This window comes from Carcharodon carcharias, chromosome 16 (assembly GCF_017639515.1).
Source record: "Carcharodon carcharias isolate sCarCar2 chromosome 16, sCarCar2.pri, whole genome shotgun sequence".
Classification (NCBI taxonomy): Eukaryota; Metazoa; Chordata; class Chondrichthyes; order Lamniformes; family Lamnidae; genus Carcharodon; species Carcharodon carcharias.
In genome coordinates, this window is record NC_054482.1 from 86693191 (window position 1) to 86837369 (window position 144179).

The following is a 144179-nucleotide window of genomic DNA, read 5'->3' on the forward strand; positions in this document are numbered from 1 at the left end:
AAGTTATCCATTTTGATAGGAAAAATAGAAAAGCATATTCTTGAAAGGTGAGAGGCTGGGAAATGTTTGCATTCAAAGGGATCTTGTACATGAAAGTTAACTTGCAGGTGCAGCAAGTAATTAGGAAGGCAAATTATATGTTAGCTTTAGTTATAAAGGAATTGATGTATAAGAGTAAAGAAGAATACAGGGTATCGGTGTGGCCACATCTGGTGTTTGGCAAAAGAACCAAAGGCGACATGAAAAATATTTTTTATGCAGAGTGGTTGGGATCTGAAATCTTGGAGCGTGGAGGAGGCAGATTCAATTATGACTTTCAAACGGGAATTAGATATTTATCTAAAGAGAAACAAATGCAGGGCTATGGGAAAAAGGAAGGGAACTTGTACTAGCTGAGTATCTCTTACTGAGAACCAGTACAGATGCAATGGGCCAAATGGCCTCCTTTTGCGCAATTACCATTCTATGATGGGTGTACTTTGTGCAGCTTTGATACCCCTACTTAAAGGACATACTTGCCTTTGAGGGGGTGCAATGAGGTTCTCGGGACTAGTTCCTGGTATGAGGGCATTGTACAATGAGGATCAATTGAGTCAACTAGGCATATATTCCTTGGAGTTTTGAAGCATAAGAAGCGATCTAATTGAAACATATTAAATTCTTAAGTGCCCTGATGGGGTAGGTGCTGAAGTGGTTCCCCTGGCTGGAGAGTTTAGAACTGGGCACTAATGAAATGTAGATACTAAGATGGATGTGTTATTACGACAACAGTAAATTGTGAGAGAGATCTACCTACAACTTCATCAAGTAACCAAAAACAAATTGAGCTGTTTAATGGGGACCTGTTTTTTTTTCAAAAATACAAAAGACACTGACTAAAGATGGTTACCACCAGACACCTGGGCCAGGATATTTAGGTTGGCGACGGGGGGGCAGGGCCCGCTAGCCAATGCATAAAATGACATGGGATGACGCCGGGCAGAACTCCCGATGTCACCCTGCATCATTTCCATTTTCAGGTTGGCAGGGGCGCAGCCGAAACAGCTGTGTGCCCGCTGACCTGTCAATGGCCTATTGAGGCAATTTAAAAATGAACTGAAATAATTAATGGGCCTGCCCTTCTAACCTCAAGATTGGCGGGCAGGCCGGAGCCCTGGCGGGCTTCAGAAAAAGCATAAAACCTCATCCACTGGCGGGATGAGGTTTCATGAGGATTTTTAAAAATTTAATATATGTTTGATTAAAAGAGGTGGACATGTCCCAACTTGTGACAGTGTCACATGAAGGGACCTGTCAGGGAAATTTTATTTTTGCCCCTTCACCATTTTTAAATTTGGTGCATGTATGAAAGAGTGCACTCTCGGCTGAGGGATTCTCCTCCTACCCCGCTCGCACAGGAAGCGCACGCTTCCTGCTGGATGTCATGCTGGGCAGGCCTTAATTGACCTGCCCATGTAAAATGGTGGTGACGCACCCCCCCCATCCCCCGATCAGGGGCGCCGATTAGAGGCGCGCCTGCTCCTGAACTTCCCCCACAACAGAGGGGGAAAATTCTTCCCCTGATGTCTGGTATTACAAGTTGACTATTTTCCTGGAAAGTTCCTATTTGGATTGCACTGCAGAGCTGCCCTGACACATGGCATGAAATTTCACACTTTGGGGGGTGTCAAGGTCCACTTCAAAACGAGACTCTTGAAAGGAAGGCATTAAAATGCAAAATACTTAATTTTAATCAATAGTAAAGACAATGGAAATTGCTAACCAGCTAGTAACACCCAACAGGCACTCAAAAGCCCTTGTGGAGGATGAAATAACCCCATCTCCTGTTAGCTTCTACTGTCTTGAAATGTGTCAGAAGTTTGGGATGAAAAATCAAAAATGTGACTGCAAAAAGAAAAAATCAAACATGACCGCAAGATGTGTTAATCAAATTCCTTTCTTGTAATATACAGACAGGAGATTTACTAAGAATTGGTTTTGCCAAGCCAGAAACAGAGAAGTCATCAGTCATCTGAGAAAACTGCTGAAGGATGCAGTAAGGAATTGCTCCCTCTCTGAAGCTAAGAGAAGAACCATCTCTTAACCGTTTAAAAATCATTCAGAGAGATAGTGTATTTCCATTGGAAAGAACCTCAGGAGAAACTCATCAATTTCTGGGAGATGGCTCATGGAATTAAAAGGAAGGAAATTGTTTCCAGCAAAGTGCAGATACCTGAACTTCAGTTCAACTCCAGGATTTTAAAGGAAACCAACTAACTTCAACTAGCCACAATATTCAACAATCTACATCTGAAGGACAAGCAAAGAACTTAATCCTATATTTTTAACTTTTATTTGGATTCTAACTTTTCTTACTTCTGATGTGTGTCATCACATTTTTTATTATTTTTTCCTCAGGTTTAGTAACTAATAAACTTGTTTCTTTTGACTCAAGCAAACCTGGTTTGACTGACTCATCCAAAGTAAATACATTTGGATTTGGAAAAGGTATCCCTAGGGAAAATAAATTAAAAAAAACCTTTGTTGTGACCGAGGAGGATGAATAGAAGGGAGCCAGTTTGTCCCTCCTCACCCGGTTGTAACAGTGTGGAGTAATGAGAAATGACAAAATCAGAAACCAGCACGTCAGGGGGTCAATGAAGATTGAGGGAGCATCAAAGAAAGTAGCCAAGAGGAGAAATGGTATGGTCACCTGTTGCCAAGAGAGGAAATGTGGTGAGGTGATTGATGGAGATGGGACTGCCAGAAAGGTGAAGAGAAAGTTGTAGGACCACATGGAAAGATGCAGTGGTGAGAGACTTAAATGCAGCAGGATTGGAAGAGGAATGGGTAACTGAGAAGAGATGAAGGGTGATTAACCAACATTGTGGCACCACCAAGTAAAATGGGAGAAGCAGAAAGAAGCGAAGACAATGAAGGAAGTGATATAATTCAGGGTGGTGTGGGGCTTGGAGGGGAACTTGCAAGTGGTGGTGTTCCGATGCTTTTGATGTACTTGACCTTCTGGGTGGAAAAGGTCACAGATTTGAAAGGTGCTGTCAAAGGGCTTGCTGAATTGCTGCAGTGCATCTTGTACATGGTACACACTGCTGCTACTGTGCATTGGTGATGGAAGGAGTGATTGATTAAGCCGGTGGATTGGGTACTGATCAAGTGGGCTCCTTTTTCCCAGATGGAGTCAAGCTTTTTGTGTTGTTGGAACTGCACTTATCCAGGCAAGTGGACAGTATTCCATCACACTCCTGACTTGTCCCTTATAGATCATGGACAGGCTTTGGGGAGTTAGGTGGTGAGCTACTCACCTCAGAATTCCCAGCCTCTGGTCTGCCCTTGTTGTCAGAGTATTTATATGGCTGGTCCAGTTCAGTTTCTGGTCAATGATAACCTCATTGGTAACTATGGTCATAGGATGCTGGCAGAGCTTGAGTTAATCATTTAAGCAGTCATTCTTGCACGTGAACCTGGACTATTCAACAAATCACAACTAAGCCACAACCTACCCTCACTTAGTGACCCAGTAAGGCATACCTCATGACCTTCCCAGGAGTAGTGGTTACAGCTCCTCCTTGGCTCCAGTTTTTTAACAAAATAAGCACTTAATATTTTGGATGTTTTCCCAACTGAGCTTTACAAGTTTTAATTGTTAGAGGTTGTGACCAAAATTGCAGACACCAGCTGCAGGACGGTTTAAAATCATGGCAGGTGGGCTAAGCACATTGGATAGCAAAAGCTTTATTGAATATTTACCAGCTTGATCTTTGCTGTTCCTCAACTCGAAGTGATTTGTGCATATACCCCCAGGACCCTCTGCTCCTTGCAGTCCCTTTGGAATTGTCCTTTACTTATTGCCTCTCCTTGTTTTTGTAATCAAAAATGTATTATTTCACACTTCTATGCATTAAATTTCATTTGCCACTTGTCACTCCATTTTGCCAACCTGCCTATGTCTTCTTGAAGTCTATCACTTCCCCTTTAGACTCAACTGTCTAAAAACAAATTTTGTGTCACTAAGATGAAAATGTCAAATTCCTTCCAAAATAATGATTCTAACCATCAGGTGCTTTTTTTTGCAAAATGTTTTTTTATTGTAGTTTCGTTATGTAGGAGTAATAATCTGTAGCAAAATCTAACTTTTACGGACTGGTTGTGCTGTTTTTACTGCTTAATGGCCTGGAATTGCCTGATGCAATCACATATGCTTGCATTTTGTGATCTGCACAATTCTACATGCTTGCATTAAGTGATCGGTTCTTGGATGGAACAATTACCTTAAGCTTTACTAGTTTTGTCATTCTGCATGTGCTGGATGAAGCAATCTTGACCAACACTTACACCAATCCTACAGATGAGATGTGCTACTAGGTAAAGGATGCATGTCAGCCTGCACAGGATTATAGCATAATTTTTAAACTGGCCACAAATTGGTCTGCAAGAATAGGGAAAGCAACACTTCCACTGCTTAGGGTTATCAGCTGATGATATGTGGGGCACATCATCTAATACACACGTCAGGCTACCTTCCTTTCAGATAGTCAGGGACTTTGCCGAGCTGGAACCAGCATGATAAAAAGGAGACAGGCAAATGAAAAAGGGCTCTCACCCAGTTTCTTATTTGAGAAGTTCAATTAATGTTCACGTCTTCAAAAGATTTAATACACAAAAGCAGAAAATTGGCAGGACTGATGTTAAACAGTTTGATAAACCGATCTATAAGTTTCACTTAAACATCAGTTAACTTACCGCTCAGCACTTGTTTGGAAGTATGCCCAATGTGATAAAAATTGTAACCAGTTTGCATGGTATTTAATTTCTTTATTAAATGTGAAACATTACAGTATAATGATGATTCTTTAATTCAATGTATTCCAATGACCCATGCATTCTGGGATTGGATGTGAATCATAAAACAATCCACATTTGACATTTCATCTTCAATACTGCAATTATTTAGGGGTAGACTAAGAAAACCTTAATTCAGTTCTTCAACAGCTAGTTTATACATTAAAAAAGGGTCATTTCAGAATTGAAACTATTGATTTCTCTCCTCCTACTCCATTTTCAGACACAGGATTAAAAAAATATACAAGTGTATGAAATGCTTTTACTCATGAATTAAGCAAATTCTATGCAAAGTTGCTAATTTTGCTCTCAGAACAATTCAAAAATCTCAGATTGCCATGCTTCACATCTGCTCTTCCAGACTGCATAAGAGCTCGATTTTTTCCTTTACTGCAAGGCAAGAGTTCCAACATCCTGCAGCTGATTTACAAACCTAATAAAGACCACCAAGAATTCAGAAAATATTTCAGCAATCTAACAAACGTATACCAAGTTCCAAAATGTTTAATGTGCATAGTGAATTGGCCTTTGGTTTGAAAATCAATTATTACTTGAGGAGGATAAAAAAAAAACTACTGTTCACGAAGCCCAAATACGAAAAAGGTTTGGTAGTATATCCTATTAGGACAATCATAAAATAATGTGTTGTGGAGTGTATGTATTAAATACAGTTCCACAATACCAGCATATTAAAATTGGTCTCATGGAACTTATTGGGGAAGGTTGGGGAAAGTGGGGACAAGGATGCACAGTAATTCCATCCTCCTATTTAATACATTTAATCTTATGGAAGATCATTTCTTCACAAGCAACTGAGGAATGGGTTAGAGAAATCAATGCACCCTGAAAAACTAATCAAACCTGCACTATGTACGCGTACTTCCACATTTAGTTAGGTGACAAAGTCAGTTTAAGCATATTATATACTAGATATAAATCTGTACAATTTTCAAAAGAAAACATAAGGAAATTCACAGACAAACTTTTAGAAAGAGGATTGTAAGGACAGGAACAGTAAGGAGGAACACATGCAAAGTTTATGGCCCCTGTATGAATGACAGTTGAATTCAGTGGCCATGAGTTACAATGCAAGTGCTCTAACACAATTTCAAATTCACAAATTGATGCCGATGACATCTCAGCCTTGAGTTTTGGCAGCTTGTTCCTCCTTCTGCAAGGCTTGTCTCAAGGCCTTCAGGTTTTCTGTAGGGGACAGAAAAATATTAATATAAACACAAAATCTATAAAATCCAGATGAGAAATACACATCTCACTTCATGGAACTGTGCAACATGAATAAATTGCAAGTATTGACTCTGTCCATGACACACAGTTCAAAGATTCTACTTATAGTTTAATGGTCCTAAAAAAAACCTGTATTTAAATATGCTATTCAACTTAAAAAAGTTTAAAGATTAAGACCGGTAAGTTAGGTAAGAAATTAATACTCCACAAACAAGAAAAGGCAACAAAGGCCGTATTAGGCAACCAGCTATAGTCCAAGATATAAACTCAAGTTCATCCTGCTCTTATTTCATTTGACCACAATCACTAAAGATCCTAAACAAAATGAATATGCATTAGCCATGGGGTCAAGTACAAATTGTTGAGTATGGAATGTAGATAAAAAATTAAAGTATAATTTATTTAGTGGCTTTGAGCTCATTAATTTCCTGCTTAATTGCGGATGTAAATTTGAATACCATGTTTTATTGTGACCAATAATTTTGGCATAGTTCTTGGACCAACTAATGCTGATAGTGATTTCATGCATCATCACTAATATTAAAGATTTAAAAATGACCCAAGACATCATATTATTGCATATTTAACATATAGGTTTAACATTGAATTCAAACTGGATACGGAATTCTGTATTTTTGTCTGTCAAGCTTTTGGGAGGGGGTGGGTGAAGCTCATCTTGGACAATAGCACCAAAACAGCTGCCTTTTTTATGCTCTGCCCAATTTCTTCTCTTAGATGTGGTGTAAAATGGGTTTGCTATTACCCATGACCAATTTCATCCAAAGTCTCTATTCTTTGTACAAATTATTACCTGGGCTCCAGGTGATTTGTGGAAGAGAACATTGGAGAGAAGGGTGAAAAGCAATAGGGCAGAACTAGGAATAACAAATATTCAATCATCCCACTCGTCTTTACACAAGATCAGCTCCAATTCATCATAGCTCTTTTATCCAATACAAGATAGTAATTTTAAAAATGTACTGTCGAAATCTTGAAATATTTCCATCCTTTCATCAATGTATGTTTGTAGTATGTTGGTGTAATTCTCAACATTATAGTCAGGTAGCTGAGTCATCTTCAGGAGTTTGTCATCTGCATCACTCCAGAGTAGTAGTTTCTGTAAAAAAAAACACTGAAAATATAAAAATGACTCATGGTCATTTATGCTGATTGTGTCACTTCCACCTCTATACCAGCAAACATTTAAGCATAGCTCAGAATGGATAAAGTTGCAACTCTTACAAACCTCCCAAATTCAATGGGCATTTTTCCAACAGACCAAGATCCTTTAAAGGCAGATGGTTAAAATGTTATATCTTGTGTTATTTCACATTTTTCCTCCCCACCACCCACACTCAGCTCATTTACGAGTGCTAGTTGCTTTGTGGTACCTTGTCCATTTTTATAGCCTTTACTAAGTTATGGTGGGCTTTTCCAATAAGGAATATTGGAATGTAGTGGCACAATAAGAAAGCAGGGGAAAGTCAACCAAGCCTAATCCAGTCTTCATCAGATATTTGTGTACATTCAATTGTGCACCTCACAAATGCCCTAACATATCAGCTAACATATTGGGTATCAAACCTGGGATCCTCCAGGCGCCAATGGCTCAGGTACTCACCTGCAAAACAAAGTTTTTGAAAGGCTAAGGAATGAGTCAACATTTTGACCTTGGGGGAAAAATAAAACTCTTATTCATACCTGTTGAATTTCTCGATGTTCATCCACTACTTGCTCTTCCAGTTCAAGAATTCTAGAAACGTCTACATGCAAGTCACAAATCTTTGATGGTGCCTCCTTAAAATGGAAGGACAATCAAGACAACATATCTATAAGCAAGAATTTAAGTCCTTTTTTAAATAGTGTACATATAGCAGATGAAGGTCAATGTTATTTAACTACTTGGCATCACGTATGTATAATGTGACTAAGTGTTAACGCTTAACAAAATAATTTAGCTTTTTAGTTGACATTACACCCTCAGAGGGCATGAGCAGTGAGTTAGTTTAAAGCACCTGTGGGTAGCCTGCAAATTTCAGCAACTTGCATAAGAGCTACTAATTTTAGATTTTTCAGCTTTTCCATCAAAGAAACCAACAGGTTTCACTACCCTTTCCATCGACATTGTAGGTGATTATTAATTTCAAGTAATTAAAAAAAAATTGCATTAACTGACCAGGAAGGCTGTTTGACTACCTTGAAGGTAATGAAAAGCAGAAAAATGCCTGCCTTTTTAATTACACGCAGATAGAACGCAAGTGTTTTTTTACATTTGCCAATAAGAAATAGGGAGTTGGAATGTGAATAACTGCTAACACAATAAGGTTCAACAAATTGAACAAACTAGTGCACAACAGACATTTTGCCTCAAGAGGCTGAAGCATAACATCTGACAAAGGATCAATGGATTTTGGATTGCAGAATGAAATATAGGCATTCAAGGGGAACAAAGAATTTTCATATGGTTCTTTAGAGAAATAGGATGCAAAAAAAGTAACAATGTCGAAAGTTGCAGATGAGTAATAGATAGTTGAAACAAAGACAGACAAAGGCTTCTATTTGATGTCAAGGGTTGGCAGTGTCCCATTTGGCGTGTAGCAAGATCTATAAATGAAGTTGAGATACCCTATGGGTTGAATCAGCTCATTGTAGTTGACAGCTAAGTCATTACAAGGATTTAAAAAATATACTGACAATGGAAATCTGTCCTGCTGCGAATTTGTGATTTTATTTCCATTAAGGATCTGAAATTAAAGATGACAGCAACCTTTACCATTCTTGCTCCTATTGTAAACATCAACTTGTATTTCTTTTAGGTCAATTAACCTGTGTTTCCAGCATTTCATATTTTCATTTAAATTAATATATTGATCAACATAGCTTGGAGCATTATAAGGGGGGATAGCATAGAAAATAAGGGGAAGGACAGCACAGAGCATTATAAAAGTGGGGTGGGGGGAGCACAAAGCATTATAAAAATGGACGGGGGAGGGAAGAACCGGTAGGCCTGTTAGATTAGCTTCATTTTTTTGGCAGGGAATCAAGGAAGAACTAAATAGAAAATGACAAAGCAGCTACACCTAAAAGTTGTATTATACTCTTCATATTTCATTTTATGGTATTACACTTTTCTTGTAGTTAGTTACTTACCTACATTAAGCAATAATTTTGATCAGGGCTGTTTCAGATAAACAGAGGTAATGGTTTAAAATTGTTCAATAGTTTCCCATCTTTATGTCTTGGGCCAATAAAAACCAGGCGATGAAGTAATACGCTCACCAAAGCCGAAGCAGAAGGAAAATTTATAGGTACCTGACACATTTATAATAGCGCATCGGACAAGCTGGATAAAAATACGATCTCTTGAAAAGGGAGATTACTCTTGGGCAGATCACTGGAGATATATATTTCATCAAACTATAGGTAGCTAAAAATCTACTGTTTAAAATTAGTTGGGGGTGGTGGATGTGGGCACCAAATATATGGCTGGCAGAATAGACACGAACTGGCTGCACCGTACAAATCAAGAGTAGATCATTCAGCTCTTGAGACTGCTCCACTGTTCAATAAAATCATGACGGAATTTTTACATCAAATCACTTAGCTGCCCTACCCCCATATTATAGCCCTCCATTTAAAAAAAAATCAGTCTAGAATATACTCAATGACTGAGCATTCACATCCCTCTAGGATATAGCATTCCAAAGATCCACAATACTCCACGTGGAGAAATTTCTCATCTCGGTTCCAAATGGCTGATGTGTATCACAAGATTATGACCCCCTAGCTTTAGTGCAGCCAAGGTAGACAGCCTCTTGGCATCTACCCAGTCAAGCCCTAAGAATTTTATACATTTCAATAAGGTCACCTCTCATTCTAAGCTCAAGAACACAGGCCCATTCTACTCAATTTCTCATGGATTAGCCTCCTCATCTCATTTTTCTTACGATGGACTCATTTGACCATTCGCTTCATCAATTACTGTTGCTGCAGAGTTACGTTGTCATTGGAATGAGGTTCTTCATATTTTGAAATGGAAATTTACGAAAATGGAGAACGGTTATTTCTGTTTGATAATACTCCCCCAGGGCAGCTGCTGATGATAAATTAGACAAGCAATGCTACTTGGTAAATTCTAGTGCCAGGTTGCTTCTGGTGCAGTTTTGTACTTGAATTGTAGCTCCCTAGCTAAAAAACTCCACCTTTAAATCACTTCTTTATATAAATAGTGTAATTTCTCATAACTATACAATGGGATTGTTTGAAAACAAGAAGATGCTTTCATAATTTGATCTTTAGACATGGTTGATACCAGCAAGGAAAAATACCCTACATGTATACAGAATCTCTTTACCTCAGGACATTCCAAAGTGTTCAAGTGTTTGCAAAGTGTTGGGAAACATAACAGTTAATTTGTATATGGCAGAGTCCTACTAACAAGAAACAACCAAATAATCTGTTTCAGTAGGATGAAAGCAAAATACTGCAGATGCTGGAAATCTGAAACAAAAACAGAAAATGCTAGAAAAATGCAGGTCTAACAACATCTGTAGAGTTAAAGCTTCAAGTCCATATGACTCTTCTTCAAAGCTAAAGAGAAGTAAAAATGTGATGAAATTTATACTGTTTAAGCAGGATGGAGCATGTGAAGCTGGATGGGCGGTGGCAAAGGAGACATTGAGAAAGATGTCATGAACAAAAGGGTGTTAATGGTAGTGGCTAAAGGGGGTGCTCATGGTGGCATTGTCAGAAAGCAGAATGTGGTTAATAGCAGGACAGGGGTAACAAATTCAACAACTTCAGACTATGAACTCTCTCCTCCATCCTCATCCTTTTTTTTAAAGTCCCTTTTCAATATTCATTTTTAAATTTTCATTTTTTTATCTACTTTTAAAAAAATTCATTTTTATTCATGGTTTCATCCTATTTTCAATCTTTTTTCCCCACCACCCCACCCCCACTAGGGCCATCTGTCACTTGTTCGCGTTGTTCTTTCCAGAGTGCTCACCCCTAGTTTGGTTAGGATATAGATGATGCAAGTTTGTAGTTGCGATTGGGCCACTTGATGTGAACTCAATCTCTAACATCAAATCATGGTTCCCTTGCGCTTGATTGTTTGTTGAAGTAAGTTTTTGCTTTACTATGTCGCATGTGATTTGTTCTGTTTTCACTTTAACATTCTCGTTGAATCGCAGTGATGGCTTAAGAATGATCAGTTGGATGCAAAAGTTACCTATGGTAAGTGAGTGTGGGATAGATCAATACGTGTGAAGTAGGATAATACTGGAAACAAACTGCTGTCCATTCCTATTTTGTAAACATCTTGTCTAGAATGTCAGTAAGCAAAGTGGTGGTTATGAAATTTGTTGTAGCGATTTTTGGCCATTTGATATGTAGATAGTGCACAACAAGCAAAAAAATAAATTGATTCCTAGGAGATGCCTGCACTTCTCTGGAGCTGTTGCCATGGTTTCACTGGCCATGGGTATCAGCTGTAGAATTGTGGGACATGGCTTAATATATTTTTCAGTGAACAAGCTATGCAGCTTCCAATGAACACTCCTATTCAGCGATCTTTTGCTAGCCAACAGACTGCTTCACGGGACAATTGTTTTATCTTAACACCTGGATGTCCTTCACGGGCAAGATACAATGCACGTTGCTGTAGCACTTTTGGCATAACTACTTGAATTCCACTTGCAATACAGGTGTCAAACAATGAGAGTTCATTGCATTACTCTGTAGTTTGGGACTAATTCTTCCTCTTTTGCGATGTCACTTGTTTTTATGTTTTGGCACTCTTTCTGCAGTACACTATCGCCTATTCTGCCTTCAGCTCCTCTCACGTAACAAGATTCACAGTTATGAATCACAGCGATCATGACATCTCTGATGTTGCAAGTTGCTTAACTATCACTAATGCTGTCTGCAGCAGTAGCACTGCTAAGCATGTCAGCTGCTTGGGTGCATTAACTTGAGAGAGTGATACTAGTCATACTGGTGAAGATGATCTGACCATCTGTAAATGTAGAGTTGAGAACCAGATCCTGATGTGATTTAACAATGTAATCAGCACTTGATCAGAACAGAGAGTGAACTTTCTACCACAGAGATACATGTTCCAATGTTCACAAGCAGATGCAGGCTAGTGCTTCCCATTCTCTAAGACTGTTTGCATTCAGTTTCCGACAATGGACGTGATGCATTAGCAGTTTGCTTCCTTAAATGTACTGAGTACAGAGCTCTAATTACATTTCCTGACACATCTGTAGTGACCTATCTTTCTGCTTGCCCAATTTAGTGCATCAAAAGCTGCTGGCTGTGCGATGTTCATTTCCACTGTGCATATTTGTGCAGTAGATTCCGAAGAGGCTCTGTGGCCTCTGTGTACTTCGGAACGAACGTGATAAAAAAGTTGGCAGTACTGCTGAATGACGCCAACTCACATTAGACAGTATCAGAAGCACACGAATGGCTTTGACATTATCGTATGCAGGCTTTGCTCCAGCTGCTTTCCCTCTATACCCTGGAAAGTCAGTCAATCCTAGATGCCATGAATGTATATTCATCTTTGTTGAGTGTCAAATTGTGTTGGGTGAGCCTGGTTCTGGTCGGTCCCTTCCATAGATAATGACGTTGTCAAGTATGTTGAGCATCCCTAAAATGTCTTGGCAAGACTGAAGAAATTATCTTCTGGAATGCAATAGGTGCTGAACTTAGTCCAGAGGGCATTCTTCAGTACTGAAACAAACCTTCATGAGTAAAAAAGCTGCAAGATCAGTTTGTACTGCTATTGGTATCTGAAGATAGCTCAGTCACATGTCGAGCTTCAAGATTGTAGGGTCATGGTAATTCTTGAATTGTAGAAGTGGATACTTGTCTGCAATGATTGCTTTTGTGACTGCCTTAAGATCGATGCAAAATCTAAGATCACATAAGGCAATGACTGGATTTTATATCCATAGCAATGAATTGATTTGTTCAATGATACCGTCTACTATGAGTCATTTCAGCTCATGTGACACTTCGGCATAGATTAGATGGCAACTGTCTCAAATTTTGTAACACCATTGGATTTTTTAGGGATGGGCAATAAATGTTGGCCTAGCCAGTGATGACCACATCCTAAGAACAAATAATAAAACAAAATGACATGTTGACACAAGGAGCATGACAGTACCCCTTGATCTCCCCAAATCCGGTGAAGGAAGGAAGGATACTAGCATATATAGTCTGTGTCATTGATCACATTAATGGGGTCTTCAAGTTTGAATCCAAGCCTACTGAACAAGGTTTACCTCCACAAGGCTTCTGCTTTTAGTTACACATAACATGAACATGTTTTTGTAGCGCACTGGAACTGTGATTATCAAAAGTGGAAAATTGAGTCGTCATAAGCTTGACACAGGGGTGAGAGAAAGCTGCAGACAAATATCAATGGGAAAGTTTGTTACTCAAAGCTGATTCTTTCACGCCAACATCGATAAGAAGCAACACTGAGATGGCTGTGTTCTCGACTGAGCATTCCTTATGGTGACCTGGTGCTTTACGGTCAATGACGGTATAACATGCTGAACCTCACTCTCGGGAAAGATCTCCTCTATGCATCGACTGAAGTCTTCTTCTCTGACCTACACACCTTAATGCTTAAAGTAGAAACAATTAAAACCGTTGATGTATTCTGTAACTGGTGCAGAAATACCCAAAGATGATGTTAAACACCAGCTTGGGTCTTCAGAGATCTTTCAGTTCACATGTTCAGCTAATATATAATGGCAATCAATTGTTGAACTATATAGTTAAAAGAACAGCCAAAAATTAGAGAGGGGAAGTTATGATTAAACAATAGAGATCCAGTCTGACCAGTGCACTGAAGCAGGGTGGACTGGTCTTGTGAGACACAAGGAAGATGTTCAAGCACTGCAGGGAAGTGCAAGAAATCACCAAAAAGTGAAAAGTCAGGAGTTTATGAGGAAGGATTGGAGAAAGTGGGTTTTTAATGTTTGGAAAGGAAATTATATGACAGAGTTAACAATGAAAAAAGATTAATTTAAATTATCTGCAAGAGGAGATCAATGGGGCATAAATTAAAGCCACAATTTAATTTATTGAACAAGAAAAAGAGTAAGATAGGTGAAAACCCTGGAATAATTTAACAATTAAGACACTAATAACAGCTGAGGGGAACCTTACGCAAGTTCTGGGTGGAGAAGAGAAAATTGGCTGATTATCTTGAGATTTTGCTCTCAACTGTGCATAGATTTAGTTGAAACACGAACATCATGCATATTGGAAGATATTCAATATGAAATGTGCTTAATTATCCTGCATTGTATTTTTGTAGAGAGAAATTGGACCGATTTAAAAATACTTATTTGCTGTAATAAACAAAGTATATTCAATACATAGTTATAAATCTAGGCAACAGCAACATGATATCCAGAAATCATGTATTATTAAAAGATCTCAGTTAAGAAACACAAAGCTTACTATTCTGGAGAGACAAAGAATGGAATTTCACACAACTAAAGCACAAAGCTAGAAAAGTAAAGGAGGATCAAATTTTATTCAGATAATCTTCTTTGAAGCTGATGCTGCCCCTCCTTTCCCACTGCATTACAGTAATTTAGAAGAAAGAAGGATTTTTCATATGGAATCTAGATATAGGAGTAATAGGTGACTTGGTGTCATAAGGGAAATAGAAGGGAAAGACTGCTGGATTCCATGTCCATCAAAAATGAGAGCCAGATGGGTTCAAAAACAAAATTTAAATTTCAACATTTCCAGCCAAGCCCATATCCCCACCATTAAAATCTGAAACAGCCCCAAGTTTTGGGAAAGCTAGTAAGAAACTATGAACCTAACCTGAGAAGCATCCAAAGACAAACCACCATGCGTTGTAACCATTTTCTGATTCTCATTTTGAAGTTCGCCAGGCTTTAAAGACAATAGCACAGGAGTGTGTGACAAAGATGATGTGCAATACAGGAGTTATTATAAAGAGGTTAAGATTACATCCAGTAGCCATGAAAACTAAAACAGACAGTATTGTTTCCAATTCTTGAGAACTTTAATGGACCTTTGTTTGAGATAGTCTATTTTTGAAGTAAATTTAGACAGATTATTCAGCCAAGAAAGACTTGGAAACAATAAAGGACACCAGATACTGTTGGCATGCATGCAGCTAAAGATTCTAATCACCAGATTTTAAAGAACATGCAGTGTTAAGGTAATAGACGTTATGTTACAAATGCCTTTTACTTCAACTTCAGAAGGTGCAACAAATTGCCATTTGGTGACATGAGACAATGATAAGTGAATTTGCTTTATTTCACAAGAAAACACACAGATGTTATTAACTGGTGCAAATTTTAATGTAACAAAATGCTACCTCCTCAAAACTCAGACTATCTTATTTGATTCAATAGATCTAACTTTCAGCATTTTTGACATCCTACCTCAATAAGAGCCTTAAGTTTTTATTTAAGACCTGACTGCTCACATGTAGGTCTTTCTCAACTACCGTTCCTGTCCCATAGGGAGTAGGGGCCTGGTTGCAGATGCATTCCCGACTGTTGGGCAGGGGAGAAATGACCAGTAAAGTTGCTAATCAAATTTGAGACAAAGCCCCTTTCCATTGAAATGAACCCAAAAAAGCTTAACAGAAAGCACATTGACACCACCCCCACTCCATTGTGAATGTTGGTTTGAAACAACTGTGATGAGAAAATGGTATCCCCCATCATTTCCAATCATCCATAGTAACAGTCAGTCAATGCTCAGCTTTAATTGATGTCATCCGAATGCATTGTAATCTTCTTTTGGAAGAGATAGAACCATATTAGGATAAGAAAGAGGGAGGAGACTGTATAAACAGAATACCAGTGGAATGGTGCAACAGTTTTGTCAAGTAATAGATGGAAGCCTTAAAAGAAAAAAAAGTGTGAATAGTTTAAGGCAGTGAGAGGCCCAAAGGAATAAAAGAGAAAATGGGAGCCAGAACACAGAAAGCTTAAAGGTTCAGGTTTGAAACTGGAAAACAGGTATGAGAATGAAATAGAAGATGCTCACCAGCTCCCAAAAAGGAGAAGAACAAGTCAGCGGGGAGGGTGCAGCACCTTTCTAGCATGGAGTTCTGATCAAGGTTAAAACATTTTTTGGATGGTGCACACTTCATTAAAACAGTACTTACTTTTCAGAGCTGAAGGGTATGAAATCAAAACTGCCAGTTCTTGGTAAGCAGTGAATTAGAAAAAAAATAGTATTCAAAAAGAACTTTAGTATACCTTTCTGTCAATTAAGACACCGCACAGTAAGAGTTTAGGATCTAATCATTGGACAGTCTTCAGAAATCTCTGGATGCTTGCCGTAAAACAAATCCTAGAGGATGGTAACACCTTACTTGAATTTTGAGTTTGTCCCATCATTTCAAATTCAAATATCAATAGCAGACTTTCATTTCACAGAATAGAAGGTGGTCAAAAAACTAAGCAACAAAATTAATGAATTGAAGAGGACATATACCTGTGAACCCAGCATAGGCAATTGTTTGTTTTCTGCACATGTAAGGTTTGTTAATACTATATCATCAAAATGCTAATTTGTAGTTTGGCTTAGCAAAAATGTATACTGGAGTCCATTAATATTCTCAGAACATTTCTAAAGTTACCCCAAGTTGTACTTACATTTTTCTCACAGAGCAACCGAATGTCAGACTCCAAGGACTCGTTGAATCTTTGCTCTTTAGATATTGTGGAACATGCTGGTTCATTGGAAACTTCCTCAACACCAAGTTCTTTTACCCTTGGACAGACATTAATACAACTCAATCCTTCTGCAATTACCAGATAAGCAGCGAAAATAAACAAATTACCTCAACAGTCACAGGTTAGGTTCCTGCATTACACCTAGTTATATATTGATGAGGATTGCTTAATTTAAATTGATAGGGAATGTGTCGCAGAAACAAAAGTATCAAATAAGTTTAGGTACTTGAATATCCTGTGATCCGGATTGCCTAACAGCAATACAAAAATCAGAAGTTTATTCAGATAGTTTATTTAATAATCTAACAGACTATACCAAATGGATTGCCTTTGCCATTTCCCTTCTCAAAAGAGTGATTCATGTTGGAGCAAGATTAAACAGGTGTCAGCTACTAACTGACAAAAGTTGAATAGCCCTTGTTGGCAGGCTATTAAAGTCGTGGGGCCAAGGTCAAAACCAATCCAATTCCCATGCTAACCCAGAGAAAGAATGACATTTCCCCCTCTAGACACAAACAGAATGCTTAGACAGCAACTACAAGCTCTTTGACACATATGGGGAGGAGGCAGGAGAGCAAGAGAAAATATTTTGCAAAGAAGCTAAAATCCCAAGAAAAAAAATGACATTCCATCAGCTAATATAGACCCCAATAAACCAGAGGAGAGAGGACACTTAGAATGAAGGACCACATTAGTAGGTCTTCACAAATCAAGCATTTTAATGGCTGATAAGTGAATAGCATATGTTAAAAGGAGAGATGGTGCTGTAGTGGTCATGTCACTGAACTAGTAATCCAGAGGCCCAGGTTAATGATCTGGGAATCATGGGTTCAAATCCCACCACAGCAGCTGGTGGAATTCAGTTAATAAAATCTAGATATTAAAGCTAGTAGTAGTAATTGTGACCATGGCACTAGTATCAACTGTCATTAAAAACCCATCTGGTTCACTAATGTTCTTTAGTGAAAGAAATCTTACCATCCTTGCCTGGTCTGGTCTACATGTGACTCCGGATCCACAGCAACATGGCTGACTCAGTGCACTCTGAAATGGCCTAGCAAGCCACTCAGTTCAAGGGCAATTAGGGATGGGCAACAAATGCTAGTGTTGCCCACATCCCATGAAAGGATACAATAAAGAATTTTGAATTAAGATAATACTTAAGATATTAAATATGGGTATGGTTACAGTAACTTTTAATAGAAGCAACCAATGAAGCACAATGACATGTTATCATTTGTCTTATTCATAAAACACCTAGCATTCAATTTCTATAGCTTAAACTATTACCTGTCCGCATATCTCAACGTATTTAGTGTGTGTTCACAGGAATTTAATCCTGGTGAAATCATTGCAATCTAGAAGAAAAAAAATCAATTTCAGAAAGATCAATAAAACCCTTCCACAGATTGAGTTAAGTGAAACATCTCAAAATACGTCTGCATTTTCAATTTTGTAGATGGTTCCATTCTGCAGACAGAACCAGCCATAGTTCCTCCTAGAGTATGACAATAATAGTGAATAACAGACATTTCCCCATCCTTTCCAAACAATCTGTCAAAACAAAATGCCAGTAAGCTATCAGATAAAAAGAGCCAGTGACAGACCAAAGCAGTCTGAAATCTGAGATACTTGGCAAGTTGAATGCAGGCTCTGACAAGGTTGGCATATCTAGATTGAAAAAAAAAGATCCTGTGTTGTGCATGTGCTCGAGACAAGCTGACTGGCCAGTTCCCAGATTTGATTATTAGCCTGTTGTAAACCCATGCAGACATGATTGAATACTGATATTCTCCCATTGTACAATCGTCTGCTGACTGTAGGCTCATGTATGTGTAGAAAAACTATTCAAGTAGGCACCTATGAGCTTGAACCTTCCTCCAAAGTAATTAATTAAGAAGGTGGAAATATCAACACCAACATCTCTATGACAGCATTTTTTCAGCTTGGATGGCGAAGGCAACAGTAACGGCTCATTACATGGTGTGCAAAAGAATATCTCAGGACACTATGCCATTCAAATGGATTATCAGGATTGCACTGGATATTTAAAACTTGGAGTTGCAAGAATTATAACAAAACCAGCTAATTGTTATGGTTGAATAACTTTGCGCTTGTTATACTTTTAAAAAGAGACACAATACTTGAGCACACAAACTGACTGAGAAGACCTGAATTTTAACCAAATTATAAACTCCACTTTATCTAAAAAAGGATGAAATATTGTGCTTCTCCTTATAATCATCTGCTCAGCTCCCACAAATTGTTCAGAAACTCTTCCATAGGACTAGATGTTTCTTTCAAGGTTTTATCTCTGACTGCAAAAATGCCAAAACCTGATGGAACACCTAATGCGTCACCAGAGTATTTACATGACACGGAGGGAGAGATGTTAAAAGCATAGCACCACAGGATTGGTTAGAGACATCCACAAAAACGTATTAAAGCCATCAACCTGAGGTATTTAACAAGAGGCACTTATATGACAAAATTTTATTGCTCCTGGTTCAAAATATCCTCCATGATCTATATCTTGCTTGAACATAACCAAAGACAGTTTGTAAATTTAAAGGGTCTAATTTGTAAAAATTCTGTATAACAAAACTTCACAATAGTTAGAAACAAATCTTAAAACTCCTGCATAGAAAACATACCATGCAAGTCCTAGAGTTTTCTCCAATAAATGAATCTCTCAGAACCAGGGTCAGTTTGCTTGCTCGAAATGGTGTATAGATACTATTCTGCCCCAGTGATCGAATGCACTCCTGGAAGACAAAAAAACTATTACTGCAAAGAAAGTACAAGTAACTCACTTTTTTTTTTAAAACTGAGCAATCAAATCCTTCACTCCTTTCAAGTTACCATTTCACTAAAACAGCAAGTACCACAAATTGTCCAATTTTGTGCATGGTTAACCTCATGCTGAGTTAGAAATGTCATCTTGACATCAAAATAGTACATTAGGCAAGTGAGTAAGCTAGGCATTATCATAACAGATCACAGCCCCGAATTACCTATGGACACACTGAACTTTTTAAAAGGGAGATAAAAAGACACATAAGCAAAAGCCGGCTGAGAATGTAAAGTAACCACTTGCTGAAAAATTCCTACGTGGATTATACTTCACTGACTAGTCCAGAGACAACATGGGATGTCGCCCCTGAAAAAGGTGTCCAGGCCGACTTCAGACAGAGACACTAGAAAGGAATAGATGCAATGCAAAAGACTGAACTTTAACCACCTATCATTGCAGAGACAATGGAGAATGATTATCACATCTTAGCAGAAACCATCTCCCGTTGAGTTATATCTCAGAATGTGGAACTGGTCTGAGTTGAAAGGTAGATTCTGAGTGAACGACATGTTTGTTTTTTCCTTTCTAGGAATACGCAAGGAAATGGGTTAAAAAGCTGGCTGCAAACCAGTGTTTGACAGTGACAGAAACACCAGTTACCCCTGCAAAGACAAGCAGGCGATTTCTCTCTCTCTTTCTCTGGGGGACAAGTGTGTTCTAACAAAGACCACAAGTAAAAAGAAACAAGGCAGCCTCTTCAGAGAGCGCCAGGATTTCTCCCCCGGGTGAAGCCAACAAGTGTCCCCAACAGACTGCGAATCTGCCAAAGTCAGCTCCACCAAAATCACCCAACTTAACAGCTGTAATGTACCACACTTATGCTTCAGGAACAAACCAAGGACTGATCTGTTTTGTAAAACTGTTATTTGGACTCTCAACTTCTCCTTTCTGATCAGAGTGTGTAAGTGTGTCATGTCTTTATTATTTTTCCTTGGGTTTTAGTAACTAATAAACTTACTCTTCCTTTGACTCAAGAAAGCATGGTTAAATTGGCCCCTTATTAAAAAGAAATACATTTGGACTGGGACAGGGTATCCAAGGGGACAGAATTTTTAAACTAACCTTGTTGCGACCAACTGAGGGGGCTGAACAAACAGCCAGCTCATTCCTCCTCACCCGGGGTCATAAAATTGGGGTCTCATGCCAGTCGTAACAAATTGAGGACCCTGTCTGGGGTCAGTCGTAACATGTGAAAGTTTGAGATAGTCCAGTACTTTTACATGTTTAGGATACACTTCGCTTACCTTCAAGGCAAGTAGGCTTTTATTAATCTCTGCGCCTTCCATGCGTGTTTGTCGATCTGCGCTACTGGTATCAGCACCTCGCTCATTTCCAGCCAGGTCAATGAGGGAAAACTGACCATAAAGCTTATCATTCCTCCGAAGAATAATCTGGAATACTGCATGGGACCTGGAGGAATTGCTATTTGCAGAAGTTTGCCCAGATGTCCTACAAAAACAAAAACCCCCACCTGTAATCTTTTAACACTATATCACAAGACGGTAAGCAGGTACTATGCATTAATTTAGAGCAGATTTGAATATTCAATTTTTATAACCTTGGGAATTCAGATTTCATGCTTGAAGGTGTTTTAGCTACTGAACGGAGTGCTTGCTGCTGGCATCCCAAAATGCAAGGCCAGCAAATTTTGCTATCATGATCTCTGCCTGGGTTCAGGTTCCATTTTTCACATCACCATCTAGTGAGACTTTACATCCTCTATTCAATAGTTAACTTGCTTGAATGCTTTCAGAATAAAACAAGCACATAACAGATGGTGTTTATAGTGCATTATAGCCATTCTTCATAGATTATTCTCAACATAATTAAACAAGATCAACCATCTTAGTTTTCTGAAGTTTTTCTTCAAAAAAAATTGGCTAAAGACAGACTTAAAGTGAATTGCCATCTCTCAAAATATATTATACATTATAAATTATAGGAAGGAAATACTTTACACAATGTGTTGCTTAAACACTGCAATTTGAAGAGAAGCTAATGATGAGCCAGGGATAATTGAATATACTCCTGTGATACAGGCACATGTTCAAGAAAAATTGTGTCAATACGTGGAAAAAATGAAGTCCATTTCTTTACTGGACATGTTTCTGAAGCAAGACAATTTGGGAGACAAAAGCAAGGTTTCTTAAAAAAACAAGGTAACAAATAAACATGGGTAGGAGGAAAAGAGTGGATTACCTGTAATTGTTCCCCATATCAATATTCATGATCACATCATCTACACAGAAGACGTTCTGTTCCTGGAGCCCTACAATCTGTACCTGTTGTTTATTGTCTTCCATTATACGCAGCTTAGTTTTCTTATTCAAGAGATCAAATACCTGTAAGACAATTAATAAGAATTAGGTCAATCAGTAAGCCAAGTGGAGGAATAATATTTGGTTTCAGTCACTGTTCAGGACACAGTTTTCAGTTTCTTCCATGAAGTGAAACTAAGGCAACCCAGTCACCATTTGATACACAATGCAACTGAAGCTTTGATAGAGCCCTGGCACCATAGAAATGATCTCTGTTTCACTCATTTTATGGCATAGTTTAGGCAAATGGGGGAAGATAGATTTCAAAAAAATTATAGCAACCTCAACGTCTGGAAACTCAGACATACCATTCAATTGGCATGATTAACATTTATATTTTGGCTTCAGAGGACCATATATGCTCACCTTGATTTAGACAGTGGGCAAGGGGAAAACAATCAAAATAGGGGTAAAGTCTTTCTCTCATTTCCTGATGAAGCCAACTGTGATTGTAAAGACATTTACAGGCTAGACCTTCCAAGTGAACTTTTTCTCCATGGCAAGCTGATTCGGGCTAAATCTTCTTTGAAGTGTGAAAGATAGGGAATGACAATTATAAAAGTTGACAAACCTAGGCATCCTTTGTAAATTAAAACAAATTCCACCACACTCCTCGCTTTCCCCATAGCCAAGTACTGTCTTCCATTTCAAATATTTATCAATTTTTCACCTTAAAAGCCTAAATGTCACTGCAATCCTCAAGATTTTGCTTTGGGTTCTCTTTTGCCATGCTCCCAACAGTTCATGTAAAGAAACTTCTCCTAGCCTTTTTCCTCACTTACAATTGTAAGTTAAGACCCTTTCACCATGAAGTCTGCAACCAGAGAAATAGTTTTTCCCTATTCACAACATAAGTATGTTCAATTTTAAATATCTATCATCACTTGGTCTTCTCTGCTGTAGAGGAAATAGTCCCAGTATTTCACCTTTTCACAACTTTTGGTTCCTAGCCCTGGCATCATTCTAGTAAATTTCTGTTGTATGCACTCCTGGCTTTTTATCTCTTTGGCTCTACATCATCGGCAATCTTAATAATTCAATCCCCATGTCCAAATTCACAAAAAAATGAATCCAACCTTTCTCCAGTCCAGGCAACATCCATTAACTGATTCCTGCCAACCAACATTTGCTGCATTTTGTATACTATATACCTTGAACAAGTCTTTTGGAGACCTTCTGAAAATCAATTTACACCACATCTATCAATCAAGTCAGAATTATAAATTTGCCTATAACTAGTATTAGACTAACTATAGCCAATTAATTTATTCTGCTTGGTTCTTGCACAAGTAAATCATATTGGCTACTTTCCAGCTCTTGACACAAACAGAATATCTAAAAAAAAATTGTCATCACAAAGCCTCTGCTGGCTCCTTCGATTTCTTTCAGTTATCTAGGATGAATGCCATCTGGGTATGGTGACTCATGCTAGAGTTCAGCTAATTCATTCAGAATTCAGCTAATTTATTCTTCCTGCAGCTATATATGCTCTACATCTAGTAAACCCACATTCTCACCGCCACCATCATTTAGCCGAATGTCAGGGATAATTGGACTTTGGCAACCAGTATAGGCTGATAAACTAGGGTTTATGATGCACTCGTGGGAAGGTTCAATTACTCCAGGATAAATTTTTATAGGCAGTTGCCATTTTACAATTTTTGGTCGACAATTATAAAATGAGAAGTTGACAAAAGAAATCTGTTTTACTGACATGAAGCAGACAGACACAAAAAGGTTCTCTTTTTCAAAAACCTCTGCACTATACCCAACACTTTTCCTTTTCTGCTAAGCAGCCATACCTGCAACTACTTTTAAATTAACGTCGGCCTTTTTCACAGCCTGTTTTTGTTCTTTCTAATCTCCCCAGTATGCTTTCTATCTATTTATGGTTTTCATGTAGCACGCAGCTCTTATATTTTGTTCATTTAAATGATTTTATTTGTGAAGTATGAACCTACCTTCCCACTGTAGATTTCAAAAAAGCTTACGGATACTTTCAGGTTAAGATCCTTGTATCGGGGCTGTTCAAGCAGCAAAAACACATCCTGAGCTGAAGAAAAATAAATGGAAGGCAGAATTTTAATTTGCCAGTTATGCAATAATCATATTTCATGCTAATACAAAAGCAAAATATTGCTGATGCTGGAGAATGAAATGAAAAAAATTGTGGAAATTCTCAGCAGGTCAGACAGCTTTGACGGAGAGGAGCAAAAAGTAACATTTTACGTCAATAATCTTTCATTAGAATGGGAATAGTTAGATATGCAACAGGTTTTAAGCATGTACAGATGTGGGAGGGAGGGGCATGGGGAAGAACAAAATGGAAGGTCTGCGATAGGATGGAAAGCTGGAGAGCTTAAATGACAAAGGGAGAATGATGCAGGGCAAAAGAGTATGTAAAGAAGTATTAGGTTCAGAGAAAATTTAGGAACAGTTGCTGTCCCAAAAAATGGGAGTAACGGCTACGATATGAAACGGAGTCCAGAAGGGTGTAAAGTGCATAACCGAAAAACAAGGTGTTGGTTCTTGGGCTTGCTTCGAGTTTCATGGAACAGTGTAGGAGGCAAAGACCAAAGAAGTCAGAATGAGAACGGGAAAAGCTGGGAGGTCATGCTGCAGTTGTATAGAACCTTGGTTAGGCCACACTTGGAATATTGCATGCAATTCTGGTCATCACATAGAAGGATATGGAGGTGTTGGAGAGGGTGGAGAGGAGGTTTACCAGGATGCTGCCTGGTGTGGAGGTTATTAGCTGTGAGGAGAGGTTAGAGAAACTCAGATTGTTCTCAATAGAGTGATGGAGATTGAGGGGTGACTTGATAGAAGTTTACAAAATAATGAGTGGCATGGACAGAGTAGATAGTCAGAAGCTTTTTCCCAGGGTGGAAGAGTCAATTACTAGAGGACATAGATTTAAGGTAAGAGGAGAAAACTATCGAGGAGATGTGCGGGGAAAGTTTTTTTTACGCAGTGGGTAGTAAGTGTCTGCAATTCGCTGCCAGAGGAGGTGGTGGAAGCAGGTAAGATAGTGGTGTTTAAGAGGCAGCTTGACAAATACATGAATAGGATGAGAATAGAAGGATTTGGATCCCGGAAGTGCAAAATGTTTTAGTTGACGGGCAATATGATCGGCGCAGGCTTGGAGGGCCGAAGGGCCCGTTCCTGTGCTGTAGTTTTCTTTGTTTCTTTGTGGGACAGAACATTAAAAATGACAGGCGAGCGGAAACTTGGTCATGCTCAAGAACTGAAGCAAGGTGTTTTGCAAAGCAATCATCCATTTTGCATTAGGTCTTCCCGTCATAAGAGAGGCTTCACCGTGACAGTGAATACAGCACAATTGAAAAACAGTGATTTACTTGTACTTTCACCTGGGAAGACCATTTGGATCTTGGACTATGGGAGGGCAGAAGAAAGAAAGCATTTCTTGCACTTGCATCAGGAAGCCATTGTGATTGAAGAATGGACCAGTGTGTCATGGAGGGAGCAGTCTCTTCAGAATGCTGGAAGGGGATGGAAGGATATGTTTGACAGTGGCAAAAAATGTTCTATTGAATATGGAGGTTGGTGGGGTGGAAGGTGAGGGCATGGGTAATCTTATTGTGGTTCTGGGAGAGAAGGAGAACAGAAGTGTCAGGAAATGAAACTCTCAGTGCAGGGCCCTGCCAACCATGCTGGAGGGGAATGCTCAATTGAGGAAGACCTATCAAAAAAAGGTATAAAAGGCAGCATAGTCAGACATGCAAAGGAGAAAATTGGGAGTGTAATAGTCCTTACAAGAAGCAGGGTGGAACAATGTGCAATCAAGGTAATTTTTAGATATGGCCTATCCTTAAGTGGACAGAAGTCAGGGAAGGAAAGAGTCAATGATGGGTGATGGATGCAAAGATAACAGAAGGATGGAAACTGGAACCAAAATTAAAATTTCCAGTTTTCCAGCAGGAAACAGCACTAACAAAGCCAATGTATTGGACAAAAATTGTACTAGAGGGAACCTGGAACAAAGAATTTTATACATATTCCCAAAAGGACAGGAAAATCCAGGACTCATACGAGTTATTTGTTCATGGGATTGCCCATGCCTAAATGCCCTCTGAACAAGGGCAATTAAGAGTCAACCACATTGCTGTGGCTCTGTCACATGTAGGCTAGATGAGGTAAGGGCAGCAGATTTTCTTCCCTAAAAGGACATTAGTGAACCAGATGGGTTTTTACGACAATCAAGAATGGTTTCATAGTCATCATTAGACTTAATTCCAGATTTTTTTTTATTGGGTTCAAATTTCATCATCTGCCTTGGTGGGATTTGAACCTAGAGCATTACCCTGGGTCTCTGGAATACTTGTCCAGTGACAATACACTATGCCACTGCCTCCCCTTCTCATACTTATATTTGGAGCAAATAAGCGGAGTAAAAGAAGAAGTTGCTAAATGCAAGAACAAGTTTCGAAAGGCAGAGGATATAGATTGGTTGGAGGTTACATTCAAGGAAAAAGTGGAGGATCCTCAGGTCATTCGAGCAGCATGGAGATGTTGTGCTTTTTTAAATAAAGGATCCAATTTCTGAGTTTTCTTTCTCTGGCTGGATTTAAAAAAATAAACTGATATTATTTCAAGAATGCCACACCACTACAATATACAAGCTTGCATTCCACCAAGTGGGATGAAACAGACACTCGATCCCCTGGGGTGCTTGTAAGATCTCCATTCTCTTGTTGGCTTTACACTAACCTGAAATTTTGCAAATGTTTTTGAGATGAGACATCAAAATGCAATTACCTGTTCTAAACAACAATGACTACAGCAGACATTGACTAGTAGAATTTCTCTAGAATATACAGCCAGCAGGGTACTTTAAGAGACTGTTACCAAGCAGGAGAGATCGGAATGCTGTACTGAAAGCTGTTTGCTCTCTCTTGAAAGTATTGAGCCTGGATTTGCAAAGTCACCATCCTGAGAGGAGAAATTTGCTGCAAACAGAAATACTTTGGGAATAAAATGTAAAAATCTGCTCCATACAACCACACCCAGGAAGATAAATGAACAGAACAACTACAACATGGAATCACCAAATCAAGACCAGCCAATGAACAGCTAACTGTATATTCCATTGTTTTATTCTCTTCATGAATTGTAAAAAAATCTTTAAACTATCCTCTTAGTCTGCCATCTGTGCTACTGTGTGGATGTGTGTGTGCCTGCACGTGCGTCTATGCGTGCGTGCCCAGGGAATGTGTATGATATATGAATGGTGGTTGCAATTTACCTAGTTTTTTTTAACCCCAAATTCAGGGAAGGTGAGTGGGAAAGTGAGGTCTTCATGGTCAGTGGTTGGGTCATGGTTCAGGGAGGTTACATTGGCGGTTGCAACTTTTGCCAAATACCACGACGCTTGTCAGTGGTTTAAAGAAAATGTTAGGGCAGGCGGTGAGAATGGAGTGCTGAAAGTTCAAAAGTGAGGTAGAGAGGGAGTGAGCAGAACAGAATGAAAAGAGAAGATAGTGTCATGCCAGCAGATTCCAATGAAAAAAATTGAATGGAAGGTGCCAGCGGGAGGTTTCTGAGTGCAATGAGAATTCTGACAATGGTTCAAGAGACCATTGTGCAGGGGAAGCCTCCTGGCCAAAGAAGTGGGTGTAGAGAAGAAGAAAGAAAAGAGTTCAGCACTGTGCTGACCTCAAAGTTTGTTATATTGGAGATGCAAGGGAGTTAAGCAGAGAACAAATCTTTTGAGGACAGAGTAAAGACATAGTGAAAGCACAGCAAAAAAGGGCAAGATTGGAAGGACAGATGGACTTAGAGGAGAGTGAACATGAACAAGCATCAGGAGTGCTGGTATCCAAAAGTTGTTGAAGCTTGAAAAAGATATTTCACAGGCTTTTATGCCTATTGCTTACTTGCAAAAGCGTAGATTCCTTTTGAACAATCTTGGTTTTTCCCAGAGAAATTACCACCCATAGTCTGCGTTAAAAAGAGAAACGAGCAACAAAAAATATTATGGACTGTCCTCAGCACTGAATATCTGATGCACCAAAGATTTCGTAACAAATAATTGAAAGGTCCTCATGATAGCAGCCATTAATTGACAAATTTCTACTGCTCAGGATAAATAAATCTTTTTTCCACACTCTCAGAAACAATCCCCAGGCATATTAAGGAAACCAAAGCAAGCTTTTAGATGACAAATTTGCCAGAGATGGACTGACAATGATTGGTTATGAACAAGTACCAGTAAGGGTGATGGAGCAGTTAGGCTTCTAGTAGAAATTTATCACTAACCAAAGCATCAAAAAATACTATATAGAAGCTGTTAAGTGTATCTGCACACTTCCTGACACAAAACATGGCCCTGAGATTTTGCTAGGCTATTGCATTAGAGATGCAGTGGCTTAGATAAATTTGCAAGTATGAACTACTTTAATACCATCAGCCTCTGTTAATTCAGCTACTTATAATTCAGTGAATTTATAGGTTGTTTTAATTAAGTAATTTGAGGATTATTTGTGCATAAATAGCCTCCCATGTTAACAGATGAAGTAAAACAATTGCAAGAGGAATAGATGTTATAATAGATAAAATACAGTAACTTACGTGAGTTTTACCACTTCCAGTCTGTCCATAGGCAAAGCAGGTAGCCATTCCCCTTTCAAAGATGGTCCGTACTAAAGGCTTTGCTGTAAATCTGATAACAGATTAAAATTTTAAAATATCACAAAACTCTGCAGCATTGCTTTGTTAGCACTCACTTTTTCAAACTCAGAGGCTTAGCTACCAAACCAGAACAAAAGGAAGAGATTTGACTGCGGAACTAAATTATTTGGCAATACTATCAGATCATTACATAACTTAATTCTGAAGTACTTCTCCAAGATAAACACGCCACCTTATAGACATTCACAAATTTGAAAATGTTGATAGCAAAATAGGTTGTACCGTCCCAAACTTTACAAATCACATGAACAGACCATTGGGCCCAACTAGTCTGTCAGCATCTATGCTTCATATGAGCTTTACCCAGTCCTCTTCATTTCACTTTAGCACATCCAATATTCACCTCAAATGTGTGGTCACATGTACCACATTTTTTCCACTTTGCCCGAATACTTTATTGGATTTATTAATAATTGGGTTATATTTTTGGATAGTCTCACCAGTGGAAGCATCTTTTCCATATCTACCCTATCAGGTTATCTCCCAGTCTTCTCTTTCCTGCAGAAAATCCCAGCATCTTCAGTGTTTCCAGAGAGAGTACAATTTTCTCCAGTTCTTTTCTATTCGTTGAGTACCATGTATAGTTCCAGTTGTCTCATTAGATACAGCTTTAACAACTTCTGATTTTGAATCCTCACGAAATTAACCCTAGTGTTTTGTTTACACTTTTCATGGCTTTGTTAACCTGCACTGCTACATTTAGTAATTGTGCATCTGCGCCCAAAGATGCCTTTAAGCACTATCCCACTTAGGTTATTTTCTAAGGGTCCTTACTTTTCCTACTAAAATGCACCACCCCAATTTATATCCTGCTGAATTAGTTTCTTGGTATAAATTTCTTTTCTTCTGCAAGTAGTTCATTTTGCCAGCACCCAGTTTATAAAGTACTGCAATTGCTTTCACTCAGGAACATTAGTGTATTGGTTCTTGATTTCCTAGGAGCAAGCCCATTTAATGATGGAATAAAAATAGCACAAAATCTAGGGTGAACACACCTGAGCTAAGTTTGTAAAATGGATACCATGCAACAGTAAAATACCAAAAAAATGCATTTGACAAGTTATTCTGACCAAGCAACGGAGGTAACCACCTAAGAAGGGAAGCTTCAACTTTAGATTTATGAAGCAAGTTAAAATGCAGTTCGTGTACTAACCAACTCCAGCCCAAGTTAAACTGGCATTTTTTAAAAAAAATACTATTTTATGAAATAACTGTCTGAAATACATTGTTACTAAAATCCACTTCATGGCTTCTCTACCTGCTCCCAAAAGCTACCTCTGGTGTCCCCCAAGGATCTATTTTTGGCCCTGTTCTGCACACACTGCCCCTCAGTCATACATCCAAACACGCTGCTAATTTTCACATGAGTGGTGACTACACCCAGCTCTCTCTCACCACCACCTCCCAAGTTTTGACAAAAACCATTGTATTCAGTCACTGCTCCAAACTCCATTCCCCTCCCTGTCAATGGTCTGAAATTAAGCCAGTCTGTTTATAACCTTGGCATTACATTTGACATAGAGATGAGCTTCCAACCATGTGTCATCACCAAGACTGCAATCTTTGTATCATCACCCAGCTTTATCCATCTCAGCTCACCTGCTGCTGAAACCCTCAGCCATGTCTTTGTCACCTCTAGACTTGACTATTCCAATGCACTCTTGGCTGGTCCCCCACATTCTACCCCCTGTAAACCTGAGGTTACCAAAACTCTGCTGCCCATGCCTTAAACTCGCAATAAGTTCTGTATCCCTATCACCTGCACTTGCTGAACTACACTGAAAACAAGGCGTTGCTTGACTGGGAGTCAAATTCCTCCATTGTCTCATTTCTCCCCATCGTCGTAATTGCTTCCATCCCCAAGATATCTGCATTCCTCAAATTCTGGCCTCTTGCGCATTACCAATTTTATTTGCTCCACCATTTGTGGTTGCGCCTTCAGCTGCCTAGGCCCCAAGCTATGGAATGTCCTCCCTACATCCCTTTCCTTTAAGAGGCTTCTTAGAACCTACCTCCTGAAACAAATGTTTGGCCACTTGACCGAATATCTCCATAAGCTGCTCAGTATCATACTTTTTTCCTAAAATACTTCTGTGAAGTGCTATGGGACGTTTCATTACTTTAAAGGTGCTATATAAATACAAGTTGTTGTTGTAGAATAAAATCTAGTAATTGTTACCCCTCCTAAGAGAAAGCTTCAAGTGATAGCTAACATTAGTAATATTGAAACACCAATTCCAAAACCAATTTAAATTACCTGTATACCTCTTCATTGGTAACAAAATCATCGAAGGCATAGTCAAATCTGAAGGGTTGGTTATCCAGATACTTGGTGAGATCAACCTTCATCTTTGGCTCATGTACCAGAACTACATTTTTGCTGGAAACTGTAATTACATCAATCTCTTTTTTTGCCTTTTCTGTGGGAGCCAAAGTACAGAAATAAGGTAGAACTTTGATAGCTTTATCTTGGAAATCAAATCCAGCTCTATGCCTACTTTTAAGGTTAGCCAATTTAGAATTGCATTAAATAATAGCCTATTAAAATTCTGTAGTATTTAGTAATAGGTCAGGGTCACAGATAAAATGTTACCCCATTTTCTACACAAGTACCTGCTAGGTGTTATGCAACAAAGTTTTGAAACTTTCTACCCACACCCCATTAATTTTCTTTTCCTCAACTCTGCAAGATGTCTTGATTAGGTATTTCTGTTCAGAAGAAAGGCCTTGTATTCAATGATGACATCTTACCTATGAATGCCAGCAATAAAATAAATTCAATCTAGATTCATCACTTAAAAAGACAAAATATTCCAATTATTTTTATCTCCTTCAATTCAGGTGGAATGACTGATACAATGATTATGGCCAACAAATCACTGCAATATGCGACTGGGAAATAATCAGGTGAGTGGACAGTAACATTGTTGCATTCTGCACTGATAGATCTGCAATACTCCATTGTATAGAATAGTTTAAAACAAATTGCTGCTTTAGCAATTTCAATTAAAGCTCCAGAAACTGAAAATATAATCAAGTTTAGCAGGATTTCAAAAGAAAGGTCATGCTTGACCAATGTTATTGAATTCTTCAAAAGGAGTAACAAAGGAGTGGACAAGGGTATTACAATAAATGTAATATAAATGGACTCTGATAAGATACTGCATAGCAGACTTGTTAGAACAGTAGGATTCCGGGGATAAATAGCAGAATGAATAGTAAACTAGCTGTAAAGTTGAAATAAGTCAGTTGGGGTTAAAAGGTGGAACATGCGAAATAGTTCCACAGAGATCAGTGCTGGGATCATTTTTGCTCACTAAATGATTTTGACTGAAGTATCGGAGTACATGAAAACTTGCACGTAACAGTAAATTGGGGGTATAGTCAATAGAACTCTCAGTCAAATCAGTGCCATCTTATGTACACTTGCTGTGGGCCTTCATGCCATGGCTATCACAGGGTGGAAGATGGACAATAGATGCATGCCCAAGGATTTTCAATATGGCGAGGTAGTCAAAGCCAGAAGATCATTAAGGACACTCAAAAGCTCTGATGCAAAGGATGCTTGCAAGCATGACATGAAGGCCCAAAACAAGGATTTTCACACCTGGGAGACACTAGCTTATGGCAGAAGAAAATGGCGACATCACCTGAGGGCTGAAGTGTGCCATGGTCAGTGACTACAGTGGCTTGGCAACAGGTGCCAACACTGAAAACAATCCGTAAAGATACCAGATAACCACTTCATATGTGACACTTGTGGTAGGACCGGGCCCTCACGTGTTGGTCTTTTCAGTGATCAGCAAAATTGCACCATATTAAGTTATCCCATCCTCAGTGGATTGATTTGCTGCATGCCCACCATCTTGCGTAGATGGAAGGTTGCTGGCGACAATAGTCAATAGAGAAAAACTGCAACAAAATACCAGATGACATTAACTAACTTAAAGCGAACAATAAAATAATTTCAAAACAGACAAGTGTGATGTCAGGACAGGAGGAAAAGATAGGCCACCTATTCGTCAGAAAATAAAGGTCTGAATGGGCAAAAGCACAAAAGGGACCTATGGGTACAGATTCACAGATCATTAACTGTAGCAACACAGATAAAAATGCAAACAAAGCATGGGTTCATTTCTAGTCATTGAACTCAGGAACAGGAGTTATATTAAACTTTATAGAATATTGATTAGGCTCCACTTTAGAAACAGTTCTGGCTTCTATATTACAAAGAAGGACATTGAAGTACTGAAGGAATTGTAAAAAACGATTCACATGAATGATATCAGAACTGAGGGGGTACAACCATAAGATGGATTAAAATGGGCTGAGGGCCCTTTTCTCTAGAAAAGACAAGACTAAGAGGTGAGCTGATACAGGTCTTTAAAATTATGAAGGAGCTTGATAGTAGAAGCAGGGAAGCAATTTCCCAAAAGTAGAGGCCACAAGTACAAGGTAAATGTATAAATCCCATAAGTAATTCAGGAGGAACTTCTTTACTTAGTGTGTTGAGAATGCATGCGGCAATGAATTGAACAATCAGCAAAATGCATTTCAAGGAAAGCTAAGCAAGCACATGAGCGCGAGGCTAGGGAGATAATTGGATATGGGGCAGGTGCAGGAAAGTGGTATTGAGATAGATGATCAGCCATGATCAAACTGTATGGCAGAGCAGGCTCGATGGGCCAAATGGTCTACTCCTGTTCTTGTGTTGATAGGGTGAAATTAAATAAGGTGAGAAGAGGCTTGTGTGAAGCATAAGCACTGGCATGGGCCTGTTGAGCCAAATGGTTCATTTCTATATTGCAAGAGTCTATGCAATTCCAGAAAATTGCAAGAAGCCATACCAAGTTTACGCAATACTGCAATATTCACCACATTCAAACTTAGGACTTAAAAAGATAAGCCTGGCTGTGTTTGGGTTTTGAAATACAATCATGTACTAAAGGTCCTACCTGACTTGCCAGAGTCACATGACATTGAGTTATAACAACATCGTACTAGAAACACTACTCTGAGCTCACAACATGGTGTCAAAATTGGAGCTGAGATTGAGTTTTGAATAGCTGTATGGAAGTACAGCTACAAAAAGAGGAACACACATGTTCAGAGCTGCAAAATAAATAAAGCCACTGAAAAAGAAAAAAAAAAAAGGTAGGAGCCTGCAGATGGATCAACGGATGAGTCTCAAAATGACTGAAGTTTCCTCTTCAGGTCATGTCAAAATGAAAGGCAATATGCGGCGCAACTGGCTGTTCTTCCACTTGCGATGGTAAAACTACGAGATTGTAACAGATTTAATTAACAAGCTGGAGCAAATACAAGTGGCAACAATTAACATTGCTGGGGAGGCACTGCTACAAATTATATTCCACCTAAATCTCTCTAAAGATGAAAAAAAAAGACTGCAGAGATTTTGAAAGCTTTGAAGGCATGCTTTGAACCCTAAGTGAACATAACAAATAAACACTGTGTCCAACATTAGAACTCTATTGATGAGTATATGACTGCAGTAATATAGCTCGCAGAATCCTGTGAATTCGGGCAACTTAAAGATGATCTCATTATAGATAAGATTATCTTAGGCATAAGAGAGCCTGCAGTGAAAGCAAATCTCCTGAGAAAGAAGAAACCGACTCTCAAGAACTTGATCAACATATGCAGAAGCGTCGAGATTGTGAATCATCAGCTAGAGCATATTTATGGTACAACAGCCCAGGCTTTGTACTATGCTGATAAACATTCCAGGCCAAAAGAGTAGAGCGAACATGGACAAAGAAAGGGATGCAAATACTGCAGAGGGCATCACACAGGAAAAGAAGTATTGTCCAGCTTGGGGAAAGCAGCAAAAAGCCAAATCATTTTGCACAGAAGTGTTTGGCTAGAAAGAAGCAAAAGAAGCCTACACAGATGGCTACTGAAGAGATATCAGCCGCAGATGCTGATTAATCACTATACACCATACAACAGGTTGGCCGTGTCAGGTCAATCGGTGATAGGTGGTTTGTGACTGTTAGAATGATGACCGCAGGAGGAGAGCATCAAGTGAACATGAACTGTCAGACAGACACTGGTGCGTCATGCAACATCATGACCATCGCAGATCTGTGGGAAGTGGCTCAAGATGGTGATTCAAAAATGAAGCTCTCAAATGTAAGGTTGATGGCACAGTAATTATGTCGAGAGGACAAGTAAATATAAGAGTCCAATGCAATAGCAAGGATGAAGATCTAGAGTCCCAGATCATAGGTGGAATTCAAAAGCCACTTATTTCAGCCAGGTCAAATCTAAAGCTTGGACTGGTAAACCTAAATATGCCAAGGGAGATTTACAATGTGCCACAGCACACAAAACCATTGACTGCTGAACAGATCCCAGTAGAGTACAAAGGTGTATTTACAGGGTTTGGGTGTCTTCCTGGTGAATATCATCTTGAAGTAGATGAGAGTGTAAGACCAATTCAGCATCTGCCAAAAACAGTTGAGCTGCCCTAAAGTAAAGCCTAAAAAAGATAGAAGAGCTGGAAAAGAAGGGAGTAATCAAGAAAGCGATAACACTTACAGACTGGATTAGCAGCATGGTAGCAGTGTAACAACCTGGAAAGCTGAGAGTATGCTTAGACCCAATAAGATCTAAATAAAGCGCTGAAGGGATGCCAATCATCGAAGGAATTTTACCACAGCTTGCCAAGGCAAAGCTCTTTACTACCCTAGATGCAAAGGATGGTTACTGACAAGTGAAACTGGATGAAAGCAAGAGCTTTCTAACTCCATTCTGGACGCTGTTCGGGAGATACGGATGGTTGTGTGTGCCGTTTGGCATTTTCACAGCTATAGAAGATCATCAATGCAGAAAGATATTCAGATGATCTTCCTGGAGTTGAAGCCATAATGGATGATCTGCTAGTCTATAGGTGTGGAAAAAGCCACAGCTGGCCATATCAGAATTTAATATATGACTGCTAGAGAGAGCTCACCAGATGAAACTGAAGCGGAACAAGAAAAAAAATTTCAATTGAAAATGCCTGAAGTCAAGTACACAGGTCACGTACTGACAGCAAAAGGTCGTCACCCGGATCCAGACAAGGTGAGAGCTGTAGCAGCGATGCAGCAGCCAAGAGATGTGAAAGCAGTGCAATGATTTGTTGGATTCGTGAGTAATTTAGCAAAACCTTTAGCAAATTAGTCATCGGAGTGTGAACCATTACGCAATCTCATTACCAAGGATGTGCAGCTTAGGGCACAGAACAAGCAGCATTCATTAAAATCTATTGGATAAAACTATTGAAGACAATGCCAATGCTGAAGTACTATGGTATCAATGATGAAATCACCATGCAGCTTAATGCCAGAGACAGGACTTGGAGCAACCCTAACACAGCAAGAACAACCAGTCGCATTTGCATCCAGGGCGTTAACACAAACTGAATGACACTACGCTCAGATCAAGAAAGTGCACCTGGCTATTGTCTTTGCTTACGAGCATTTTCATTAATATCTGCTTAGGAGAGACAAAGTAATCGTGGAGTCTGAACACAAGCCACTTCAAAACATCTTTCGCAAATCTCTGTCTGCCCATCCATAAAGAATGTTACTTTGTTTACAGCGATATCATCTGGATGTGACATACAAGCAAGGGAAACAGGTGTACGTTGCTGACATGCTGTTGAGAGCAGCACTCCTTATTATGAAGAAAGTTGAGGATGCTACAACAGAATGTGAAAACTTCCAGATTCAATGTGGAGCAGCAGCTTGACATACTCTGGAAGTCATCAACCCAGCAGAGACATTGAATTTGACAGATAAGCATCTTGCTCAAATCAAGCGAACTACTCAACTGGATATGAACTCTCCAAGAAAAAGCGATGAAAGGATGGCCTAAGAGCATTAAGGACACACTTGTGGTCATCACAAAAGCATATTTGGCTAAAGCGTGAATTGACAGCCCAAGATGGCATCTTATACAAAGGAAAGACAGTCATTGTCCCCAAGGAAGAAAATCCATGCAAGCCATCAGGTAATTGAGTAGAGTCTGAGGAAGGCAAGAGAAGCACTCTACTGGCTAAAATATGAGCAATGAAATCAAGGGCCACATCAGCCAGTGCAGTGCTTGTAACACTGTACCAAGATAAGCAAGCTATAGAGCTACTAATGACACGACATCCCAGATAGAACATGGATGAAACTGGAAGTAGACCTCTTCACTATAGCAGGAACTGATTATCTTGTCACTGTAGACTATTATTCTGGCTACTGGGAGTTAGACTAGCTGACTTCAATGACTAGCGGTGAAATTGTAGAATGCCTAAAAGTACACTTCAGTCGTTACAGAATTCCAGACAATGTGATGAGTGACAATGACCCTCAGTTCACAGGTGAAGAATTCATCCACTTCATAAAGGATTGGGAAATTCAACCCTGTACATCACTTCCATACTGTCCCCAGTCTCAAGAATAAATGAGCTTCAACTCAGATTTCACTGAACTTAGACAATGAAGGAAAGAAATGACCAACTTCCTGTAAGACTATCAGGAAAAGACAATTTTCCCAATGATTTTTCAAGAGGACCATCTACTTTCTGTAAGTTGTGGTAAGAAAGCCACACTTCTCTATGTACGAGGTTGCTCCACTATGGGAAGAACTGCTGAGAATATGGAGACAAGACATCCTCATCTTCTGTAATGAGAGGAATTTCTTGTAGGCAATCAACTCTGGTACAAGACTGCTAGTCAGTAGTCAGATTCTGCAGCTTCAGAACTGCTAAAGATTTTGCTGCAACTTGTGTGTTGGCCTCCTGCTCTGAAGACAGACAACTTTCAGCTGGGAGTGAAATATGGGTGCCAACTGACTTTTACCCTGGCAAAGGGCAACTCTTGAACAGTGATCCTCTATGGACTAACCTGAACTCAGACAAAGCGTTCTCTGTGGAAGACTTTTCATGAACAACAGGAGATAAAATAATAATACACAGGCAGATTAAGTGGAACTGAGATCTGAATGCTGTTCAGCAACTTAAAGCACAGCTGATTCATCCAAGGAGACAGATGTCACAAGATACATCCAACAATGGGAAATATGAATCATTCTCTACATTCTCTAGGGCCTCAACCTGCAAGAGATCACTCAGTACTGCAAAAAATTCTTCCTTGTTACTCTCTAGAAGAGCCAATTCAGGTCCAGTAGGTCTTCATGGGGATGGTCACTGTCTACTGCAGTGCCTTCTGTATCCTCCACCTCTGGTCTTACTTCATGAAGAACTGAGAGATTCATAACTTCCTTGTCTGCCATGGGTCCAGTGGATGGCGTCTTTATGAAAGAAAGGAACTTACTGCTGAGCAGTTCATAAATTGCTTCAGCTTCTGATGGCTGAAGTTCCATTGGTTCTAAAGAAAAAGCTGTAGACTGTTACATGTAAGATAGTGAGTTGCCTGAATGGTACGGATCATCTGGGTTTTCCAGGATTCCTATAAATACGTCAACATCACCACTCAACAAGGACATACATTGATTCTCCCTGATCTTCACAGTCAATGAACTGTCACTCCATGCAGCTAATAGCAGCAACAATCCTGCCTTTGATTGGAAGGTCTACGCCACCCGAAACTTGTAACTGGATGTTTGATGGATAAAGGTCATCTACTGAAGCCAGTCGAGGTCCTTTATCAATTTTAAAAAGCAAAGTCTTGAACTTGGACTGTGACTGACCAGTAGTCTGGATTTAAGACTACCTACTTCCCCTCAGAATTCTACAGGGTCATCATTTTCTAGGCTTTCCATTTCTTGGAAGGAATGTGTATCGTAAATATTCACTGGTCTGTGACTTTGACCAAAATGGCTGGATTTATAGAAACACTTGAAATGTCCTATTTTGCCATCCTGAAAGCATACCACTGGGCAGTCCTGGTGCCCATGCCAGGTTTATATGACACAACCGCAAGCATCTCAAAAAGTTTACTGGCATGAAGTTTCCCACCCCTCTGGTTTGTTTGGCAGGATTTCTTTAGGGTGGGGCCGCTGCCCATGGGCCTTCCCAATCTACGGAGTCATGGGAAGCCTCGATGTAGCCACAAACTATAACCTGGTTGTGCGCTCAGAGTTGGGGCTGCTTCGCACACAGGACTGCCTGCTCGTTAAGGGGCTAGCACAATGGATTTATAAAGTTCTTAAAGGCTTTAATAATGGATTCAAAATCTGCGGTGGACTCCTGCACGCCACGCCTTAAGAGATCATCATCTGCTACTAGACCTACTGCATAAAGAAAAGAACTAATTTGAAGCTTTGGCTATTTTTTGCAAAAAACCTTGACGCTGCTGGGTACCAGAGAAAATGGCTTTTCCATATCTCCCACTGCTGTCCTCTCTGTGGGCCCTCAAGGCAGTCAAGGGCTGACTAGCTCATCATTACCTCTCTCCAGTGTGCCTCCTTTCTACTGCTGAAATTTCTTGAGCTGCTCTTTGATGCTTTCTTTATTCTGTGGCTCCTTCTAAAACACAGGTGTGTGTTTTACACTGATGTCTCTATCACTAGTTTTGGGATTGAGTCCTTATTTCTTGGACTCTAGGCTTAGGACTTGCTTCTTAGATAGATTGTAGACATACTCGATCTACTTAACGCTTCTTTATTAGTCCTATTTCTAAACAGGTTAGAGCAGGCCTGTAGCTCTTAGGCATGATCTCAACCTCTCGTTTGAAAGTCTAACATGACAAGTGCAGTGGCACATCATCATCTACGTCATATTTTAGAACATCCCATATGTTAAGGGGAGATTCGACAGGTGGTTTTGAAAATCATGAGGGATTTGAACAGAGTAGATAAGGATAAACCGTACCCATAGAATCGAAAGGATCAAAGACCAGAGAACACCAATTTAAGGCAATTGGCAAAAAAAAAACAAAGGCAGCAACAGGAAAAACTTTTTATGCAAAGCGGTTAGGATCTGGAATGCACTGCCGGAGCGTGGTAGAGGCAGATTCAATGAAAGCTTTCAAAAGAGAATTGGATAACTGAGAAAAAAATTGCAGGGCCACAGAGAAGAGTCAGGAGAATGGGACTGGGTGAGTTGCTTTTACAGAGAGTGTTGACATGTACACAACAGGCTCAAGGGCTTCCTTCTGAGTTGGGTCAGTTCTATGATTTTATACTACAGTTTCAGTTTCTGCCCTTTACTATTAAATTGCCAAAAGAGCCCCAAAGGCTAAAAACTGGCTTTAATTCCACTCATCCTCTGCACTAAGAATTGACCATACATTTTGAGCACTTTGAACCCCCACAGATATAGCAGTGCTGCAAAAGGTGCAAGAAAAATTCTACAATGCAGCAGTTATAATGTCTGATAACACACCTTTTTTGCTGAGAGGTCGTTTTCGGACACAGACACATATTTTGTGCAACTCAACCTGAAAGATTTAAAAAGGTTAATTTAGTGCCAAAACCGCTCCATTGTTAAGCTAGTATGACAAAATCTTGATTGTTTTAATGTTATTCCCATTACTTATCCTGATTACAATGAAATGGTGCCAATATGAAACCAAGTATAATGAAGCAGTGAAGCTGGCTACACCACATATTGTACCCACTTTGAAGTGCAGTTACTCCAATACTTTAAAATCAGCTTGAAACTGGCACCATGTAATTACCAGAAAGTTCTAAGTAATTAACAAGACAGCTCAAGAGCACCACCAAATTTTAGTCCTTTCCCAGGAAGAGAATCCCCTGGGTTTTGCCTGCATCACCTCTATACACAAGATTAAAAGATTAGTGCAGGACTTTACCTTCAAGAAATGAACTACTTTTTTGTTTTTAAAACCAAACTGAACCTGATCAAGATGCACTTAAAATTTACACCATGAACTGCATAATATTATTAGGTCAAATTAGTTCAACAAAACCCAGAGGATAATCAATTCAAAAAGCTAGTTTCAAGGTGCGCAAGCACAGTTTCCCATTCTTACTTATCCACCTTTTCAATTGAATCAACAAGTTTACCTGTAATTTTATAAATGGAAAAGATACAAGAGTCTGCAAAAGGATATAGTTGGGTTGGGTGAGTGGACAAAAATTTGGCAGGTGGAGTATAATGTGGGAAAATGTGAGGCTCTCAGCTTTGGCAGGAAGAATAGAAAAGCAGGTTATTTAAATGGAGAGAGATTGCAGAATGCTGCAGTATAGAGAGACCTGGGTATCCTTGTACATGAAGCACAAAGTTATCACAGGTACAGCAATTAGGAGGGCAAATGAAACTTTGGCCTTTATTGTAAGAGCGATGGAGTATAAAAGTAGACCAGTCCTGCTACAACAGTACAGAGCATTGGTGAGGCCACACTTGGAGTACTGTGTACAGGCTTGGTTTCCTTACTTAAGGTGGGATATTGCATTGGAAGCAGTTCGAAGAAGGTTCACTAGGTTTTTCCTGGGATGAAGAGATTATCTTATGAGGAAAGGTTGATGAGGTTGGGCCTATAATCATTGACTTTTAAAAGAATGACGTGATCTTATTGAAACATACAAAGGGCTTGCAGGGTAGATGCCGAGAGAATGTTTCCTCTCGTGGGGGACTCTAGAACTGGGGGCAGACTTAAGAAGGAGAAGAGGAGGAATTTCTTCTGGAGGTCATTAGTCTTTGTAATTCTTTTCCAGAAAGCAGTGGAGGCTGGATCCCCCTTTTGAATAGGCGTCACTAATTAAAATAATCCTAACTGTTAAGTGTACTATATCTGACCATCAGTCCCAGAAGTGGGAGAGCAGCTCTTTGTCCCTCCAGAGCATAATTTGAATGATGCAAGATTATTACTCACAGGGTCTGAAGTAGACAGATGTTGATAAGAGTCTAAAGTAGTTCGGAGTTCTGCAATCATCTTCATGAATTCCCAGTTTGGATTACCCGTTTCACATTCCTGCAATAAGTTAAAAACACTGTTCAATCCTATACTTAGTTGTAGCTGCTAAAATGGTTTAATTTATTTGTAATCAAGCCTAGACTGAATGTGCAGTGTGTACCATCTATAAGATGCACTCAGCAACTCATCAAGCCTCCTACAACAGTACCTTCCAAACCCCCACAATCTCTAGTACTTAGAAGGACAAGGGAAGCAGATGCGGGAGAAAAGCATCACTTGCAAGTTCCCATCCAGGCCACACACCATCTTGTCTTGGACATTATTGCTGTTCCTTCACTGTCACTGCATCAAAAACCTAAACTCCCTTCCCAACAGCACTGTGGGTCTACCTACAGCAGATGGACAGCAGCCCATCATCACCTGCTCAAGGTCAATAAATGCTGGCCTTGTCAGTGCACTCACATCTGATGAAATAATAAAAAGGGCACTAACTAAATCAGTGCTAAAACAGAGGTACAGGTTCACAGGAAACTTTCATTATGAACTGAATGGCTTCCAATGTCATTTTGCAGACAATACTGGCCACCTTCAGAACATTACAAACTAGGTTTGTAAACACGATTTCATGCTTCATGTCAGAACTTACCATGGTGCTGTTTTACTCGTCATATTTGGGGAAATGAGAAAGGGGTTGTGACTAAATGGTACTAAACCAAGGAGAATTTCCTGATGCAAGACAGGTGTACCACAAGGTGAATCATGAAAAATTCACTTGCATAAATACTGCACAACGTGTACACTGCTCCGGAAATGGATGAGAGAATACAAAACACACAAAGATCGTAACATCACAGTGCTACACGAAAAGAAAAATGCACTCTCAAACAACAGGAAAACATATGCCCAACATATCAATTTGCTGTTTAAAAAAATCATTTTGCATTTCTGAAATCTAAAAAGAAAACAGGTGCAATGTTGGCTTGATATTCTTCATTTTAAAATTTCAAATGGTGCTCTCCACCTAATAGTGAACATTTGAATTACTAACTGATCTTTTTAACAGAAAAACACCAAATAATACACAGGGTCCACCTAAGATGCAATTTATTATACCATGTCTGGATTTATTGTATGAATGGGCTCCTACCTGTCCACGCTTTTCCCGTATTTCCTGTAGCTGAGTTCGTCTATCTTCACGCTGCTTTCTCAGCTTTTCAGTTTCTCTTACACAGACAGACTTTCTTCCTGCAACAGAATTCAAAGTCTGTTCACTGCTAGGTGATAGATTGCTAGTGACCTTAGCTGCCAGGAATAAATGTTCAGTTGAAATTAGCAACATGCTTTGACCAATACCAATTGTAGGCAAATCTCACTATCCCCACCTCCCAAAATATATGTCCAACATCTCTCAATGTATAATGGGTACCTAACACTCAAACTGAATGCATCTGGCTGTGGAAGTTATCGGTACAATACCCCAACTCCATGCCTCTTGACCTAAAAGCAATTGGTTCCAATAGCCATTTTCTGCTTAACATTTCAATTCATCTAGCTGGGTTTTATTTGTGTTACTGCAATTATTGTAGAAAGCAATGCTGTAGAAATGCCATTATGTTCAAGACCGATGGAACACAGTAGTATTATTGCGAGAGGCAATCCAACCATAGTGCTGCAGAACAAAAACCTGCAATGGATAACCTACCCCACCTCAGCCATCTTTTGGAACTACTTGACCAGCTTAATGTTGTTTTAATGTGGTGACAGTCAATGTCAAATGCCATGATCAAGGCTTGACTACTGTCTATTCCTTTGGCTACAGCATTTTCAAGACCCAGGAAAACCACAAAGTTAAGGTATAAAAATGCAGAACTTACTGGGAGAAATAAACATGAATTTTTCAAAAGTATAAAATTTATCCAACAGGTCACAATTGAAAAGGCTATAACTATGGCAAGCATTTTCACCTCAGAAAAATTAAACATTCTACTCAATATCACGACACGCCAACAGAATGTGGACTTGAGAATTACAGTATTAAAGAGACTTAAGTATTAAAAAGAAAATCAGGCATGTGACATGCCCATTACCCGTGGAAATGTTCCTGAAGCTTACAGGTTCTACTTCTGGTCTTGAATTGGGCACAAATTGCATTTCCAGTGTGGCTTGTGTTCTTGAACGAGTCGAGCGTGGTACTTAATAAAGGGAAAGAAAAAAATCAATTTCCATCTTACCGTTCCCCTTCTGTAAAACTTTAAATCTTACAATTCAAATCAAATAACCCAATAACCACTCACATTTAGCCCATGGTGAATAAACAGCATGCAATCCACTAGTGTTTTGATGTGAGGTCAACCTGAATTACTACCAGATTACAGGAGCGTTGACAGTGGAATTTTCTGGCATATGGTGACACTGGCTGCATTTAAAAGATGATTCCAACCATGAATTGTTTTTTTAAAAATACTCATTCCTCAAGAGACATTTGAAAGAGGACTTCAATTTCTTTTGTTGGGTATGCAGAGGATTAAAAGTGATCCAACATGAAACCTCAAACATTTTAACATGGTAGCAATTCTTTATATTGTAACTATGTAGTTTCCAAAGCATATTTGTCAACATCTGCAAGGTAAAGGATAGGTCAGTTTCTTTAGATTCGAGTACCTCTTTCACTTGAAGTTTTGAACCAAATCCCACTTTATTCCCAAACTGCAGAACTGCACCAAAGACAAGTGACCGATTCCCAGCACTTTCTGCCACCCATCAATGCCAATGTAAGCTGGTCATCATTAAGGAGGCCAGCTCCTTTGAATGTTGCTCTTCCACCATCTATTTCACAATTATGTTGAGATTGGTGCCCTGGCATGCCATCCGATCATCTCTAAACATAAGAGATTTAACCCATATCCAAATATTGTAGTGAAGCAAGCTGTTGATAGAATGAAGTGGGCTAAAATATGTATTTTCTAATGAGGTTTGGCGATCCTGGCACGGCTTTCCCAGTGGGCTGCTACAGTCCTGCCACTTGACAGTTAGCCAAGAGCAGCATTAGTTATAGCTAAAGGGAACCATCAACTCTGAAGATTCTTCACCTTGGGAAGAAGTGGAAGTAGAGGAGGAAAATGTTACCCTATGAAATAAACATTCAAAGTCTAGGTTCTTAGGAGCTACTTAGTGCAACGCCACACTCCAGACCAATGATAAAATTTATTATCTACCAGACACAACCCACATGTAAATCAATTCAGGCTCTCAAATAAGTTAATGGGGAAAGAAGCTTATTGAGACAACCAGATATACCATATCTGCTCAATCATTGCTCGACTTATGCCAGTCTAATATAGCGTAATATTTCAAAAGCAAACAATACTTCAAAAATGCAAGCTACAGTGTTTGAAAGTGTTTATAAGTGACCAAGAGAGAGAGTATGATCTGGATGCAGAATGAGAAACCAAACACCATTTAGCAAATGACAACACAACAACGTTACCTGGAATGTCATCAGAATGAGAATCAAGTACAGGTTCTAGAATATCAGTGTCAAATAAAAAGGCAAAAAAACTCCATTAGATTCCATACAACAAAACTTCACTTATCTTTGACCCCTGTCTCAAACCCAGTTTGCCTACAAATAGTTGGATTTCAATGTTAATTTTTATGTGGATGTAGCTTCCTTTAGGAAACCTCCATCGATTGAAGTTGCTTCACACGTACAATTAAAATAAATTTCAAGGTCCAGTAAAGGTTTGGAGATACTGGCACTGCATCCCCAGTGGGCTTCTACCGTTCTACCTCTTGATAGTTAGCCAAGAGCAGCTAACTGCTCTTGCAAGATGAGTGATCAAGAATTCAGGGTCTGAATCTGAAAAGCAATTACTGCCATCTTGCAGAAGAACAGAAGGACAAAACCCCAGCAGTAAACGAAGATTGACAGTTAAGAACTGGGACCTTTTGGATTGCATAAATAATGCAAATTTCAAGTTACGCACTACCTCAATATGAAACACCATCATTTGAGTTACAAATCCACAGATTGAAATTTTATTGCCATTGACTAGACAGGGAGAACTTTCCAGAGTTCATATTAATTCCTATAACTTTTGTGTTTGTTACTGGATCTGGTCATTTATGATTTATTGGAAGTCTTCACTACCTGAAAATTTCTTTATGCCATCTTTCTCCTGCCTTTCCTTCCTAAAGTTATGAACTCGTTCCAAGAGCATCAACTCCTTGCAAGGGTATTTCATTCCACTCAGGCATCAGGCACACCCCATGTATATTGCTGAAGTGGCTATATTTATTTGTGAATCTGGACTTCAATGTCTGCAAGCTATTGATATTCACTAATGGGAAAGAGAAAAGGGCAAACATCATAGTTGAACCTAATCCAAAGTCAAACTCTTTACATCATGGAATGTTGGGGCAGGCACATTTTTAAAAACAATTAGAAAGACCTTGGAGTGCATTTCCACAGATCTTTCAAGGTAGGGAAAGGTAGATAAGGTGGTCAAGGTCACTTACAGGATACTTTCTCTTTATTGGTCAAGGCATAGAATATAAGAAGAGAGAGGTTATACCAGAGCTGTATAAACTACAGCAAGATTAGTGCATACAGTACTGGTCATCCCAATATAGGAAGGGTGTGGTCACACTAGAGACCGTGCAGAAGAGATTATGAGGATGTTGGCAGGAATGAGAATTTTCACTGAAGGAGGATTGGATGGACTGACACGAGGTCTCACATAGTAGACTGGTCAGAAAATTAAAAGCTCAAGGGAAATTGGAAAGTTGGATCAGTTTCCAACATGTCTTCCTGTTTTCTCAACCAAGGACTTCTTCCAGCATCATTAACAGGGCCCTCCACCATGTCTGATCTATTTTTGGCACTTCTACTCTCATTCCTCCACTCCTCCCCCACCAAACCATGATGAGGTTCCCCTTTTCTGCACCTTCCACAACACCAGCCCCCACATTCAATGATCATTCTCTGCCCTTTCCACCACCCCAGCATGATACAACCAAACAGATCATCGCCTGTCCTTCTCTTTCAGAATTCTAAAGGGACTGTGCCATCCACAACACCTTTGTCCACTCCTCAGTTACTCCCAAACATCCCCTCCTCCTTCCTATGGTACTTTTTCATGCAAGCACAGGAGATGCACCTCTGCCCTTTTACCTCCTCCTTTCTAACCATCCAAAGCACCAAACACTCTGCCCAAGTGAAACAGCGATTTACCTTACCTTCTTTCAATTTAGTATATTATATTTGCTACTTACAATACAGATGCCTCCTGTACAGATGGGGAGACCAAACTCAGACTTGGTGGCTGCTTTGCACATCACCACTGTTCCATGATTCTGAACTCGCCGTCACTTGTCATTTCAATTCTCAATGTTGCTCCCACTCTGACCTTGGCCTGCTACAATGTTTTAATAAAGCTCAGTGCAAAACTCTAGGAACAGCACCTCATCTTCGACTCAGCACTCTAGAGACTTGTGGACTCAACATGGAGTTCAACCATTTTAGATCATAACCCCTGCCTCTGTTTTTATTTTTTTTGCTGGTTTGGTTTTTCTCACGTCTTTCTCTTTATCCCGTCACTTTTCACTCAGATAGTTGATACCCAGCCATTCACACCTCACCGAGATACATATTTTGTTTCTTTAATTTACTCATTAACACTCCCTTTGGCTTTTACACCATGAAACCCTTTGTTGCTTAATCTTTCCTGTTCTCCATCCAATCACAGACCTTTGTTTTTGTTATTCCACCCTCTCCCACTTGTTTAAAGCCTGTTACATTTCTCCTTCCTTTCTTACTTCTGATGAAAGGGCACCGACTGAAACGTTAACTCAGTTTCTCCACAGATGCTACCTGACCTGCTGAGTATTTCCAGTGTTGTCAGTTTTTCTTTTGGGTAGGATGGCATTGTTTTCTTTGAAATACAGGAGACTGAAGAGAGAATTAATTGAGGTGTATAAAGTTTGGCAGAGACGTGGACAGTGTGAATAGGATGGGCCTGCTTTCGTTAACAGTGAGATCAATAACCAGGTGACAGGTTTAAAAGGAACTGGCAGCAGTCGAGACATTTTTTCAACGAAGGGAGTGGTGGGGATCTGGAACTCACTGCCTGAAAGAGTGAAAGTGAAAGACAATAAACTTCATAACATCCAGACATACTTGGATATGCATAAGTGCTGTAACCTACAATTGGCAATGGTACAACAGCTGACATGATGGACCAAATGCCTTTCTTCTGTGTCACGAATTTTTTATGTTTCTATGGTAAAAATTTGAGCAAGGAATAGGAGTAGGCCATTCAACCCCTTGAGCCTGCTCCGCCATTTAATAACCTGATCACCTGATAGCAATCTCTAATCTGCATCCCGCCTACCCCCAATAACGTATCACCCCCTTACCAAGAATCTATCCACCTCTGCCTTAAAAATATTCAAAAAAGAATTCTGCTTCCATTGCCTTTTCAGGAAGAGAATTCCAAAGACTCACGACCCTCAGAAAAAAATTTGCCTCATCTTCATTTTAAATGCGTGGGGCCTTATTTTTAAACAGTAACCTCCTAGTTCTAGATTCTCCCACAAAAGGAAACATCTGCTCCACATCCACCCTGTCAAGACCCTCTGGAATCTTATGTTTCAATCAAGCTGCCTCTTACTCTAAATTCCAGCAGGTACAAGCCTAGCCTGTCCAACCTTTCCTCATAAGACAACCCACCCATTCTATTAGTCTGGTAAACCTTCTCTGAACTGCTTCCAATGCATTTACATCCTTACTTAAATAAGGTGACCAATACTGGACACAATATTCCAGATGTGGTCTCACTAGTGCTCTGTATAACTGAAGCATAATCTGCCTACTTTTGTATTTAATTTCCCTCGCAATAAACAATAACATTCTATTAGCTTTCCTAATTACTTGCTGTACCTGCACTCTAGCCTTTTGCGATTCATGCACTAAGTCACCCAAATCCCTCAGCATCTCAGAGCTCTGCAATCTCTCACCATGTAGATAATATGCTTCTCCTTTATTCTTTGTACCAAAGGGACAATTTCACATTTTCCCACATTATACTCCAATTGCCAGATTTTGCCCTCTCACTTAACCCATCTATATCTTTTTGTAGTTTTATTTCTTCACAACCTACTTTCCTACCTATCTTTGTGTCATCAGCAAATTTGGCAACCATCCCATCCATCCCTTCACCCAAGTCATTTATATAAATTGTAAATACTCATTACATCTTGCCAACCTGAAAAAGATCTATTTATGTCTACTCTGCTTCCTGTTAGCTAGCCAATCTTTTATCCATGCCAATATGTTACCCCCAATACCAGGCGCTTTTATTTTCCGCAATAACTTTTGAGGTGGCACTTTATCAAATGCCTTCTGGAAATCCAAGTACAGGACATCCACCTTTATCCACAGCACATTACTTTCTCAACTCCAAGAAGTTGCTTAAACATGATTTCCCTTTCACAAAACTATGTTGATTCTGCCCGATTATTTTGAACTTATTCAAGTATCCTGCTATAGCTTCTTTAAAAATAGCTAACATTTACCCGTTGACAGATGTTAAGCTAAATGGCCTGTAGTTTCCTGCTTTCTGTCTCCTTCCCTTTTTGAATAATAGAGTTACATTTGCTATGTTCCAATCTAATGGGACCTTCCTTGCATCCAGGAAGTTTCAGAAAATTAAAACCAATGCATCAACCATCTCACTAGCCACTCATTTTAAGACCGCAGGATGAAGTCCATCAGGATCCAGGCACTTATTAGGCAGTAGCTCCAACAATTTCTCTGGTGATTGTAACTTTCCCGAGTTCCCTCCCTTCCATTTCCTAATTTATAGCTGCCTTGGTGATGTTACTTGTATCTTCTATAGTGAAGACTCTTATCAATTCTCAAGACTCCCTTTCTATAGGGCCAACATTCACTTTGTTAACTCATTTATTTTTAAAATATTTAAACTCTTACTTTCTTTTTTATATTCCTGGCTAGCTTTCTCTCATACTCTAATTTTTCCATCCTTATTAATCCTTTAGTCATCCTTTACAGTTCCTTATATTCTGTCTAATCTTCTGGCCTTCCATCTATCTTTGCAAAATTTACTTTGAGTTTGATGCTAACATTAATCTTTCTGGCCAACCACGGATGGTGTGTTCGTCCCTTGGACTTTTTCTTACTCGTTGGAATGTATCTATGTATACATAGTATCTGTGTATTTTGAAATATCGCCTTAAATGTTTGCCACTGCATCTGTACTGACCTATTCCTTAACTTAGTTTGCCAATTTACTTTAACCAACTCTGTTTTCATGCCCTCATAAATACCCTTATTTAAAAATTTAAAAACAGTCTTGAACTCACCTCACTTTCCCTCGAACTGAATGCAAAATTCAATCATATTATAGTTGCTGCTATATAGGGGCGTCTTCACTATGAAATCATTAATTAATTCCATCTCATTGCATAATACCAGGTCGATAATAGCTTGTTCTCAGGTTGGCTCCAGAACATGCCATTTTAAGAAACTATCCCAGAAACATTCTATGAATTCATCTAGGCTACCTTTGCCCATCTGACTTTTCTAGTCTGTATGTAGATTAAAATCTCCCATGATTATTGCTGTGCCTTTCTGACAAGCTCCCATTATTTCTTCCTTTGTGCTCCATCCTACCATATGGTCAATATTAGGGGGCTTGTACATGGACTCCCACAAGTGACTTCTTGCCTTTACCATTTCTCATCTCTACCAGAACAGTTTCCACATCCTGGTTTCCTGAACTTGGGTCATCCCTCTCTATTGTGCTAATACCATCATTAACTAACCGAGCCACCCCTCCACCTTTTACTCGCTTCCTGTCCTTCCTAAATGTCCTATGTCTTTTAATATTCAGGTCGCAATCCATGTCCTCCTGCAGCCATGTCTCTCTAATGGCTAGCAAATCGTACTTATTTATTTCTATGTGCACTCTCAGCTCATCTGTGTTGTTTCAAATGCTTTGTGTATTCAGACAGAGCCTTTGGTTTTATCCTTTTATTCTTTTTATTACCTTTAGTCTCATCTGTTAACTTACTGCTAGATTTGTATTTTCTATCCCTTCCTGTCACGGTCTTTCATTTCCTGTAATAATAGCTTTCTCTTTTGCCTTGTCTCTACTCTGATTTACCATATCTTCCTAAACTTGTACCCTTGCCCCCACTACTTAGTTTAAAACCCTCTCTACTTCCCTGGTTATGTGGCTCGCAAAAACACTGGTCCCAGCATGGTCCAGATCGTCCCAACGGTACAGACCCCACTTTCCCCAGTATTGGTGCCAGTGCCCCATGATCCGGAGCCCACTTCTCCAATACCAGTCTTTGAGTCATGCATTCATCTCTCTAATCTGATTTGTCCTATGCCCATTTGCACATGGCTCGAGTAATAATCCAAAAATTATGACCTTTGAGGTTTTGCTTCTTACTTTGGTGCCAAGCTCCTCAAAGTGACTATGCAGAACCTCCTTCTTTGTCCTGCCATGTTGTTGGTACCAACATGGACCACAACGGCTGGGTCCTCCCCCACCCACCCCTGCCACTGCAAGTTTCTCTCCAGCCCTGAGCAGATGTCCCAAACCCTGGCACCAGGCTGGCAACAGCCACTTGGCCTCATGCGCTTTGCTGCAGAGAACGGCGTCAATCCCTCTGACTATACTGTCCCCTAATACCACTACATTCCTTTTAACTCGCTGCACTTGAAAGGTTTCCTGTGCCATGGTGTCATGGCCAGTTAGCTCATCCACCCTGCAGCCTCCACTCATCCAAACAAGCTGAAAAAAAACTCAAACCTATTGGGCAATTGCAAGGGCCAAGGCTACCACACTCCTGCCCTCTGGGTCCCCTTCCCTGTCTCACTTGCAGCCACACCTCCTGTCCCTGACCAAGTCAGAAGACTCTATCCCAAGGGATGTGACCTCCTCCTGGAAGAAAGTGTCCCGGTAACTTTCCCCCTCCCTGATGCCAGCTTAATGACTCAGAGCCGAAGTTCCTGTGGCCACAAACGCTTATAGCAGATGTGTTTGCCCTGGATCACACCGGTAGCCAGAAGCTCCAATATCCTACAATCACAGCACATCACCTGCCCTGCCCTCTCCAATATGTGTTAATTAATAATTGCTAGTCAACTAATCAGAATTAATAAAGCCTACACCTTCCAATAGGTTTTGGCATTGCCAGAAAACTTTACAATACTGATAAAACTAATAATACCGGTTACTGGTTTATCTACTCCTTCTGCTGCAAAGTGGAAATCAAAAATTGGACGCTCAAAAGTGTAGAAGAGAAAAATCACCTCCTCGCTGCCCTTCACCGAATTCCCCACACAGCACATTTTAGTTCTTGCAGTAAACCTTAGCTCAAGCACCTCTTTCTCCTAATGCACCGAATTACCACTTTGAACCAAATTCCCAAATTTACTCACTAGGTCTCGGTCTCACTCAGGCCAAAGTCTCCCTTCACTGACCCTCATACGCAAATCACTGTTGCTTAGAGCGATCTTTCTCTCTCAAAAATAATTATTTCCTTCTCAGACTAGGTTTATGCTTGTGGCATTATAGCCTTCATAGTCAGATAAAGAAGGTTTAAATTTCCTGTCCAGAAATCCTTCGGTAAGTGATAAATGTTAAAGACACTGTAGCTTTGAGTTGATCTTTGTTTTGTTCAGCCCGGTAGCATCTTGCCTTCCCAACCTCCCACATGTTTATGCGCTACATTCAACTGCAGGGCAGCCCTTGCACCCTTCACCGCCCCCCCCACAAGTTGCCTCAACCAGGGGGCAGCTCTAGCATCCTGCCCCAACACGCCTCAACCGCAGGTCTGCTCTTGCCCCACCCTCTAACGCCTCAAACTTGACATCCAACATGTAATGTGGGCGAACGCTCCACAACATTACTGTGTATGCACCTCAGAGTTCCCTCAAAGTGCAGCCTGCCAAGTGCACACCTTTTATTTGCTGTTATGGAACACTTCGGCATGCAATCACACCGATGTGAATGGACAATCCAGTGTGTGGGGACCATTCCAACGGGCTGGCCGTATAATGACACAGTGGTCTGTGTCATGACTGGAGTCAGGCCTCTAGCTTATCTGCCTACTTAAGCAAGCAGAAGCATCAAAGTGCCACCAAGTGCTCCAGAGCTTTTCACCCCTCGGGCAGAGGCTGCAACTTAATGAGTGTTTTAGTGGACTGCAGAACAGTTGGACAACTGGGCATGTTGTATAATATCAATGCTAAAGTTGGCCATAGAACAGGAAGGGGCAGCTGGGGCTCCTGCACATGCCACTTAAGAGCCAGAGCGAGCCGTCACTGGTTGGGGCTAGGCTAGACCCAGGGTCTATAGACACCACCTTTCATTCCTGCAGGTGATCGAGAACCAGTGTCGCCAAAGACTGAGCATGTCTAGGGAACTTATCAGTCGCATGTGCCAGCTACTGCAGGATTTGGCGCCACGGGGACATGGAGGGCACCCATTGCCAGTGACTGTAAAAGTGACAGCACACTCAATTTCTGCAGCTCCTTTCAGGGATCCACTGGTGATCTCTGTGGGATAGCACAAGCCTCCACCTACAAATGCATTTATGATGTCACGGATGCCACCTTTGTGAGGGCACACAACTTTGTGCATTTTACCTAGGGCCAGGAGAGCCAGGATGCAAGAGTGATATGATTTGCCCAAATCACAGGTTCCTCCACCAGGTGCAGAGTGCGATTGACTGCACTCACATGGTGCTCAGATCTCCGTTGCAACACATGGCCATCTACATCAACTGCAAAGGATTTCATTTCACTGAATGTGCAGCTGGTGTGTGGCTACCAGGAATGTATCCTGCAGGCCTGTGCACGGCTGCCAGGGAGTGTGCACGACTCCTATATTCTCAGTTGGTTTCAGATCCCTGAAGTCTTCCACAGTCCACAGAAGCTGCAGAGATGGTTCCTCAGGGACAAGGGCTACCTGCAAAGGACGCGGTTGATGACACCCCATTTAGCAGCCTTAGACTGCAGCAGAGTGAAGGTATAATGAGGCTCATGCTGTAACTCGGTGGAGCAGACCATCAGGATGCTGAAAATAATGTTCTGGTCTGATGGAGCCCTGTAGCCACAGACGGTGCTATACATCATCATCGCCTACTGCACCCTTTACAACCTGGCACTACAACAGGGCGACGAATTGGCTGAGGAGCTGGAGGTGTCCTCCTATGAGGACACTGCTGACAGGGATGAGGGTGATGAGGTCCTCGAAGGTGATGATGATGGGGATCAGGCCATTGCACTAGCTAGATGAGGCAGGCATGCTCAGTAGGCCCTCATAGCTGCTAGATTTGTGGAGGATGATGACAAAATGCAGTGAGGAGACATCATAGAACCTCACATTGCATTTATGAACATTTGACTCCAGTCTGGCTTATGTCTGCGTGAATACCCTCTAAGAATGCTCCTGTCATGGAGATGCAGTGGAGGCCCTAATAGTCACTCAATTGCAGGAGGATGATGACGACGACATGCAGTGAGGACACTCCATAGATCTTCACATAGCCTTTGAGAATGTCTGACTCCTGTCTGGCCAAGGACAGCTCACTTGTGCTCTGTGATCAGAGTCAAGTCATGGAGACCATGAAACCTTAGAAGTGTCTGATCCTTCAACTACCCTCAGCATCTGGTCCCCTCAGGAGCACAGTGTGACTGGTCACAGATAAAGAGATGGGGGCCAGCCCCACCTTAAAAGGTGCCAAGAGCACACAGAGAATGACAGAACTCTATGACACCTGCCCATGACATTTTGGCAGCAGTGACAAGCACCGTCGAGGTGCAGGCATCAGTAATACGTCCAGGGAGTGTGAGGCCAGACCATCATTTCGCTCTGAAGGCTGCACAAAAGGAAAGGAATGAGGCCCTGGACTGAGACACCTGCCTTTATTTTGTGCAGAAAGGTTTCATATCTGAGTGACATGAACACTGCTCATCAGAACAAGGAGCCATAGGCAGGGAGATATTCTTAGGAGTTTATTGACAATAGCGAACAGTATGCACAAGTGATTAACACCAGTGCCCAGGCTTGGTGCAAGTTTATCTTTTATTTTTGCAGTTTCCCTTTAAGGGGCTCCCTTTTAATTTGTCCCTTGGTTTGTTAATTTAGTTTATATGCTTTGAAACCAAAAGAGTTATATCTTCCTGATTAGGATCAGGTGTGGCTAGTTGCTGCCTGAGGTGGAGCTGGAGCTTTGCTGTGGCTGCGGCTACAGAGCTTTTGTGGTATTTTTCCCTGGCCTACACTCAGGGGAAGAAGTCTGCTACAACATGCTGGGGAGTGGGGTGGGGAATAAAGAGAGGAGCGGTGGGGAGGCGATGAATAAAAAGAAGACCAGTGGGGAGGGGATGAATTAAGCTAAGCGGTGGGGGGGGAGGGGATAAAGAGGAGCAGGCAGCCACAGCTGGCCCCGCCCAACCTCTCCCCACCACCACTCCATCTCCCCCCCACCATATCATTAGGGGGGTGGGGGGGTAGTGTAAGTGCCCATGCCACAAGAATGTGTGGAGCAAGGGCAGGCAGGCTGAGGCAGCCCCCCCCGACCCAAACCGAACCCCAGACTCACTGCAAGACACTGGCGTGGGGGAGGGGGAAACAAACATCCAGACCTTGTGGACAGTATTACTGGGCCCATTGGTGTCTCAACGCCGAGTGCTGGGCCCAGTGACACTGGGGTGCAGGACCTCAAGCAGGTGCTCTGTCTTGGAAATATGCCAACGCCAAATCCCCAGAGGGCGGAGTGTCTGGGGAGCGGGTGAGGTATCAGGCACGTTGCACATGGAGGTCTCCCCGGCCCTTTACCTCCCCTGGAAGAGGTGCCACTCCCTGGATGGGGAGGAATTCACGGCTCCTGGGGTCAAGATTGTTTCCTCCCCAGATGGAGAAGGTGGCGTTGCCGCCTTTCAAATCCTTGTTCCACCCTCTAGGGGAGGGTGGGGATTCTAGCGTCTCATTGCAGTCCCCTGAACAGGGCCCCTCAGGGGTGGTTGAGTGCGTTGCCCTTGAGGTGGCACCCCACTCTGTATCCCCAAGATGCCATCTGGCCTGCCAGGGGACTGTGATGAGTTCCCAACTGCTGGATCTCTGGATGGCGGTGGTGCGGAGGGCCAACCCGTTCCGTCTCAACCTTTGGCACCGGGCACTACCTTTCCAGGTCCAGAACATTTCCCACTTATGCCGGGCAACCTGGTGCCTGGGGCGGAGTGGATCTCTGAGCCGCTTCCACCCTCTGACCCAGAGCCCCAAAGGGAGGCCAGAGAGGACCCCTCGGCCTTGATCCGTGGCCGGGGCGGGGAGCGTGAAATCGTGGCAGAGATAGAGCCAGCTGGCGGTTCCGCATCAGCCCCTGCACTGAATGTGAGGGAGGGGTCGGAAGCTGGAGGCAACGACCCAGAGGAGGAGGTGACGTCGTTAGCGAGCACCACCGATGACAGAGTTATTGGAGCCAGGTGAGGGGATGGGGTCTCTGGTGCCTGCTGTCGACTCCACCCCACCCCCGTTTCCTCATCGGGGACCTCTGGGATTTTCTTTCGAGCAATCGTGGTGGGCAAGACGGGGTTCAGCTGGCCTTGGACTAGCGGCATTTGTTTCTGCTGGTGTTCTAGTCTGCCCGTGAGGCCCTCAAAGCTCCCGAGCTCAACCAGGATACCCAGCGGAAAGTCCATAGGTTTCTGAGTGGGCTCCTGAAGGAACGGCAAACCAAAGTCTTTTCCTTCCGCACTTACCCTGGGTGATGGTGCTGGTAGCACATACTTCTGGCAATGAAGACAACCATAGCTAGCTTCAACATCAACGGCAGCAGGGACGCACAGTGCAGGGTCCAGAGGGACAGGAAGTATGTGGTGTGCTTCCTGCAGGAAACCCATACTGGTCCGGGAGACAAAGCCACTTGGCTCCTGGAGTGGTGGGGGGTGGGTGGTGGTGGGCAGGGGTCTACAAGTCACCTAGCCTCTAATTCTGGCAGGGTGGCTATCTTATTTGCCTCACATTTTCAGCCGGAGATTTTGGTGGTCAAAAAACCAGTGCCAGGCCAATTGCTGCACGTTACTGCACATCTAGGGCATGCGGTGCCTCACTTTGTGAACATGTACGTACCCCTGGGCGCGCAGCAGCAAGCGAGCTACTTTGAGGGAGTGTCCTCTCATCTTGGCTCCATCCACACGGGCGAGTGCATTGTTCTTGGGGTGGGGGGAGACGGAGGATTTCAACTGTACCCTCAGGGTCAAGATCTTTGACAGGGCAATGTCTTCTCGCCGTGGCACTGCGCTGGACCACCCTGACTAGTCCTACACGGTCCCAGGCTGCACCATCTTTGATAACATCCATCTCCATCTGGTCCAGGACGTTATTCACTTTTCCCAGAGGACTTGTCTGTCAGTCGCCTTCCGGTCTTGATTAGGAGATGGTGCCCGACAGGATGGATCATGTATTTCGGGACTCTGCAAGTATTCTGGTTTGGGATGCATTTTGTCGCTCAGGTTGGACTTCTGTATGCTGCTGCAGAGTGCCTAGTTAAGGTTAAGGTCAACGGGGCCCTGACGGCACCCATACACTTTGGGAGAGGAGTGCGTCAGGGCTGCCACCTGTCTGGCCAATTGTATTCTATCTGCTTGGAGTCTTTCCCGTGCCTCTTGCGGATGGGGTTGTCGGGATTGGTTCTGTGTGGGCTGAACATCGGGGTGGTCCTCTCGGCTTATGCTGATGTGCTTCTCATGTTCACTGACCAGGCTGACCTCCAGAAGATGCGCGAGTGCCAGGAGGTTTACTCTGCCACATCCTCCGCTAGGGTCAACTGTGACAAGTGTTCTGGACTCCTGGTCGGTCAGTGGCAGATGGACCCCCTACCAGAGAAGTTCAAGCCTTTCTCCTGGAGCAGGACCAGTCTCTTCTACCTGGAGGACCACCTTTGCCCTGCTGAGGAATCTTGGCCAGCGAATTGGTAAGAGCTGGAGACCAAAGTCACCACTCACTTGCGGCGCTCAGAATGCTGTCCTACAGGGGTCGAGTGCTGGTCATAAACCAGCTGATTGCCGTCATGTTGTGGCACCAGATGGTCACTTTGACCCCTCCCATGGAGTTTGTCATAAAAATCCAGAGAATGCTGATCAGTTTCTTCTGGGACAAAAGGCTGCACTGGGTCGCTGCTGAGGTTCCGAGTCTCCCGCTTAGGGACGGCAATCAGGCACTGGTGTGCCTACGCACCCAGTTGGTGTCTTTCTGCCTTCAGACCCTGCGACGATACCTTACTTACACGATGGTGTACCCTGGCGATGTATTTCTTCTGCCAGGTGCATGGCCTGAATTAGGATGTGCAGCTCCTGTTTGTAGGCATGAGCTGCCTTTGTGGCTTTCTGCAGGCGATGCCTGACTTTTACCAGGACCTGATCAAAGTCTGGAATGTGGTCGCCATGCGCCGCAGCTCTCCGTCATCCAGAGTAGCGGCTGTCATCGGAGAGCCGCTGTTCAAAAATCCACACCTCTGCCACTTTCGGTGGCTGGTGGAGAGGAAGGCTGTAGCTGCCAGGGTGACCAGGGTCAGGGACGTGCTGGGTGGCTGAGGAGTGGGCTGGATGCTTCTGCAAGAGTTGGTGCCTCTTCTGTCATTGGACACCCGGCTTGTGGCCAATGCCACGTCGTGCTTGGCCCTGATGTCATTCTGGGTCTTGAGGCGGTGCAGGTGGTCTTCCGTCTGACTGTACTCTAGTTCAGACAGAGTTCCACATTGGTCCCAGACCCTCCCTTGGGAGCTGGAGTCCTGTAACCTGAGTCGCCTCTCGGAAATGCCCTCCGTGCTCTTTAGCATGGGCTACTGCTCTACACCCTTCATATTCTTGCCCTCGACCGCTCCCCAGGCACGCCCTGGAGTGCCTTGTTGTTGCCTGGCAGCGGAGGACCCCAGTGGCAGGATCTCTACAGGTATATCCTTCCCCTTTCAATCGGGGACCTGTGGAGAAGGGTGTTGCAAACGGCAGTCCCATGCAACTGTAGGATGTGTTGGTTCACGGACTCCCAAGACGCCTGCTTTGTTTGTGGAATCCGTGGGCAAGTAAGTTGTTGTAGGCTGCACCTCCTTTTTAGTTATTTGAAAGAACCTTTTACTGTTGTTTCGTTAATACCTCAGTCCCACACTCCTGATCTATGGGCACCCAGTGCACAGGGAGGGAGGATGACCTCCTGGTGAACCTGATTCTGGTCAAGTTGGCCATTAACAGGCCCAGGCAGCGGGCAACCGAGGGGTCGTCTGGCCCGACTGTCTGCCCCTCTTCCGCTGCTAAGTCACATCCCTGGAGAGGGAGCACGCGGTGTCCGCCAGCACAGAGGCCTTCCGTGCTCAGTGGGCACCGAAGGGACTAGGTGCTTTATTGACCCCTTTAATCGCACTTTGATTTCACATTTCTAAGTTTCCTTTAAATTTTGTTTTCTGTTTTTGCAGTTTCCCTTTAGGGGGCTGCCTTTTAAATTGTCCCTTGATTTGTTAATTTAGTTTATTTGGTTTGTAACAAAAGAGTTACGTCTTAACTTTACTGACCCTGCCATTATGTCTTGGTGCTCCCCAGGCATCCACAGCAGAGGTGGAGGCAGCCTGCTGACTGCTACGCCTGTCTGTGATGAAGGCTCCTCCAGAGGGCTGACACCTGGACGGCCCCGGCCTGCTTTCAGGGTCCTGTGTGGCAATGGCGCCCTCCTCAGCCTATGGGGCTACAGCTGCTTAGGTCACAGGAAGAAGGGATTTGGATGGGCCGGACACTTCTGAAGTCATCTGGATGGATGGATGGCCCTGGGAGGGGGTGGTGGGAGGTGCATCTGCTGATCCCCCTTCCCTGTGGGTGCTCTAGGGCCCTAGGCTCCTTGAGAAGGGGTAGCTGGAGTGAGATCGAGCTGCCCTGCACTCGTCTTGCATACACACTATTGGAAGCCAACTATGGCATCAGCGATGGAGGTGAGCCTGTGCAGCAGTGCCCAATCTATATCACTGTATAACTCATATTCCAATCATGGGAATGGAGACAGCATGTCTGCCAACACAAAGGCGATGACCTCCTGGGGAATGTGAAGGACCCTCTATCTCCTGCCCCATTAACAAGGCATTAACACAACCACCTGGAATTAGTCAACTGTTGGAGACAAGCCATTAAGTCTAATCACATGAAGCCTGGCTAGGAGAGCCTCCCAGACATGATCTAATAGTGTTATCTTGGGAATACTCTGGCAATGATCTTATTTGGATGCCTGAGCAGCTGGTGAGATCATGTGACAAGCCAATCCTTTTATGTTTAAGCACCTGTTTTCTCTGCAGAACTGGCAATAAGTGGCAAAGATGCCAAGAGAGAAGTCCCGGGTGGGGTCCCTCCTGCCTCTCCCACCTTGAAAGTTTCGAACCCTGTTCGCTGACTTGGACCATCCAGGGACGCCCCGCTACAAACAGAGGCTTAAAAGAATTCAGCACCATCACCTCCAGAATAACCGCCAAATCAGCTGTCTACGTCTTTAAACCAGAAGCATTGGGATTATAGAATTCAGCCTGAAGCCAGCTGAGTTAAACTGTAGACTGTATATCCCTTTTGCTTATTCATGGATTCTAATTTGACCAACCTATTCTTTCCCACTCTAATCTATGTTCGTGTGTGTGTGAGAATTTAATTGTGCGCAAAAATCAGGGCATATTTTATTTTGCTTAGATCAGCTTAAGTCTAAGAATAAATTAACGTCTCCCTGTTAAACAGAAGAAAACCTGTCTGATTTGTTCTCCTGTGAACAATTTGTAAACAGTTAAGAACTCACTAAATTTGCAAGTATATAATTTTCAAACAAAAAAACCTGTGGTCAAACAAGGAGGGGGGATAGGATGGAGCAATTTGACCCCTCCTCACCTTATCTTAATAACCCCCATCTCCTTTCTCAGTCCTCCAGATTAAGACAGATTTCCCATTAGGTTCCTTTAAAGGGATAATTTTCCTACAATGTTTCCTTTCCCAGTAGCTTTAAAACAGGTGCCAACGTCAAAAACAACCACAATGATACCAATAACCACCTCAGAAGAAGCACTTGTGGCAGGTCCTGCATCTTACTGATTAGTCCCTGAAGCCATCAGCAAAAGTGCACCGTATGAAACAATCCCAACTGCAATGGATTTTCTACATGCCAATCATCTTGCATAGATGAAAGAATGCCGATGGCCATTACTTCACCCACCCCTTTGCCCTCCCCCAGCTCCCTTGTTTCTACATTCTCTCTAAGCTCCTACGTTTACACGAAGGGTTCGTAGATAGCCTTACCTTACAGACAATAGTTTCAGTTAAAACATCCAGATGGCTCCTAAAATCAATCTAATTAATTGTTATTAGAAAGCACCTCTAATAGATTACTGTCTGGGAACAATTCCCAACACTTATAAACTTCAGCCTCAAGGTTAAAATACCTAAGCTTCTCAAATCTTGTTTCACTTTTGATACTAGCAGTCAATTGCAACCCTCTGCATCACCTGAACTTGCGTCTCAGTGACCAGATCTGAACATTGCTCAAGTTTGATCTGACAAGAGCACTGTATGACTGCATGTTTTGAAGCTTTGTGGATTGCTGCCCTGAGTAAATATGTTGGTTGTAGAACCTAATGAAATCTTTGGAGCTCACTTGCATCTTTACCTATTTCATCACCATTTATGACTTCTCATGTACAGCATTCTTACATGTCCATATTAAATTTCATCTGCCATTCATCCTCACAATTTCCTCTGGTTTTTAAAACAGACTTAGTAGGAAAAGATGATTTAAAATTTTCCAAACAATTTTCTTTCAACAGAAGTGATAATTGTTCAAGACGTTATAGTTCTTGTTTTGTTCAATCCAACGACAGTGCAAGAATTGTCCGAAGAGGGGTCATGTTAAAGTCAACAGGCAGTTTCATCACCCTGCCTGCCTGTCTCTCTCTTTTGCACCACCCCATCTCCTTTTATCAGCTTTATCAGTTGGTAATGAAAACATTTAATCCACAAATAGAGAAATTTAGCTCATTTCTTCCATGGATCATATCTAGCTTATTTTACCAAAAGGTGGTCACAATATCCATTTAATCTTGAGGAAAGATTGTTAACTTTCTCTCCAGCTCTCAAAGTAATAATCAAGCAAAACATTCAACATTAGAATCTATTTGTAAAGTTCAACTTACTTTCCTTTGTGACCCCATTTCTTGGCAGTGCTGATTCACGTCTTGGGACCTGAAGAGGAAAATTTTTTTTCAGCACCATTACAAATCTCTTCCAATGAGAAAGGCAAGTGAAAATGTTCATTTTTCCATGTCAAAAGCAATAGCTTACAGGCAGAATTGCATGCAGAACCATACTAGACTTTTACTTAACAACCTTCATTTTCATTACAGATATTAAGCCACAAAATAGATTAAACAATAATTTTTTCCCTCATAATTAAGTTACTTTGTGCATAGAATCCACATCACTCCATACCAGGATTGTGCTTTTCTATAACATAAATCAGCACCTGATTCTCCAAAATACAGATCAAAGTCCACAAAAAGAGAACTTGGAAAGCTCTAACTTATGATTGAGCTGCTGGCAAAGAGAAATTGAGCAAAGTTGTTCCAGGTGTCATTTTGAGTTTCAGGCCTAAGTAAATATAAAGCAATGTTAAATATTTAGATAAAAGAACAAAATTAAAATATGTACTGAAATCAATGGATTTACCCATTAAAGCTTTGTTTTTTTAAATTTCAAGGCAGAAGTATTTCCTGCACACAGGCCGGTTAATGATTTAAAAAACATTATTAAAACCCCATTGTCCTGCAAGTCCAAGAAAGATAGAGTTGGAGGGCACTTAAGATCTTAGATGGTGTTTTCTTTTTTGCATGCAAGAAGAAAAAAACTGGAATTTTAGTTCCATCAGAGAAAATGGCAAAATATGTGAAAATGAGACAGAAGCTAATAGCTTCTATTTTATATAGGCATGAATTTTACAATACTTGGTCACGCCCAGGTCCGATCCAAAAGTGGGCGAATTGCTGACTCCCACACCTGCTTTTGAAAGAAGCCCGACAATGCGTCTTTTATCCAATTAATAGCCGCCCAGTAGGAAGTTGGCCAGCAGTTGAGGAAAGGTAGGCAGCCCACCCAAGTAGGGATGGAAAGGGAAATGTCCTTTGATTGAAGAGGCAAGCCTTGAACTGGAAGTTGGTCATGACCACCCATTTAAAAGGTATAAAACAAAAACAGAATTACCTGGAAAAACTCAGCAGGTCTGGCAGCATCGGCGGAGAAGAAAAGAGTTGACGTTGAGTCCTCATGACCCTTCAACAGAACATTTAAAAGGTATCCCTGGCAAGGGACTGTGGCAGCTGCACCAGAAATCATACATTGGAGGCTGAAGCTTTTCCCCAAGGCTACCTTTAAATCCTTCAAAGTATTGCAGCAGCTTAAGAGCTTAGTTTTAAATGTGGAGGACTTTTGTGCTAGCTGTGAATCATTCAGGACACTTGCCTGGGAGGAAGAGACATTTGAATACACCTGACCCCTCATGAGTAGCAAGTGTATAGGAAAATGCTCAAATTCAGCCCTTTAACTCTTTGTCTCTCTACAGTTGGAGAAGAGGATGGACCCACCAGCTGGTCAGGGGGCCGGACCCATGATAGTTCTGCTGTTTGATGATGATTTCCTGAGAGTCCTTCTCCAGGCTCTATGTGATAGGTAGGAGGTCCTCAAGCCAGAAGACAAGAGGAGGAGAGCTCCCAACCACACAAAACCAGCCTACATGGAGGTCACAGAAGGCGTCAGCACCAGTGGAGTCATCCAGAGAACGTGGCTGCAGTGCCGGAAAAGGCTCAATGACCTCCTGAGATCTGCCACAGTAAGGGTCTAACGATTTCAGAGATGGACCCAGATTGGAGGGTATGAGTGTGTGAAGTGGCTCGAATGTGGGGTTGCATACTGTGTTGTCCAAGTGCAAGGAGGCAGCATGACGCAGGCATGCTATGTTGCATGGCAACAGGAGTTTGGGGGTAGGGCGGGGAATGGTACAGTAGCAACTGTAAGCTGGCAAGGAGCATCGAGGAATACTGGTCCCTGACAAAGTACATGTTGGCCACACATTTGAAGGTGTTATTGCAGCACAGCATTCATTACAATGCCCTTTTCCCCCATTTCCAGGAGACAAGGCTGCACAAATGACAGGGAAAGGGCCAGGATGACGGGTGGTCAGCCCAATCTGGCTATCCCCACCCCACTAGAACTTGGGCTGACAAATGGCAAGTAACATTCGCACCACACAAGTGCCAGGCAATGACCATCTCCAACAAGAGAGAACCTGACCATCACCCCATGACGTTCAATGGTATTACCACCACTGAATCCCTCACTAATAACCTGGGGTTACCATTGACTAGAAATTGACTCGACTAGCCATATAAATTCTATGGCTACAAGAGCAGGTCAGAGGCTGGGAATCTTGCGACAAGTAACTCACCTCCTGGATCCCCAAAGCTTGCCCACCATCCACGAGGCACAAGTCAGAGTGTGATGGAATGTTCTGTATTTGCCTGGATGAGTGCAGCTCTCACAACACTCTAGAAGCTTGACACCATCCAGGGCAAAGCAGCCCGCTTGATTGGCACCACATCCACAAAAATTCACTCCCTCCACCACCAATGCATAATATCAGCAGTGTATACTATCTACAAGATGCACTGCAGGCATTCACCAAGGCTCCTTAGGCAGCATCTTCCAAATCCATGACCACTAACATTTAGAAGGACAAGAGCAAGAGACACATGGGAATACCAGCACCTGCAACTTCCCCAAGCCTCTCATCACCCTGATTTGGAAATATATCGTTGTTCCTTTGCTGTCGCTGGGTCAAAATCCTGGAGCTCCCTTCCTAACAGCACGGTAGATATATCTATACACATAGACTGCAGAGGTTCAAGCAAGCAGCTCATCACCACCTTCTCAAGGGCAACTAGGGACTGGCAATAAATGCTGGCTCAGCCAGCGTTGCCCATATCCCATGAATGAATTTAAAAAAAGGTGGCGGTCCCAGAGCTTGAGGCCTGTGGCCGGAGCTAATCTATTTGCCAAGGCGAGGTTGGAAGGCCCCGGGAAAGAAAGATTCCAAGGGTGCATAGCTCTCTCCTGCAAACGGTGCTTAGGATGAGGCGAGGTCAACTGTGTTGGAAACTGGGGAGGATATCGAAAGATGGCATTGATAGCTTTTGATTGTGGAGGCTTTCACAATTCAGGGACGACGGTCTGTCTGAATGGAAAGGGTCTAAAAGATTCAAAAACACTGCCACCATTAGGAGATGGTAGGCAATGTGCTGAGGAAGTGTGCCTCTCTGCACTCATCTCAAATGACGATGGCCCTGGTTCTCATTTTTCTTTTCCCCCATAGGACAAGCATTGGCATCATGTCCTGAGGCATCCTCGCTAACCTCCGAGGACGGGGGATGCCTGAGGGTGCAGCATCACATCCTTGCTCTGCACCCAGCACCAGCACAGATGAACATAGCCCACTGGGCTTGAAGTCGTTGCTAAAGGGATCCACACATCGGTAAGAGCAGTTGCAAGAATAGCTGTAAGAGACAGAGATGGAGGGGATGGCCACTATACTACCTCTCAGGGCACTTCTGTTGGGGACAGTCCCTCTTCAGCTCCTCTGCCATCGACACAAATGCCTCAGTGCTGTGGCTACATGTAAGCCTCCTACCACTGGAGATGCTCAGCATACCAGAATCCTCATGGTCTTAGAAGACATGTGCCAAAGTCATTGCAGGCAAGGGGGCAATAATGGTCAGCAGCCTGTCTCCAGCACAGCTGGAAACAAGGAGATGCAAATGCCATAGCAACCGGAAAAGCGTCAAAAGCAAGAGACACACGTGGGTTCACATTGGGTGGTTTTGATGCATTATCTGTGTGTGACGTGATGACTTTGACTTGGATGGACTAGATGGTGTTAAGGTTTTGTGTGTTCATGTGGTCATACTGTGCAGCATTATTTGTTGACTCTACACAACCATAACAGACATGACCCCGATTGTTCATGAGGGGGAGATAACATGAGAAGGTGGCAAGGGCCAAGGTGGTGTTGTGTTCCAGACAGATTACTACTGGAACCTTCTCGTTATAAATCCCCTGTCTCCTGGCATCCAGACGTGCCTGCAGACCAACATGCTGGCTGGCATGGTTCACCCTCCTCTTCAGAGTCATCTCAGAGGACACAGCTATCTGCATCAAAAGGTGCTATGCCATGAATTCCCTTCTCTGCAGGACCAGGTGGTGTAACACACCCAGGTGCATATTGCAGAGCGTCACCTTTTCCATCAAGACCTCAGAATTGCATTTTATGAGGGCCCTGGTGAATGAGTAGCTTTCATTGTACATCCTCTCAAGCTCCATCCTTGGTTTCCATACCAATATCATCAGCCATCTCATTACAGGGTATCTATTCTTTTTCTCTGAAGCCAGCCTTCCAAAGGCTGTGGCCCATCGAACATCCCTGGCACCTCAAGAGTGCCTCAGTTTGTAGGCTTCACAGCTGCTGCCCAAGTAATATGTGCAAACCTGCAAGACATGTTGCTTGTGGTTGCATACCATCTGCACGATAATGGCATAATCTCTCTTCCCATTTACAAATGTTCCTGGCTATCCAGAAGGTGCTTTAATAGTCACATGTGTATAGTCTATTATGCCCTACAGCATTGGAAAACCAACAGTACAGGCTCTTTCAGCCTGACTAGCATTGTCACCAGTGAATGAAATAAATTCACGAGTATGCCTGAACAGGGCATGTGTCACCAGCTTGATGCAGTCACGTGCAGCCAGTTGCGAGATCCCATAAAGGTCTCCAGGTGACATCTGGAAGGACCCTGTGGTGAAAAAATTCAGGGTCACTGTGACCCTCGAGGCCACAAGCATCAGGGTCCCACCTACACAAATAGATGAAATGTCGGCAGCCAGCGCAACACAGGTTGCTGCAATAGTCTCCCTACACAGCCATGGTCTTCAGAGGTATTGGCGCTCTGTCATGTGCAATTATGGGAGCCTTAGCTGGTCAACTTTGTTGGCAGGATAGTGCCTTTTCCTCTGCCCAGGAACTGCTGTTGCCTCCCTTCTGCAGACCCTTGCTCAACATCAGGTACACTGGCTTGCTGGAACACATCTGTCCTTGGCCAGCTGCCCCCCTTCTTCTCACTGGAGGAGTCTCCCGCAGAATGAACTATGCCAATTCGGTATAGTGACGTTCAATACAAATGCTGCAGTGCATGTTTTTGCCTGCAACACTTCTTGGCTGTTTCCTTTCCCTTAGGAAGAGTTTTTTTTAAATCAAAAAGAAAGTAAATGTAACCATAATAGAACATCACAGCAGGAGTTCCTCAGGGTAGTGTCCTAGGCCCAACCATCTTCAGCTGCTTCATCAATGACCTTCTTTCCAGAATAAGGTCAGAAGTGGGGATGTTCGTTGATGATTGCACAGTGCTCAGCAACATTCACTACTCCTCAAACGCTGAAGCAGTCCATGATCAAATGCAGCAAAACTTTAAAAATTCATTCACAGGATGGATGTGGGCTCCGCTGGCTGGGCCAGCATTTATTACCCATCTCTAGTTACCCTTGAGAAGGTGGTGGTGAGCTGCCTTCTTGAAATGCTGCAGTCCATGTGCTGTAGGTACACCCACAATGCTGTTAGGAAAGGAGCTCCAGAATTCTGGCCCAGTGACAGTGAAGGAATGGCGATATATTTCCAACTCAGGATGGTGACTCAGGAGGGGAACTTCCAGCTGGTGGTGTTCCCATCTTTCTGCTGCCCTGTCCTTTTAGATGGTAGCGGTTGTGGGTTCGGCAGGTGCTGTTGAAGGAGCCTTGGTGGATTCCTGCAGTGCATCTTGTAGATGGCACACACTTGCTGATACTGTGCGTTAGTGGTGGAGGAAGCGAGTGTTTGTGGAGGTGGTGCCAATCAAGCAGCTGCTTTGTCCTGGATGGTGTCAAGCTTAGAGTGCTGCGGGAGATGCACTTATCCAGGTGTGGGGCGTATTCCATCACACCCCTGACTTGTAGATGGAGGACAGGCTTTGGGGAGTCAGGAAGAGTTTTGCTCGCCACAGTTCCTAGCCTCTGACCTGCTCTTGTAGCCACAGTATTTATATGGTGAATCCAATTCAGTTTCTGTTCAATGGTAGCCCCCAGGATGTTAATGGTGGGGGATTCAGTGACGGTAATGCCAATGAACATCAAGGGGTGATGGTTAGATTCTCTCTTATTGGAGATGATCATTACCTGGCACTTGTGTGGTACGAATATTACTTGCCACTTGTCAGCTCAAGCCTGGATATTGTCCAGGTATTGCTGCATTTGGACATGGACTGTTTCAGTATCTGAGTAGTCGCAAATGGTGAACATAATGCAATCATCAGTGAATATTTCCACTTCTGACCTTATGATGGAAGGAAGGTCAATGATGAAGCAGCTGAAGATGGTTGGGCTGAGGACACTACCCTGAGGAACTCCTGCAGTGATGCCCTGGAGCTGAGACGACTGACCTCCAACAACCACAACCATCTTCCATTGTGCTAGGTATGACTCCAATGAGCGGAGAGTTTTCTCCAATTCCCGCTGACTCCAGTTTTGCTAGGGCTCCTTGATGCCACACTCAGTCAAATGTGGCCTTGATGTCAAAGGCAGTCACTTTCGCCTCACCTTGTATGTTCAGCTCTTTTGTCCATGTTTGAACCAAGGCTGTAAAAAGGTCAGGAGCTGAGTGGCCCTAGTGGAACCCAAACCGGGTGTCATTGAGCAGCTTATTGCTAAGCAAGTGCCCCTTGACAGCACTGTTGATGACCCCTTCTGTTACTTTACAGATGAATCGAGAGTAGACTGATGGGGTGGTAATTGGCCAGGTTGGATTTGTCTTGCTTTTTGCAGTGCAGGACATACCTGGGCAATTTACCACATAGCCAGGTAGATGCCAGTTTCGTAGCTGTACTGGAACAGCTTGGCTAGTGGCGCAGCAAGTTCTGGAGCACAAGTCTTCAGTACTATTGTCAGAATATTGTCAGGGCCCATAGCCTTTGCACTATCAAGTGTCTTCAGCCGTTTCTTGATATCACGCGGAGTGATATCCAGGCTTGGGCTGACAAGTGGCAAGTAACATTCATGTGACACAAGTGCCATCTCCAACAAGGGAGATTCTAATCATTGTCCCTTGACATTCAACGGCATTACTATCGCTGAATCCCCCACAATCATCCTGGGGGTTACCATTGACCAAAAACTGAATTGGCTAGCCATATAAATTCTGTGGCTACAAGGAGGAGGTCAGAGGATAGGAACCCTGCAGCGAGTAACTCACCTTCCGACTCCCCAAAACCTGTTCACCATCTACAAGGCACAGGTCAAGGTTGTGATGGAATACTCTCCACTTGCCTGGATGAGTGCAGCTCCAACAACACTCGAAACTTGACACCATCCAGGACAAAGAAACCCACTTGATTGGCACCCCACCCACAAACATTCTACCACCACACAGTGACAACAGTGTGCACCATCTGCAAGATACACTGCAGGAACTCACCGAGCCTCCTTAGGCAGCAGCTTCAAAATCCACGGCTGTTACCATCTGGGCGAGGGCAGCAGACACGTGGGAACACCACCACTTGCAAGTTCTCCTTCAAGCCACTCACCATCCTGACTTGGGAATATATCACTGTTCCTTCACTGTCATTGGGTCAAAATCCTGGAACTCTCTCCCTAACAGGACTCTGGGCATACCTACACCACATTGACTGCAACAGTTCAAGGCAGCATTTCACCACCACCTTCTCAAGAACAATAAATGCTGGCCTAGCCAGCAATACCCACATCCCATAAAAATGATTTAAAAAAAATAGCAGTCTCCACGATCTTTACTGAGCAAGTTAGCCCATAGTTCCGCTTGAAGTCTTAATACCCACTTCCGCAGTAATTCCCATTGAAAATCATAACTCTTACCAAACATGTTTCCCATACACCCACCATATTATGGCAGACAACGTTTTATTCAGGTGAACTGCCTTGCTAACAAGCTCAACTACCCTTTCATGAGTTCAGTTTTTTAAAAATGGAGCCAATTTTGGCACCTGCCTGACTTCCATATTATGGGAAAATGGCACATTGATGTAGGGTTCATGAGCCAATGACATCATGCCAGGTTTTAGGCATGCGCAGGGCAGCAGCAATCCCAATTTCCACAAGTAAAATTCAGTCCACAGTTTCAGACATTTAGTTGAAATTGAGCTAAAGGAATTACTTATAGAATCATAGAATTGTTATAGCACACAAAGACATTTGGTCTGTCAGGTGCATGTTGACTTTCTGCAAGAGCAGCTCAGTTAGTCCTACTCCTCTTGCCTTTTCCCCATAGCCCTGCAAATTCTTTCCTCAGGTGTTTTCCAATTCCTTACTGAAAGCCCTGATTGAATCTGCTGCCACTACACTCAGGCAGTGCATTCCAGATCCTAACCACTTACTGCGCAAAGAGTTTTCCCTTGTGTCACTGCTAGATCTTTGTCAAACACCTTAAAATCATTACCCTCTGGTTCTCAATACTTCCACCAATGGAAGCAGTTTCTCCCTATCTACCCTGCTTAAGTCCTTCAAGATTTTGAAAACATTTATCACATTTCCTCTCAACCTTTTCCTCAAAGGAGAGCAGCCTCAGCTTATTCAATCTATCCATGTAACTTGTCTCTCGTGCCCAGAACAATTCTCGTAAATCTTAACTACACCTTCTCCTATGCCTTCATTTCCTCTCAAATAAGGTGCTCAGAATTGGCCACTATAATCTAGTTGAGGCCAAACCAATGTTTTATAAAGGTTCACCATAACATTTTGTATTCTGTCTCTATAAAGCCCAGTATCCCATATGCCTTAAGCGCTTTCACAACCTGTTCTGCTATCTTCAGTGATTTGTGCTTATACCACCAGGTTTCTCTGGTCTTGCACCAACTTTTAGAATTGTTCCCTTTATATCATATTATTTTTCCTCGTTCTTCCTATGAAAATATATCACTTCACATTTCCCTGCATTTTGGCCCTTTCCATTAGCCTATGTCCCCTCACAGTTCACAATACTTTCAAGTTTAGTGACATTCGCAATTATGATGTTGGGCTATGCACACCCACTAATATAAATCAAAAGCAGTGGTCCCAATACAGACCCCTAGGGCACCCCAGAGTATACCTTCTTCCAGTCCGAAAATTAACTGTTCATCACTGTTATGCGTCACTCAGCCAACTTTGCAATCACACTGTCACTGACCTTTCTATTCAGTGTTTCAACTTTGCTGAGTGTTAAGTGGCACTATATCAAATTATTTTCCCCAGGACAAAATTAACAGGTACTTGGCTAAATGTAGATCAACTAAGGAAAACCAGCATGGATTTAAGGGTGAATTGTGTTTAACTGATTTGATTTAGTTTTTTGATGATAGTAATGCTAAGATTGGTTGGGGGCAGGGGTAGGTGGGAATTGAGCAAAGGTGGGTAAAAGGAAGTTGAGGTATAGATCAGCCATAATTTACTTGAATGGGTTCAGGTGTGGCTACAGGAAAGAAGGTGGTTTATATTACTACCTACTTCACACTTTTTGCCATTTGACCATCATTGGTTATTGCATTTCATTTCCATTTCTTGGAGAAATTATTAGCTTATCAGTAAGTCAAGGGTAACATTAAGTAAATAATAAGGATTTAAAAACTCACCCTTGAGTTCCTTCTTGGCAGATTTGAAGGTGGCATCTTCTCTACTAAGTGAGGATTTAACAATAGTAAGCTTTCAATGTCAATCTAAAGGCAAGAGAAATAAACCCAGAACTCATTTGTGTCAACATAAAAAACCAGACCAACAGCTGTTTTGCAAATGAAACACAATTCTATCTTTAGATAGAACCAACATTAGGTATCTTAGCTTATCCTTTTACCATCAGCAGTTTTGATTTTTATGTAGAAAGTGCCTGAAAATTCATGTTGTGCATGCAGTAAGGGTAACTATTTTTGGGATTTGAATTCAATCCAAAACTGATGGGAAAGTTTCCCTTATCTCCAAAGCTCCAGTGAAGTGAGTTTGGACAACTCCAACACCATCCCAGCAATCATGGCCAACACACTAAATTGTCCTTAACTTGGCACTAAACTATCACTCACACCAGATGTAAGAGTAACTTATAGAAGTGGGAAAAAACATTTTGGAAAATAAATGCATACCAAACTACAGCGCAGCTTTTTCCACTGGTTTAGCTTTTGGTTTTCAAGTGTTCTATACTTCAGGTAATCAGGGCGTGGCAGGGAGGAACAGACCATACAAACCTAAGAGAGCGCCAGCAGATAGGACTAGGAGGTTGCAAAAATATTTAGAACTAAAGGCTCTGTATTGGAATGTGCATAGCAATTGTAACAAAAATGGATGGATTTTCAGCTCAAATAGAAATAAACATGTATGATCGGATAGCTATTACAGAGATGTGGCTGCAAGATGGCAAAGGCTGGGACCTGAATATTCAAGGGTACTTAGATTCCTGTCTTTCTGAAATGTCAAGAAAAAGATGGAGGGGTAACTATGTTAATTAAGGAAGACATCAGTACAACACAGAGAGATGACATTAATTCTACAGATCAAGACATTGAATCAGTTTGGGTAAAAATAAGAAATAGCAACAGCAAGAAGTCACTTGAGGGAGTAGTTTAATTGCCCCGCCCCAAATAATAACCACACTGTAGGACAGGGTTCACAGGAGGAAATAATGGGCGCTTGTGAGAAAGATACAGCGATAATCATAGGCAAATTAATCTACATATAGATTGGCAAAAGGTAGGCTGCAAGATGTGTTTTTGTGAGTTTCTTAGAACAGCACCTTGTAGAGCTTATTCTAGATCTGATGGTGTGCAATAAGACAGGATTAATGACCTCATAGTAAAGGCACCCCTAGTAGCAGAGATCATAACAGGATTGAATTTCACATTGAGTTTGAGGGAGAGAACATCAAGACTAAGACCAGTATTTTAAACTTAAACAAAGGGTAATTAGGAGGGTATCTAGAGAAAACTGGTTCAGCGAAATGGGAAACTGGGTTAAAGGATAGGCAAGTAGAGATGCAGTGGCAGACAATTAAGGAGTTATTTCACAACAATACATTCCAGTGAGAATGAAAAACTCCGTGTCATATGTGGCTAACTAAGGGAGTTAAAGACAACAGCAGATTGAAAGAAAAAGTGTTCAATTCCACAAAGATTAGTGGCAGGTCAGAAGATTGGACAGAATATAAAAAGAGAGCAAAGAATTACTGCAAAAAAACTGAGGGAGAAATTAGAGCATGAGAGAAAGCTAGCTAGAAATATAAAATAGTTTCTACAAATATTTAAAAAAAAGATTAACTAAAGTGAGCGTTGATCTTCAGATTGAAAGTCTGGGGAATTAATAATGGAAAATAAGGAAATGGCAGATGAATTGAACAGATATTTTGTGCCTCTCCACTGTTAGAAAACACAAATAACATTTCAGAAATAATTGTAAATCAAGAAGTGAAAGGGTAGGAGGAACTAAAAACCACCAGGTAAAGGGTACTGAGAAAATTATTAGAACTAAAGACTGAGAAGCTCTCAGGTCCTAATGGATTTCATCTTAGGGTCATAAAAGTGGCTGAAATAGTAGATGCATTGCTTTTAATTTTCAGAAATTAAGATTCTGGAAAGATTCCACCAGATTGGAAAACAGCGAATGTAATTTGTCTATTCAAGAAAGGAAGGTGTCATGAAAATATCATATTTTTCATAACATTAATGGGAGGGATGTTTGTGTGTGTGTTGAGGGTTCTGTGTGGCTGATTTAATTAGAGACAGATACACTGCAAGGTGAAATTATCAATAAAGCTAGGTGTAAAAGGGCATGCGAAATGCTAATGAGTGAACTAGGGTAAAGTCTCAGCAGGTAGAGTGTAAATGAAATTTGCATTTTAAGATACGTGGAGAGGTGTTTGGTTTTAAAAGGAACATGGTAGGATGCTTACAACTAACAAGATAAAGAAGACAGGTTATTACAATGATTTTTCCCCAAAGTGCTGGTCATAATGACAACATAGAAGATTTTTATATTATGGGAAAAGTGAATTACAAAGATACATGGGAACAGTGAGATTTACAGGTAAAAGAGGAAGAAAGATACTTAAAGAAGTATGTGTGGGGTGGCTGTGATTTAAAGGTTCATCTTGTGAAAAAGACTTAGGGTAAAGCCTCTAGCCACTTAACAGAAATCTGCTATTCCAGTAACCAAAGTTGTGTTAAAAGCCTTTGGAATTCCACTGTCAAATGGGTGCTTCTGGTAACTTTGCTGGATTGTCGCTGTAAACTTAAAATCAATTTTGGACTGTTGCCTTAAAGGGGGTATGCAGATGGCAGTCTGGTTAACTAGGAATTTTGGAAATTATAATATTGTGTAACTGTAATCTTGTGTATGTTTTATTCTTTTGTTAATAAATGTTTTAGCTTCATTTTAAAAATCTCTAAAGGTGTTCAAGGACTCATTACTATTGAATTCAGTGCACAAATCCTCACGTAATAAATACAAATGGCAAAACTGTTGTGATCGTGTGGCCAAGCTTGCCAGGCTGACCAAATCTACAAGGTAAGTAGCATTTGCCATATCATAAGGGCAGGAAAGGTTGGCCAGGCTGGGCCTGTTTCCACTGAAGTTTAGAAGAATGAGGGGCAATCTTATTGAAACATATAAAAGATCCTGGGGAAGATGTGACAGGGTGGATGCTGAAAGGATGTTTTCCCTTGCGGGAGATAATAGAACTAGGCGACAGTTTAAAAGTCAAGGGGGTCTCCCATTTAAGATGGAAATTAGGAGAAATATTTTCTGAGGGTTGGTTGCGGAATTTTCATCCCCAGAGAGGGGTACAGGAAGGGTCATTGAATACCTTTAAGGCCAAGTTTGATAGATTCTTGACAAAGAGTCAAAGGATATGGGGGGTAAATAGGAAAGTGGAGTTGAGGCCATGATTGGTTCACCCGTGATCGCATCAAATGGCGGAGCAGGCTCGAAGGGCTGAATGGCCTACTCCTATTCCTAATTCACATGTACGTTCATATTGAACAATAAGCTGCTTCCAGGTCTATTATCACTGGCCAGTTTGCGATAGATTTCTACAGTACTTGTTGAATACAACCTTCAAATCATGACAAACCACAATTTGTACCAAGCTAGGCAGGTACAAATCTGAAGTCAGAACCTTGCATCCTTAGCCGAGACAGGAATAAACTAGTTTCATTTGGTACTTGACTTTACACCTCTGGCACACTGTCTCTTTTCTGTTCTGAAAAGATATGAAGATTGGATTTTGTATTCTCTAGCCGAACAAATTTGATTGTAAAAGCTTCTTTAGGTATATGAAAAAGATTAACAAGGACAAGTGTGAGTCCATTACAAGTAAAGACAATAAAATTTATAATGCAGAATAGGGAAATGGTGGAGAAACCAAACAATTCCTCTGTGAAGACTGACACAAAGTAAGATACAGAAAATCTCCCAAAAATATTAGGGAACCAAGGAACTTGTAAAAAAGAAATTGGTATTAATAAAGAGGTAGTACTTGAAAGATTAATTGGATTGAAGATTGATAAATCCCATGGACTAGGTGAACTACATTCTGGGGTACTGAAGGTAGTGGCTTTGGAGATAGTAGATGCATTAGTGGTTATCTTTCAAAATTCTAGAGATTCTGGAAAGGCTCCTGCAGTCTCGAAAGTAGCAAATGTAATCCCACTATTTAAGGGAGGGGAAGGAGGGAAGGAGACAGAGAAAACAGAACTACAGACTAGTTTGATGTCAGTAGTAGGGAAAATGTTAGAATCTAATACAAAGAATGTGATAAGTAGACACTTAAATAATGATCTGATTGTGCAGAGTCAACATTGAAGGGGAAAATTGCGTTTGACAAATCTGTTGGGAGTTTTTTTTGAGGATGTTACTTGTAGCATAGGTAAGGGAGATGGTGTATTTGGATTTTCAGTAGGCTTTCGATAAGACTAATAAACACAGGTGGTTAGTAATCAAAATTAGAGCATGTGGGATTGGGGGTGATATACTGGTATGGATTGAGAATATATTAAACAGAAAACAGTATGAATAAACAGGTCATTCTCAGGGTGGCAGATTGTTACTAGTGGGGTACTACAAGAATCAGTGCTGGGCCCACAGCTGTTCACTGATGCTTTGGATGTGGGGACCAAATGTAATATTTCCAAATTTGCTAATGACAAAACTAGGTTGGAATGTAAGTTACAAGGAGGATGCAAGGAGGTTTCAAATAGATTTAGACAGGCTAAGTGAACGGGCAAGAACATGGCTTATGGAATATGCGAATAAGTGTGAAGTTATCCACTTTGGGAGAAAAAAAAACAGAAAGGCTGAACATTTCTTAAATGTAAGAGGTTGGGAAGTATTGATGCCTGAAGGACCCTGGGTGTCCTTGTGCATGAATCACTAAAAGCTAGTATGCAGGTACTGTAAGCAATTAGGAACGCAAATGGTACTTGGCCTTCACTGCAAAGGTATTTGAGTACAGGAGCAAAGCCTTGGTGAGACCACACCTGGAGTAGTGTACAGTTTTGGTCTCTTTATCCAAGGAAGGATGTACTTGCCATAGTGGAAGTGCAACAGAGGTTCACCAGACCAATCCCTGGGATGGTGGGATTGTCTTCTGAGAGATTGATGAAACTGAGTCTGTATGCTCTAGTTTCAAAGAATGAGAGGTGATCTCATTGAAACTTACAAAATTCTTATAAGGTGTGACAGGGTAGGTGTGGAGAGAATGTTTCCTCTTTGAGCATGTTCAAGACAGAAAGTGATTTCTGGATACTAATGACATCAAAGGATAAGGGGATAGTGGGGAAAAATGGCAGAGGTAGATGATCAGCCATAGGCAGCAGGGTCATAGGGTTGAATGGCCTACTCATGCTTCTATTTCCTAAGTTCCCATGAGAAGCCAGTAGAAGAACTGATTTTTTTTTTGCTGAGAAATGGGATTGAAAATCCATTCTTAGTGGAAGGCTGTTTGTACACGTACATGGACTGAGTGTCTTCCAGTGAGAACGTGGAGCAACTAGATGTATTTCACTGCTAATAATATTCTTGATGCTCCTGATGATCCAAATGTTAATCAGGCATTGGGGGAAAAGGAAAAATATTTCTGGCCAGAGTGTATTGAAATTTGCTCGTCCCAGTAAAGCCAAAAGTCACACCATTGTTGGACATTTTGTGTAATCTTGACCAGCCATTAGAGATTGCTGGGAAAAAAAGCTTATCAATTTGGAACAAGGAATCAGTTGCCCAGTGAGGGAGGGAGGACATTGGAGACATTATCGTGGATTTACAAAAGCTGTCCATCCATTGTAATTTGAGAATTTCAAGTGTGTGCGCGCGCACATGTATTATAAAGGTGAACACATTCGTAATAAGTTGCTAACATTGCCAAAGTCATTTGTCAACATATATTGTCAACATAGCTTGCCAAACAGCATTGTCTATGGACATGGCAGAATGACAGAGTTAACAACTGCCAGTCCTCTGAAGTAAATAAGCTGCATTGGAGTAAGCAGAGGACCCTAGTGACAGCAGTTATTAGTAGCAGGGGTACTAAAAAGTCTTGATACCAATGCTAAGGCCAACATTGGGCACAGAACTCTGCATTTGTGAAGTCAGAGTGCTACAGTTGTAAGAAGAAGGGCCATCTTGCCAAGGGATATTGAAAAAATGTAAGAGAAAACCAGCTGGAGGAAACAGCAATCATTGTATATGGTTGTTGAACAGGTACTAGGTCAATCAGGGGTCGGTTGAGACGCACGCGATCTGAAGTACAAGGACTACAGTGGCCTGCAAATTTCCAAGTAGCATTGTATGGAGCTCTGGTAAACACGAAGGCCAACATGGTGCATCAGTCAGCCTGATTTTTGAATTGCTATACCATCATAAGTTGAATCAGCATCAACTGGAGAAATCACACATAGAATTATGAAGTTACAGAGGACAGAAAAATCTCCATAACAGGCGGTGTGTTGGCTCCAGTCATACAGAATGAGCAATGTGCAAAATTGTCCATCATTGTAGTGAAGGGTGAAAAACCAGCCTTGTTGTTAGGAAGAAACAGGTAACAGCACTTAAACTGAATGGAACAAGCTATTTTGCATAGAACTGAAATGCATTACACAAGGCAGCATGATTGGACAATATCCTCAGTGAAACAGGCAAACCAATTCAAGGATAAAGCCAATATACAGGTTCAGAGGAACGCAAGACCAATTTATTGCAGACCTCATCCAGTACCCTAAACTCAGAGTAGAGCAAGAACTGAAAAGGTTCAAGATTGAGAACATCAACTCATTCATACCAAAATTGGCAACTTTATTGCATCAATAAAATGAATGCTTCAGGAAGGAAGGATGTTCCATGGAATTGGACAAGGGAATGAGAGAAAGCATTCTAGTAGAAATAAATTGCTGGATGGTACAATGCTTGTAACATTACCATGTGTTCAAAAAGGTGACACTAGCATGTAATACCTCTCCAAACAGAGTAGGTGCTGTGATCTCTCAAGTGTTGGAAAATGGTGAGGAGACGACGACTGCACTTGCCTCATGCATTGTCAGTGAGCGAAATTATGCTCAGATAGAAGGCGAAGCATTGCTTTCATTTTTGGAGTAAGATTTCATAAATTCTTGTGCGGTTGTAGTTTCATAATCAAAACCGATCAAAAGGCACTGACAGCTATTTTGAATCCAAAGTCTGCAGCACTCACTTGCAGCCCAAATGTAGAGATGGGCTTTGATTTGTGCGCATATCAGTGCGACATCAAATACAGACGATCGGAAGATCATTATAATGCCACTGTGATCTATAGATTACCATCCCCCTCAGGAGGTAGAGCCCAACAGGGAAGATGTACTTTTCTTTTCTCATGTAGATGACTTTCCAGTGACAACAGGTGACATTGGTAGAACTCGTAGGGACCTTGCTTTGACAAGGGTGCATGAATATATCACAAATGGGTGGCTACAGATACTGAATTTAGAAATCAGGCCATTTTAAAAAATATAAATGTGAGAGAATGAGCTATCTGTTGATGTTATGTGAAGAGCCAGAATTGCAATTCCTGAAAAAGTTAAGATCACAGTTGCTATGTGATCTCTGCAATCAAAACTTAGGTATGAGCTTGGCAAAGAGTCTAGCCAGAATCTACCTTTGGTGGCCAGTGACATGGAAGACACCGTGAACAGTGTAGAGCACGTCAAGCAGTGGAAAAGAAGCTGCCAGTGGTACCTTTGCAACCATGGAAATGGCCAGCTAAAGTGTGGCAGCAGATGCACCTAGATTTTGCAGAATTTGAAGGGCAACAGCTTTTTATTGTGATAACCATTTGAAATGGGTTGAGGGGGTTCTGAGGAATTGAACAACTGGCAAAATCCTAGATATTTTGCTTAAGGGTTCCCAGAGGAAATTGTGTCTGACAACTAGAGTGCCACTGTATCATTGAGCAACAAAGCGCACAGTACAAATTGTTAAGCATGCTGTTGTTAAACAAATGCTAAATACAACTTGGAAGAAATCTCAATTGTCTTTGAATCAGAAACTGGTGAATTTTTTTATTAATTTGTCATACAAGCCTCACTACCAGTAGAATGCCAGCTGAACTGTTCCGTAGAAGGCAGCTTTAGCACAGTTGGATGATGACAAATAAACTAGGCAGAAAAAAAGGGAGTCCTGATAAGGGTAGAGTGAGAGAAAGAAGTCTGAAGTTGAACCAGGAGATTAAAGGTGAAAGGACATCAACATAAGCAGTTGAAGAGGTTACCAGGAAGAGTGGTGAAAATACATGGTCCTCGCACTTACTGGGTCAAGATATTTGGTAGTGGAAAGGTTAAGTTTGTACATATAGGTCATGTTTTACCTTCAGAAATTCATGAAGAACAAGAGTGAATTGGGCAGAAACAAGTAAGTCTGATGAATTGAATGGTTGGGATACAAGTAGAGCACCAATAGCTACTCCAACACAGGTCGTGCCTGAAACCAATTCAAATCAGAGTTAGAGGCAGCCAGACACGTCTGGTGAAGTGGAAAACTCAACTGAAAGTCAAGATCAAAAGATCAGTCTTCATTGGAGAAGTCTTCTCCTCAGACTCAGTGCCAGATGGGTGAGGCCCTCCCCCAATTTCTGAAAAACAGTGATTAAGTTGGGTTTGTAAATAAACAGAAAACAAGAAATGTATATAAATTGAACATTGTGTATCTCCTCGTTTGGGAGGAAGGAGTGTAATAGCACTCTCTTGCGGCCATTAATGTTGTGTATATCAAACCAGACTAAGCTAGTTTCAATTGGTACTTGAGTTTACATGTGGCACACTGTCTCTTTTCTGTCCTACAAAGAGAGTATTCTTTTTAAGGGAACGTTTGAATGCTTCAGTACCAGACTGGGCCTTAAAATTGGCCAGAAATTGACTCGTAACACAAACAGTCAGTGATAGACAACTTCCAATTCAAACAGCAATGATTTGATATCTATTCTGGAAAATGCCGACGAGGCCATCACAATCTTTCAACTAGAATGCAGATTAAAATATGCATTTCTAACAGAAGACCTTCTTACCTCTTTGGCCTTACTTATGGTGTCTTCTAGCCACTCAGCTCTTACACAAGATTTCTCCGTAAACAATTCAGTTATGCTTGCATCTTGTATCATCCCTATGAAGAAAGAAACCAAGCTGACGGATTAAAATGAACAACAGGGCATGGAGAAAGCTAACTAAGCCCCTCGTCCCAACATCAGATGAGAATGCAGTTTCTCCCCTTTGGAGAGTATTCTCTAATGTACTCAGATTTACCCCTCAAAGTCCAGGTTATAGAAGTGCCTTTAAATATGCAACAGATATAACAAAATTAAGTAGGCTGCTTTTAAGATGCACATGGGGTCATTTTTAGAACTGCAACACTATACAGACAAATTTAAAAACTCCATGAGTATACATTCACGTGTGACAGCTAACTGGTAAATAAAAATGCGTGGCAGTACTTTTACTACAGATATGCGGTAAGTTCTGGGTACACAAATTCAACAGGAGTTTTACTTTTTTTAAAAAAAAAAAATAAAAACAAATACTAGTACAGCTAACTGGTTTGATACCAATGTCACGTCTGCTCAAATAAGTCTGGTTTCATGCCAAATTCTTCCAAGTTTCTCCACAAGGAATTAAAACATATACAATGGACAAGTTTATTTCCTTTTTATGTCTCAATGCTTTCACAAGTGAAAAAGACAAATGAGCTCTGCAGCATCTTGAAGAAAAATGCAAATAATCATCTAAGGTTTTCCCTCAACATTGCTGGGCTACAAGAATCTGCAATGAAATTATGATGCATAAACCGTATTTGACCAAGTACTGATTGTGATATTGCACGTTAATCTTTTCATACAATTCAAGGTAAATACCATGGCAGTTAATTTGATTTAATTTCATAATCAAGCTCCTGTAGCAAAAACAAGTATACAGTGGAAGTTTAGCAACAGCTTAAATCAATATTGTCTAGGTGCCTTATCATGCTCACATTTTTCATTATAGATGCTGGATGTTCTGTGCAAAAGCCTCTGCCACATGAAGAACATTACGAGACACATGTTCAGGGCATCTCCACTGCGTCTCCTTTTTCTGACTTGTGAAGCAATTGACCATACAAATTTGGAGAAGTAGGCCACTTGGCTCCTCGAGCCTGCTCCCCCATTCAATAAGATCATGGCTGATCTGCTTGTAACCAACCCCACATTCCTGACTATCCCCGATAACCTTTCACCCCCTTGCTTATCAAAATCTACCTATCTCAGCCTTAAAAATATTCAAAGGCTCTGTTTCCACTGCCTTTTGAGGAAGAGATTTCCAAAGACTCAACCCTCAGGAGAAAAAAAAAATCTCATCTGTCTTAAATGAGCAACCTCATTTCCAGACAGTGACACACTAGTTCTAGATTCTCCTACGAGAGGAAAAAGATTGGAGCTTCTTAAAATGTGGGGCACATAGATACCCACTTTTCATCCATATATTATGGCTAATTGGCGCAATTTACCATTTAATGTAGCACTGCTTCACCATTGCAGATTTTAATCTTGAGATCATTATGTGGAGTAAAACTATGTGCAAATTGTACAAGGTTACCAAATGTACACCATTCATACCTGTCCTGGTAGAAACAGTATAACGGAAGTGAACATTTTTGAATACTGACTTAGAAATTCCACAAAGAGTAATTAACACCAAGTTGGTATTAAGTCAAAGTCCAAGGGTACAGCCATTTGTAATTTCCTGCTGACATTTACACATGTTAAAGATGTTTTGAGATAGTGGTAGTTTTGATCAAAAACATAGTTCCATTACTGAGGAATGGTGCATTAAAATATTGGATAAAAGCACTGGAGAGTGAGATTAATTCAATTTACATCTATTTCTGAAGTTCAGTCAACTCAAAGCAATATTTCTTTTGAAAAATGGTACATCTGCTTTACATGTACAAATATGGTATTTTGAATTGCATTTCAGTCAGGCCTACAATCTTATTCCAATACATACCTAGAAACGTAATTCAGTTTACATACATTTGACAGAAAAGTTGACCTAATATCCTACATTGGAGAGCTTTACTTCAGCAACTCAATCCACAGGATATATAATAAATTTTAAAATTACCGTAACTGAATATCAGAGCATCTTTGCAAATAACCAAATGTGCGTCATTCATGACATTTTAAAAAGTTTATCTTCACTTCTGACATTCTAGAGAACTACTTACCAAGATTTCAAAAGCACCTTAGCTATTCCAGGATATATCCCCCAAAAAATGAGATGACACATTCAGGTTGCATTACAAGATGATAGATGAGAAATGCAGACCGACAACGTAGCCCACATAATCTTCATGCCATCATGAGGAAGCTATTGTGATATCATAAAACAGCTCGACTACCATTTGTGGTTAATGTCCCCAAAACAAATATGAAAGCACAAACAGTGTCTCAGCAGGTTAAGTTTTCAAAACCAGCACAGCTCACCACTTCAGTGGAGAAGCAATTAGAGGCTGGAATTTAAAGCAGAGGCCCAAACTATCATTTTTTATTTTTTTTTTAAAAAGGAACCATTATCTGAACCTCTAGAACATTAAATGCATTGAACAGCCTTGTTGTTACATGATCTAATTTCTCACAGAAAAGCAACATTTATGGAAAACATTGCACTGTGTTGCCAGTTTCAGATACAATATTAAAAGAAAGAGCTCAGGTCACAGCTCTTGGGACTGCACTCCCGGCAGATTTTAATATTTGTGATCTTATATTATTCAAAAAGTTAGGAACCGCACACATACGTATATCCAGAATGCCACATCATTCACTACTGCACCGCACTCTGTGTACTAAAGGAGCAATGTATCATTCTGCTGCACATGGTGCGATTGTAGAAATAAATATCAAAGTTGACATCGAGTGTGTGTCTAAAAAAAAATTATTTCAGGCTTCTGGGAACCACATGCCACAACATTGTGGCAGGTATTTGGGAGCAAAATTCAAGCACTACGAACAAAATAAAATGCCAAATTAGATTGAGAAAAATCAAATTAATTATTGCCAGAGAGGGAAAAAAAAAGTGAATTGCGTGAAAATGAAAAGGCTGCTGCTGCAACAATGAACGCACAGCTCTAGCCCATAGTAAGTTGGGAGGCCCATAATGTTGTGGAGGCATTAAGTTTAAACAAAAGTGCAAATTTACATTCAGTAGTTTTCTAAAATGCACCAGCGAAGAATCAGCTACATCGTTTTGTGGAAGGGGAAAAAAGATTTAGATCTTTTCAATAGCTGGGAGATGAATGAGAATGACAATTAAACAAATTTGAGAAATTCAGAACATCTCCACCAGGGCAAACCATCAGATCCACCGATATGAATTTCAAAGCTTGAGGCAAGAACTAGGTGAGCCTGTTGATGATTTCTTAATGAGATTGAGAATGTAGCCAGCAAACAAATTTAAAGAAACAGATGACATACGGGGATCTGTGCTGGGTCCCCTTTTATTCATCACTTACATAAACGACATAGGTGACTATGTGGGGGCCAGGATTAGTAAATTTGTGGATGACACAAAGATTGGCCTGGTGGTTATCAGTGAGGTTGAGTGTCTTGGGATACAGGAAGATATAGACAGGATGGTCAAATGGGCAGATAAGTGGCAGATGGAATTTAACCCTGAAAAGTGTGAGGTGATACACTTTGGAAGGAGTAATTTGACAAGGAAGTAGTCAATGAACGGCATGACACTAGGAAGTCCTGAGGAACAAAGGGATCTTGGCATGTGTGTCCATAGATCTCTGAAGGCAGAGGGGCATGTTAGTGGGGTGGTAAAAAAGGCATATGGGACACTTGCCTTTATCAATCGAGGCATAGATTACTAAAGTAGGGAGATCATGTTGGAGTTGTATAGAACTTTGGTGAGGCAACAGCTAGAGTAGTGTATGTAGTTCTGGTCGCCATATTATAGGAAGGATGTGATTGCAGTGGAGGGGGTTCAGAGGAGGTTCACCAGGATGTTGCCTGGGATGAAACATTTAGGTTATGAAGAGAGGTTGGATAGACTTGGGTTGTTTTCATTGGAGCAGAGAAGACTGAGGGGCGACCTGATCGAGGTGTACAAGATTACGAGGGGCATGGACAGGGTGGATAGGGAGTAGCTGTTCCTCGTAGTTGAAGGGTCAGTCATGAGGGGACACAAGTTCAAGGTGAGGGGCAGGAGGTTTAGGTGGGATGTGAGGAAAAACTTTTTTTTACCCAGAGGGTGGTGATGGTCTGGAATGCACTGGCTGAGAGGGTGGTGGAGGCAGTTGCCTTACATCCTTTAAAAAGTACCTGGATGAGCACTTGGCACGTCATAACATTCAAAGCTATGGGCCAAATGCTGGTAAATGGGATTAAGTAGGTAGTTCAGGTGTTTCTCACGTGTCAGTGCAGACTCAATGGGCAGAAGGGCCTCTTCTGCACTGTGATATTCTGTGAAAGGCTGGTAGATCAGCTCATTTCAAGCTCCGCACACCGGGGTACAAAAATCTCTGATTGGACAGGACAAGCTCACAGCACCTCAAGGTGTAGATACTAAATCAGAATACATGAAGTCACGAGTTGACAGATAAAGATGCTGACTACCCCAAATGGCTAACCTTAAGTCAAGGAAAAGGCTTGATGCAGCAGAACAGCAACAAAAGAATGCACACCGGGGAGAGAGAAAGGTCTTCAACAGCTGTGGATGACCATGAGTTCACTGCCAGAAGGAAATGCCCTGCATACAGATCAAACTACAGAGCTTGTGTAAAGTCACTGGGAAAAGATGTGCAGAACAAAGAAAGATGATTTTAAAAAATTACCAGAGGCAGAGCAACAAGGCGAATGAGAAAGAAAACAAAGCAAAAGCTCCATACACAGAAAGATGGTGAGTTTGAGGACACAATAGACACAAGAATCATAATTGCATGAAATGTCTGGATGTGAGAGTTCTCAGAAAAGAAATTCACACAAACATTCAGATCAGGAAAATGAGGAGATATAAACCCACAATCTCAAATCTGAGACTGAAGCTTGATACCAGAGCAGAGCAACATCATCCCACTCAGACTATGCTAGAAGATCTTCCCTGATAACTTGAAAGAAAATGGTTACCCAAAGAAAAATGCTCTGAAATCAAGCAATGTCATGCTGACAGGATATGATGGAATGGAGATTCAACAGCTAGCCAGCACCAAAATCAGAGGGACACACAAATGAAAAAAAGTTAACTGCATACTCCACATCAATGAAACAGATGGTCCTGCTATTCTGAAGTGCGCAGTTGTGAAGAGTTGTAGCTGATCGTAGGTTAATCATGAGATACAGAAGGTGTGACTAAAGGTTGAAGGTATGGGGGAAGGAGGGGACACTACAATGGGAGACAATCTATGAGGAGCTGCTTCTCCAGTCACAGATTCGGTCTCTCCCATGCTCACTGCTTGGAGTTCCTCCAATCAGTTTTTAACAAATTCATTCATGAGGTGTGGGCATCGCTGGCTAGGCAAGCATTTATTGCCCATCCCCAAATGCTGTTAAGATGATGGTGAGTTACCTTCCTGACCTGCTGCAGTCAATGTGGTGTAGGTACACCCACAGTGCTGTTAGTGAGGGAGTTCCAGAATTTGACCCAGCAACAGTGAAGGAATGGAGATATATTTCCAATTCAGGATGGCGAGTGGCTTGGAGGGGATCTTCCAGGGTGGTGGTGTTCCCATATGTCTGCTGCCTTGTCCTTCCGGATGGTAGTGGTCGTGTGTTTGGAAGGTGCTGCCTAAGGAGGCTTGGTGAGTTCCTCCTTTGCATTTTGTAGATGGTACACACTACAGTGCATTGGTGGAGTGAATAAGACATTAAGACATAGGAGTATAAGTAGGCCATTCGGCCAGAGTCTGCTCTGCCATTCAATGAGATCATGACTGATCTGCTAACTCTCAACTCCACTTTCCTGCCTTTTCCCCATAACCCTTGATTCCTTTACTGTTTGTGGAAGGAATGCCAAAGCGGGTTGCTTTGTCCTGGATGCTGTTGAACTTCTTCAGTGTTGTTGGAGCTGCACTCATCCAGGCAAGTGGACAGTATTCCATCACACTTCTGATTTGTGCCTTGTAGGTGGTGGACAGGCTTTCAGGAGTCAGGAGGCAAGTTACTCGTTGCAGGATTCCAAGCCTCCAATCTGCTCTTGTAGCCACAGTGTTTATATGGTTAGTTCAGTTCAGTTCAGATCAATGGTAACCCCCAGGATGTTGATATAGTGGGGGATTCAGCAATGGTAATGCAATTAATTACATGTCAAGGGACATTGGTTAGATTCTCTCCTGTTGGAGATGGGTCATTGCCTGGCACTTGTGTAGCATGAATGTTACTTGCCACTTGTCATGCCAAGCCTGGATCTTGTCCAGGTCTTGCTGCATTTGGGCATGGACTGCTTCAGAATCTGAGGAGTCATGAATAGTGCTGAACACTGCAATCATCAGCGAACATCCCCATTTCTGACCTTATGACAGGAGGAAGGTCATTGTTGAAGCAGCTAAAGATGGTTGGGCCTAGGACACTACCCCAAGGAACTCCTGCAGTGATGCCCTGGAACAGAGATGATTGATCTCTAACAACCAAAACCTCGCTCGATCTTCTGATCTCGCTGCTCCTCCAGAGACAGAATATGTTTGGATGAGCAGCAAGTGCAGGAGGGAGGGAACCTGTGATTTGGGGTAAAGGAGAAGTTATCCTGCCCTGTCCTGCTGTCACCATGCAGAAAACTTCCAGCTACAGAAAACTTCCAGCTACAGAAAAAACATCTTCTGGGAAGCTGAGAAACAGAAAAAGAGAGAAAGAAAAAATAAAGTGGGATGAGGTGACCAGAAAGCCAGCAAAGAGGCCAGGAGCAGCCCCTGAAGAGCCACCTATACAGAGAATGTCTTTATGGGCAAGAGTCAGCAGAGAGGTCTGTCCCATTTTATTTTTCTTATCAACATTGAGTTCTCTTGCTGGGAGAGGCCCTGTATCTATGGCAAGAGGGATAAAATATCCAAAGTGATTCCCACTAGAGCTGTGCTAGTTAAACTGCACGTATCAACCCCATAGAGATAGAGGGTTAGGCCTTAGGCCTGTGATGACAGTGGATTAATGGTCACCAGTTGTAGGGTTTCTCATACACTCAGAGCCCTTGACACCATATTCCATGAGAAAGGATTCATATGTGTCCTGTTTCTCAGGAATGTTGCCATGGTTGAAAATTGCAACGATGAGGAAAAATTGGATAGGCTAGAGTTGTTTTCCTTAAAACTGAGGCGGCCAAGGGGTGACTTAATTGAGGTGTACAAGATCATGAGGGGCCTAGATAGAGTAGACAGGAAAGACCCACTTCCCCTGGCAGAGAGGTCAATTGCTGGGACGTGGGAGCGAACAGCTTTAAGGTGATTAGTAGAAGGATTAGAGGGGACTTGAGAAAAAACCTCTTCATCCAGAGGGTGCTGGATGTCTGGAATTTGCTGTCTAGTTTGGCGGTGGAGGCAGAAATCCTTAACTCATTTAAAAAGGTACCTGGATCTGCACCTGAAGTGTTTTAACCTGCAAGGCTACAGACCAAGTGCTGGAAGGTGGGATAAGAACGGGCAGCTAATTTTTTAGTTTTATTTTTCAGCTGGTGCAGACACAATGGGCTGAATAGCCTCTTTATGTGCTGTAACTTTTCTATGGTCCTACGGATTCAGGAAATTACAAATGGCATTCCATTATTTAAGAAAGAAGGTGGGTTGGAGGAACCATCTAGGCACAGACCTATCAGCTTAACATCAGTTATGGGAAAGTTACTGGAATCTACAAAGGCTTTATATGGCAAAGTCTCCCAGCTCCAAGACCTGAATGACTGAGCGAGGATTAATTGACCAGAGTCAGCATGGATTTGCGAAGGGCACGTTATACCTGACTAATTTAGTTGATTATTTTGAGGAAGTCACAGGCATAGCAGATACAAAAGTGCCTATGGATGATTTTATATGGGCTTCCAAAAGTATTTGATACAATTCTTTACAAGATATTATTAACAAAGCTACCTTGTGACTTGGGTTGGCAATTGGTTGGGAGGTAGGAGACTGAATAAAGATAACAGGGGTGTTCTGATTGGAAGGTGTTCCCCAGGCACCTTTACCAGGTCCTCTGCTTTTAACTGCATTTATTAAATGACTTGGATGAAGGAATGAATAAAGCTTGCAGATGACATCAGCCAAGAGTGGATGAAGTAGGCACAAATGTACATAACCATCACAGATGGAGTTTAATGTGGGAAAGTTAGAGTTCATTTACTGTGGATCCAAGAATGACAAATTGGAATATTTTCCTAATGACAAGGGATTAGGAGTTTTGAAGAACCAAAGGTATTTGGATGATCATATACACAAAGCTAGTAGGCAGGTACAGAAAAGACCAGCAGGATGTTGGCCCCTCAAAAGGGATTGGAATAAAAATGGTAGAAAGTGATGCTTCATTTGTACAGAGAAATGGTCAGACCCTGCTTGGGGTATTACATTCAGTCATGGGCACAGGGTGGGTGTAAGATTGAATTATAGAACAAACTCACTAGGATTTAAAGGTTAAATTATCAGAACACAGTTTGCATACCTTTGAGTTTAGGAGATTCTGGGGCACCTTATCAAAGTCTTTTTGAACGTTAAGAGGAATTGAACAGGGACCATACAGAAAAACTGTTTTATCTGGTGAAGGACTCCAGGAGAGATGGGGGAGGGGTGGGATGCAGTACAGGTTTGAAATCAAGAAGCACTTTTTTTTCCCACAGAGCGGTGGAAATCTGGAACACTCCCCTGCAAAAAGCAGTGGATGCTGGATCAATTGAAATTTAAGACCGAGGTCAACAGATTTTTGCTAGACAAGGGTATCAAGGAATAGCAAGCAGAGACTGGCATTGACATTGAGGTACAGTTCACCCATGATCTAACTGAATGGAAGCAGCAGCTCGATAGACTTGAATGGCCTATGCCAGTTTGTGCTGTTTTTAATGCCGTTTATTTTGAACTAATGCCCTTTTTGATAGATGAACCTAAATTTCAAACTTGCAACAATGTTTTGTATGGTAATAATACAACCAGTAAAATACAGTAATATATTTTTACAAAGGTTTAATATAAAAATCAAACTTCGATTTTTAAAACATAAGGAAATCTAAACATACAGCCCTGAAACTCAACTTCCCCACAAAGCCTGCCATCTGCTTCAACTTGTCATCAAATGTTTCCTCCTTGCTCAGTACCAACATGAACCTTGCCCTTGCTTTAAAAAGGACTTATCACACCGTTAAAGTTCTCAACCTCAGTTATTAAATTCCCTCAAACTACCATGTCATTCAAATACCCTTTGTCTCCTATTCACCCAACATGTTTACTTTACCCTGTTTCAATCCTGCTTCCATCACAATTACATCAGAGACGACGGTGGTCAAACATGGCACATTGTCCTTCTTTTCCATCTTCACACTTAACCATCCATTCTTCCCATCACCTCTCCCCTGCCAAGGATCTCTACAGCTGTACTTTCAGCTGTCATTCGTCCCAATGTAGCTTCCACTCCCTTGCAGAGATGCCACTTTCATCGGTCCCTTCCTCTTCAAGATCTGTAAGCAGAGCTCAGTTCCTAAATGTATGACAATATCCAGTGCCATTAACTTGAATGCCATTTCTATACTAGCTACCTGCAAGCCCTGTGAAATTGAAATTTCAGCTCAACATTTTTATTATTTCATGGGATGTGGCCATTGCTGGCAAGGTCAGCATTTATTGCCCATCCCTAATTGCCCTGGAACTGAATGGTTTGATTGGCCATTTCAGAGGGCATTTAAGCATCAACCAAATTATGTGGATTGGAGTCACATGCTGTCTAGATCAGATAAGGATGACAGATTTTCTTCCCTGAAGGACATTAGTGAACCAGCTGGGTTTTTACAACAATGATAGCTGTCATGGTCACCAAGACTAGCTTTCATTTCTAGATTTTTTTAATTAATTGAACTCAAATTTCACCAGCTGCTGATGGGATTTGACCCCCATGCTCCCAGAGTATTAGCCTGGGCCTCTGGGTTATTAGTCTAGTGACATTACCACTACACAAACATTTTTCCTCCACACTGACAATCAGAGCCACTAGGTGGCAGAGACATGAATCCAGCTTCAACTCCATCAGCCGCCCCAGCTATTCTAGATTCAGGCTGAATCTAGACAATGGTAATAGATGTACTTTATTTGGATTTTCATAAGGTGCTCCATAATAGACTAATGAATGTCAGAGAACAGCCAGGAGACAATAGTCGGGAGACAAGTGGCAAAATGGATTGCTAGCTAGCTTCAAGACAGAAAGCAGAGTGGGAGTAAAGGATACTTATTCAGAATGGCAGAAAGTGGGAAATGTTGTTCCACAAGAATCACTGCTGTGACCACTGGCTCATAATTTAATCAAAAACACTTTTAAATTTGTGGAGTGTTAGGTGGTGGCAAGGGTGTGGTAACCAATACGGAGGAGGATGGCACCAAATTATAAGACATTAATAAGCTATAGTCAAAGGGTTAATGTTAAATATATAGTTCACATCAATGACATAGGATCACATAAGAGCACGGAGAGAGATAGTTCCATGTAAAGCCTCGTGTAGACTATGTTATAAATAGTTAGCATTATGTTCGATAAAAGATCGACGGTGTGGAGGGGGGTGGGGGGGGGGCCGGGAAGGAGGAGGTCCTCCTCGTGAACCTGCTCCTGGGCTTGGCCAAGTTGGCCATTAATAGGTCCAGGCAGCAGGCGATCGAGGGGGTTGTCCGACCCGACTGTCTGCCCCTCTTCCGCGGCTACATTCGCAGCCGGGTGTCCCTGGAGAGGGAGCACGTGGTGTCTGCCGGCACCATCGAGGCCTTCCGTGCCCGGTGGGCACTGCGGGGGCTGGGGTGCTTTATCGACCCCTTTAATCACATTTTGATTTGATGTTTGTAACTTTCCATTAAACTTGGTATTTGGTTTTTTTTTTTACAGCTGACCTAACTTATGGGCTGTGTTTATGTTACCCCTGTTTTTGTTGCTTTCGTTTATTTGGTTGACTCAGAAAGAGTATAAATACGGACAGACTCCCCCGATGCCCACTCTAATTACAGACAAGCTCATTGGAGATCCCCTAAAAAGAAAAGATAGAGTTTGCTAACAGTATCGCTTCCAGCTATACTAGTATGGGATAACTCAGCACAGGTTAATGATAGAATTCAAGGCATCCCTAGTCTGCATGGCTCAATTTCTTATTTTACAGGGATCTGAGCGAGGCTCATGAAGCCAAATTGTTGTCTATGCCAAATGCCCTTGGGAAGGTGGTGGAGAGTGACCTTCTTGAATCCCTGCAGTCACGTGTTGTAGGAATGCCCCCAGTGCTGTTGGGAAGGGAATTCCAAGATTTGGACCCAGCAACAGTGAAGGAATGATGATATAGTTCCAAGTCAGATAATGTATGGTTTGGAGGAAATTTTTGCAGGTGGTGATGTTCCCATGTATCTGCTGCCCTTGCCCTTCGAGGTGTAGAAATCACGGGTTTGGAAAGTGCTGTTGAAGGAGCCTTGGTGAGTTGCCATAGTGCTTCTTGTAGATGGTACACTGCTGCCACTGTGCATCAGTGTGGAGAGAGTGAATGTTTAAGGTGGTGTATATGGTACAAATCAAGCAGGCTGCTTTTTCCTGGATGGTGTCCAGTTTCAAGTGTTGTTGGAGCTGGACTCACCAGACAAGTGGGGAACATTCCAACACACTCTGGACTTGTGCCTTGTAGATGGTGGGCAGGCTTTGGGAACTCAGGAAGTGAGTTACTTGCTGCAGAATTCCCAGCCTCTGACCTGCTCTTGACGTCACAGTATTTATGTGGCTTGTCTAGTTCAGTTTCTGGTCAATGGTAATCCCCAGGATATTGATAATGGGGGATTCACTGCTGGTAATACTGTTGAATGTCATGGGGAAATGGTTAGATTCTCTCTTCATGGAGATGGTCAGTAATGGCAAGTAACATTCATGCCAGTTAAGTGCCAGGTAATCAGCCCAAGCTTGAATGTTGCCCAGTTCTTGCTGCATGTAGACATGGACTGCTTCAGTCTTGGAGGAGTCATGAGTCAATCAGCAAACATCCTCACTTCAGACCTTATGTTGAAAGGAAGCTCATTGATGAAGCAGTTGAAGATGGTTGGGCTGGCCTCCCAACAGCCAAAGCCATCTTCCTTTTTGCTGGGTATGACTCAGAGGTTTCCACACCCTGCACAGCCCCATTTCCTAGTGACTTCAATTTAGCTAGGGCTTCTTAATACCACACTTGGTCAAATGATGTCTTGATGTCAAGGACAGTCACACACTCACCTCTGATATTCAGCTCTTTTCATCCATGTTTGTACCAAGACCACAAGGAGATCTGGCCAAAGCCAAACTGAGTAATTTATTGCAGTGTAAGTGTCACTTGATAGCACTGTTGTGACGCTTTCCATCACTTTTCTGATAAAGAGTAAACTGATGGGACAGTAATTGGTCAGATGGATTTGGCCTTTTGTGGTCAGGACATACCTGAACAAATTTCCACATTGCCAGGTAGATACCAGTGTTGCAGCTGTACTGGAACACTGTGACTAGTTCTAGCACAAGTCTTCAGTTGCTCAGGTGTTGTCAAGGCCCAAAGCCAGTTCCTTCAGGCATTTCACAATATCATATGGAGTGAATCAAACTAGCAGAAGACTGGCATCTGTGATACTGGGGACTTCAGGAGTAGCACCAGATGGATCATCCACTCAGCATTTCGGGCTGAAGATGCTTGCAAATGCTTTAGCTTTGACTTTTGCACTGATGTGTTGCCCCTCCCTCCCCACCCCCCCAAAACTCTCCCATCACAGAGGATAGGGATGTCTGTGAAGCCCCCTCTCCCAGTTAGTTATTTGATTGCCCAACATCATTCACAACTGGATGTAGCAGATTTTTGATCTGATCCATTGGTTGTGGGATTTTGTAGCTTTATCTGTTGCATGCTGCTCCTGCTACTTACCGCCCATTTCTTCACCAGGTTGTCACCTCATTTTTAGGTATGCCTGCAGTTGATCCTGCCATGCTCTTCTGCCCTCCTCAGTGAACCAGGGTTGATTCCCTGGCTTGATGGCTATGATATAGTAAGGTTACAAATTGCAGTTAAATACAATTCTGCTGATGATGACCTACTGCAACTTGGATGCCTGGTTGAGCTGCTCTCTTATGAATCTATTCCACTTAGCTGAGTACCACAGAACACAATGGATGGTATCCTCAGTGTAGAGACGGGACTTCATCTCCACAAAAACTGTGCAATGGTCGCTCCTACCAACTGTCCTGGACAGATGCATTTGTGACAGGTAGTTGGCAAGGATGAGGTCAAGTTTTTTTTTTCTGTCTTGGTTCTCTCACCATTTGCCACCCAGTCCCAGTCAGGCAGATATCTCCTTCAGGACTCTGCCATCTAAGTCAATAGTGGGGCTACCAAAACACTCCATGATGGGCATTGAAACTCCCCACTCAGTAAATTCTGTACCCTTGCTACCCTCAGTGCTGCTTCCAAGTGGTGTTCAGCAGGAGTGCTGAAGGAGGCAATCAGGCAGTTTCCTTCCCATGGTTGACCTGATGCCAGGAGACTTCAAGGGGTCAAAAGGCAATGTTGAACACTCCCAGGACTCCACTCCACTCCCCAACCGTGCACCACTGTTCCACCACCGTGAGTGAATCTGTCCTGGTATTGGAACCAGACACACCCAAGTGATGGAGGAGTCTGGGATATCAACTTTCAAGGCATAATTCCACATTTGTCAATCCATTTACCAACTGACTCACAGGGATGCTCCAAGTGAATAGCTATATTTAACTTCCATCTTTAAAATAAAATATCAAAGCAGACAACAAATGGATTTGAGTCATCCATTCACTCTAATGAATTACTCCAAGACTACATCTTTAATATTTTTCAAAATTACTTTAATAAATAACTCCTTTGATCTATTGCTTCCAAATATACTGTCCTATGCACCTCTCTGCATCAACATCAAAAGTCACCACACAATGCCTTAGCTAGTTACTTTTTGGCCAGGGCTGAAGTTACTAAAAACTTAACAACCTCTTCCCTCCGACCACCCACACACAATCTATATATTTTAACTTAAAAATCATTCAGCCATCACTCTCTGGCTATCTCTTATCCACCTTGTTATCCTATGCATGTGCCAACTTTCAATTACCAAAAACAAAATTACTTGTCCAAATCAAGATCCAACCCTTTCAAGCTGAAGGCAACTAAAATACCCTCCATTACTTCTAGCTGCATGTGACCTTAACCTCATGTGGTCAATTCCAGCACTCCACATGTCGTTTCCAGTAAAGAGGATGTAATTGCACTAGAAAGGGTACAGAGGAGATTTACAAAGATGTTGCCAGGACTGGAAAAATGCAGCTATGAGGAAAGACTGGATAGGCTGGGGTTGTTCTCCTCACAATATTCCGGGGGGGGGGGGGGGGGGGGGGGAAAGAGAAGAGACTTGATGCAGATATACAAAATTGTGAGGAACTTGGATAAGAAGGGCCTCTTTACCTTAGCGGAGAGGCCATTGACTAGGAGGCACAGATTTAAAGCAGTTGGTACAAAGATTAGAGAGGAGACAAAGAAAACCTTTTGGCACCCACAGGGTGGTAGGGGTCCAGAGCTCATTGCCAGCAAGGGCAGTAGAGGCAGAAACCTTCAATTCATTTAAAAAGGTGCCTGGATATGCACCTCAAGTGCCATTACCTGCAAGGCTACTGAGCAAATGCTGGAAAGTTGGGTTACGCTGGGTGGCTCGTTTTTCTGCTGGCGAGAACACGATGGGCCAAGTGGCCTCTCCCTGTGCCATAAACTATGATTCTATGAATACTGTAAGCTCATTCCTCTCCCAGGAGAGAGCTAAATTAAAGAAAACATTTTATGCAGTTGTGAATGAAGTGCCAAATTGTTTACCATGAAAATAAAGTATAAAATGATACCAAGATACAAGAGTTCCACCTACATCTGAAAAAAGAGTAACCGTTCAGTCGCAAGTTAAATCTGCATATTTTCAGACCAAAAGAAAGAATTGCATTTACAACGCGCTTTTCACGGCCGCCAGAAATCTCAAAGTGCTTTACAACCGATAAAGAAGCGTAGTCACAACTGCAATGTCGGAATTAGCCCATGTTAAGCATTTTGCTTTTATCTACAGTATTTTCTGGAGTACCTTTTAGTTAATATTAACTTAACTTATCAGATTTTAAATGACTTCAAACAAGAGCCAAGTATCATGGGGAGTGACTACAACTGCCTCCACAAGTTATTTATTCCCCTATTCCGAACACATGCTGCCGATTCAAACGGCGGTGATTCAATCAATGGGCAAACATTGTCCAATAGCGTGCCGGCATCGACGTCACAATGCTCCAGACATCCAATCAGCACCGGGAAGTGAGGGATCCAGGCGCTACAAGGCAGGCAATTCAAAAAACCCACTGCCTCAGCGCGCATGTGCATCGCAACATCCCACACGCCGCTTTTTTTTTGTATTTCGTTTAACTTTTCTTCATCCCACCGACAGTAAGAAACGGTAAGAAGATTCCCCCCTAAGAAAGCAAAACTCAAATATAGTAGAGTCAAAGCCAACCCCGCTTTAAAAAAATCAGTCCATTTAGTTTAACAATAGTTATACTCCTTCGGTTGAAAATAAATAATTCCTTACCATTGCTACGTTGAATTTTAACAATAAGTCCCACTTTCAATCGCCCGAAATGTTGAGCCATTCTTTCGCATTAACCGAGTTAAACTCTCAGAAATCAAACGACAGCGGCGGCAACAGACAAACCGAACAAACTTCAAAACAGCGCGCGCCGAGCCCGAGAAGCTGAGCAAGCGCGACAGCGACGTCATAAAACCCGCCCAACTTAATGGGAACCCCTTAAAGGGAAATTTAAAGGGGAGGGCGCAATTGTGCGGTTGTCTTGTAGTTGGCGCAATTCTGTTCCTATGAGATGCTTCTTAATCCGATGCGGTCTCTTTAACAGTGCCTGGCTCTTTGGAGCAAATACTGACTCCCCTGAGAGTAGACCAGAGCATCATTGTGTGTTGTGTTGCTGAGGCTAAGGTGAATGTTCAAAGAACAGAACAAATGCCTGGAATGGATTAAATCATGCATTAAATGTAATTTTACAATTTTATGAATGAAAGAATTAATGACTGTGAAATACATGAAATTGGTTAATTAAAGAGGCATTTGTGTTTATAATGAATTTTCAATTTTGATTTTTTGCCCCAGTCTGATTTTGTGCCACAGAGGTGGGAAATTGGAGCTGAGTTTGTTCTCGTTTAGACTTCCCATGGCAGCCATCACTTTTGCTGCAGGTGGTCTTAAAGGAGAAATCAGTTGATTGTGCCAAAGCCTTCCACAGCACTCGAGGGAAGTGAGATATCACAGGAGAGACAAAGGCTGGGCACTTTGGACATGCTGCCCCTCGCTTCATCGATGTTGACCGGGACCTAATCCTGGAGGCTGAGAGGGAGAGGATGGTGATGCTCTTTACAGAGGGTGACGGAGGCTACCTCACCAAGTAGCAGGGCACGTCTGTTCAGCGTCATCTCCCTCTGCCTCAATTCCTACACTTATCTTCCCTCCTGCACCTCCCAAGTTGAAATGTCTCTTTCTAGGACTTCACCATCCTCAAGGTCCACATCTCTGTGGAGGGTCATGTTATGGACTCGCAGCAGACCACCACAACGACTGAGACTCTTGCAGCAGGGCATTGGAAGACACAATCCAACTGGCTCAGGCACTGTAATTGCATCTTTAGAAGCTAGATAGCCTGCTCGACAGTTGTCCTATTGAGCAGGTAGCATTGGTTTTATAGCCTTCCTGTCTTGCTCGGGGGCTCCCATTGAAGGGTGTCTTCAAAGGCAATTCCTTCTCTCCAAGGATCCATCTACACACTTTTATGAGTTGAAGTGAAGATCTGAAGCAGCCTGGACTGCTGGAGGATGAAGGAGTCATGGCAACAGCCAGGAAAGCAAGCACATGCATAGAGGAAGCTCCTGTGGTTGCAGCCCAGTTAGATGAAGAGGGAATGGAACCCCTTGTTGATGGATCTCAGTGACCAGGAGATGTGTACTTTATGGCTTTATGAGTGCTATTGATGATGCTTTGCATTGGGGGGAATCCAGTGATGGAGGCAAAACCCAATGTCCTCTGTTGCCCGAGGACTTGTGTGTCACGAAATGAATGTGCTGTCCAGCTCTGACAGAAGCCACCAGTGATCAGCAAGATGCAGTGGTATGTGACCATTTTTGAGATGCCAATAAGATCTGCAGCAGATCCTTGAAAAGAGCCAGAAGTCAAGAGATTCAAGGCCACAGTGGATTTGATTGCCACTGGCAGGACATGGCGACCAATGCTATGAGGTACAAGGACTTCAGTTACAAGGGCACAGACAGAATCATAGAATTGTTACAGCCCAGAAAACCATTCAACCCATTGTATGTGTGGTGGCTCTCCTAATTTGCAATTCATGTATTGCCACTCCCTCGCTGTCACCCTCTCCCAACATTTCTCCTTTTCAGATATTTAAAAATTCAGAAATTTAGGGAAGAAATCTGCTGTCCTTACCTGATCTGGCCTACATGTGACTCCAGACCCACAACAATGTGGTTGACTCTTAAAATCGCTTCTGAACAAGGGCAATTAAGGATGGGCAACAAATGCTGGTCTAGCCAGTGATACCCACATCCCATGAATGAATAAAAATAAAGTACCACTGAGATGAGGATTCCTAGCTGGATACCGATAACCACACTGTATTTCCACAAGGTAAGGAGAACATGAGTTGGGCAGCTTTCCCTTTTTTGGGTTTTTCCCAACTGATATCAAAAAAAAAGTTCAAAACCTGAACCTCATTTTCATCAGGTGATATCTAGTAAATCACCAGAGCCTTTGCCTTTAAAACAGTTTTCTCCCCAGCCATTAAATTAATTGCAGTTCAAGTAAGCAAATAGCTCTCCGCCTCAAGTGCCATGCTGGTCATTTACCTGAACTCATGTGATTTCTTGGAAAAGGCATGCGTGCTCACTGTCCAAGGGGAACTTATGAATTTTTTAAAAATCCAGGTCAATTCCCAAGTGTCCAAATAATGCAATGTCCTTCCAAATTTTAAAAGACAATATAATCCTTGAAGATATGGCTTCCCAGCAATGTAAGTTTACCATAACTTCCTTGTTTTTGTATTCTGTGCCCCCATTGATAAAGCCTAGGGTGCTGTCTGCTTTATTAACCACTTGTGTGCCCCTTTCAATGGCTATACCTCTGTTTCTCTACCTCTATCTCCTCCTTTAGGATGTTCCTTAAAACCCTTTGACCAATTTTTTGATCATCTGTGCTAATTTCTCCTTCCATGGCTTGTGTCAAATTTTGTTCAAAAAGGCTCCCATGAAGCACCTTGCGGCATTTTGCTACACTAAAGATGCTATACAGTGCAAATTGTTATTGTTGACTGATCCCTGACCATATTTTGTGGTGTTTGTGTTTCTGATAGAGATTGGTGTAGTACAGGCTTGTCCAACCTTTTAGCGGGGGGGGGGGGGGGGGGGGGGGGGGGGGGGGGGGGGGGGGGGGGGGTACAGGGCAGCGGTGGGGGGTTATATTTCCATCTGGTTCTCACTCAAGGGGCTGATGAGCAAATTTAGAACAGACACATACATTTTTTTTAAAAAGTTCAGTATGAAGAAATGAAACAACTTACTGAGCAAAAATAAAGCAGTTCAAAGCAATAAATGGATACTGTTTAAAAAATGAGTAATTAATGAAGATGACCATTAAGAGTGTGAGAGCATCAGATTGCATGTGTCCAGCTCACTCCCAGTCTCAGGGTGCTCACTCACACCTTCACCCACAGCATGAGTGGGTGTGAATGTCTGTTGGCTTGTGGAGATGAGGATGAGTGAGAATCCTGAGACTCGGAGTGTACCAGACACATACTCACTCTCACACACTCACACTCTCTTTCACAAATACCAGTCAGTCTCTTCCCCACCCCTCAACCCCAGGCTCTGCAGTATCTCACCACTGGGCCCCTGTAGTCTCTCCTCCTGTGGTCATGGCAGACTCTCTCTCCTCTGCCTGTTCCTTGGCAATAACTTCCCTCGTTGCCCCAGCAGACTCTTTCACCTCCCTGCTGCGGCCTCAGCAGGCTCACCTTCCCCCTTAACCCTAGTGGCAGACTGTCTCACCTTCCCCCGTGGCCCTGGCAGGCTCACCTTCCACTGTGGCTCCAGCCATCTCACTTTCCCCTGCGGCCCTGGCAATCTCTCTCTCTCACCCTCCCACAAAAACCCTTTTTTCCCAGCATGCTTACTGCCACTGGTGTTCGCTGCTTCTCCAATCACAGCCTGTTTCTCTCCCACCTTTGCTGCTGATAGGCTCACATGAGAGAATAAAGACCTGTGATTGGAGATGCAGCTCCTTGCAGAATTTTCTTCTAAACTTACCTGTCTTATTGCCATTTTGAACAGTGGCTCCAGGGGTCACATAGAATGGCTTCGTCAGCCACAAAGTTGCCTGTGAGATGTTGGTTGGACAAGCCTGGTGTAATCAGCGGGAACTTCTGCCAAAATAGTAGGAGATCCATTTGAATATGGAAATTGGGGCAGGGAGATCCAGTAATTCACCAACATTAATGTGTGCAGAATGCTTGCTTGCTTACTGAATAAGTAAGGAATATTGAAGAAGTTGTAAACTCAAATTTCCCTGAGCCACGGAACCATGGTACAGCAGGCCTCGAACTGCTCACATAATACTGCCAGCAACGGACAGTATTTTCCAGTGGTTGCCCCTGATTTTATATTCATTACTAGTTGGATTCCTGCGCCTGACTGCTGATTCACACTCGGAGGGAGGGAAGTAGGGTTTTAGCCACAGCAGTTAAAAGGTAGCATCTGCTCACACATCCAGAAACATAGAGCAAAGGATGACAAAGAGTCTTTGAAAACCAGAAGGAGAAGCAGAATTAGGGATCAAATGACAAGGTTCTCAGCAGCTTCTGTGGAGCTACTGTTGGCGCTGATAAGAGCAAAGGAAGACAATCTCTCTAGCACCAAAGACAGGAAGCCTCAGCAGAAGGTGGTGCAGTAAGCAAAGAGGAAGGCAGTCACTACATGTCACCTCAACCACAGTGCAAATAAAAGTTTAGAGGGGTACTTGGTAACCCTGCCACCTTCCAGAAACTGGGTGGGTGGGTAGTTAAAAACAGCTGTCAACCCGCTTGTAACTTGATCCGTTCCCTCACAAAATCTCTCTGCTTCTTCAAAATGCTAACCTGTTAAATGCCCTTTTTAAACTGCAGTCTTCTCCCTTGGCTCAGCATCCATTTTTGACGGATTGCACCTCTGTGAAATACCTTGATCCATTTTCAATGTTATATAAATGTTAGGAAATCTTTAGCCAGTGTGACTGCTATAGTTTCTACTTCCATTGTTCTGGCCAATAATTGATGTTAACACAATTAAAATTCTGATAATCACATTCAGATGTGATTAACTATTGGACTCAGGAAAATTCTAACAATAAATACAAGCTGTTCTCAGTGTGGATGCCAGGTGTTAAGAAGAAGAGGAAGACCTCTGGAAGGATATCGGGAAAATGGGGCTGTACAAGCATTGCTCCATGCCCAGCTGCTAGTATCTGTACACCTAAACCTGCAGGGGCAGCTGAATATACCTTGCATGACAGATGACTGGAGAATACAGAGACTTCTACTCCCACAGGAAGCTAGGACAGCACCCAATGGTAACACTAAAATCTGTCAAACAAAAACAGAAAGTGCTGGAAAAACTCAGCAGGTCTGACAGCATCTGTGGAAAGAAAGACAGAGTTAACATTTCGAGTCTGTACGACTCATCTTCAGAACTAAAGAGAAGTAAAATATGGTGAAATATATACTGCTTAAGTGGCGGGGGGGGGGGGGGGGGGGGGGGGGGGGGGGGGACGTGTTGGAACATGTGAAGCTGAATTGAAGGCCAGCAATAGGTGGAGGCAAAGGAGAGATTGCAAAAGATGTCATAAACAAAAGGTCAAAGGGGTGTTAATGGTTGTGGTACTGGCTAAAGGATGTGTTAATGGCGACATTAAGGATAGAAAGCAGGATGAGCAAGTAATGGATGGTCCTGGTGGGGGTGAGGTGGGGGGAGAGGACAGTGGTGGGAAAAAAGATCGAAATAGGCTAAAATGTGGGGATAAAACAAAGAATAAAAATGGAAATAAATTTTAAAAATAATAGTAATAAAAATAGGTGAGGAAAAATATGTATAAAAATTAAAAAAATAAAAATGAATATTTGAAAGAAGAGGATCAAAAAGGGGTGAGGGTGGAGGAGAGAGTTCATGGTCTGAAGTTGTTGAACTCAATGTTAAGTCCGGAAAGCTGTAAAGTGCCTAGTCGGAAGATGAGGTGCTGTTCCTCCAGTTTGCGTTGAGCTTCACTGGAACATTGCAGCAGGCCAAGGACGGACATGTGGGCATCAAGTCTGTCAATGCTTGATTAAATATGATGGCTGCTTTCAATCATATTATCCCATGCTTTCAGTAGCACTAAATGTCAGGGTAATTAACAACCAGCAACCTGGCTATACCCATTAACCAGATCTGCAGGCCCTTGCAAATTGCCTTCACAGGGTCCTGATCATGAGACAGCCAGGTACAAAGCTCTACAATGTGTTGCTAGGACATCTACAACTCAGCATAAGGCAGGCGGAGTCAGTGACAGCTGTGACTTCAAGCCTGTCTTCATCTCCTTGCATGCTTGCTGCAATGCCGTCCTATGGGATGGAACCAAAGAATCAAAACACTTATAACACAGAACGAGGCTATAATTTCTGTTCCGGTGACTGCGATGGCAGTCCATAATATTCTCACTAACCTGTGCTTTTCCCATTGATTCAAATGTTTAACAAAATTTTCCCTTAAAAATGGCAATCATTTTATGCCTCAGTCATTTCCTGTGGCAGACCCATAGCATGTCTCAATGACTGTCTGGGTAAAGAAATTCCTTGTATACATTCTCCCCACTTGTAAAGTGGATGATTGATAATTTAAGAATATCAACTTACCAATCAAAACTTGCAACTTTAAAATGCCTCAATTAAATTTGCTTTTAATAATCTCTGCTAATTATTTATAACTATATCTATGGTCGAATTAGTCTCAGTACTTCATGCAGCATCACCTCCTCTTCAGCAGCCATCAAATTAGGGGTCAGGTGCTTGGGCTGCTCGACCATTCAACTGCAGGTATGCACCTTGGAGAAGTGTGCAAAGCCTGAATATCTGCTTGACTTCTATCAATACATGTGGACAAGTGGAGTTTGAATCCATAACACAGACTGCCTAAGCAAATCATGGGCAATTAGCCTGCGTACTGTTCTTTTTGAATTCCATGAGACTATTTAGTTGTGCAGAGCCAGGCTGATGTTAGAGAAATCAAAGTTAACATTTTTTATGTAAAGTAGATGAATAAAAAATACATTTTGGATTCCATTGGGTAAAGGAATATTTTAACTTCGGAATTTTCATCCTTCCCAATGCCTTTAGTTAGCATAGTGTGTGTAATATCACATGACAGCCATAGGATGGCACAAGATGTCTACACTAAATATATTCGCCCTTTAGATCATCTATGTGAGGCTTGCTTCTGGTGCAGTTTTGCACAGTCAGGTTGCCTGAAAGGGGAAATGAGATGCGGATGAATTGAGAGCCAAATCCCTGCCCTTATAAACACTCACTACAATTTTCGTTTGTGGCCGTGTTGATAACTAGCAGCAATGACTAAAATACTGCTTGCCAAATGGAAAACACCCAATGACTAAACAAGGTGAAATTTTCCACTGTTGTCATACCTGAACACCCTCTCTAAAAGAATTACCAAAGGCTGCATCAGGCGGAAGTATCATTGTTGCCATGAAGTATTTGCTGTCAACTAACTGCTAAATACTCAGAGAGATGTTGTTAATCATCTTTTCAAGTTCAAACTATATAAAATGTTTGTTATTGCTTCAAGTGCCGGCTGGTTTGGTTTTTAGCACCTTTAGGTGTAGTATAAGGGTGAATTTAGGGTGCTCAGGCAGAGTAAGGGTTAATGTAGGACTGGGGAAATAGTACCACCCACATGGTGATGCAGAGAGTCACATGATGGTAGACTGTGCATAGTAGAGTCTAGCAGGAGCCAGCATGGAGACAGCACCCATGTAGGGCTGTATCTTGGATATGTATACAGTTATGGGTTACCAATAAACAGTTTATGTTCAAACATACAAGCTTCCAGACCACTTATTGAGAAATCAAACAACTTCGCAACATGGTTGGAGTGAAGAATGGGCCCCAAAATTCTGAAAGCATGAAAAGGTAAAAAAAAACTTCAGTCTGACCTGCACGAATTTGGCCTAAATTGAAGACACAGCTGGAGATCATCTAAAAAAGATCTAATGCTAGGCCTGTTTGAATGCAGTGGCAGAGTTAAGGGAACTAGCCAGACCACAAAGGATTGAGCAAAATTCAAGAAAGTAAAAAGGCTGAAAGGCAGAAGAAGGATCCACAGTGCAGAAGAAAAGAAGAACCTGAATGAACGCACCTAGCCAAATCACAAGAAGGGTGAGCAAAATACAGTAAAAAGACAGAAATTCCCTTTTAAAATAGGCAGCAGTCAGGATTGTCACTAGCGTACCAGAGCACTGCTGGAAGAAAGCTGCAGCAATGGGTTCACAGACAGCGCCGTAACATGAACTTGACTGAATAAAAAGAAAAGTTTTTAAAACAGCAAGCAGAGCTGAAAATCACCTTCCATTTGAGTTCCAGGGTTAAAACAGCATGTAGTTAGCCCAAGCGACTTGTTTTAAAGATTTCCTGCAAAGTCATTTAATTTAAAGATCTGGGCCCGTGATCACTGTGGGAGCCCGTTAAGGTCCAATAAGCATGAGAAGTACAAAGAGAAGAGAAAGAAATTGCTGCTGCAGAGCCATCTTGAAGAAAAAATAATAATTTAAAGAGGCACTCACCTGTTATGAAAAATGGCCTTGGATAGGAAATTAAGATTAGCCAGACCAATTTGTGCTAAGGCAGGGACCAAACCAGACCCAAAATTAGGTGTCTTGGAGAAAAAAATTTTTAGACTACAGGATTACATCAGGATTATGCAAGAAGTCAGAAGATGTCTAAATTAATATGCTTTTATACTTGTTTGGTATATCTGTGGATGAGGTAATCTTAAAAAAAGGCGTAGATGAATTCTCATCCACATTTGGTGAGATATCAAAAGCCTTTGACAAGTGTTTTAATCTCCATATTGTGAAGAGTGCAGACCTTAAAAAAGGGAACACCACCAATAAAGCACCAAAGGGGCAAGGAGACTGCAGGGCAAGGGAGACAGGAGACCCCAGAGGGAGGGAGACAGGAGATCCCAAGCTGAGGGAGACAGGAGGCCCCAGGCCAATGCCTAAGCAAACTACAAGATGGTCACAGACCATATCAGCGCAATGAAATGCACAAGCCAAAGGGTTTAGTGCAGAAGAAATAAAGGGCCGAGAAGCAGCCAAAAGGCTTAAAAATAGAGCTTTTTGAAAATGCTGACACATTACCTAAACTGTAACAGCAGGTGGCAGTGCAGAGCAAGCAGTTGGCTATGAACGAAGGACAGCTATCTGAGGTAACCTAAAATACAAAACCTGCAAAAAGGAAATGAAGCTATTCCACAGGAAAATTTTTATATCAAAGCTGAGTTGGAAGAACTCAACCAGAAGTATAGTTAGGTACAACAGCAGGTAGAAAAGGTACTCAACGAATAGCTACCCTGAAAGGCCATTTGAGGAATCAATAGGTGGCCTTGGAAAAACATGAGGAGCTAAAAAAGATGTGGAATGCTACTTTAGCAAAAACTGTGTTGGCATTATAAGTGACAAAGCAATGCACTGAAACACAGAGTAAGAAGGCAAGAGCTGAACAAGAAAATAAAACAGTTGGAAGAACAACTAATTGTCCTTCAAAATCAACTGCAAAAGGAGTACATAACCCTTCAACAGCATGAAGAAATGAAGATTCTCTTGAGCACCTGAATGGAAGAACAGCAGAACAAAGTCAAGGAGACTCTGTTGAATTACAAGAAAACTCAAGATAAAGCAATTGAGCTTTGCAAAGAGGAGGAAAACCTGCTGAAGTACCTTCACATGCTACAAGGATCCCTCAGTTGAAGGTTTGTTCCTCTGGAAAATGCCAAGAGAAGCAAAATGTATTTAATGTCACCCTGAACGAACTGAAAAAGATGAGGCATTGGATGGAAAAGCTGTAGAGCTTTTCAAGCTGCGAGTGGATAATGAAGCCATTGTAACATAACTACAGAACTGAAACAGGTTAAGACTTCACTGTAGACAACCTGGCTAACAGTGAAACCAAAACAAGGACAAGGACAAAGCTTTGCTGCAGACAGAGAAAGAAATGACTGAAATGAGATTGGAAAATGTAAACCTGATGCTAAATCTCAAGGAGCTAGAAGAAAAGTACTGGATGCTTCAGACGTACTGAAAACCATTGTATTGTTGAAAAATTACATGGCTGAAATAAGACCATAAGACAAAGGAGCAGAAATTAGGCCATTCAGCCCATCGAGTCTGCTCCGCCATTCAATCATGGCTGATAAGTTTCTCAACCTCATTCTCCCGCCTTCGCCCCGTAACCTTTGATCCCCTTACCAATCAAGAACTGATCTATCTCGGTCTTAAATATACTCAATGACCTGTCCTCCACAGCCTTCTGTGGCGATGAGTTCCATAGATTCACCACTCTCTGGCTAAAGAAGTTTCTCCTCATCTCTGTTCTAAAAGGTCTTCCCTTTACTCTGAGGCTGTGCCCTCGGGTCCTAGTCTCTCCTACTAATGGAAACATCTTCCCCATGTCCACTCTATCCAGGCCTTTCAGTATTCTGTAAGTTTCAATCAGATCCCCCCTCATCCTTCTAAACTCCATCGAGTATAGACCCAGAGTCCTCAAACATTCCTCATATGTTAAGCCTTTCATTCCTGGGATTGTTCTCGTGAACCTCTTCTGAACCCTCTCCAGGGCCAGCACATCCTTCCTGAGATACGGGGCCCAAAATTGCTCACAATATTCTAAATGTGGTCTGACCAGAGCCTTATAAAGCCTCAGCAGCACATTCCTGCTTTTATATTCTAGTCCTCTCGAAATAAGTGCCAACATTGCATTTGCCTTCCTAACCACCAACTCAACCTGCAAGTTAACCTTAAGAGAATCCTGGACTAGGACTCCCAAGTCCCTTTGCACTCCAGATTTCTGAATTCTTTCCTCATTTAAAAAATAGTCTATGCCTCTATTCTTCCTACCAAAGTGTATAACCTCACACTTCCCCACGTTGTATTCCATCTGCCACTTTTTTGCCCATTCTCCTAATCTGTCCAAATCCTTCTGCAGCCTCCCCGCCTCCTCAATACTACCTGTCCCTCCACCTATCTTTGTATCATCTGTAAACTTAGCCAGAATGCCCTCAGTTCCTTCATGTAGATCATTAATGTATAAAGTGAACAGTTGTGGTCCCAACACTGACCCCTGCGGAACTCCACTAGTCACCGGCCGCCATGCTGAGAAGGACCCCCTTATCCCTACTCTCTGCTTCCTGCCAGACAGCCAATCTTCTATCCATGCTAGTACCTTGCCTCTAACACCATGGGCTCTTATCTTACTGAGCAGCCTCCTGTGCGGCACCTTGTCAAAGGCTTTCTGGAAGTCCAAGTAGATAACATCCATTGGCTCTCCTTTGTCTAACCTATTCATTACCTCCTCAAAGAATTCTAACAGATTTGTCAGGCATGACCTCCCCTTGATGAAACCACGCTGACTTTGCCCAATTTTACCATGCACTTCCAAGTATTCTGAAATCTCATCCTTAATAATGGACTCTAAAATCTTACCAACGACTGAGGTCAGGCTAAGCGGCCTATAATTTCCCGTCTTTTGCCTCACTCCCTTCTTAAACAGGGGGGTTACATCAGCGATTTTCCAGTCCTCTGGGACCCTCCCTGACTCCAGTGATTCCTGAAAGATCACCACTAACGCTTCCACTATCTCTTCAGCTATCTCCTTCAGAACTCTGGGGTGTAATCCATCTGGTCCAAGTGATTTATCCACCTTCAGACTTTCAGTTTTCCTAGCACTTTCTCCTTGGTAATGGCCACCATACTCACCTCTGTCCCCCGACTCTCTTGAACTTTGGGGATGTTACTCGTGTCTTCCATCGTGAAGACTGACGCAAAGTACCTGTTCAGTTCCTCTGCCATTTCTTTGTTCCCCACTACTACTTCTCCAGCATTATTTTCCCAGTGGCCCAATGTCCACTTTTACCTCTTTCTTACCCTTTATATATCAAAAAAACTCGTGCAATCTTCTTTTATATTACTGGCTAGTTTACCCTCATATTTAATCTTCTCCCTCCTTATTTCTTTGTTAGTTGTCCTCTGTTGGTCTTTGTAGGCTTCCCAATCCCCTGGTTTCCCACTGCTCTTCGCCGCATTGTATGCTTTCTCTTTAGCTTTTATGCTGTCCCTGACTTCCCTTGTCAGCCATGGTTGCCTCGTCCTCCCTTTAGTATGCTTCTTCTGCCTAGGGATGAATTTTTGCAGTGTCTCCCAAATTACTCCCAGAAACTCCTGCCATTGCTGTTCCACTGTCTTTCCTGCTAGGCTCATCTCCCAGTCAATTCTGGCCAGTTCCTCCCTCATGCCTCTGTAGTTGCCTTTATTCAACTGTAATACCATTGCATCTGATTCCAGCTTTTTCCTCTCAAATTGCAGGGTGAATTCCATCATATTATGATCACTTCCTCCTAAGGGTTCCTTCACCTTAAGCTCCCTTATCAAATCTGCCTCATTACACATCACTAAATCAACAATTGCCTGTTCCCTAGTGGGCTCCACCACAAGCTGCTCCAAAAAGCCATCTTGTAGACATTCCAAAAATTCCTTTTCTTGGGATCCACTACCAACCTGATTTTCCCAGTCTACCTGCATATAGAAATCCCCCATGATCACTGTAACCTTGCCTTTCTTACATGCCTTTTCCATCTCCTGGTGTATCTTGTGCCCCACATCCTGACTACTGTTTGGAGGCCTATACATAACTCCCATTATGGTTTTTTTACCTTTGCGGTTCTTCAACTCTATCCACACAGATTCTACATCATCTGACCCTACGTCATTTCTTGCTATCGATTTAATTTCATTTCTTACTAACAAAGCAACCCCACCCCCTCTGTCAACCTGCCTATCTTTTCGATAGGATGTATATCCTCGGATATTTAGCTCCCAGTCCTGATCCCCTTGCAGCCATGTCTCCGTGATGCCCACCACATCATACCTGCCAATTTCAATCTGCGCCACACGCTCATTTACCTTATTTCGTATATTGCGTGTATTCAGATACAACACCTTCTGTCCTGTATTTCCCGTCCCGTTTCTCATTGTCATCCCTTTACCTGATGTGTTTGAAGTTAGATTCCTAGCCCTTTTCAAACACTCTGTCCTATTTTGTGTTCTGGGGACTTTAATAGCCTCTCCTGGGCTCTCCTTTCTTTTCAGTTTTTTCATAATTTTCCATGAAGTTGAATCCACCCTCTCACACGCTAACCTGCTGCTTTGTTTTCCATTAGTCATACTTCTTGAAGTTTTACCCTTCTCTCCCCCCCGACTTTCTAGTTTAAAGTCCCATTGACCACCCTATTTACCCTTTTCGCTAGAACATTGGTCCCAGATCGGTTCAGGTGGAGACCGTCCCAACGGTACAGATCCCTTCTGTTCCAATACTGATGCCAGTGCCACATGAAATGGAACTCCTCTTTCCCGCACCACTCCTTTAGCCACGTGTTTACTTCCCTTATTCTCGCGTCCCTATGCCAATTTGCACGTGGCTTGGGTAGTAATCCGGAGATTATAACCCTTGAGGACCTGTTCTTTAATTTAGTTCCTAGTTCCTGATAATCCCCAAACAGGTCCTCTTTCCTCGTATTACCTATGTTATTTGTCCCAACGTGGACCACAACAACTGGATCCCCGCCCTCCCTCTCCAATATCCAAATGAAAATCAAGAACCTTGAATGTCAAGAAAAAGTTAAACAGTTGCAAGAGAAAGTAGAAGCTCTCACAAAGGTGTGTGAAGGGTCTCAGAAACTATTATTAGAAGTAAAATTAAAGAATGTCAACTTGAAGGATAGCACACAGGAATTAGGCTCAGATAAAGAGAAACTATTCAGTGCGGAGAAGCAACTTCCACATATGAAAGATGAGTTTCCTTTTGAAAATTTAGAAGTGGATGAACTTCAAGTATTAGAAGTACCTAGTAAGCATCATGAAAAATGTCTGGACCAAGAAAAGCAATTGCAGATGAATCAGGATGGTTGGTTTAATGCAGAATTTACAACCAAAACTGATGAAATGTTGGGGCTTCATTGTGAAAGGAGCAACAAAATCCAACCTGAAGAACATGGAAGATCTGTGCGCTGTATGAAAGACCTAATCCAGGTTTTAAAAGCAGAATGCTCTGAAACAAAGGCAACTAAACTCATCAGAGTAGTTGCTGAGTTGAATGAAAAGATGCATAAGCATGAAAAAGGATGGGAAACTAAGAGAGTAAACAAATATTTAGCTAAAATTATGAAACAAGTGGAAATGAATGTTCCATATTTGAAACCACAATGTCTAGGAAGAACATGGAGAACCCTCAGAAAATTAAATCCAAGTCCACTCTAAGAATGAATGGAGTGAACATTCCCTTCAGAAGGAATGGGACAAACCCATAGTTTCTGAACAAAGCAGGCAGGTTGTTGATAAAGAGAAACGCAACTTGAAGAAGTGCATAAAGCGAATCAAATGGAGACAGTCAAGTGCTGGAAACACAGAGTACCACAATTTCAATGCCAAACTGCCAAAGTTAACCTAAAACAACGGAGACTACAATTTCTCCCAACATGACAGAATGAGATTTGAAAGAGTTGTCAAGCCTCCAGACCATCTAAAACTATGAAGTCAGAAACTTGAGTGGGGGAGAAGGGGTAGCAAGTAAAGAAGATTGCATTGTAAATATATTATGGTAAGGACTTGGATGGAGGTGTAGTATAAGGGTGTTCAGACAAAGCAAGAGTTAATGTGGGGCTGGAGAAACAGTTCCGCCCACAAAGTGCTGTAGAGAGCCACATGATGGTAGGCAGTGTGTAGTAGAGTCTAGTAGGAGCCAACACCCATGTAGGGCTGTACCTTGGAGACGTATATAGTTAGGCTTTACCAATAAACAATTTATGTTCAACCACACAAGCCTCCAAACCTCATCTTGAGAAACCAAACAACCTTTCAACTTTAGATATTTATCCAGGGTGTCATCATCCAGTAATCCTGACTGGCCACATCGATAAGGACGTTGCCAACCATATTTTCAGGCATTGTCACACTGACATTGAAGAACTGTTTTCATGTGATCTGGTTAGCAGTGATGTGCCATCTGCTGTAAGGAGACTTCAGGACAACATAAAGAATGTGACTGGCACAGCCAGTAACAGCACTGGCCAGCAGCAGTCTCAAGCCTGCACGTACCTCCTTGCAAACATACTGTAGTACTGACCTATGGTTATGGTGCCAAACAGGACCACTTGCTCACAGCTACTTCAAGGAGCACAGCCTCCACCTCAGCAGTGAATAAACATGGCTTATATACCGTCACTTGCCTGCAAACTCATGTCTGTACAATTCCTTTCCCTTTTTTCCAATAACATCTTAATCATCTCTCTTGTTTGCCTTAGTGCTAATGTGTCATAGAGCTTTTTGGCTTTCCTAGGGCTGTAAGATTTTATGTGCCTCTGTTCTGCCACTTTAAATTTCTGTATGTTCTTTAAATTTTACTGACTTGCAATCTTCTTTTGTCACCAACAGAGGGCTTCCCGCACCCATCCAAATCTGTACCCGGAACTATAAGTAATTATGATCTCCAGTGAATTGAGTGCTTTAAGTATATCATTGGGAAGGTAAGAATTGCACCACCTTTAATCATGTTGTGGCCGATTTGGATTAGCTAATTTTGTGGATGTGGTCAGATGTAGAAGATGTTGCAATTATTACGAGATCTCAGTTTGCTGGTAGATTACATTGGCCAGATAATGCACTTGAGCCCTGATTTGACTGGATCTCAGCGGGCAGTTCAAACTGGGTAAAGAATCGTTTTAATTCCCGCATCACGATTTTGGCAGAAATGATTCTCAGGTGATGTGGGTAGCCATACCCATGATGGCAAGGATATACATGCTTTTGTTTTGGGCAGGGCCACACACACAGTCCACTAGCATTTTGCTGAATGGTTCCCCCAAATTGGCATGGGAATCATAGGTGCAGGTCCTATTGCTGGTTGGAGTTTACCCACAACCTGACAGGAGTGGCAGGTTCAGCAAAACCTTACTTCATGCTTGTAGGGGTGTGGCCAGTAAAACTGTTGGCTGATGCAGGCTTGTTTTTTATATACCAACAAGCCCAGCCATTGGGATTTTGTATGCTAGCTATACTATTTCACCACGGTGTTTTGGCAGCATCACTACCTGGTGGATCACTGTCCAGTCCTCATTTGCAGGTCTGTGAGGGAGTCTCCACTTCCTCATCAGCACCTCATTTTTCCTCATTTAGTAGCACTCAGGGACTGCCTCTGTCTCAGCTTCAGTTTTGGGTAGTCTGAGCTAACCTTTTAAACAATGGGTCAGCTTGCTGAGCCACAACCAAGGAAGACCTACTTATTACCTCTTTAGGGTCTTCTAAACTCCTGGAAAAGGTCTCAGATAACCAGACTGTGGGGTCATCTGTCTGCAGTGCTACTTCAACCCCTCTGACAGAGTTTGTCTGGCCATAGACTGGGTTAACACACAGTCAGGAAAATACCAGGCACTTTCTCCTGCAGCTGTTCTGTCTCCCTGAACTTGGTCAGCTTCTCTGAGACTGCTGGGGATGCTATCATTTTTGATGTTGCCAGGTTACTGCTGAAGAGCAGGTTGACCCATGGTCAACGGTTCTGGCACAAGGTTACACTCCTGGTGGAGCCGGCATAAGGGGATGGACATGTTCCCTCCTTCAATACTCTTTATCAACACCTCGGCACTTACTGCACTATCTGGTGAAAAGGTCACGCCTTTTCCCAGCAGTAGAGTTTGGCTGGCCCCTGTGCCCTCCAGTATCACTATAGGCTTACTTGCTTCATTCTGGGGAAATGTGGCCATTCTTCCTTTTGATACAAAATCCTTGTAACTCTTGGGGATTTTTTCAAACTCACCCATACTCGCAGTAGTGTGTCTACAGGGATTTGCTGCCGCAGTCAGAGCCAGAACTTGGTCTGCTGTGGTCTCCGTCTGACTCCCTTTTTCTGTGCAGGGTTTGTGTGCTTCAATAAATACCACAGGTTTTTTCTGTAACCTCCAGCAATCAGCACAGAGGTGTCCTGCCTTGCAGCTGTTAAAACACACAGGTTTCTTGGCCTCACTCCTCTTCCCAGCACCATTCTTTCTGGTCTGTGTTTCCACCCCTTCTCTCCCAGGGGTGCTCAGTTTCCTACACTGTCCTCCCTTTTGTCCTTCTCAGTTGGTTGGGGGTGACTAGGGAGGGTTTCGTTTGGGATGAGGGTTTGTGGAAAAGCTCATAATCATAAACTAGAGTTGCTGCCTGCCTGGCCCCTGTTACCTCTGTTCCTCAATCTGTTCTTATCGGGAAGGGTAGGGAAGTTTTGAACTTCTTCAGGAGAATTATTTCATGGAAGTTTTCACAGGTGACCTCAATTTTAAGCGCCCATACCCACCGGTCAAAAGTGAGCTGCTTAAGCCGTTCAAATTTCAGATACATCTGGTTAGGCCCGAGAGTATGGAACTTCTGATGGTGCGTCTCCGGCGCTAACTGGTATGCCCTTAAAATAGCCCTGTTTGCTGTCTTGTAGCTTGTTGCAAGAGGCAAGAGGGAGTAAACCTCATGAGCTTTTTCTGTCAGCTTACTCAGCTTACTCTCCAGCAGCAGGGGCCATTGTTGGGCTGGCCACTTTAACTGCTGTGCTACCCTTTTGAAATAGGTAAAGAAGGCATCCGCCTCTTCTTCATCAAACCTAGGTGTTAAATGGGAAAGCTTGAATATCTCAACCCTTAAGTTTCAGCTAGGGATGTCTTCAATGGACACAATAGCCATGGAAAAACATGAGGAGTGAGAAAGGATGTTGAATATTACTTCAGAGCAAGCAGTATTGAAAATATCAGTAGCAACGAAACGGTGCAGTGAAGCCCAGAGTGAGTTGGCAAGAGGTCAACATGTAAATAAACAGTTTAGAGAACAGTTGACTGTCCTTCAAGATCAAATGCAAAACAAATGCATAACCATTCAGCAACATGAAGAAATGAAGACAGAATGGAAGCATGGCAGAAGAAACTCAAAGCGACTCTATGGAATTATCGGAAAGCACAAGATTAAACAAGTGAGCTGGTTGAGAGACAAGGATGTGTTACAAGAATCCCTCAGGACAAAGTTTATTCTTCTGGAAAATTATGAAGAGAAGTGAAATGAATGCAACTTCACTCTGAACAAACTGAAGAACCAGTAGGCAGAGAAAACTCAGCAATGTTTAATATTCTAGGAGGAAGCCCAAAGTTACAAGAAAGAGACTGAAGAGCTGAAGAAGCAGTTGAATGGAAAACAGGAGGCATTAAAAGGAAAAGCTGTAGAACTTTCCAAGCTCTGAGTGGATAATGAAGCCACTAATAGCACAGTTGCAGAACTGAAACAAGTTAAGACTTGGCTGGAGACAGACCTGGGCAACAGTGGATCCAAAATGAAGGACAACACAAAGTTCTGTTGCAGACAGAGAAAGAAAAGAAAGAAATGACATTGGAAAATGTAAATCCGACACTGAAGTTCAAGGCACTAGAAGAAGATAAAGCTGAGCTGAATGAAAAGATTCATAAGCTTGCCAAAAGATTTGAAAATAAAATAGCAAACAAGTGTTTGGCTGAAATTGTGAAACAAGTGGAAATTAAGGTTCCATTTGCGAAATGTATATGTCCAGCAAGAACATGGCGGACACCACAGAAAGCGAAAATTCGAGTCTGCTCTAGGAATGATTGGAGTACACATTTCCCTCAGAAGGAATGGGGCAAACCCAGTGTCTGAAAAAAGCGAATGAGTTGTTAATAAAGAGAAACGCAACTCGAAGGAGTGTGAAAAGCGAATCAAATGAACACAGCCAAGTATCAGAAACTCAGAATGCTACTACCATTCCTTCAAACATGACAGACCAAGATATGGAAGAACTGTCAGCCTCAAGACTGGAACTTGGAAAGAGAGGGACTTGAGACGGGGGAACAGGGATAGCAAATAAAGATTGTATTACAAATAGCTATACTCCATTGGAAAGGAAAGTTTTCTTTGGAGAAGAAAGGGGGGTGTTGTATGATGTGCTTGCATGCCATTGTAATGTAAAGGTGCTTATCAGAGCAGGGTCTGATGTGGGACTGGAGAATAAATAATAAAGAAAGGTGTGATGATGGAATGATATACATTTCCAGAGATGCCAGGAAAATGGTGAGCCCATAAAACAATATGTATGTGGCACCATTGTGGCAGCTAGCTTCCACATGTAAATTTGGCATCTCTTATGGGGTAAGCTTTATGGGGGTAAACCAGTTTGATAAGCTTGGCTTCAAATTTGAAGACCCCCCTGGAGCACACAATAACATGATTGATGACACTGACTGTGCACAATGATATCCTTCCTTATTTACCGGATTTGGGGAGATTAAGGGGTACTAAGAGGCCATGCTCCTTGAATTGAAATGTCAATTTCAACACTTCCACAAAATTTGTGTTGGTTGCCATTTGCTATCTGTGCCAAAGTGTCACATGAACTGAAATGACGAGAAGTAGACGGTATTATTGAGCAAATCAACTCATCGCCATGGATATCAAATTTAGTCATTGCATGATGCAAAAATGGCAAACTTAGGCTGTGCATAGACCTTAAGGTAGTCAACAAAGCTATCATTCCAGACAAGTATCCACTTCTTACAACCCAAGAAGTATCAGCACCATTTCAGGACTCCAATCTTCACAAAGCTCGACATACGATGAAGCAATTTCCAGACACCACCAGCTGAACAAAACCGATATATTATACTTCTCACAAAAGGCCACCATTGATGAGTAGCTCAACATCGGATCAGTTGCGCCAGCTCACCTTCACAAATTACAGCAGTGAGTGTTTGACAACAAGGACCCGCAAAAGTCATCAAAAGTCCTAGGGCAGAATCGTCCCAGATTTGCATTAAGTGTGGTAACGGGCGGGAAAAAGAATGCTTTACCTGCTGGCCTCAAAGGCGGCTTTTCACACTGTCGTGTCCCAATCCTGCCTCAGTAATCATGTATTCCTGGGAAACATGCTGTTTCAATGGTGGGAGAGCTTTCATTTCCCCACAACGCCATCACTTCACCACTACTTCACACTAGGCACCATGTTTAAAGTGCAGCCATGCACATACCTCTCAGTGCTTCCAGTTCAGGACTGCTGTGCAGAAGACATGGCCCTGAAAGGCAAGAAGACAGCAGACCCCCAATTTAGTGACGCGTCCCTGGAACTCCTTTTGACCCCGTGGAGGACTGCTGTGATGTCCTTTACCTCCATTTTGGCTGCAGGAGGGGCAGCAACATCACCAATCCGCTCGGGCAGTGGTGGCAGCAGTGGTCAGCGCTAGCGCCCTGCGACAAAGGACAGCCAACTAGTGCCAAAAGAGGATGAGTGATCATCTCCTTTCCACCAGGGTAAGTCATCCTTCTCATCATTCTCAGCTTACACACTCACAAACCCATCACACATCACTGCCAATTCAAGGGACATCACCATTCACTCTCTCACAAACATCTTCACTGTCCTCATCCCATCCATGGCACCACTCACCACCCACACATACCAGGTATCCTTACCATCTGGCCTGGCAGGTGTCCTGCTTAAATTCTGTATTTGTTTTCATGCAGGACAATCTGGCATGCAAAAAGAGGGAGAGGTCGCAGCCTGGTGGAGGAATACTCGGCATCAAGTTTCTAACAGATTTTGACAATAGAGTCATCCAGCTGGCCGGCAAGGATCTGGACCATTCCTGTACTGAAAGTGAGCTCGGTGGTGGTCTACCAAATGAGGATCCAGCAGTGCAACATCCATCAGACAACCTTGTTGTGAGTGATGTGTCCTCTTTCACAGGCCACTGCCATGCACTAATTATCTCCCCTTGCTTTTGCAGCCACATCTGGGAAATAGCCAAGGGGGTTCACAACCCAGGTCCTTGACTCAAGCCCTGAAGGCACTTCAGGAGAGGAATCTGCTGAAACCCTAATTGAAGACCTATCACAGCGCTCACCCACACCCTTCAACAGTGCAGAAAAACACATTCTGGTGGGACCTAGTTCCAGAGTAGATGCGGGGTCACAACCTGATGAGCACATCACACTGTCTGATCCACAGCAAGTGGTGGCAGGGACTTCCCAGGTCACTGGTACTTGATACTGGTCGGATGCCAGAAATCTGCTGAGTCCGAGTCAGATGACGAGCCTCTGGATTCAGTCATAACTCAGTTGCTGGAACTGCGAAGCAAGCTCAGAAACATCAGGAAAGGATGTCCACTGCGCTCCTCAGATTGCAAGGCACGATGGAGGAGTCCACCCATCTTCAGGCTGAGGTGATAGCGCCAGCATTGCAACATACCGAGGTCAACACTGGTAGGGTGGCGGCCGCCATGAAGATCTTGGTCCAGGACATAGGTTCAGCACTGCTGCACGGGCTGAAGTCCATCGCTAATGCCATAGTTGGCCTCCAGCAGTGTGTATGTGGGAGGGGTGCGGGCAGCTCGATCTCACTCCAGCCTCCCCTTCTCCTCAAGGAGTCAGTTAGGGGCCCTCGGGCATCCATAGGGAGGAGGATCAGTAGGTGTACACCAAGGGGCCATCCACCCAGGTGTCTCTGGGAGTGTCCGGTCCATCTGAATCCCCTTTTCCTGTGACCCCAGCAGCTTCAGCTCCACAGGCCGAGGAGGGCTCCACTGCCACACAGCAGGACCCTGAAAACAGGCCTAGGCCCTCCAGGTCTCAGAGGGCGCCCGTCAAGGTCATCACAGGGCGAAGCAGTCAGCAGGCTACCTTCACCTATGCTGTGGACGTTGGGGGAGCACCAAGACGTAGCAGCAGGGCTTGGAAGTTTAAGAAGACACAGCTGCACAGCCTGGGCATGGGTGTTAATCACACGTACATAATGTTCACTATTGTTAATAAACTCTCAAGAATGTTTCCTTGCCTATGGATCCTTGTTATGATGAGTAGCATTCGTGTCACTCAGATGTGAAACCTTGTTTCCTCAGTCCAAGGCTTCTGCCCTGTAGAGTGTGTAACTTCAGACCAAAGTGATGGTCTGGCTTCACACTCACTGGGCACATTAGTAATGCCTGCACCTTGATGGTGCTAGTCATTGCTGCCAAATGTTGTCGGCAGGCATCACAGAGTTCTGTCATTCTCTCTGTGTGTTCTCAGCATCTTTGAATGGGGCTGGCCCTCCATCTCTTCAGCACCTGTGAAGGTGGTGCTGTGCTCCTGAAGGGGTCAGGTGCTGAAGGCTGACAAAGGATCAAGTGACGTGGAAATAAATTGCAATTCCTTCACTGTCGCTGGGTCAAAATCCTGGAACTCCCTTCATAACAGCACACGCCACATGGACTGCAGTGGTTCAAGGTGGCAGCTCACCACCACCTTCTCAGGGGCAACTAGGATGGGCAATAAATGCTGGCCCAGCCAGCGAAGCCCACATTCCATGAAGGAATGAAAAAAATATTTAAAGTTTCATGGCTGCATCTCCATGATATGACTTTGATCACAGAGCGGAAGCAAGCTGTCCTCAGCCAGACAGGAGTCAGACATTCTCAGAGGCTGTGTGAAGACCTATGGAGTGTCCTCACTGCATCTCATCATCATCCTGCTGGAATCTAAGGGCTATTAGGGCTTCCACTGAGTCTTCATGACAGGGGCCTTAACATAGATGGTATGTGCTCTGCCCTCAGCTGGACTGGAGTCAAACATTCACAGATACAATGTGAGGATCTATGATGTCTCCTCACTGCGTGTCATCATCATCCTTCATAAATCTAGCGGCTATGGATGCCTCCCAAGGGCGCCTACCTCATCTGGCCAGTGTGATGGTCTCATTGCCAGCATCCGCACCTTCAGGGACCTCCTCACCCTCAGCCCTGTTGATGTCTTTCTCAGTGGAAGAGATGTCCAGCTTCTCCTCAACCTGCTCCTCTCCCTGTTACAGCGTCAGGTTGTAAAGGGCGCAACAGATGACGATGCGTGACACCCTCTGTGGATTGTATTGCAGGGCTCCAAAAGTCCGGTCCAGGCACCGGAACTACATCTTCAACATTCCATGGTTTGCTCCACCAAGTTGCGAGTTGCACCATTAGCCTCATTGTATCTTCTCTCTCCTGCACTGAGGCTGCCGCACGGGTGTCATCAGCCACATCCTCTACAGGTAGCCCTTGTCCCCAAGGAGCCAACCCTGCAACCTTTGTGGACCCTGGAAGATGTCAGGAACCTGAGACCTGCTAAGAATATGGGAGTCATCGACACTCCTTGGGAACCATGCGCAGACTTGCAGGATGTGTTTATGGTGGTTGCACACCAGCTGAACATTCAGCGAGTGGAAGCCCTTGCGGTTGACATAGTTGACCACTTGTTATCACAGAGATCTAAGTGCAGTCGATGGCACTCTACACCTGTTGGAAACCCAAGATCTGGGCAAATCCCAGTGCTCTTGCACCCTGGCTTTCCTGGCCCTGGGCAAAAGGCACAAAGTTGTGTGCCTTTGTAGAGATGGCATCCATGACCTCCTGGATGTATTTGTGGCTGGAGGCTTGTGGTATCCCACAGAGGTCACCTGTGGAACCCTGAAAGGAGCCACTAGTGTAAAAATTGAGTGCAGTGGTTAGTTTCATGGCCACTGGCAGCGTAGATGCTCTCCATGTCCCCGTGGCACCAAATCCTGCAGCAGGTGGCAGATGTGACCAACCAGTTCCCTAGACATGCACCGTCTTTGGCGACACTGGTTCTTGGTCATCTGCAGGAATGAAAGGCGGTGTCTATAGACCCTGGGTCTAACTAGGCACTAATCAATGACGGCTCGCTGTGGCTCTTCAGCAGCGCATACAGGAGCCCCAGCCCCCCCTTCTTCCTGAGGGTGCTGCTCCTCCCTCTGCCCAGCCAGGCCCCTCTGTTGCTCTCTTCTCCTTCATCCCTGCTGTCTGTAAACCATCAGGCTTATATTTAGGTCACCAGGTTCCATGCTGCTATGTACTCCTCCTGCAGGGTTAAAGAGAGAGAAATGTGGGATAGCATGGGTGTTCTAAGAATCTCTTTTGGCTAAGTCTGAAGGCCCCGTAATGCATCCCAGTGAATGCTGGCCACCACTTGGATGTCCAGGGTTTAGTAGGCTGTATGGCTGCTCGAAACCCCACCCAACTCTGCCCCACTCCACGTGACCGATTGGCAGCAGCTTCGCCCGCTGGATTGAATGCTGTACTCTCAGCTCAGGTGCAGGCATTCTCCTGATCCACAGTGCAAGGTTGGGGTGCCGCGCAATTAGCTTGAACCATGGGAGAGACTGATCCAAATCGGGATAATAACATTGCAAGGGGCCGTGAGTGCCTCCACCAGTGACTGCTGCATGGCCAGCTTTAACAAGGAGATTGTGCAATGTGTTCAGTCATCCAACTGTTCTGCAGCCCACTAAAACACTCATTAGTTTGCAACCTGTGCCTAAGGGCTGAAAAGCTCTGGAGCATTTGGTGGCACTTTCAGGCCTCTGCATTGCTTGAGTGGGCAGATAAGTTAGAGGTCCGACTCCAAGCGTGTCAATGTGGCTGCGCCTGAACTATCTCAGCTACAGAGGAATGGTCAGTTTGTTCAAGGTGTCCCTAATGCGTAGTTGTTCCCCTCCCAACCCCATGCCCCTGCTTGTGCATACCATCAACCAGAGTGCTGTCCTTGCACCCCACCCCCCCACAACTTGCCTCAACTGGAGGGCAGCCCTTGCCCCTGCACAGTTCTGTCAGCCAGCCGGGAAAAAGTGACTTGCCAGTGCCCTCACCTGAATGCGCAGCACCTCAACCTTGAGGTCCAACAGGCGACCCATGCGAGCAATGCGCAACGTCCCTGAGCCCTCACCTCTAGGTTCCACTTGAACTGGCCAGGTGCATGTCTTATAAATGCTGTTGTGAAACATATCGACGTGCAATCATGCTGACGTGCTCAGATGATCCAGTGTGGGGGGATGATTCTGGCAAGCTGGGTTTATAATGAGATACAGTTGGATTACAGTGAAGTTCCTGACGTCTGGTGGTGGGAAACGTAGTCCACCATCGATGGACAGAGCGGACGGTTGCAAACGTATTTCATGACAGCATGACACTGACTTTTGGCCTTCCTGCCATATTGTCCACTCACACCCACCATGAAGCTCACTGCCAACGTGAGTGACAATTACTCCCCTCGTGTACTGAGCAGTTGTTGCCACCATAGTCCTGTACTGCAGTGAGACCTGGACTGTGTATCAGCAACACAAGAGTGCTAGAGAAATTCCATCAACAATGTCTCCGCCACATCCTCTGTATTCAATTGGAGGGCAGTCAGACAAATGCTAGTGCCCTTCTTGAAACCAGCCCCACAAGCATTCAGGCAAAACTCTTCCCAGATCAACTTCGCTGGACTGGACACTGTGTCCGGATGGCTGAAAAGTCTCTCCCCCACAGGTCCTGTTTTCTCAACTCTCAAATAGCCAACATTCCAGGGAGGCCAAAAGAATGCTTCAAAAACACTCTGAAGCTCTCCTTGAAGCGCGGCAGCGTTGCCATTAATGACCGTGAGGAGCTTGATATCAATTGTCCATCTAGCTGCATTACGCTTAGAATGACAATGTGTTAATGATGAGGCAGAGTGGTGGTGGGGAAAGAAAGAAAATGAAGCAGATTCCTGCACTCTGGATCCCACTACCTTCTGTGATCCTACACCATGTGCCCGAACACCTGAGGGTAAAGAATTGGCTTGTTCAGTCACTTGAAGACCCATAGCAGAAACTCACTACCTTGAGTAGACATCATCCTAGAATAAAGGGACAACTGACAACATCTAGTCATTAATGAAGATAGTAAACAGGAAAGATCCTAACATGGATCCCTGCTGGACACTACCATTGGTGAGTGAGAATATTGTTAAAGGAAATAAGTTAACTAATGTGCTTCCTGTATTTGCCCTGTCACAATGATGGGATCCAGGTTTTCCACTGACATAGAAATTTGCTATAACAGAGCAATTAGGGATAGGCAATAAATGCCTAGCCAGTGACACCCACACCCCATAAATGAATAAAAAAAGACAATTTCTTGACATTTTAAAGACAGGGATGTCTATGCAATTGATCACAAAATGATTGATTTTATGAGCTTAGGTTATGCTTTTAAAAAAATATAGCTTTGAAAGATAATTTGCCTGTCAGCACTAACACTCCTGACCTCATTAACTCATCACTGAGGAGTTCATCAGGGCTGTGTCCTAGCACAAAGGAATATGGTTGTGGTTGTTGGAGGTCAATCATCTCAGTGCCAGGACATCACCGTAGGAGTTCCTCAGGGTAGTGTCCTGGGCACAACCATCTTCAACGGCTTCATCAATGACCTTCCTTCCATCATAAGGTCAGAAGTGGGGATGTTCACTGATGCTTGTGCAATGTTCAGCACCATTCACAGCTCCTCAGAAACTGAACCAATCCACGTATACATAGAGCAAGACCTGGACAGCATTCAGGCTTGGGCTGATAAGTGACAAGTTACATCTGTGCCACACAAGTGCCAGGCACTGACCATCTCCAACAAAAGAGAATACAACCATCTCCCCTTGGCATTCAAAGGCATTAGCAATGCTGATTCCCCGTCTATCAACAATCTGGGGGTTACCCGAACCAGCTATATAAATACTGTGGCTACAAGAGCAGGGCAGAGACTGGAAATCCTGCGGCGAGTAACTCACCTCCTGACTACAAGGCACAAGTCAGAGTGCGATAGAATATTCTCCATTTTCCTGGATGATTGCAGCTCCAACACCACTCACGAAACTTTACACCATCCAGGATAAAGTAGCCTGCTTGATTGGCAGCCCATCCACCACCTTCAGCATTTACTTCTTCTACCACTGACGCTACAGTGGCAGCAGTTTGTGCCATCTACAAGATGCACTGTAGCAACTCACCAAGGATCCTTTGACAGCATCTTCCAAACCCATGACCTCTACCATCTAGAAGGACAAGGGTAGCAGATGCATGAGAACATTACCACATGGAAGTTCCTCTCTGTATGATCAGGAGAGAGCTTAATTTACACAGCTCCGATTTCTCCTCTCGCCACCTGTCTGTAAACAGAAAGGTTTTTTGATTTTTGATATCCCCTTTTAGACGTGGTGGTGTATTTCCCAATCCCTCAGTTTTGGTCTGATCCAATTATTAATAACCCCCCAGCAAAGTCAAGATAGGATGAAATAAAAAGAGTTCGTTTATTTGCACACATTCAAATGCGAGAGGAGGGTAGCAACGTGGCCTCCTTTTCATTCATAGAATGAAGGTGGGGCAGAGAAAGAAAGGGTTTACAAGGCAAAGACCACAGAGAAAAAAATTATTGTTTCACATGAGTCCAGAGTCCAGAATCAAAGTCCAATGGTGTATTCTTTCACCGCGATTAGCAGGCTGAAGACAGGTGCTGGATAATTCACTTTTTCAGTAGAGATGACTTCCTTGATGGGATAGGCACATAGAGATGAATTAGTCTTGTAAGCGATGGTATAGAAGTTCAGCAGTCTCAGTACAAACAGAGCAGAGGGGGCCAGGCATTCACCTGGACCGAACCCTTGTTCTGAACTGCTGCTTGCTAAGTGGAAGAGAGCAGACTGATTGGCAGTACAGTAAGACAGTGTAACTGGTTCTCCCAGGATGCATATTCCTTTGTCTGGATTCTTGGGATTGTTAATGTTTCAACCATTAAGAATTTCAAAGGAGGTTGTAGGGTCCTTTGTCTTAGCAGCCTAGTAGTCTCCATTGGCCAGGCCTGGCTTAGAAAATTTTGATGGCCTTTATATAATTTCCTTTGAAATTGGTTTCTACAGCTCACAAGGTTGTTTGTGTCTCTTCAGAGGTAACGAGGTGTCAGCTTCTTTGACTGCCAGAAAGTTCATTTTGTTTGAAAGTCACATCCAGCCATGGCTTCAGTCATCTTAAAATCTTTGTCCAGTTTTTAAAATGTTGTAAATTATATTATATATATATTTCATAAAAATATAGTGTGAGGTCTTAGTTCTATTATACATTCCAAGCCACACACCATCCTGACTTGGAACTATATCACCGTTCCTTCACTGCCGCTGGGCCAAAATCCTGGAACTCCCTCCCTAACAGCACTATGGGTGTACCTACACCACATGGACTGCAGCAGTTCAAGAAGGCAGTTCACCAGCACCTTTTCAAGGGCAATCAGGGATGGGCAATAAATTCTGGCCTAGCCAGCGATGCCACATCCCATGAAAGATTTTAAAAAACCTATCCTGCCCCAGAGTCCTGCCAAGTTTCTCCTACGGGTATAAAAAGGGATGAAAGACCTGAAAATGCCAACGTATTGGCATGCCTGACCACTCCTAATGCATGAAATTAAACATTTGTGCAGCCCTGGGAACCAGCTCCCAGTTAATACTCTCATCTGAGACCTCCTGCCTGTTTACGTTATGTCTCAGAACTAATTCTCCCTTCTCATTTCTCTCTCCAAAATCACTAAATGTCTTCCATGATGCTCCCTAGATGCCGCTAACCTCTTTAGGTCCCTGAGATCTCTTCTCTCTGCCTTCTGGATCTCTTTGTTGTCCCATGTCTCAGCCATTCCTTTATTTATAATCTAGAAGATTCCGTATCCATTATCATTCTGTTGTTGGAGATTTTCTTGTGTCTGAGATTTTCTCTTGCCTTCCAAGCACCTCTGTGATTAAAGGATACCTCCACTTCATGGAAACTCATTGGTGGTTCCAATTAAACTAGAAGAAAGAAAAACAGCAGAGTACTTATCATAAATGCTTCAGTGACCACAGGAAACAATAAATTTTGTTCTAAATTCTGAGGCTCCTGATTTCAGGCAACATCAGCCTGTCCAAATGTCCTAATGTGCGGGACAAAAAAGGGATTGAAGGCCCCCTACAGGTCTAGTCTGTTATTTTTAATGATCTATGTGGTGGTGGTGGTGTGTTGCAGATCACTCAGCGAGTCTGTGTTACTGTGGCAACATGCACTTTCACATGCATGTTGTATTCTGGAGCTGTGGATGGTAATGGTAGATATTCCAACTTGCTTTCCATTACTTGGCTGAGCAGGAAACTGGCCCACTCTTACTGTCTGCCATTGGCAAGTGTTGAAAGGATTTGCAGGCTGATAATCAATTACGGGCTGTTTGGCAGCATTATGAACAGAGCTTCCTTGGCCATCAAGTCATAGGTGGGACTCCAACCCAAAAGCTTCTTACTCAGAGGCAGGGACACTACTTGCTGTGCCACAAGATCTCCATGACCTAGTGTACTTGAGGTCTTATGATCATGATAGTCAGTGTTACTATCTTGAGAATTGTAGGTGTAGACTTGCATTCCTCTACAGTGCAGTGTGTTAGAGCTCCCACATGTATCACCATCGTGCTGCTTCCAACATGATATTATTCACATTCTAAAGAGGGAACATCTTGCCCTCACTGACATTAGCTGAACCAGGTGGTGAAAAAGTAATGTTCCTATAATGCTTTATCCTGTCAGCAGCTATTATTACTGTAATGATGAACAATCACCCAAATGTTTCAACATCTCATTACCGGTCAAAGCCCAATTTTGCCCATTTTGGCATCCAAGCATTTAGCACCTATCTACTAATCATTAGCTGCAAATTAGTTTGTTCTGTATTTGAGAAAGCAAATGCTCCGTGCCACCTTCTAAGATTGTAGGTTGTGGTGTCAATGGTGCTGATAGAACTGACACAATGGAGAGGATATTATTATCTATCTAATTGTTGCCAGCGAATCATTTGCAATGGCTTCTCTTTCTGCTCCAGCTCTGTTACCTCTGGTAAGGGTCTACCCTTGGTCCCCTCCCATTTATCATCTGCATGCTGCTCCACAGTGACATCATATGGAAAGCATAGTGTTAGTTTTCGCCATTACCCAGTTCCACCTCACCATCACCTCTCTTGACTTCTCCACTGTTGTTAAATTAGCAGACTGCTTATTCAAAATCCAGTACTGGATGAGCAGAAATTGCCTCCCATTAAATATTGGCAAGATTGTAGCTATTGTTTTAGGTCCCTGCTCCAACTCCATTTCCTAGCTACTGACTCCATCCTTCCTCCTGGCAACAGTCTAAGACTAAAACAGTCTGTTTGCAACCTTGGTGTCATATTTAACCTCAGATGATCTTCCAACCACATATTCACACCTTTACTAAGACTGCCTACTTCCAACCCTACCGTTACCACATCTACCTTGGAAATCCTCACTCATGCCTTCATTACCACTAGACTTGACTATTCTAATGCACTCCTGGCTGATCTCCCACATTCTACCCTCCGTAAACTTGAAGTCATCCAAAACTCTGTTGCCTGTGTCTTAACTCACACCCAGTCCTGTTCATCCATCATTCCTGTGCTCACTGTTAAGCAATTTCTTCATTTTAAATTTCTCATCCTTGTTTCCAAATCCCTCAATAGTCTCACTGCTCTTTACCTCTGTAATCTCCTCTGGCCCCACAACTCTCTGAGATATCTGCTCTCCTCTAACCCTGGCCTTTTGAGCATCCCTGATTTTAATTACTCCACCATTCGTGGCCACGTTTTCAGCTGCCTAGGCCCTAAAGCTCTGAATTTCCCACAAGTTATCCTTAGTGAATGGGACATCTTCCAGGGCCTACTGACATTTGTGCCTAAGCTCTTGGAAAAGATTTAAGGACAGAGTGAGGTAGGTGGGGGCACGAGACTGATATCCAGTTTAAAGGGCCATAGTTGCCACAATACTTATAGAGATTGAACTTTTCTATGGTAATCTGAGGTGTAATACACCTTTAAGAGAATGTGGGCAGATTGACCACGTGGCTGTACAACCCAATCGCTGTGTAGTGCGGGCTACCATGTTAATGTTAGTCTAGAGTAGGGTCTGATTGGAGAAGCACACATCATGTTAGTGCTCTGTTGTCAATGTAAATAAATCGCATGTGCTTCATTTCATATTGTTCTCTGTGTCTGCAGAATATTGTAATCCACTCACCTGCCGACATATAAGTCTGCAACTAGTTCGCGAGTAAAGCGACTCCGTAGTAGAAATTAACATTCTCACTCTGGAGAAACCTAGATTTCGAAGAGGAACTCCAAAGAAGAAGAGTAAGATTACTTAGCTCCTTATGCCTGCTCTGCCATTCAGTTAGACCATGGCTGATCTGCACCTCAGCACCATTTTCCAACCTTTGTTCCATATCCTTTGACACTAAACCTAATAAAAATATATTTATCTCAGTCTTGAAAGTTTCAACTGTCTTAGCAAAATCAGCCTTTTGAGGGAGTGAGTTTCAGATTTCAACTATCCTTTGTGTGGTTTTGCTTTTGATTAGCCTAGCTCTCATTTTAAGATTATGTCCTGTTGTTCTTGATTCCTCTAATAGTTTTGCTGTATCTATCCTACAAATCCCTTCAACATTTTAAACACCACTATCAGATTCCCCCTCAATCTCCCATTCTGAAGAAATCTCAAGAATCTGAGATTGCAGTGTTTAAATTAATGTAAGAGTTTGGATTTGTACTTGTGCATGAGCTAAACAGATCAAGTCCCAGTTCAGTGTTTGGTTTATATTGAGTTTGCTGATCCTAGCTGTGGTAGCATTAGGAGTGGTACACATGAGGAGCGCCCCAGGCTAGGTCATTGTAAGATCAACCAGGATTCCCTAATTGTTATCAATAACCCCTGTTGTAAAAGTACACATGAACATTGAATAAGGAAAGGATCAGGCTTGTTAACAACAACAACTTGTATTTATAAAGCACCTTTAAAGTAATAAAACATCCCAAGGTGCTTCACAAGAGTGTTATAAAGCAAAATTGGACATTGGGCCACATAAAACTATTCAAAGGTGTAGGTTTTAAGGAGCCTTTGAAAGCTAGTAAGGAGGAAAGAGAGGTAAAGAGGCAGAGAGGCTTTAGGACGGAATTCCAGAATTTAGGACCTTGGCAGCTAAGGGCACAATTGCCAAAGGTAGAACAATTAAAATCAGGGATGTTGATGAGGAGCGCAGATATCTGAGGGTGTGGGCTGGAGCAAATTGCAGAGATAGGGAGGGGTGAAACCATGGAGGGATGTGGAAACAGCAACGAGGATTTTAAAGTTGTCCTAACAACATCCGCAGTCTTTACTTGTACCTCAAGGTGGCTGCTCAGATAGTGTATCAGAGAGATGGTGCAACCCTAAGGAGTTGGTCTCAGCATGAGCTGCCACCATTAGAAACAAAAGGGAAAAGCATAAAACAGCGAGCAATGATGATTCCATGTTTTAGATTATTAAGTTATGAAGAGAAGATAAGGAAGAAAAACCTCTTGTCACTAGTAAGAGAAAGATTTAAAGGTTGATATGAGACAGGTTTAATATAATTAAGGTATTTACATGGGAACATCACCACCTGGAAGTTCCCCTCCAAGCCACTCACCATCCTGACTTGGAAATATATTACTGTTCCTTCACTGTCACTGGGTTAAGATCCTGGAACTCCCTTCCTAACTGCACTGTGGGTGTACCTACACTGTATGGACTGCAGTGATTCAAGAAGGCAGCTCACCAACACCTTCTCAAGGGCAATTAAGGATGTATAATAAATGCTGACCTAGCTAGCAATGCCCACATCCTGTAAATTAATAAAATAAAAATAATAAGTTGGACCTGGAGGGGCATTTTGTACAAAAACGCAAAACTAAGGAATAACTAGGTGAAACTAAATTTAAAAAAATAACTTCTCAAAACTTTTCAAGGGCAGAATTTTACATTGTGCTAGCGATCCCCCAACCCCCCCTCCCCTACTCCCCACCAGCGTAAATGTTGGATGTAAACAAGAGGCTCCCCTCTTGATGGTTGCCCCATAGCCATTTAATGCATGGCTCAGGTGAGATTTCTGCCCCTATCTGGGGAGCAAGCCCCTCTTTGATCACAGCAGGACCACTGGGAGAGAGTGGCTGCTGCTTAAACAGCATTTAGTTCAATGGCAATCGTGGCTGGAGCCAGATGGGGAGGTAAGCAATGGGGGTGGTTTCGGCAGGGCCAGGCTAGCAGGCCATGGTGAGAAGGGTAAGGGCTGACATGGATGGAGGGAGAGGGGAAGCCTGCCTGGGGGAAAGTCCTATGCATGGTCCTATGGTGGGCTGAAGGGGCCCATAAAAGAGGTACACCCCTTGCCCGCCAGCAGCCTGAGCAGTGAAAGATGCCAGGCTTTCCACTTGAAGTCAGGCTCCACCAGGAATAATTGTGCCAGGGGTTGGAAGTCATCCTCATGTGATCATTAATTGGCCACTTAAGGGCCTCAATTGGCTCACGGATGGGCAGGCTGCCCGTTGTCTACCCCACCAATCATAAAGTGGTTTGCCTGCCAACCTGCCCTGGGAAAGCATAAAATTCTGGCTTAATCATTGATTTATGAAGTAAATAATACTTAGCGTGTAAATATTGAATTATTTGAAGCATTCAAAGGCAAAATATTAATTTGCTGGTTCAGCAGGAAGCAGAGGGATAAGGATTTGTGTGGGGAAAGGATGGAAAGTGGCTAGATTAGGTCCTATTACAGTAGTATTATAGATTGTATATTGAAACAGAGATAGAATGACAGTGAGCTAGTTGGACTGAATGGCCTTTCATTGATCCAACATTTCAATGCTTTTGACCCAGGGCAAAATTGGGCAATTTGTTTTACAGCATGTTTACATTACCTCAAGGAAGAATTCCAAAGACAGCGAAGGGACACAAAAGGAATTTTTGCTGGAAAGAGAAGGGAGGACATTGGTTTCTATTCTCATTTGCAACCTTTCCTAACTCTATCTGTACAGAAATCTTGGGTTAATTGGTTGCAGATATTGCTGCTGTAACAGATCAGACAATGCAACTAAGCAGACGAGGGCTTATTATGGGAGATTTTGATTACAGTTTTGGTGGAGGGTAAGAGGAGCCAGCTTTTATATTTCCTGAATAATCTGGAAGAACTGAATAAGACACCATAGTGTTTATTGTCTGAAAAGCTGCAGTATTAACATCTGTAGAACAGATTTTAAAAATATACATCTGCTTGACCTGGTTCTGCAAATTAGTGATGCATCAAAAGACTTGAACTGTAAAGCAGATGCCCTGCCTCTCTGTATGCACATGAATATCTGTCTGTCAGTAAGACTTACAAAATGTTTGACTACCTTAATGAAATTCAGTGGAGTGGTAGATAGATAAAAAGAGAGTGATAGATGGCTGAAAGTGATTTATTCAATTGAATTGTTCCAATGAAGTCATAACCGCGAGTGTTTAATCCTATTATATGCAGGATAATAGATGGTAGGTGATGAGTTACAAGGTGCTCAATCAATCCATTGAACAGATTCATGAAGCACAGTAAAGTTTGAATGGTATAAACACACATGCCAACTTAAAAGACTAGCAAAAGCTGACCAACAATTTTTTTAAAAAGACAACACAGCTCTGAATATAGGCTTAAGCAATATACAAACAATAGTTATATCAAAAGCACAGTGGGACACTGGCCTGCTGTAAGTTAGGTTAGAGTAAAGTGTAATGATCCATCACCTGCTACTGCAGAAAAACATACAGTACACAGAAGCACAGTTTGGAGTAGCGACAGACAGCATGTCAAAGGCTGGGAATTCTGTGTGAGTATCTCACCCCTGACTTCTCAAAGCCTGTCCACCATCTACAAGATGCAAGTCAGGAGTGTGATGGAATACTCTCCACTTGCCTGGATGAGTGCAAAAACACTCAAGCATCTTGATACTGGTTTCCCTTTATCTATCCAACTAGTTACATCTTCAAAAACCTCTAATAAGTTTGTTAAACATGATTCTCCTTTTGTCAAACAATGTTGACTTTGTCTGATCATACAATGGTTTTCTTAATGCATTACTAAGATTTCCTTAATAATAGATTCCACCACTTTCCTAACCACTGATATCAGGCTAACTGGCCAATAGTTCCTGATTTTCTCTTTCCTCCCTTTCTTGAATAATGGTGTCTCATTTGCTAACTTCCAATCTGTTGAGACTATTCCAGAATTTAGGGAAATTTGAAAAATCATAGCCAGAGCATCCACTAAGTCTGTGATTTCTCTTTAAGAACCCCAGGATTTAGACCATTACATCCTGGGGATTTGTTGGATTTTAATTCCTTAAATTTTTCTCTGCTGATATTCATTTCCTTAATTTGCTCACTTTTTTTAGTACCTAGGTTACCCTCTATTTCTGGTATGCAACTTGTGTCTTCTACTGTGAAGACAGACAAAACATCTTTTCAATGTCTTCATCATTTCTTGATTCTTCATAATAATTTCTCCTGTCTTTGATTCTGAGGGACCAATGTTCACCTCAGCTACTCTCTTTTTTATATACTTGTGAAAGCTCTTACAATCTGTTTTTATATTTCCGGCTAATGTGCTCCCATATTCTATTTTTTCTCTTTTTATCAACTTTTTGGTAGCCCTTTGCTGGTTTCCAAAACACTCCCAGTCCTCAGACTTGCTCCCTTTGCAAGCTTATAAACCTCTTATTTTAAATTCATGAGTGCACCATGTATGGATTTCTCTTGTTGAGATTTTGTTCTTCAATGGAATGTAATTTTGTCGAAAATTTTGAATTTTTTCTTTAAATTCTTCCCACTGTTTATTTATGACCATACCTTTCAGTCTATTTACCCAATCAACCTTAGCCAGTTCTCCCCTCATATCTTTGTAATCGCTTTGTTTAAGTTTAAGATTCTTAATTGTGATTGGAGTATATCGTTTTCTAACTTAACATGGAATTCAGTTGTATTATGACCACTAGTTCCCAAAGATCTTTTACTATGAGGTTACTAATTAACACTGCGCCATTACATAGTACTAGATTTAAAATGGCTTCATCGCTACTTGTTTCCACGATGTATTGATCCAGAAAACTGTCTACAAACTCACCATCTTGACCACGCTCACCAATTTGATTGGTCCAGTCAATAAGAAGATTAAAATCCCTGACAATTATTACATTGCCTTTGTTACACACTCCAATAATCTCTTGCTTAATGCTCTGTCAAGGAGAATAACTATTGTTAGGGGGCATATAAAATATCCCCACTATTATTTTCTGACACTTGCTATTCCTAATCTCCACCCATTTTGATTCTACTTCATGATCTTCTGAGCCAAGATCCTTCCTCATCCTTATGTCTTTTTCTCAGCCTTTACTATCAGGACTAGCCCTCCTCCTTTGCCATTTTGCCTGTCTTTTTGAGATATTGTGTACCCTGGGACATTTATTTCCCAACCTTTGTCACCATGTAACATGTCTCTGTAATGGTGATTAGATCTAAAGCATTTATTTCTATCTGTGCCACTACTACTTCAATCTTATTGCAGATGCTTCATGCATTCAGGTAAAAAGCCTTTAATTTCATTTCTTTACTACAATCCTCTGCATGGACCTTACTCGCTGATGCACAATTACTGTTAAACTCTCTGTCCCTACCTGTTGCATTCTGTTTTTACCCGCATTGCTACACAGTTGTCTTGACTTTTCTCTTTGGATTTCTAAATCTCCTTTCACCCGTACCTTCCTTCCCCCTCCAACCCTCTTTGTTAGTTTAAAGCCCTGCCCACAGGTTTCAGCTTGGGTTAAGTGGAGACCATCCCAATGGAACAACTCCCTCTTTCCTGAGTACTGGTGCCAGTACCCCATGAATTGAAGCCCTTCTTCCCAGGCCATGCTTTCAGCCATGTGTTTAATTCTCTAATCTGCTTGACCTATGCCAATTGGCACATGGCTCAGGTAACAATCCAGAGATGATTACCTTTGGGCATTTTAGTTTGGGCCCTAACTCTTCAAACTCTCTCAGCAGATATCATATCTAATTCTATTTATGTTGTTGGTTCCTATGTTGACTGCAACAACTGGATCCTCCCCATCCATCTTGAAGTTCATCCCCAGCCATGAGGCAATGTCCCTGTCACCACAGGCAGGCAACACAACCTTTGGAGCTCATGGTCTTGGCTAGAGAGAACAATGTCTATCTCCCTGACTATACTGCTCCCTATCATTACCATGTCCCCTTTTGTATCATAATACCATGGTCAGTTTGGTCATCCAACTTGCAGTCCTTCTCCTCATCTACACAGGCAGCAAGCACCTCAAAACTATTGGTCAAAGCTCCTCCATCACTACCTGCTTGATCCCATACCTGCCTTACTCGCAGTCCCTGATTATTGACCAACTCGAAAGTTCTACCTATAACGGGTGTGATTGCCTCCTGGAACAAAGTGTCCAGGTAGCTGTCCTGCTCCCTGATGCCCAATAACATCTGCAACTCAGACTCTGCCTGACTTGGAAGTACATTGCCAATCCTTCACTGTTGCTATCGATCAAAATCCTGGAACTGCCTTCCTAACAGCACTGTGGGTTACCAAAACCAGATGAGGTACACAGTTCAAGATGATGGCTCATCATTCACTTCTCAAGGACAGATAGGGACGGGCAACAATTGCTGGCATTGCCAGCAATGCCCACATCCCATGAAAGAATTAAAAAAGAAGATTCAGAAATTCATGAGATGAAGAAGAGTTCGTAATCTGCTGGGATCTGAGGTGCTTCTCCCAAATGAACACACCTTCCAAACATTGGCTCAGTGAGTTTTCAAAGAATTGTTCCCACTGCAGAAATATAAAAAAAGGCATCAGCCAGCTAAACTTCTCATCTGTCAAATACTTCACCAGGAAAAATGGTGCCCTGCGCTCTTGCCAACCAACCAACCACTGGGTTCAGGGCAGCGAAGCACATTAATAAAACATTGCACTCACTCTGGTCCCTGTTAATCTGTTCAAAAAGCTCACCAAAAAAGGCACATCCTGAATGGTCTCCATTGTTGGAGCCTGATTGATCAGAATGAATGGATTAGCGTTCTGCGATCATGTTGATGAATAAGTAGGGTGCTGATTAGTTAATTGTAACAGAAGTGGTCTTGATGGTCTTATGCTGTGCTGGTGAACATGAGCAGGTGGGCACATTTTACAATCAAAGAGTGCACTCACTCAGGTAATGGTGCAGAGGTTGTGTTGGTGAGCATGTGTGTCGTGTGCAGGCGGGCAGATGAATCACTGAAGGGACCAATGTACTCTGGCCCTTGTTTTGAGGCTGCTTTGGAAATGGCTACAGAACTGAAGAGGAAAATCGAGAATTCAAGATGAATGGACTGATTCATTCACATGCATTCCAAATTTGGCTTGCCTCCCTCTGTGTCTCATTTGCCATGAATAATACGGCAACAACAAGAAATCAAATCTTGAGAGGCATGTCACTAGAAAGAACAGTGCTTAGCCGAACATTATCCAGCTGGAGATCGAAGCCCAAAAGCAAGCTGAAGTACAAAGCAGAGAAATCTAAGACCAGATGGGTGGAATCACCAGGTAGTTAAACTACTGCCAGTTTTCAAGAGACTGTAAAGAGGAAGGTTGTTCACAAACAATGTTAAAGAATGTTTTATCAAAGTCTCAGAGTAGCTGTGCAGTGGGTTTAAAGACAAAAATGAAATTATTCAAAAAAATGAAAGACGTGCCTTTATCTGCAAAAGCCAGAACAGGAAAAATGGTCACAGATATTACAGGCTCCAGATTGAGGATATAATTCAGCTCTAGAGTGAGCAAGTGTTTTCAAGTATGAATTTCATAAAAAGTAAGCCTTTGAGAAGCCATTTGAATGGTGAAAATTTACAGTTCCGCTTGAAAATGAAACCAACAGCATACTATCCAGATAGCGAATGAGTCACCAAAGAAATCCAGCAGCAGAATTCGCACAGAAGTAAGAGAGTTTTTTAATTTATGAAGGAGGTTATGTTAATTAAATGGTTTTGTTATGAAAACATGCTTATATCAAATATTGATTTTTAATTCATCAGCTGGAAACAGGAATTGGACTTTTAAAAAGACAGACTTTTTGAAACAGGCTAAAGTGATTTCAGCCAACCTCAAGATGGCTGACACTAATTTATGTTTTTGTATGTATTCCACATTTCAACCCTATTGAGGAGATGGCAATTCTGCAAAGCTCATCAAAGACAAAATGTCATTGATAATCCTTTTTCATTGGTAATAATACACGTTACATTTATGAGTGTTAATAAAATGATGTTGCATAGCAATCCATAAATGCGTCTCTGTCTTGTTTTTCATTATTATTGGCAATTGAGTAACAGCATTAAGGCTCTCAAGATATTGTGTTTTTGAGTAAATGTAAAATAATGACTCCTCTTGTCGGTAAGTTTGCAGACTGCTGAAATGGAGGGCAGAATTTTCCATTCCGGAGAAATGGGATTTGCCTGCCCTGCTGTGACCTCTTTGGCTCATATTTCTAGCCACCGTATTTAAACAGCACCTGCGCACACATTCACTCCCCTCAGACCAGGACTTGTTGTGGCAAGTGATGGCCCTGAGAAGAGACAAATGCTGTATGCTCAAGTTCAGCAAGGCACTAATGGCACTCCTCCAAGCAGTCGAGGACCAGCGGGGGATCCTTTACCCCTGCGATGGGAGAAGGAGGTCCACCAACCTCCCCACCAAGCCTTGGAAGGAGGTTGCCAGGGCAGTTAGTGTCAATGCTGCTCAGAAGGGGACTGCAATCCAGTGCAGAGAAAGGATGAGTGATCTCATCTGCTCAGCCAGGATAAGTTAACCTTCTCCTCAATCTCAGCTCACGTTCTCACAAGGCCATCAGGCATTTGCAAGGTTACAGTCCACAGGGGCCTCATACGCTACCAGCACAAGGGAGATCAGCACTGATTCTCTCACACACTCTTTTACATCTTCATCTCTTGTCACATCTTACACAAGTCGCATCTTCAGTCCTTACACAGGTCCAGCAGGGAGGCATGCTTATCATCTGCTTTGGCACCTGTTTTGCTCACAGTCTGTCCATTTGTCTTTTTGCAGGAAAAAAATAACCCACAACAGGGGGAGATCCCAGACTGGAGGGGGCATGCCAGAGCTCAGGCCACTGATCCACTCTGAGGAGCAGGCAGCAGAGCTGGTCAGCAAGGACAGAGACTTTTCCTGTGCCAAAGGTGAGGTCAGTGTCTCAACAAGCCAGTGAGGATCCATCTAGTAGTCTTTGCCCACCTGCTGAAACTGTGTGCTCTTTTATATAGCTGACTATCCAGCCAATCACTAATTCTCTCTTCTCTCTATTACAGCCACCAGCAAGAAAAGGAGGAGAGACACCGCCAGCCAACCCATCAGCCCCAGCCCACAGACCATCTCAGATAAGGATCCTGAGGACCTGCTAAATGCAGAGCCGTCACTGCATTCACCTGTAGCGTCCACCAGGAGAGACACAAACTTCGGTGGGACCTAATTTTAGAGCAGGTTTGGGGTCACCATTTGGTGAGCATGGCACAGATTCTGGTCCACAGCAGCCAGAGGTAGTGACAGCCAAGATCACCAACAATCGGAGGATTGTTGGAGGCCAGGGTCCTGCTGAATCAGAGTCCGATGATGAGCCTCTGGAATTGTCCCTCTGAGATGTTGGAACTCCAAAGACAGGCAGGGGTACAGCAGGCAGGGTTGTCGGAGGCTATCACCAGATTAGAATGGAGGATGGAGGAGTCAGTCTGATGTTGTGGCACTGGCATGCTAACGCATTGAGGTCACCGTTGGAAGGGTGGCGACCATCTTGGAGACTTTGGTCCAGTTTGTGCCGGATACATGCTCGGACCTGCACACCATCATTAAAGCCATGAAGGCGATGCATCAATGGCTATGCGAGAGGGGGATGGGGCACCTTGATCTCCCTTCAGGAGCCCCTTCTCCTCAAAGAGTCAGGAAGGAGCCCTCAGGCAACCACAGGGAGGAGGAGCATTAGATCAGAGAGTCCTAAAAGTGATCTTATGCTGGGGGGTCAGCATGAGGATGAGGCCAGAACATTACTCTTGCATGACGGATGGCCTGTGGAGAGATGCCACAGTCTGGATTCAGATCAGTCTTCAGACGTTCAGGCAAGAACCAATGATTGATGATTGTCCTCCTTGAGGCGCCTTGCAACGCACCAGGCATACTACCATGAGTGCACTGGAGTTTGCAGTGCTGATCTTACCTCTTGAAGTTTGCCGTAGGCAGTGAAATGTTGGTGCGAAGCTTGAAAAGACTGTGCCATGTCTAATTTCTTCACAGTGCACGCTAGTGGAGGTCTTATCCCATAACAGAACAGCCAAATGCTCTAGAGGCTGGCTAGCTTTCCAAGAATGAGTGCTTCCAAAATTGTGAGCCCTCATTCTAAGATTGATGACTTTCACTGAGGTACTAAAGATAGCAAAGAAGGTGTTGATGTTGAGTCTACATGGAGGGAACAGGTGAAGGAGGCTCGTATGAGCTATTCATCATTATCGTCCTGGAACCTTGTTGCTATAAGGGTCTCACAGGCATGTCTAAGGTGTCTGGCCTGTACTATGGCCTTTTCCTCTGGGGCCTCAACATCCTTGCCCTCCTTGAGCTCATCCCTCTCAACGTCCTCCCAATCGAAGGAGATGTGCATCTTCTCCAACTCTCCATCTGGCAACTCATCCCCCCTTTGGAGTGTCAGGTTGTGCAGAGTGCAGAAAACCACGACGATGCAGGACACCCTCTGGGGAGAGTACTGGAGAACGGCCCTTGACCGGTCCAGACATCTGAAATGCATCTTCAGCATGCCAATGGTCTGCTTAATGATGGAGCATTTTGCAGGATAAGCTGCATTGTACCTCTTCTCTGAAGCACTTTGTGGCCATGGGATGGGTGTCATTAGCCATGGCTTTTGGGGGTAGCCTTTGGGCTGAACTTTCACCTTGACATGCGGGTGCGCGTCCGACACGCATGAACATGAAATAGCATGCGATGACATCGGGCGAGCGTCCTGATGTCATTGCGCAATCGCGCAATATTTCATTTGGCAGGTGCGCGCGGGAGTCGACAGCGTGTCCGCTGACAATTAGAAGGGCTGTTAAGCCCATCAATTAAATAGTATTTTTCCCTGCCTGGCCAATTTTACGGTTGGCGGGTGGTGAATAGGCCAAGCGGCCTTTTGATTATTGAGGAAACCCCATCCACGGGCAAGGTGATGTTTCCGACGTTAATTCAAAATAAAAGTTTTCAGGACTCATTTGCAACAGGTCCCTGCTCATGTGACAGTCATGAGGGGACATGTTTTCCTTATTTTTTAAATCCTTATTTTTAATGTTATAAATCATCAGCTCCCTGAGGCAGCTCTGTGCCTTCAGGGAGCTTTCTGTGAGCGCACCCGCCCACATGCTCTGACTTCCGCGCTCACCCTCCTCCCCCCACCTCCACTCCAGCAGCATTGAGTGTTTCAGCACACGATTCATGCTGGCTGGACATTAATTGGCCAGCCAGTGTAAAATCATGGTCGGGCCTGATCACAGGCGGCGGACCGTTGCATGTCTGCTCCCTGGCCCACCCGCCGTGTGCACCCAACGAGGGGAAAATCCTCCCCTTTGTCACCGATGAGCCAACCTTGAATGCGCTGAGGGCCCTCGAAGACCTGTGGCAACTATGAGTAGTCCAAGATGTAGGAGTCATGCGAGCTCCCTGGATATCTCACACAGACCTGAATAATCTGCTTTTGGTGGTTACAAATCAGCTGCACATTGAGAGTGGAAGCCTCTCAGTTGATGAATTGTGGTGGCTGCTGCCAGGGAGCTCTTAAAGCCACATGAATTGCAAAAGGTTAGCATGCAGGTGCAGCAAGTAATTAGCAAAGCTAATAGGTTATTGTTTATTGCGAGGGGAACTGAATACTAGAGTAGGGAGTTGCTTCAGTTATACAGGGCACTGGTGTGACCACATCTGGAGTATTGTGTAGAATATTGGTCTCCTTATTTAAGGAAAGATGTACATGCATTGGAAGCAGTTCAAAGAAGATTCACTAGACTAATACCAAGAATGGGCGGGTTGTCTTATGAAGAATGGTTGATGGTTGCACAAGCTAGGCTTGTATCCGCTGGAGTTCAGAAGAGTAAGATGCAACCTGATTGAAACATATAAGATCCTGAGGGGACTTGACAAGGTGGATGTGGAGAGGATGTTTCCTCTTATGGGTGAATATAGAGCTCGGGGTCAATGTTTAAAAATTAGGGGTTGCTAATTTAGGACAAAGATGAGGAAAAATATTTTTTCTCAGAGAGTTGTAAGACTTTGGAACTCTCCCTCAAAAGGCAGAGCTGGATAGATTCTTGATAAGCAAGGGATGCAAGGTTATGAGGGGTTGGCAGGAATGTGAAGTTGAAGTGAAAATCAGCTCAGCCAGGATCTTATTGAATGGCAGCACAGTTTCAAGGAGCTGAGTGGCCTATTCCTGCTCCATTGTCCTGGAGGAATATCATCTGCAAGTTTCCCTCCCTCCAATCACTCTCCTTCCTCCTCCTCTAATCCTGGTAGATATCCCTGTCCTCCCACTGAATTCTTTTCTGTTGATGACCCAATGGCCCATGTCGATCAGAACCCTTCCCATCTTAAAATCCATAGTGACGTATAGAGATCACCACCCCAAGAGACAATTGAGTGCCCCCCTCTTAGCCACCAGTTCCTCATTAACAGGCTGCAGATGCCCTCCCCACCCCATCTGTGACTGTGCCATCATGGCCCAATGCCAAGCCATAACCCCCAGGACTGAGATGTATGAGGGACTGATCACTCCCTGCACACCATGCTGTACATCAACTGACACAGCTTATGGGCCCTCCCCCTCCCCAGACTGGGACTAGGACACAGCCTTGTAGCATGGTGCGCATGGCCCCAGGAGTGTGTTTGCTTCCAGGCCCCGGCTATCTGGTGTGCACAGCCTCAAGACTATATTTCACTAATGCCCCCTCTTCCGTCCCCATCTCCTCCCATTCATTTGACTCTATCCACCCCTTCCCTCCCGTGCTCCAGTCAGTCACCACGCCCATCCCCCCAATCATGTGTCTCTGTCAGCCCCTTTCTTTGCCTCTGTCTTGTCTCACTCCCTCCCCAAGTGAAGTGTGTGCCTTCCAGCCCCTTCCCTTGTCTCTGTCTGCCTAACCGCACCACATCACTGCCCACCCCCTTGCCCCCCAAGTCAAACGTGTGCCTTATAAACCCTCCTCCCCCTTGCCTTCCCTCAGGTCTTGCCCGAGCAGCCTTGGTGTGGAGTTGGAGCACCCGCGAATACAGCGCAGTGAAAAGTAGGTGAGCGTTGCGCTTGCAAACCTCAAAGTCACGAGTGATTTGCAGTTTGCCGGGTGCATGCCTGCTTTTTCTGGTTTGTGATTCACGATGGGCTAATTAGCTGCTGGCATGACCGTTAGATTTGGAGTGGGGATGTGGTTCCAGCGACTTGGGTTTTTAAGGAGCATTCATGAGGTGCAAGGGCATCAAATACAGTTCCTGACATGGCACAGTGGGCAACTTGACCCATTGTGAAACTCGGGAGTGGAAAATTGTAAACCGTTTTCACGCCGGCGGGAAACTGACTTTTGGCTGCGCTCCATATTTTCTGGTCCTGTCCGCCATGATGCCTGCCACTGGCTGGAACGGAAAGCCTGCCCAGATTGTGAGTCCTTTGGGCACGAGACTTATTTCAAGGTGAGAGCTATGGGATGTACTTTCAGACTACTTTGGTACGTTATTTGATACATTTTCCAACATTTGGACTCTCCTGTCATTCTACCTTTCAAGCCAAAAACTAAGATAAATTTTTATCTTTACTCTCTGAATTAAACTGGGATGCAGTACAGAGAGGATAATTAGGCGGGGGGGGGGGATTTATAAAATGTATTAAAGGAACAATGGGCAGGCTGTTATGGGTGTGTGATTCTGCCCATCTGATTTTTATCCCTGCACTTCATCTAACCTATTCTTTATACCCATGCAGTAAAGATGAAGATCTATTCCAATTTATCCTGGTACAGCAAGTTATTTTAAATGTAAAAATAATGTTTCTTAAGATGACTTTAGAGTTTAGTTCCTTTTACTGGGAGTTTAACTCCAGATATATCAGATTAATTTGTGAGCTGAAGTCATTCTTTTTGTTAATTCATGGTATTTGGGCTTCGCTAGCTAGGCCAGCATTTATTGCCTATCCCAAGTTGCCCTTGAGAAGGTGGTGGTGAACTGCCTTCTTGAACCGCTGCAGTTCATGTGGTGTAGGTACACCCACAGTGTTGTTAGGAAGGGAGTTCTAGGATTTTTACCCAGTGACAGTGAAGGAATGGCGATATATTTCCAAGTCAGGATGGTGAGGTACTTAGAGAGGAACAAAAACAAAAACAGAATTACCTGGAAAAACTCAGCAGGTCTGGCAGCATCGGCGGAGAAGACAAGACTTGACGTTTCGAGTCCTCATGACCCTTCGACAGAACTAGAACTTAGAGAGGAACCTCTAGGTGGTGGTGTTCCCATGCACCTGCAGCCCTTGTCCTTCTGGTGAAAGTGGTCATGGGTTTGGAAGGTGCTATCTAAGGAGCCTTGGTGAATTCCTGCAGTGCATCTTGTAGATGGTACACACTGCTGCTACTGTGTGTTGGTGTTGGAGGGAGTGAATGTTTGTGGATGTGGTGCCAATCAAACGGGCTGCTTTGTTCTGGACCGTGTCCAGCTCCTCCAGTGTTGTGGGAGCTGCACTCATCCAGGCAAATGGGGAGTATTCCATCACATTCCTGACTTGTACCTTGTAGATGGTGGACAGGCTTTAGGGAGTCATGAGGTGGGTTACCTGTCACATGATTCCTAGCCTCTGACCTGCTCTTGTAGCCACAGTATTTACATAGCTAGCCCAGTTCAGTTTCTGGTCAATGGTAACCCCCAGGATGTTGATAGTGGGGGATTCAGTGATGGTAGTGCCATTGAACGTCGAGGGGCGATGGTTGGATTCTCTATTGTTGGAGATGGTCATTGCCTGACACTTGTGTGGCACGAATGTTACTTACCACTTGTCAGTCCAAGCCTGGATATTGTCCAGGTCTTTGCTGCATATGTCCATGGACTGCTTCAGTATCTGAGGAAATGCGAATGGTGCTGAACATTGTACAATCATCAGTGAACATCCCCACTTCTGACCTTATGATGGAAGGAAGGTCATTGATGAAGCAGTTGAAGATGGTTGGGCCGAGGACACTACCCTGAGGAACACCTGCAGTGATGTCCTGGAACTGAGATGACTGACCTCCAACACCCACAACCATCTTCCTTTGTGCTAGTTATGACTCCAACCAGCAGAGACCTTTCCCCCGATTCCCATGGATTCCAGTTTTGCTATTTGATGCCGCACTCAGTCAAATGCTGCCTTAATGTCAAAGGCAGCCACTCTCACCTCATCTCGGGTGTTCAGCTCTTTTGTCCATGTTTGAGCTAAGGCTGAATGAGGTCAGGAGCTGAGTGGCTCTGGTGGAACCCAAACCGGGCGTCAGTGAGCAGGTTATTGCTAAACAAGAGCCGCTTGATAGCACTGTTGATGACCCCTTCCATTACTTTACTGATGATGGAGTGTAGACTGATGGGGCAGTAATTGGCCGGGTTGGATTTGTCCTGCTTTTTGTGTACAGGACATAGCTGGGCAATTTTCCACATAGCTGAGTAGATGCCAGTGCTGTAGCTGTACTGGAACAGCTTGGCTAGGGGCGTGGCAAGTTCTGGAGTACAAGTCTTCTGTACTATTGCTGGAATATTATCAGGACCCATAGCCTTTGCAGTATCCAGTGCCTTCAGCCATTTCTTGATATCAGGTGGAGTGAATCGAATTGGCTGAAGACTGGCATCTGTGATGGTGGGGTCTTCTGGAGGAGGCCGAGATGGATTATCCACTTGGCACTTCTGGCTGAAGATTGTAGCAAATGATTCAGCCTTATCTTTTGCACTCATGTACTGGGCTCCCCCATCATTGAGGATGGTGATATTTGTGGAGCCTCCTCCTCCAGTGAATTGTTTAATTGTCCACCTCCATTCATGATTGGATATGGCAGGACTGCAGAGCTTAGATCTGATCCGTTGGTTGTGGGATCGCATAGCCCTGTCTATCACTTGCTGCTCATGTTGTTTGGCATGGAAGTAGTCCTGTGTTATAGCTTCACCAAGTTGACACCTCATTTTAGGAATGCCTGGTGCTGCTCCTGGCATGACCTTCTGCACTCTTCATTGAACCAGGTTTGATCCCTTAGCATGATGGTAATGATAGAGTGGGGGAAACGCTGGGTCATGAGGTTACAGATTATTTTCGAGTACAATTCTGCTGTTGCTGATGGCCCACAATACCTCATGGATGTCCAATCTTGAGTTGCTAGATCTGTTCGAAATCTATCCTAATTAGTACGGTGGTAGTACCACACAGCACGATGGAGGGTATCCTCAATGTGAAGGTGGGACTTTGTCTCCACAACGACTGTGCGGTGGTCACTCCTACTGATACTGTCATGGACAGATGCATCTATGGCAGACAGGTTGGTGCGGATGAGGTCAGGTATGTTTTTCCCTCTTGTTGGATCCCTCAGCACCTGCTGCAGACCCAGTCTAACAGTTATGTCATTTAGGACTTGGCCAGCTCAGTCAGTAGTGGTGCTACTGAATCACTCTTGGTGATGGACATTGAGGTTCCCACCCAGAGCACATTCTGCGCCCTTGCCACCCTCAATGCTTCCTCCAAGTGATGTCCATCATGGAGGAGCACTGATTCATCAGCTGAGGGAGGGGGGTATGTGGTAATCAGCAGGAGGTTTCCTTGCCCATATTTGATCTGATGCCATGAGACTTCATGGGGTCCGGAGTCGATGTTGAAGATTACCAGGGTAACTCTCCCCCAACTGTATACCACTGTGCCACCTCTGCTGGGCCTCTCCTGCTGGTGGACAGGACATATCCAGGGATGGTGATGGTGGTCTCTAGGACATTATCTGTAAGGTATAATTCCGTGAAGATGTCTAATTCTTGACTAGCCTGTGAGACAGCTCTCCCAATTTTGATACTAGCCCCCAGATGTTAGTAAGGAGGACTTTGCAGGGTTGAAAGGGCTGAGATTGCCATTGTCGTTTCCGGTGCCTTGGTTGATGCTGGATGGTCCGTCCGGTGACTTTGTAGCGGCTTGTTATAACTGAGTGGCTTGCTCGGTCATTTCAGAGGGCACTTAAGAGTTAACCACATTGCTGTGGGTCTGGAGTCGCTATAGGCCAGACCAGGTCAGGACGACAGATTTCCTTCCCTAAAGGACATTAGTGAACCAGATGGGTTTTTACAACAATTGACAATGGTTCCAATGGTCATCATTAGACTTTTAATTCCAGATTTTTATTTATGATTTCCAACAATAATTAAAGCAAATGATACTGCATTCAATGCTGAAATGAGTAAGGGGGTTTCATATTA

At 42.8% G+C, this 144179-nt stretch overlaps 1 protein-coding gene across 3 annotated transcripts; it reads right to left on the reverse strand.

Annotated features, from left to right (window-relative positions):
* Window positions 1-4795: 4795 nt before the first annotated feature.
* On the reverse strand, window positions 4796-99965 carry kif2c (kinesin family member 2C). 3 transcript variants are annotated; one of them, XM_041207884.1, is made up of 21 exons: window positions 99860-99965; window positions 80320-80414; window positions 71387-71470; window positions 61814-61862; window positions 43657-43761; window positions 42717-42814; window positions 41528-41626; window positions 40075-40129; window positions 30991-31153; window positions 28614-28704; window positions 27920-27983; window positions 23984-24075; window positions 21904-22046; window positions 20949-21153; window positions 19505-19615; window positions 18141-18208; window positions 16770-16887; window positions 14950-15021; window positions 7786-7881; window positions 7066-7201; window positions 4796-6042 (listed from the first exon to the last, which is right to left on the reverse strand). In XM_041207884.1, exons 2-21 carry the CDS (start codon window positions 80410-80412, stop codon window positions 5978-5980), a joined length of 2007 nt encoding a protein of 668 aa, XP_041063818.1. In that variant the 5' UTR covers window positions 80413-80414; window positions 99860-99965; the 3' UTR covers window positions 4796-5977. The 3 variants fall into 3 exon arrangements, with proteins under 3 accessions (XP_041063818.1, XP_041063817.1, XP_041063819.1); XM_041207883.1 differs by lacking the exon at window positions 99860-99965 and adding an exon at window positions 96072-96267; XM_041207885.1 differs by lacking the exons at window positions 14950-15021; window positions 99860-99965 and adding an exon at window positions 96072-96228.
* Between the last annotated feature and the right edge of the window lie 44214 nt (window positions 99966-144179).

Excerpts from the sequence above, each read along its gene's own strand:
- kif2c (XM_041207883.1), bottom strand. The coding sequence starts at position 96,132 with ATGGCTCAACATTTCGGGCGATTGAAAGTGGGACTTATTGTTAAAATT. Across the intron at positions 31,154-40,074 it reads ACGACCTCTCAGCAAAAAAG|AAAAGGCAAAAAAAGAGATT; the intron begins GTGTGTTATCAG and ends TGGCTCCCACAG. Across the intron at positions 18,209-19,504 it reads AAAACTCTAGGACTTGCATG|ATTGCAATGATTTCACCAGG; the intron begins GTATGTTTTCTA and ends TTTTTCTTCTAG.